The sequence below is a fragment of the Aethalodelphis obliquidens genome, unplaced genomic scaffold (assembly GCF_003676395.1).
Source record: "Aethalodelphis obliquidens isolate GAN/ISIS:26980383/991018 unplaced genomic scaffold, ASM367639v1 scaffold53, whole genome shotgun sequence".
NCBI classification, from domain to species: Eukaryota; Metazoa; Chordata; class Mammalia; order Artiodactyla; family Delphinidae; genus Aethalodelphis; species Aethalodelphis obliquidens.
The window spans coordinates 9,792,980-9,934,440 of NW_020837997.1; the positions used below are offsets into that span (position 1 = coordinate 9,792,980).

General features: G+C 51.1%; 2 protein-coding genes across 3 annotated transcripts in view; one reads left to right on the forward strand and one right to left on the reverse strand.

Moving 5' to 3' along the window:
• Positions 1-8,385: 8,385 nt before the first annotated feature.
• On the forward strand, positions 8,386-73,111 carry MLLT1 (MLLT1 super elongation complex subunit). 2 transcript variants are annotated; one of them, XM_027085333.1, is made up of 12 exons: positions 8,386-8,605; positions 18,212-18,392; positions 26,424-26,506; positions 54,668-54,811; positions 57,981-58,106; positions 61,919-62,473; positions 66,712-66,799; positions 68,431-68,539; positions 69,571-69,670; positions 69,932-70,003; positions 70,270-70,341; positions 70,553-73,111. In XM_027085333.1, exons 1-12 carry the CDS (start codon positions 8,594-8,596, stop codon positions 70,679-70,681), a joined length of 1,671 nt encoding a protein of 556 aa, XP_026941134.1. In that variant the 5' UTR covers positions 8,386-8,593; the 3' UTR covers positions 70,682-73,111. The 2 variants fall into 2 exon arrangements, with proteins under 2 accessions (XP_026941134.1, XP_026941133.1); XM_027085332.1 differs by lacking the exon at positions 57,981-58,106 and having other exon boundaries at positions 8,445-8,605.
• Positions 73,112-101,757: 28,646 nt separating this feature from the next.
• Positions 101,758-141,461, reverse strand: part of ACSBG2 (acyl-CoA synthetase bubblegum family member 2) — a 67,193-nt gene continuing 27,489 nt past the window's right edge. The window contains exons 2-15 of the mRNA XM_027085353.1: positions 134,429-134,529; positions 132,428-132,657; positions 128,605-128,693; positions 127,646-127,766; positions 125,288-125,374; positions 120,412-120,561; positions 115,545-115,721; positions 111,052-111,233; positions 110,686-110,919; positions 108,263-108,480; positions 106,281-106,420; positions 105,946-106,192; positions 104,501-104,676; positions 101,758-102,189 (exon numbers count right to left, since the gene is read on the reverse strand). Of these exons, the coding sequence (XP_026941154.1) occupies positions 104,603-104,676; positions 105,946-106,192; positions 106,281-106,420; positions 108,263-108,480; positions 110,686-110,919; positions 111,052-111,233; positions 115,545-115,721; positions 120,412-120,561; positions 125,288-125,374; positions 127,646-127,766; positions 128,605-128,693; positions 132,428-132,657; positions 134,429-134,529 (2,050 nt within the window). The 3' untranslated portion in view covers positions 101,758-102,189; positions 104,501-104,602. The remainder of the gene's footprint in view (positions 102,190-104,500; positions 104,677-105,945; positions 106,193-106,280; positions 106,421-108,262; positions 108,481-110,685; positions 110,920-111,051; positions 111,234-115,544; positions 115,722-120,411; positions 120,562-125,287; positions 125,375-127,645; positions 127,767-128,604; positions 128,694-132,427; positions 132,658-134,428; positions 134,530-141,461) is intronic.

The window sequence follows — 141,461 nt, forward strand, 5'->3', positions numbered from 1 at the left end:
ATCAGCATATATACCTTTGAAGTTGGCCTGCTGCAGGTGTGGCTGGATCTAGGCTTCAAATGATGTCACCAGGGCCAGGTTCCCTCCATCCCTCTGGTCTGCTTCATGGGTAGGAGGTGGCTGCCACTAGGCTTCTAGCCTTCCAAGTAGAAAAGTATACACGAAAGCTCCAAGAGCACATGAAAAGATGCTCAACATCATTAATCATTAGGGAAATGCAAATCAAAACCACAAATATCACTTCACACCCACTAAGTTGGCCATAATATTTTTTAAAGGCAGTAGATAAGTGCTGATGAAAACATGGAGAAATTGGAACCCTTGTGATGTGCTGGTAGGAATGTGAAATGGTACCGCTGTGGTGGAAAATAGTTTACTGGTTCCTTAACAAGTTAAACATAGAATCACCATGTGATCCATCCGTTCCACTCCTAGACATATACCCCAAAGAATTGAAAACAGGTATTCAAACAAGTATGCATACAGAAATGTTCATAGCAGCACTGTTGATAAGAACCAACAGGTGGAAACAACCTGAATGTCCATCAATGGATAAACAAAAGTGGTGCATTCATACAATGGAATAGTATTCCTCCTTAAAAAGGAATGACGCTCTGACACATGACACAATATGGATGAAGCTTGAAAACATTACACTCGGTGAAAATCCAGACACTAAGGGCACATATTCTATGATTTCACGTATATGAAATGTCTGGAACAGGCAAATCCATAAGGGAGGGCAAAAGCAGATTAGTGGTTGCTAGGGGCTGAGAGGAGGGAATGGGGAGTGACTATTAATGGGTATAGGGTTTCCTTTCGGGGTGAAGAATAGGTCTTGGAAAACTAGATAGAAGTGATGGTTACACAACACTGGGAAGGTTCTAGATGCCCCTGAATCGTACACTTTAATACGGTTCATGGTTAGTTTTACGTTATGTGAATTTTACCTCAATTAAAATTTAAGAAAGCTCCCAGAGTCACTCTTGGCTGGTGTTAGGTCATGCCCTCTCGCAACCGCCTCCACCGATCCCGGTAGCGAGAAGGATGCAGCCCTTTGGCCAGACTTGGGCATGTGCTTCCTCTGTGGAGGGTGGGGAGCCTCACTCTGACTGTGAGTCTGATTGGGGGGAAGAGGGAGCAAGTGGGGGTCAAAGTCCTCTCTTAAGCTTTGTGCCTGTCATGAGTTGGCATCCTCCCAGAAAGGCTGCCATTTAAAAATTCACACAAAGGTGACTTACAGGCTTATACTGGAGGGAGCCCTCAGATCAGGGACTGTTGCCAGAAAATAAAAAAGGGAGAATGGGGGCTTCCCTGGTGGCACAGTGGTTGAGAGTCCGCCTGCCGATGCAGGGGACACGGGTTCGTGCCCCGATCCCACGTGCCGCGGAGCGGCTGGGCCGGTGAGCCATGGCCGCTGAGCCTGCGCGTCCGGAGCCTGTGCTCCGCAACGGGAGAGGCCACAACAGTGAGAGGCCCGCGTACCGCAAAAAAAAATAAGGGAGAATGATGCTAGGAGGGAGAAAATTGCAAATGTCCAGTGTAGTGCCCTTTTCTGGGGAAATGCCTTGTTGCACATAGTTTTGGTCTGCTCCAAAACCATGCATGGCTCCCCACTGCCTATGGGATAAGAGACAAGTGTCTCAGTGTGATATTCAAGCTCTGCTCTGAGTTGAAGTTAATCTGGGGTAGGTCTCCAACACCCCACTAGGCTCTGCTCCAGCTTGGTCTTATTCGATACTGCTATGAGTGGCTGTGTGTACATTTGTGGCTGGCAGGAAACGGGAAGGTACAGGAAACGTGCTGAAGGCCAGAAAGAGGGTTCCAAAAAAAGTCTCCGAGGGCTGAACCACCTACAAGGTGAAAGGTAGGGGAATTAATACGAAGTCCTCCCTTTGGGTGCAAATAAACTGGACCACTAGAGGGCGATAGAAACCTAATATAGCAGTTCAGTTACAGACTGGAAGCTAGACTCCCCAGGTCCAAAATGTTACTTTGTAGCTGTGGGACTTGTGCCTGATAACATGTATCAATCATGCATTCTGCCACATGCTCAGATTACTATGTGCTTTTTGTTTCTTAAGATCTACTCCCTTTGCTCACACTGATGTATTTAAACAGGAAACATTGGGTCACTTCCAGAAGTCATTTGTCATAGATCAAAAATAACCATAAAACTAGATACAGTAACAACAAAAAGTGTGATTAACTGCAGCTCAGTGATTTTTTGGCTGAGTTGGGTCTTCCTTGCTGCACGTGGGCTTTTTCTCTAGTTGCGGCCAGCGGGGGCTACTCTTCCTTGTGGTGCGCGGGCTTCTCCTTGTGGTGGCTTCTCTTGTTGCCGAGCACAGGCTCTAGGCATGCGGGCTTCAGTAGTTGCAGCACGTGGGCTCAGTAGTTGTGGCACTTGGGCCCTAGAGTGTGGGGGCTTCAGTAGTTGTGGCACATGGCCTTAGTTGCTCCACGGCATGTGGGATCTTCCTGGACCAGGGATCAAACCTGTGTCCCCTGCATTGGCAGGTGGATTCTTAACCACTGCACCACCAGGGAAGTCCCATTAACTGCAGCTCAGTGATTCTTAACCCAGTCTGCACATGAGAATCCCCAGCTGATTTTTAAAACATTTTTATCGAATTATAGTTGATTTGCAATGTTGTGTTAATTTCTGCTGTACAGCAAAGCGATTCAGGTATATATATATATATATATATATATATATACATTCTTTTAAAAGTTCTTTTCCACGATGGTTTATAACAGGTTGTTGAATATAGTCTCCTGTGCCATATAGTAGGACCGTGTTGTTTACCCAGCTGATTTTAAAGAAATGTCAGGGGCAGGGTGGAGATACAGATAACAAACTAGTGGTTACCAGAGGGAAGAGGGCTGGTGGGAGGGCCAAAATGGGTGAAGGGGATAAAGGGGTACAAACTACTAGGTATAAAAAAAAAGTTACAAGGATGTGACGTATAGCACAGAGAATATAGCCAATATTTTGTCATAACCTTATATGAAGTATAATCTATAAAAATATTGAATCACTATGTTGTACATCTGAAACTAATATAATATTGTAAGTCAACTATACCCCAATTTAAAGTCTATACTCCAGACTGATGAAACCAGAATCTCTGAAGGTGGGCCTCGGGCACTGGTATTTTTTGAAGCTCCTCGAGAGACATCAATGAACAGGCAGGGCCCTGTACCAGGTAAGTCACCTGTCCCGGGGTCTGAACCCTTGGTCTGTTCTCTTGCCATTAGGAAGATAAGAGGGTGCCAGAGAGGAGTTTAAGAGTTGTGAACACCAAGCCAAGGCTTCCTTCTTGAAGGAATTAGAAAGACTAGAAGAGAAATCATCAGGAACTAACCTTCTCACGATGTGATTCACTGTTATTTCATGTCACGCAACAGACATGTTTTTTGAGCAGCTACTATGTACCAGGCAGTGTGTTCAGGGTATAGGGAGCAGAGTGAGCAATGGGGAGATAGGGGAAGTCTGTGCCTCCCTGTCCCCCTCATCTGTGACCTTGTAGATATTTATACAGACTTTGGGCTTTACTTTATTTAACAGCAAATTAAATAAAGTTTATCATTATCATCTATAATTACCCAGGACCTGGTCTTCAGATATTGGAGTTAATAACTGTGGAAGACGGTATATTTTCCAGAATGGCTGCAACCACATCTCCCATTCCACATGTTCTTCTAACAATGTGACCTTTATGCTCCTCTGTGAAGGAGCCCTTGAATGTGGGTGGGCTTAGTCTATGGTGGAAGTGACTCCATGTGACTTCTGAAGCTAGTTCATCCAAGGCAATGCAGCCATCTCCTGATTTTCTTGGGACACTCACTCTTGGAACCCAGCCACCATGCTGTGAGGAAGCCCAAGCCACCCTGTGGAGGAGCCCACATGGAGAAGAACCAATAGCCGGCACCAACTTGCTGGTGTGGTGAGTGAGCTGTGTTGCAGAGATTCTTTGGCCTCAGTAAGTTCACATCATGAGGGGCACAGAGACGCTGTATCTGCCAAGTCCTGCCTGAATTGCAGATGCTTGCAACATCAGGATAATGTATATCAATCATGCATTCCGCCAAATGCTCACACTACCATTTGCTTTATGTTCTTCTTTAAATCTACTCCCTTTGCTCTTACTGAAGTCAATAGGAAACATTGTGTCACTTACAGAAGTCATTTGCCATGGATCAAAAATAACCACAAAACTAGATACAATAACAACAAAAAGTGTTATTAACTTCAGCTCAGTGATTCTCAACCCAGTCTGCACATGAGATTCCCCAGCTGAACTTAAAAAAGGGGGGAGGGGGAGGTGGCCCTGTATTACTCCAGACTAATGAAACCAGAATCTCTGAAGGTCCAACAACTGGGTCCCAACAATAAATGATTAGTGTTGTTCTAAGTCACTCAGTTTAGGGTGATTTGTTATATAGCAAATGACAACCAGAGCAATATTGTGCACAGTGCCACCTTCTAACTTACTATCTAAACATTCTTCATTCCTCCGAAAGAAATCAGAATTCACCTTCCATGCAATTCAAGTCTCAGTTTCAATCTCCTCCCCCCCTCCCCACCACCACCAGGAAGTCTTCCCTGATATCCTTATTCAGCAAACGTGTACAGATGCTCTTGTGGGGGAGGCTGCTAGTAGGCACTAAGGTAAGACACAGGGCGGCAGATATGTAGCTCTGGACTCTCGGTGGGTCCCTGGCTCTGCCATATACTCAGCATGGGACTTTAGGTAAGTCACCTCCTCTGGGCCTCAGTTTCCTCACCTGTGAAATGGGGGCAACGACACCTACCTCTTACAATTGTCAAGATGAAATGAGTTTAAAATTCATCCTCTGGAGTTTGTGTACAGCAGGTGTTGGCTAGGACATGGCCATGCTAATGACAAAATGGGGCAGCCCTCTGTTTACCTCCAGAGGAAGGAAAAGAGTGGTTCAATTTTAGGCAAAGGATGCATTTTTTTTTTTTTTTTTTTTTTTGCGGTACACGGGCCTCTCACTGTTGTGGCCTCTCCCGTTGCGGAGCACAGGCTCCGGACGTGCAGGCTCAGCGGCCACAGCTCATGGGCCCAGCCGCTCCGCGGCATGTGAGATCTTCCCGGACTGGGGCATGAACCTGTGTCCCCTGCATCGGCAGGCGGACTCTCAACCACTGCGCCACCAGGGAAGCCCAAAGGATGCATTTTTAACATTTTTACTGTTTATTATAGAAATGTCCCACATGCAGAAAAGTATAGAGACCAGTAATGAAATCCCATATGCCCATCACTTAGATTGAACAATTCTTAACATTTGCCATATTTGCACTGTCTAGTTTTTAAATTAATGTATTTTAAAGGCGATTAGCCTGGGGGCATTTCACCCCTATGCAGCTTTAAAAAATAAGGCCATTTTCCTACACAACCATAATTCCATGATCACACCTAACAAAATACAAGTTTAAACATAATGCAATATAATTCAAGTTCAAATGTCCCCAGTTGACACAGCTGGTTTGTTCAAAGCCAAGATCCAATGAAGTACCCAACATTGCATTTGGTGTGACACCATCTCTTTGAACTCTGGGCGGTCCTCATTTCTTTCCTCCCATCCTGTTGACTCCAGAAAGCCAGGCTGTTGAGAGTTACGTCTTCTGGACTTGTCTGATTGCTTCTCATGGTGTCATCTGCCATGTGCCTCTATCCTTTGTGTTTCTTCTGTAAACTGGAACTAGAGGTGTGATTCAAGTTAAACGTTTGGGGCATGAACACTTTTTTGGTGCTGTGTATTTACCATTGCACCTAGTAGGAACTTGTCATCTGCTTGTCCCACTGCCCTGCTGCTAAAAGTCACTGAACAAAGGTGGCAACGGTATGATGCTTCCATTGGAAAGTTATTTTTTCCCTCTTTGCATCTAGCAGGCAATCTATGAGGAGATCATTGGTGGACCTGATACTATCCAGTCTCCCGTGAACCTTTCAGTTAATCGTGTTAGCATCCATTGATGACTCTTGTCTGTGATGATTAATTCATTAGGGGTTTCAAAACAGTGATTTTTCTGTCATCCTTTTAGCATTATTTGTTGGCATTTTTCTGCAAAAAGGGCTTTCTTCCCTCATCAACTGGAGCTGGTTTCATGCTGTAAAGGCTTGGTAAGTGAGGAGTTCATACAATTGTCACCTTCGAAGGTGACAAATGTGCTTCGTTGTTTTAATATCACTATGGACTCATGTATATTTGTATGTTCACAGAGTTAAATGGTCCTTTTTTTATTGTGGTAGAAACATATACAACATAACATTTGCCATTGTAACCGTTTTTAAGTGCACAGTTTTGTGGTATTAAGTACATTCTTATTGTTGGGCAACCATCCCCACCATCCATCTCCAGAACTTTCTCATCTTCCCAAACTGAAACTCTGTCCCCATGAAACACTGACTCCCCAGCCCCTCCCCCAGCCCCTGGCCCCCACCATCTAGTTTCTGTCTCTATGGATGTGACTCCTCTAGGGGCCTCATGTGAGTGGAATCAGACAGTATTTGTCCTTTTGTGTCTGGCTTATTTCAATGAGCGCAGTGTCCTTAAGGCTCATCCATGTTGTAGCACATGTCAGAATTTCCTTACTTTTTGGGGCTGAATAATATTCCATTGTATGGACAGACCATATTTTGTTTGTCTGTTCATTCATTGATGGGCACTTGGGTTGTTTCCCCATTATCCTTTCTAATGCTCAAAAAGTTATACCTGATCTAGTCAGAGCTCCAGGGAGGTAGTTTTGAAAACCCCCAACAATTAAGAATCTCATCTAAGGATAGTTTCCAGATGAGTAAGAGGGAGGAGGCTGAGTTCCTGAAGCTTTTCTTTGCAACAACTGTAGCTTAAAGGTTCTTCACTGCCTGCTTCCTTCAGAGACAAATTTCTGCACTACCCCACCCCCAGCTGGCCACACACCCAGTTTCTGATTCCATAAATCAAGAGAAACCAGAAATTGCATTTGTAACAAAGTTCCCAGAGATGCTGAACCTCCTGGTTCAAGGACCACTTAGAACCACTGATCCACTTACATTCAGTTACAGGATTAAAAAAAAAAAAAGTTAAAGTTGTACCCACATTAAAGGTGCTGCTGGGACTTCCCTGGCGGAGCAGTGGTTAAGACTCCGTGCTTCCACTGCCAGCAGCACGGGCTCGGAGAACTAAGATCCCACATGCCACGGCGCGGCAACAGAAAAACAAAACAAAACAAAAACAATAAATAAATAAACAAAATAGATGATGATTAGGTATAATTATGAAGAATATCTAAAAAAAAAAGTTGTTGCATATTTTCTCAGCATGACCTCCACCCTCCCCTCTCCCCCCACGAACCAGCTCGCCCTGCCCTAGATTAAAAAGTACGGTGTTACTATGTATTATGACAGTGATCTGGCCCTCTTCAGAGTTTTTGTTTGGACTTACTTCTATCCCAAAATAACTGATTTTCCGGCGCTGTTCTTCAGCGCAAAGCACAGGCCACACCACCTAATGAATACTTGCCTGACACTTAAATGAGAAGTGGAGGGGGGAAAATAGCCAAACAAACAAAAAACCCTGATTTCTATTTATAAGAAGGGATTTAAAATAACTGCACATCGTAGGTAGAAGTCCTAAGGTCCAAGAGACAAGTGGCTTACAGGATCCTGAAAAAGATGGGGCCATATGTTTACATTCGATATAAACAGTTTACAAGTCGCGGTATATTATCATGGGTAAATTAAAAAACGGTTTTTGGAGGGATTAGCATGATAAATCTCGTGGATAAAATGAGAACTTCTCGGTTATGTCAATGCAGCAGATTTTAGATTTGTATCATTCAGATTACCACGTACTAGCATCACACCGTGATGGTCCCCATTCTACAGACGCAACTGAGATTCAGGGTAAGAAGGGAGTTGACCATGATACAGTTCCAGGATTGGAAAGTTAATCTGCAGTTCCAGAGCCCAGGTCTCATTCCATCACACAGCAGCAACACGTGGCCAGGAAACAAAAGTGTCCCTGGGGATTCCTCCCTACCGGGGAGGTTGGGGCCCGGGGGAGGCTCAGCCCCGGGAAGCTCCGGTCACTGGGCAGCGGCCCCTGGGGCCACAGTGCGCAGGCGCGGCGCTCCCGTCCCGCCTCCGCCCCCGCCCCCCTCCACGTGCGGCGCACACCTCGCGCTCCCCTCTGCGGGGCTCGCCTCGCGCCTCCCTCCCTCCCTCCTCCCGCCCCTCCGGTCCGGGCCTCCCATTGGCTGCGGTCTTCGTCCCTCCGACCGCAGCCCGGCAGGCCCCCGCCAGGCCGGAAGTCCCTCCCCACAAGTCGCCGTCCGCGTCGTCGACTGGCCTAGGCAGCTGTCAGTCCGGGCAGCGGGCCCGAGTCGGCGGCGGGGGCCCGCAGTCGGTGCGCGACCCGGGTTGGCGGTGGTTTCCGGTTCCGCGGGGCTGGCGGGCGGGCGGGCGGCCGGGAGAGGCGGCGGCGGCGCCTGACAGACAATGAGGGCGGCGCGGCGGCGCTGAGCGGCGGCGGCGGCGGCGAGCGACGCGGGGCCCGGGGGCGGGGCGGGGAGCCAGCCATGGACAATCAGGTGAGGAGCGGCCGCGCCGCCGCAGCGCGGCCCGCGCCGCCCGCCCGGCCCCCTCCCTGCTTCCCTCCCTCCCTCCCTTGCCCGCCCGCCCGGCCGGGCCCGACCCTCCTCGGTCCCGACCTCCCCGCTCCCGCTCGGCGCCCGCCCGCCCAGCTTTGTGCGCGCCCGCAGCTCCCCGGGCCTTTATGTGGGGCGGGGGCGCCCATCCCCCATCCGCCACCCCCGCCGGGTCAGAGCGCCGCGGACCCCCCTGGGAACCCCGGTCCCCCGCTGCTCAGAGTCCCCTGGGAAGCCCCTCGGAACCCCGGTCTGGCCCAGATCCCCGTGAGACACCCCCCGTGATCTCCACTTCAGCCCAGAACGCTCTGGGACGCTCCTCGGGACCCCGGTCTGGCCCACATCCCCCTGGGACGCCCCTTGTGACCCCAGTCCGACCCAGCGCCCCCTGGGACATCCCTCGGGATCCCGGCACAGTCCTGAGTCCCCGCAGCCCCCCCGGGGGCCCCTTAGATTCCTCTGATCCGGCCTGTACCCGCTTTCCTGTCTGAATCCAGGGCCAGTCGGTGTCTCCTGCCTCCTCTGGCCCCTTGGCCCTGAATCCTCTCAAACTCCCGGCATTAAACCTTTGCTGGGGTTTGAGTTCCCCACAACTCCTGGGGCCTTGGTCTGCAGCCTCCTCCTTCCTCGAACCCAGGCTCACGCTGACCTCTCTCCCCTCTGGTCCTGCCCTTGCCTCAGCCTGAGCATCTGTTCCTCCTCAAACCCTGGTAGGGTCCCGGGTCTTTTCCCACCAGGACCCAGGCCTGCATTGAGTGGCCCCCTTTTTTGGACCTGGGCTTTCTTCTTCAGATGCCTTTGACCCACTCTGCTGCTCAGCCCCCTCTGCTTTCAGGCCCTGATCACTCTCCCTTGGACCGCAGGGCCCCAAGGGTCTGTCTCTTCACCTTCAGACCCTCTTTGACCAGGTCCAGGGACCATTTCTGCTCGGACCTGGAGCCTCCACGCCCCCTGTAACTCTGATTTACGCTTCCCCACGTTGTCCCCCAGTCCAGGTCTCCTCTCTCTGGTTCCTGTAACCATAGTCGTCCTCCCTGCAGAGACCTGCAGTCTCTCCTGAACCCATGTGTCTCTCTCCTTAAGTTCAGGGTCGCCCACTTCCTCCCAGCATCCCCTAGTCTGATGCCGTGACTTTGACCCACTACCCTCTCCCCCTAGCACACCCCATTTTCCCTGCCTTCCCCAGCATCTTGGAGCCGCCACCGAGAGCCTTGCTGCAAACCTAGGGTGTTCCCCAGCCTCCCTAAACTCTCCCCATGGCCCCTTTCCCTTCTATCTGGAAACCCTGAGCCAGTCCTGGCAAACCCAAGGCTGTTCTCCTCTTCAGTACCCAAGCCCCTTACCCCTCCCCAAGCCCTGGACCATTGCGACCCCCGACATAGGATCATTTATTTCTTCACCCTCCCCTGCTGCCCCTGCCTTCCAGGGGCTCGAAGCCAGGAGAGGCAGTGTGGGGGCAGTGGGGCTGGCAGCTGAAATCCCCGCTGTTAGTCAGGGCAGGTTGGGGCATCCCTGGCTGCCGGCGCCACTCAGGCAGCTCTGGCTCGTAAGGTGCTGTGTGGCCGTGGGGTTTCAGGGTTGGGGGGTGGGAGACCTCCCCCCCGCCCATCCCAGCCGCCTGGTGGCGCAGGATCACTGAGGCCTGTGCTTGGGGGCACCCTCTCACTGCGATTTCCTTTCAGCCTTGGTGTTGTACCTCTTTCTTGAGAAGTAGGGAATAGTTCATGACAGCTGAATGGGGGATTTCTGCAGAGTGGTGTGAGTTCATTTCCCTTGAAGGGACAGAGCTCGTTGCCTCCGATCTGTATTGAGTTAAGAAACAAAACAAAATAAACCTTCAGTGTCCACTTTCAAGGAAGCTGGCCCCTGGGGAAGTCTTGCTGGGCACCCTGTGGGCGTAGAGCATGGCTCCCGCCCCTCACCCCACCCGCCGGGCCTCCCGGGGAAACATCTCAGGCCCAGCTGTGTCCATTCCCCTTGTGATATGTGGCGCCCTGGCTGGTTGGGTGGCTGTCATCTGTATGAGCGGAGCGGTAAGAAGGGGCGGCGTTCTGGGTCGGTGACAGAGGGAGACAGCCGTCCTGCTGGGGGTGCAGGGAGCAGGCGAGCACCCTGGGCCAAAGAGAGGTACCTCGCCACTGCCCAGCGCGGCAGCAGCTAGCACTCGGTGGCTATTTAAACTTAAAAGTACGAGAACGAAAAAGTCAGTTCCTCAGTTGCACCACCCACATTTTAAGTGCCCAGGAACCACCACTCCTGAGGTGCCGGCCACCTCATTGGGTAGCACGAAGAGATGACCTTTCCATCAGGGCAGAAGGTTCCACTCGACAGTGCTGGTCTGGATCCTTGCACACGTATTGACAAGTGAAACCGGTCCCAGAGGAAAGCTTGAGCCACCCAGGCGTCTGACTCTTCATCCCCGGCTGTGTTCTCATGCAAATTTGGGAGAGGCCCAGGAGCTCTGTCCCTTCCTTAGGGGGCAGCAGCCCCTGGGGAGGCAGGAGAGAAGGGGCGGGGGAGACGCTGTGAATCCAGCAGAGTCAGCCTTCTCTGTCTCCCCCACGATGCCCCAAACCTGTGAATGCCTCAGTGTGATGGGAAACAACAGGGCTTCCCCCGCTCGCCCAGGCCCGCTTGCTCTGGAAGACTGGTTCTCTTGACCTTCCTGTTGCGTTTTCTAGAACTTCCAGGCCCAGCTGAGAAGGGGGATTCTGCATTTGGCTCTGGCTCCCGGGAAAATGTCATTCTGGTACCCTTTGCCTTGACCACACCCCCACCTGTTTGATCCCTTGACCTGTAGCCTGTACTTACACGTCTGTCGTCTGCGGGATTTGTATTTTTTTTTAGGGGGGACATGGTGATGTATTTTGGGGGGCAGGTCTTTGCTCACGCAGGGGTCATGGCTGGGAGCCATGTGATTTATCTCCAAGGATGGTGGGGAAGGAATGGGCGTGGTTACAGACTGAGCAGCTGCTGAAAAGATGGAAAGGAGGCTGGGAAGGGAGCCTCAGGGGGCGGGGGGTTGCCTAGGGAGCTAGAAGTGGTATCAGCGTCTGGGGAGTCCTGTTCCCCAAAGGACCAGGGAGTCCTCCCTTCACAAAAGCATTGGGCCTGGCTGCGAGGTGGGCGGCCGACCCGCTGAGCCACATGGTTGAACTGACGCTGACTCTTCATCTCCAAAGTTTGGATTTGAGAACAGCTGCCTGTGACCATACTCTGCTGTTGCAGAAGGGAGGTTTGTTTCTCACGGGGAAGGCCCATTTCACGGATGTGCAAACGCAGGCCCAGGACAGCCCTGCAAGGAGTCGAGGCCTGGTGGGATGTTTAGGGGGAGCGCTCGCTCTTCCCCCAGACCTTGCATAGAGAACCTCAGGACTGTGCAGCGTGCTAATGAGAGGGTGATGGGGTCCTCCCCCACCTGGCTCTGAAGCTGTCACAGCAGGTCGATGCCAGGTTTTAAAGTTGTGAAGCATGTTGTAAAGTGCTTGAGAGCGGGGACCAGAGTTCTGCTCCCCTTTGGGTCCCTCGTAGTTTGTAATGCGAAGATTTGCACTTAGCTTCGCCAACTGTTGGTTAAATAAAAGTGACTAGGAATCACTGCCTTTGTCACCAGGCCCACCTGGCCTGGTGACAGATGCCTTTATTGGGCTTGTTCGTGTTCAAAATCTCCCAAGACTGCTCTCTGGAGAACTCTGGGGATGGCCGACGCATCATCTACATGTCTGTGTGCGTTTCCTACATATTTAATGCATATCCTGTCCCAGGCCTCCCTGGTGGGCTGGTAGGGGTGAGGCTTCCCAGCAGCCTGACAGCCCTAAAGATTGTGGGTGTATCTGCACACCCTCACGGTCTGCACACTTACCTTAGAGAGTTTCCAGAGGCACATTCATTGAGCCCCTTCTTGTCCCTTTGTCATTAACCTGGTGCCCTGGGTCAGAGAATTGAGGCCGGATGGAGCCCTAAGAGAGTGTAGGGGCAGCCTCCAGCCCCCGTGGGCCAGGCATTAGAGGGCCAGGGCCTCCTGCGGCTGTCCTGAGAGGTCCCAGCCTCCGGGCAGGCAGTCTCCACTTGAGAGGATTGTCTCAGAGGGACGGCTGTCCTCTCCCTGTCTTGTGCTCTGATTCAGTGGCTGCTCCCGGGAGCCCCCCGCTGGGTCTAGAGGGAGAAAGTTCTGTGAAGAGCGCTTACTTCGGGCTTGTGTGGCTGCCGCTCTGTGGGCCCAGCCCCTGTCCCCCTTTGTGGGTGTGTGGACCACGTTGCCAGTGACCCTGCTGGGTGTCATCAGACTTGGCAAAATCGTCCCAGGCTGATCAGGGAAAAGACCCCTGGGTGCTTCCTCCTCCTGGGAGGGGAGGGGATTGCGCATCTGAGGGAATTAGCTGCAGTAGCCAGACTCCAGGCCTAATTAGGCCACTTGGTAAAGTGGGAATTCCCGGGGTGGGGGGACGGCGGGGGGGGGGCATCTGGTAAAGAGAATTCCCACCAGAAGATCCGGGGAAATCTTACAGATACACTTGTTGAAGACCTGTCTCCTGGGGCCGGGCTGAGGGCAGGGTTCGAGGGATGTGGGAAGGATCCCGGGAAGCGAGGGCTGTGAGGCTAGCAGGGCTGTTGACACCAGGCTGGCTCTGTCTCTGCTGGGTGGGGCCTCCCCTTCCACACCTGCAGGGGTCTGTGCTGGCTGATGCGTCTGCCTGGCTCGCAGGACTTAGGATTCTGGCCCTTGGGTTCCAAGTGCCCGCCGCCAGTTGGCCTGGAGCGAGGGCAGTGCCCAGCGGAGGCCCTCAGCCCAAGCTTAACTGTCCCTAGATGGCCCTGGGAGCCCTCGTGCCACTCCATCTCATCTCAGGTCTTAGGGACGATTTCCTAGAGGTAGAATAGTTAACTCTTTCTGGAGCAGCCTGGAAAGTGCCCCTTTGTTCTGGGCTTTTGTGGGGGCAGTGGGTGGCGAAGTGGCCCTCAAGATGCTGGGACGTGGCAGTGACCAAGGCCGGGCCCTCCCTCTGGAGGCTCTGCAAGGGGCCTCCCAGCAGCCGCGGGGCAGGTGAGGGACGTCACTCCAGGCAGCGCGGGCTTTTTTTTTTTTTTTTTAAATTTATTAGTTTTTCTTTTTTCATTTTGTTTTTGGCTGCATTGGGTCTTCGTTGTTGCACACGGGCTTTCTCTAGTTGCGGTGAGCAGGGGGGCTACTCTTCGGTTCGGTGTGTGGGCTTCTCATTGCGGTGGCTTCTCTCGTTGCGGAGTACGGGCTATAGGTGCATGGGCTTCAATAGTTGTGGCACATGGTCTCGGTAGTTGTGGCTCTCGGGCTCTAGAGCCCAGGCTCAGTAGTTGTGGCGCACGGGCTTAGTTGCTCCGTGGCATGTGGGACCCTCCTGGACCAGGGCTTGAACCCGTGTCCCCTGCATTGGCAGGCGGACTCTTAACCACTGCGCCACCAGGGAAGTCCAGCTCGGGCTTATTAATCCAGCCAACAGTGAGCCTCTCCAGCAGGCACCCTTCCTGGAGAAGCAGCTGACTGATCTGCTTCAGTTCTCTAGTTCTGCTGGACAGGGAAGGAGTCCAGGTGGAGTAAGGAAGGAGGGGGCAGAGCCTGCAGAGGTGGAATTGTCGGAGGTGGAATTACCGTGACTCACCGAGTCGGAGTAGTTGGCCAGGGCTCAGCTTTACTTGCCTCCGCTTCGGTGTAGCTTGAGTGTCCTACGGAATCAATGATTTCTTTTCTAATATAGTGTCCCCAAATCTGTGATATTCCACCATCTTTACTTCTTAGAAGGTTCCAGCATTCAGGGGAGACTTCTCCTGTGTGCACTGGCGTATGCAGTCATTGGCACCTGGGGTCTGGGGGTGTCGGGACTGAGCTGGCGCTGGCCCCTGAGGCAGAGATGCCGCCTGGGCGGAGCTTTGGGCACGGCCCGCCGGCTGCAAAGATTACCCATCGCGCTTCAGAACCTTCCTGTTTACTTTGGCCTCTGGAGCGTCTTTTTGGCGCTTCCATTTTCCCCCTCGGATGGAACTGTGGTCTTCCCTTCTTTCACAATCACTGCTCTGCCGGGCTTGCTCATGTGCCCTGGGTAGGAACCCCACGTGATGAGAAATGCCGGGAAGGCAGCTGGGGTTGGAGCAGGGTTGTTAATCTCCGGATTGGTGAACAGCAGAATCTGAGGGGGCATCTCATCACCTAGGAGTTAACTCTGAAAGTATTGATACCAGAAGCCATTCAACAGTGTCCTGTTGTCATTGTGATTATGTGGATCTGGTTTCCCATAATCCAGGGATTGTCTCCCGACTCCTCAGTGTGAAAACAGGTCAGAGAGAAAGGCAGAGTTTGTTACACACCCGTAAGTGTACGGGGCGATTATGGCCTATTTGGGATCATGTAAATATTGTTGGGGGTTGTTTATCTTGAACGTTGTCCATAAGCAGCGTTCTGCGGATAGAAGCTTGTGGTTGATTCGAGCATGACTTGTTTATCCAGACGTCCAGGCCTTTTCTCCAGCTGTCAGGGGGGTATTTCCCCCCAAATGTCCCCAACCCCCCACCCCCGCTCCACCCACCTGGGCTCCATGGGCATCATCACAGCCACCCAGCTGCCTGGTCGCCTGTCTCTCCTTCTGCATCCGCCCTTGGGTCCTCCCAGTTCTCCTGTTTCAGGCTTCTTTTCCAGCCACTCCCTCTGGTTGCCTCCCAGCAGGCTTGTTGTTGTTGGTCTGTCTGTCCTTTTTGCCTTCAGCCCAGACTGTGTACACAGTTGCTGGGGTGCTTTATCACTTAGATGCTGTTTCCTCCAATCCGTCACCTGCGTACGGTTGGCTGTCATTTCTCTAGTGTGGAATCTAAATACTCCATCCGGATCCCCACCCCTCCCCCGAGTGGACCGGTCCCGGGGCTCTCTGCTCTTTTCCCAAGCAGCCCCACGGGGACTGTCGTCCTGTGCCGGCGGGGTGGGGGGCTCCTGCCCTGTTTTTACAGTTGTCTCGCTAAGTACCCACTGCCTCCCGCCAGTCCATGCGTCCGGGCCACCCTGTCCTTATCTGTCACCTTGGCCCTTCCCTCTTGGAACCAACGCACCACTTAGAACTCACTGATCTAGGAAGCCTCTCTGGTTTAATCCAGTGTTGATGCCTCGTGCAGCGTGATTCCAGGATAGAGGTTAAAAGGACGGGTGGGATGTGGCCCTGGGGGAGACAGCAGTGAACAGTCAGGAGCAGGGTCGGGATGAAGTGGCACAGCGGAGTTGGTTGTACACAGACTGCTGTGGAGACCAGGGTCTGGTTGGTTTCCGGTGTGGATCTATCAGAAGGGGCTCTGGAGAGAGTAGCACTTGAGCCAGGGCTTAAGGGACAAGTGGAATTCCAATCAGAGAGAAGTGAGTTAGGGCGCCCCCGGCTGCGGGCCGGAAGGAGCAGAGGTGGATGGGAGTGGACGTTCCCGGTATGTTTGGGGATGACTGGTGTCTGACTGAGTTGGGATGCAGGGTGTGTGCGTTTTCCTGTGCTTCCTCGGTTCTCAGCCTCTAAGGCCTGGCCAGAACTTAGCAGCATCTTCTTTGTGCACGAGCATGTGTGTGTGCACGTACAGGGGATTGCAGCGCGGGAAACTTGCACGGCTCTGTGACATACTCTCTGATCTTGGGTGAAAGCATGGTAAACAAGGAATACCCCAGACTTGAGGAAGCACAGGTGTGAGATGGGAGGTATGCTGAGGCCTGCGGACTCGATTCTGACCGAGAGCGGCGGGCCATGCTTTCCTGGCAGTGACCGAGCAGCGAGGGGTGGAAGAGTGGGGAGTACGCCGGTGGTGGGTCTGAACAGGGTTTTGGAACCCAGAGAAGAGGCAGGTCCTGGAGGGACTGTGGCCCCAGGGGTGCCTGGGGTCCGGTGGTGAGAAAGAGAGTGCAGAGGGAGGTTTCTGGTCTGGGCCTGGGCTGTTGAGCCCGACAGGGGAGTTTCCTTCCGGATGCGTGGGATCCAGGCCACTGGCCCGCTTGTCCCTCGTTATCTCAGTACTTAGGAGCAAGTGTCCACTTGGCCTCTGCTTTCTTTGTAACATTCTTGATTTTGATACTAGGTGTCAGACTGTATCTCTGTGAAGTCCAGAGAGGGTTTTAACAGGCCAGAGCAGATGTGTACAGTGGGTCCCTGTCGGCGGTTTCAGCTGGCCTCACTGGTGCAAGTTCTACGAAGGGTTGGGGCTGCCTGCTTAGTGTGTGTGTGTGGCGGGGGGCCGGCACGAGCTGCTTCCTGTCTCAGGTGAGTGGCCAACATGTGTGTGAGGAGGGCAGCCCGAGGCCGCGGGCCCACCTGCACCTGTCCCCAGCTGGCTTCACACTTGCCCCCCATTCTCACTGTGAACCGCTGTTCTGCTTTGAAAACAAAGCCAGCGTTTGTGCAGGTGACTCAGGTGACCCCAGGGGTCTCTGTTTTCCAGGAGGCACTCTGTGGGATGGTGGAGAATGAAAATGCTTTAATCAAGGACGGCAGGATGGCACACTGGCCAGGGGAGTGGCCTTTGGGTGACACACACACACCTGGGCCTGAATCTCCCTACAACTCAGGCGCCTCGTGTGTGCCACTCAACAGCTCACTCTTGGAGCCTTGGTTGCCTCATTCGTAGAACGAGGTACAGTCTGCCCTCCGGATCCGTGGGTTCTGCATCCGCACATTCAATCAGTTGTGGATCGAAAATATTCGGGAAAACGATTCCCGAAAGTGCCAGTAAGCAACCCTTGAATTTGCTGTGCCCCAGCAACTATTTACATAGTACTTACATGTAGTTACAACTATTTACCTAGCATTTACGTTGTACGAGGTATTATAGGTAACCTAGAGATGATTTAAAGTATGCAGGAGGATATCCGTAGGTTACATGTAAGTGCTAAGCCTTTTTACCTAAGGGACTTGAACATCCGTGGATTTTGGTATCCTCGGGTCCGGGAAGCAATCCCGCATGGGTACTGAGGGGCGACTGCAGTGGCACCACGGGTCACGCTGCTGTTTTCCAGGAGATCTTGGTGAGGGTTGCTACTCCGGGCAGGGAGCCATTTGCAGTGAGCCAGTGCAAGAGGAGAGCAGGCAGACTGCTAGCAAGATGATGTCTGATCATGGAGACTGCTGAGAAGACTGTGTCATAAAGAGCCATGGGGTGGTGGTGGGTGCTTTCAGGTTGGGTGGTCAGGGAGGGCTTCTCTGAGGAGGTGACAGTCAAGCCGAGACCTCGGTGACAGGATGGAGCCAGCCGTGGGGAGGCCTGGGGGAGAGCATCCGAGGCAGTGGGAACCACAGGTGCCAAGGCCCTGGGGCAGGGTGGGGAGGAGGCGCGGGGGGGGGGGGCCCGTTGGCCTCCTGGGGAGCGAAGGCATGCACAGCCTTCCGGGCCCCGCCCACCTGAGCACGTGTAGGCTCCTGCTCCTGTGAACGCGCTGCCCCTTCGCAGACTCCCTTCACTTACGAGCTCTGTAGGCCGCAGGGGGCCAGGGGGAGGGCACGGCCTGCAGCACCCTGCCCTGGGCTCTGCGTTGACCCTGTGCCCGCCTCTCTCTCCCTGCAGTGCACTGTCCAGGTCAAGTTAGAGCTGGGACATCGTGCCCAACTACGCAAGAAGCCCACCACGGAGGGCTTCACGCATGACTGGATGGTGTTTGTCCGCGGCCCTGAGCAGTGTGAGATCCAGCACTTCGTGGAGAAGGTGGTCTTCCGGCTGCACGACAGCTTCCCCAAGCCCAAGCGTGGTGAGTGTCCCCACCCTGGCCGCCTGCCCTCTCCCTGGGGAGCAGGTGGCCTGTACCCCGCAGCCCGAGGTGAGAGCTCGCCCTCCACACAGGGCCTCCACCATCCCTTCTGCTTCTCCCTTGGCCGCGGACTTGGCTGTAGGGAAAACCCAGCGGAGGTGGTGACAGCATCTTGTGTCATCACTTAGACTCAGGCTCTGAGAAGCTTCCAGAGAATGTAGCCCTGTGGTTGAGGGTGGGAAGGGCGACTTACACCCCCTGGTGAGTAAGCAGGAAGCTGCTTACTGGGCCCACGTTGGAGGAGAGATGCCCTTTAGAGAGCCCGTGGTATGTGGGGCAAAAGCAGAAAAGGCTTGCGTTTCGCCGCCGCCTCCTCCCTGGCTTCACCCCTCAGAGTGCCTGGCCATCTGCGAAGTACAGGGTGACATGCGGCCCGGCTGTCTGATGGGGTGGAGAACCGGGAACTCACCCAGGGCACGCGATCAGAGACCACTTCCTGGGGAATTTGGAGCGAAGTTGGAGGCGATGTTGGGAGCTCTGTGGGGGCCGGGCCCTGTCTCCTGTTTTTACCATTCGGTCCCCATCTGAAGCCCAGCCCGTCACAGGGGTCTTGAAAATAGTTCTCGAATGGATGCATTGATAAAGGAACAAAGGACTCTGTGCTCGGAAAGGGCTTCAGGGCTGGGAGAGCCGTTGCTGGGCTGCTGCCCCCTCTACCCACAGTAGGTGGCCAGGGGGCCGGGGGTCATGCTGTGACAGCATGGAGCCTCGGGTGGAAGCAGGAGCCCATTCCGGGACCTGCTGGGGGCCTGGGCTTGGGCCGGCAAGTGTCTTGCTGTCCAGTGGGGAAGTGACGTGTGTTACAGGAGTAGAAACTCCTGGTTCAGAACTGGCTCGAGATTCTTTTTCTTCTGGATTCTTCCATCAGCTTTCCGCTGTTCCTTTTCCTTCGTTTCTCCTTTCCTGAGTCTTCAGCTTCTCTCCCTTTTTCCTTTTTCCGTCTCTGAGCCTCTTGGAGAGAGCCCATCTTGTTCCTGGCAACAGCAGGTATCTGTAAAGCACCTGCTAATAATAATAGTAGTAATACATGCCACTTATCAGGCACGTCCTGCTCACAAGCTCTTTTCGTTCACCCCGCGACCCTCTTTTACAGATGGGGAAGCAAGCTCAGGGGGCCAGGTAAGCTGCCTGTGCTTTAAAGCATGAGTCTATGCTCTGTGGGCTGGATATGCCCGTTTTTCTTGGCGCTTGGTCACGCCTGTTCATTCTGGGGGAGCCCGTGGTCGCTGTGTCCGGACGCAGAGCAGAAGCCGGGCTGCCCCCTCCTGGCCCAGGTGCCTGCTTTCCCAGACAGCTGCCACTGCGGTTCCTTCACCACCGCCCTCTCCCGTCCCTCCCTTTCTCTCCGGGAGGGGCCTCAGATGGTGACTCCTATCCACCTTTCAGCTGCTGGTTTCATCTTCCTCCCCTCCGGTCCTTAACCAAGCAGCCGCTAGAAGTAACACTCAGAGCGGCCTACGTTTGTCCTGCCCTCGCTCTGTGCTGTGCGATGCAGGGAGCCCCCCAGGATCCCCTCCCATATCTAGATGTGGAAACTGAGGTCCCGAGAGGCCCAGTCACCTGTTTGTGGTCACGAGGAAGCGGCACATTCTCTGAGCTCCCGATGTCTGAAACATGGGTTTTGAGTGAAGTGCACTCTTTTGAAGTGTCGTTTTGCAGGCAGAGTTTCAGTAGGTGAATCGTGCGTGTTTGCAAAGTCGGTGCGGCCTCTACACAGAGGGCACCTGTGTCACGGGTATCGAATGGTAAATGCTCACTCGCCATTTGCTTAGTGGTCAGTGAAAAACAGATCAGGTGAAGCAGCCAGTGAATTTCTTATAGGGCTCCAGCCTCTGAAATTATACTTTATGTGCTTAAAAAGTATCTTTTACACCACAATATGCACCCGTAACAGACCCAGCAGAGATGTGCCAGGTGGGATGTTCCCACCTCCCAACTCATCAGCGGTGGTATCACCCCAGGGGCAACATTTCTAGGCCTTTCTGGGTCGTGTCCTTTCTTAACACCTTAAAGCAGTAGAAGCAAATTTGCTTCTTATCTCTAGATTTTTCACATTTGTTTATTAACTTACTAGCGTGAAGGGTTAGACTTTCTCCTAAGCTTCTCCCTCTTTCATCCCCGACAAGTGAGGGGTTTGTGTCTGGCCATATAGTTTGCTGCTGTATCCTAAGTAATACTCAGGCGCTTACTAAGTATTCGTTGAGAGAACGAATGCATTCTTCGATGCTGTCAACTTTGGCCAAGGTCTCCTGACTTTTCATTTAGGAAGAGAAGGGCAGGAGCACCCCGTCTTCCTTGAACCTTACACCCCTCCCTCTGAGAGCTACACTTGACTTCATTAAGGTTGCTCCACTCCAGGATTAGAGATTAAGTCTAGAAGTTGGTAGCTGGCAAAGGGCACTGACCGTAGCGACTCTCTCCATTGTCGGGCTGGTCGGGATCCTCTCTGAACTCTGGGCCACTCCAAGGAGAACGCTCAAGCTCATGTCAAGGTCAGATGGGCTCTTTTTATCATCCTTGGTTAAAATTTGGCCCCGTTTACTGCGCTTCATATTTGACCCTTTGCTTCTCTTCCCATCCTTGCATTGTGTCTTTTTCATCAAAGGTGCTTTGCCTTTTTTCCATCCTCCCCAGCATTTCATTTATTCAGTGGAGTTTTTTCCCCTTCGAGATATTTCATTCTGGTCTCTTCCTCCTCTAGTCAGAACTGGCTCCTCTTTAGCCATCACGCTGGGACTTTCCTTTACTTTTCTCCTGGGGGGATTTACCTAATACCCTTATGTTTTGGTTTATTTTCCTGTTTTACTAGAATAATTTCTCAAGAAGTTTCCCAGGAGATTAATTACTGAAGCAATTTCCAAAGAAAGGTGTGTGGGGAATAAACTCCTTGACTCCTAGTGTATTTGAAGTGCCCTTGTTCTGTTCCCACACTTGAATAGTAGTCTAGTTGGGTGTAACGTTCTAGTTGGAGAATTACTGTCACTTAGAGCTTTGGAAGTGTCGCTTCTTTGTCTTCTGAGAAGTCTGATGCTATTGGGTTCTTGTTCTGTTGCAGATGACCTGTTTTTTAGTTTTTTGTTTTGTCTTTAGAAGGACTTAAGATGGTTTTTATGACATTGTTTCCGGGATCTTTTTTGGTTGTGTGTTTGTTCATCATGTTGGACATGTGGTGTCCTTCATTTTATTTTATTTATTATTACTATTTTAAAAAATATTTGTTTATTTATTTGGCTGTGCTGGGTCTTAGTTGCGGCATGCTGGATCTTCGTTGCTGTGTGAGGGATCTTTGTTGCCGCATGTGGGCTCTTTTAGCTGTGGCATGTGGGATCTGGTTCCCTGACCAGGGATTGAACTTGGCCCCCTGCGTTGGGAGCGTGGAGTCTTAACCACTGGGCCACCATGGAAGTCCTGGTGTCCTTCATTTTAGCTTCTATTTCTTTGACAATTTCTTTCCACCTATTTAATTTCTTTTTTCGCATTCTAGGATGCTTATTATATAACTTGTCTATGTTTAAGTCTTTTCATCTGTAAAATGGGAACAACTGCATCTGCCTCACAGTGTTGTTGGGAGGATTAAATGAGTTAAATGTATAAAGTGCTGAGAATACTGCCTGGCATACAGTAGTTGCTTTATGAATATTAGCTGCTGTTGACATTTGTTTAATCTGCTGAGTTGTTTTTGCACCTTTCACCCTTTAAAAAAAATGTCTTTTTGCTCTACATTCTGGGAGATTCCATCGAATTTATTTTCTGGTCTTTTTGTTGAATTAAAAAGTTGTAAGTACTATATTTGTACTAAGGTCTAAGAGCCCTTTCTTACTCTCTAATTTTCCTTTTTAAAAGTATTTTGTTTTCATTTGTTGAGCAAGTCTTGCATCTGAGGGCATTGACTCTAGGTTTTTGTTTTTGTTTTTGTTTTCCTTTTCCCAAGTTCTCTTGTGGTCCCCAAAGTATTCCTGTTTCTTTGGCCTCTTTCCTCCAAGTGGGAACTCTTACCGAGTGCTCTGTTCAGGGCAGGATGGGTTCGCTTTACCAGCGGTTTCTGGTTAGGGAGTGGGTCCCCCAATTTCCTGACTGAGAAGGGCCTGACTCAGGGGGTGGGGTGGGGAAGGTCGCAGGAGGGATACCCAGGGCTGTTGTTCCAGTCACAGCCGCTCTGGTTGGCTTTTTTTTTTTAATAACTGCTTTACTGAGGTATGAGTCACACATGATAAAATTCACCCTTAATGTGTACGATCCTCGTGTCTATTGTGTTCGTACAGTGGCTCAGCCATCACCTCTCTCATTCCAGAACGTTTTCATCACCCCAAGAAAAACCCCTAGCCACCCGCTCCCCACTGCACCTGCGGATGCCCCAGCCCAGGCCTCCCGGGGCTCAGGCCCCCCCTGCAGCGCCTGTGCCATGTCCCCGGCTGCAGCTTCCTCTTCCTGTTTGCTTGCCCGGCATGCTCTCACCCACTTTCTGCCTTCCAGAAAGTTCTTGACTGCTCACATCGCCTCCCTCCCCGTTACTCTCCCGGCATTATTTGGTTTCCTCCTGGCCTCACTTTGCTTGCCATGGGCCCTCAGGTGGGACGGCAGGCAGGCTGGTGGCGTCTGCTCGGTCTCCCACATCTGGAAGCCTGTACTCTGGCCCCTGTGCCCCGTCTCTGAACGGATAAGGTGGTTTTCAGCCTGGGAGTGCCCGTCCTCCGAGAGGCCTTTAGAGAGAGATTGAGAAATGCAAAGCAGGGTCCCTTCCCTGAAGGGGTTTGTCGTCTGGTAGAGAGATGAAGATCAGAGGTGACATGAGTGGAAGTAAGTGACCTGGGGGTCAGAGGCCGAGGGAAGCCAGGGCTGTCCCTGCGGGAGGGGGCCCTGACTCGGGCCTTCATGGCTGAGGGGATTCAGACTGGGAGTGGGCGGGGGGAGATGGACATTGGGGTGGAGGGTGCAGGCAGGTCCCCGGTCCCTCCCTCCTCTGCTGGGGGATTGTGCAGCAAGAACAGGCCACCCTTCCTCTCTGCTTCCTCTTTCCTTCCTGGATGCAGGTTAATTCAGCAAGCAAGCAGGTGCGCGGCCCTGTGCGAGGCCGGGGCACATGAGGCAGACTGCAGGACGCTCACAGTGGGGGGGCTTGGGCACTAGGCGGGCAGGGTTCATGCAGGTGGAGAAACCCCCCCTCAGTCTGCTCAAACGGGATCGAGAGACTCGGGGAGAGGCGGGCCGTGACCTGGCCTCCCTGCCCACATTTCTTCCTGTCCCTGGACAGGCCTCTCACTTCAGTAGATGACCTGACAGAGGTGTGACATGTGGCCCGCTCAGCAGTATTTGACAGATATGTAGTGAATGTTTCCAAAAGGCCTGGCCATGGTGCTGGCTCTGGGGGTGTCACACTGCATGAACCGGAGCTCGTGTAGGATTGAGGAAGGTGGAGACAGTAAGCACAAGGAGTGCTGAGACCCAGTGATACAGGACGCTCGGGGCCGGAGGAGGGAACCGCAGCCTGGAACTTGATGGGGGACGGGGGCTGCTGCTCAGTGAAGGGGTCCCGGAGGAAGTGGTCTGTGATCTGAGAGGGGCAGCGTGGCAGGGCTGGTGAGAGATGAGCCTGGAGGGCATGGAGCCCCGTGCAGGCCCCCTGGAGCGGCTGGAAGTTGGTCCTGAGGGCAGTGAGGAGCCATCACGGGACACAGATCTGTGATTCAGAGGGGTCCTGCCCGCGGCCTCTGCAGAAGAGGCCTGGGAGCAAGCCTGAGGCAGGCCGGCTGGTGAGGGGCTGGAGCGGAGGCTCAGGGCGCCAGGCAGCGGGGTGCAGCCCAGAGATGTTTGGAGGTAGCCTTCACAGCGCTTGGTGGCGGGCGAGCCACCGAGCCGTAGGGGCAGGAGGGGCTGAGGCGTCCTCGGGGGAGCGGTGGACAGCTGGGGCCCTGACCTGCACGACGCCGGGAGCCGCGGGCTTCAGAGGGAACGAGGAGGTATCTTGGGGCGGGCTGCTTCCGGCATGCCCAGCCAGCACCGCCAGGAGGCTCTCCGAGGAGCAGCAGAGTAGGAGCTGGCTCAAATAGGGATTTGGGGCCGAGGTCGACCCCACAGTGTCCCCGGGCTGCCTGGGCCACCGCCCATTGACCCAGCCTGCAGGCAGGGGCACTCCTTACTTCCAGGTGGGCTGACCGTCAGACTGAAGGTGACTGAGCTTACTCCTGGGGACCAGAGGTGTCCCCTTGGCCTCTGGTGTCAGCCGGGCACCTGACACTGTCGGGCGCGGATAGTGGTGGAGTGAATGCATGAATGAGCGAGTGCAGCGTTTGGTAGCAGTAATGATTCTGTGCAGGCCCCGAGGTCAGGTGACAGTGCTCAGGGCGCTCAGCCGAGGCAGCCGGGCTACTGCTGCCCCCACGGGAGGCTATGCTGCGGGGGCGGTGGGTCCTACGGCCCGGTCGGGACGGCCCCCCTCGCCCCTGGCAGGGAAGTCCGTCCAGCTGAGCATGCCTCAAGCCCCGGGCTGTGGGGACTGGAGCCTGAAGCGCAGGCTGAGCCCTCCTGGGGGGCGTGGGGGGAGCGGGAGCTGGGCTTGGAGGACAGTGGCTGGCGTAGGGGCAGGGGGAGCCCCTGGGGCCGGCTTACCCGCCAGTCCGCGCAGCTCCCTGGAGCCCCGCCCCTGTGGTTTGCAGAGCGGGGTCCTGTGCAAGGCTGTCCAGCCAGCCCTGGCCTTGAGGGTCCCCAGTTACTCTAAACCCACCCCCCACCAGTTTTGTTTGTGCAGATAGATGAGACACGTGAGATATTTGAGGTATATGATATTTTAAATGATTTTTTTAAGAAAAATCTTACGAGGTTTTAATTTTTAAAAAGTCATGTTTCTTTTTTAAAATTAATTTATTAATTTATTTATTTTTGGCTGTGTTAGGTCTTCGTTTCTGTGCGAGGGCTTTCTCTAGTTGCGCCAAGCGGCGGCCACTCTTCATCGCGGTGCACGGGCCTCTCACTGTTGCGGCCTCTCTTGTTGCGGAGCACAAGCTCCAGACACGCAGGCTCAGTAGTTGTGGCTCATGGGCCTAGTTGCTACGCTGCATGTGGGATCTTCCCAGACCAGGGCTTGAACCCGTGTCCCCTGCATTGGCAGGCAGACTCTCAACCACTGCGCCACCAGGGAAGCCCTAAAAAGTCATGTTTCATTATGTTCCAATGCACTGTTTTCTGGCAATTTCTGGCCCCCTTAAGAATTACAGTACAGACATACGTGTGTAAAGGTTTTTCCCTATTTTTTCCTATCTCCCGGTCTGGTTGCCTCAAGAGAGGGAGGGGCGGAGGACAAGGGGGATTTGATCTGTACAGTTCTGATTTTTTTTCTTACATGCGGGAGAACAATATTGTTCTCAATGCTGTCATTGCATAATGACAGCATACCTGTCAAAACATTGACAGTTCATCCTGGAGGGTGAGACTGCGGGAGATTGTTTTACCTCTATTTTACTGTTCTTCTTAGTTTCTTTCTCCCCCTCCCTCCCTCCCTCTCTCATCACTCTTCACCTGGGAATGCTTTGCTTAGGTGCTGAGGTGGAACCCAGGCGAGCCCCCGCTGGGACCGGGCCATGTCCATCTCCATCTCCTGGCGTCCGTGTCCCTGGCCCCAAGTGGGGCCTCAGTATCCATGTTTGAGTGGGCGATGGCAGGAGGAGGGCACAGCAGAGTGCCTGCCCTGCTGGGAGACCAGGGGCCCCCTGGCCCGGCACCTCGCTGAGCCGCACTGCTGTGCTGCCCTCAGTCAGTTGAACCTGTGTGGCCTGTGGCCAGTGCTGGCTGCGCTGCCGTAGCTGGTCTCGTGCCCCTTCCCCAGCGCTCTCCCACCCTGGCGCCACGGGGTCACCTTTCTCCTGCTCCGCTGCTTCTCTTCCTCTTGACCCCTTTGGCATGGAACGGGGCCTGGGGTTTCCCATGCTTGGGGAGCTGGCCTCCTAGCGCTGACAGCGGTTTTCCCTTTCTTTCCAGTGTGCAAGGAGCCCCCCTACAAAGTGGAGGAGTCGGGTTACGCAGGCTTCATCATGCCCATCGAGGTGTACTTCAAGAACAAGGTAGGAGCCCGGGTAGCGGCAAGGAGGATGCACAGCTCACACAAGGGCCAGTGGGACCGGCAGCGCCGGGTGACAGGGTGGATGTCGGCATGTGTAGCAGAGACTGCATGTTGGGCGCCCGCGGGCGGAGCGTCACGCGCATCCCTCCCGTGGTGGCAGGGCTGGGGAGCCGGGCACGTTGCGGCAGCAGGTGGGGGAGTACCGGGGCACGTCGCCATAAGTCATCCTGAAAGTGGCAGGGTCCCTGGCTCAGCCGCCACGTGCTGGGTTGGGGCCGGAGTCTATGACCTGTCCTAGAGGGGTTGTCACCTCGCGGGAGGAGGGGCAAAGAACTGGAAGTTATTAGACGTCTGACAGTGGGCTGTTGGTTGGATGCACTTATGCATCTTCTGAACAGAATCTTTGATGACCTTGGGGGAAAGAGCTTTTAATGCTGTTGAATGAGGAAAGCAAGTTATATGTGTGTCATTTATAGAAAAAAGGAATTATATACGTGAAAGATGTTAACAAAGGTAATCTGGGTGGCAGGATCACAGCGGGGTTTTGTATTATTTCTCTCCATATGTATTTTCTAAACATTTACAATGAAAAAGTAGAAATAGTCATAGACCGTTCAGGCTGCTGCAACAAAATACTGCAGATGGGATGGCTCACAAACAACAGAAATTGTTTGCTCAGCGTCCTGACGGCTGGAAGTCTGGGATCGGGTGCCGCCGTGGTCGGCTGAGGGCTGTCCTCCATCCTCTGGGTCACAGGCTTCTCGCTGTGCCTTCACAGGGTGGAAGCGGCGAGGGGCCTAGGGGCTCTTTCTGGAAGTGTTAATCCCATTCCCAAGGGCTCCATTCTCGTGACTTAAGCCCCTCCCAGCACCATCACGTGGGGGGTGGGAGTCAGCATAGGAATTGGGGGGGGACACAGTCGGGCCATTGCAGGCCATAGCTTTTTTTTTTTTTTGAGCCCAGTAACCAACATTTAACAGTTGCCTCCCTGGCAGCGTGCCTCTGCTGATCCTCACAGGTGCCACCAAGCGGCCAGCAGTGCCCTTCGCTGGCTCCAAGGTGGCCGGCTGGCTGCTGCTCCTCCACAAGTCCAGCCAGACTGGCTGTGGGCGGCTCTGCCATCTTTCAGGAAGGACATCCCCCTGGGGGGCCCGAGGGTGCCACCACTCACTTAAAGAGCCCCTTGTTCTGAGAGCCCGTGGCGTCAGAGGCCTCTGGGGTGGAGCTCAGGTGGGCACCCGCGGCCCCCTGAGCACCAAGGGACATCTCAGCGGGTGCGGCTCAGCGGGATTTGGCGGCGGGGCCTGTGGGTCATCCCGAGGCTCTCTGGGCGTCGAGGCCTGAGAGTCCCGGTGACTGGCCGCTGTTGAGAGGAGAGCCCAGCCTGTCCGCACGGGTGGGGGATGGATACTGCACCCTGAGGGGCCTGGCGCCCTGCAGCTTAGGGACCATGCTCAGGGAGGCCTCCTGCTGCCCCGGGAGCGTGGAGAAGGGGGCGTCCACGTGGGGCGGGGTGCCAGTGCTGGGGTGAGTCCTGGGGCCCCCCGTGGGGAAGCTGTGCAAACAGGATGCTGATTGTAGCCCCTCTGAGTGGTTGAGGAGACAGAGCGAGTCCATTGGGAGGGAGCGCTGAGCTGTGGGTGCCTTGGTATCTGCAGGGTTGGGTGCTGGGTCCGGCGTGGCCCCGTGAGCCCTTTCTCAGGATAAGTGCTGGGTGCTCTCCTGTGCCCTGCATCCTGTTACTAGAATCCTCTGTTCCTGGTGGGGGCGTTGCCCTCAGGGCTGTAGCGGGCAGCCCTGCGCTGCAAGGCCCATAGCGGGAAGGGGTGCAGGTCCTGTCACAGGTCCTGTGGGGTGTGTGTGCTGTGCCAGGCGCTCTGCTGAGCGGTGCTTATTACTTAGTACCCGGACAGGCCCCAGAGGATGGTGATCTCCCCAGTCTGGATGAAGGGGCGCCTAGATGCCCGGTTGTGTGGTCAGGGCTGCACCATGATTGGCGGAGCTGGGGTTTGGGCCAGCAGAGCGTGTGTTCACACAGGCACACCCATTGCTTCAATACCCGAGACAGGCGTGACCCGGGATGACAGCTCCTCATGAATTCTGTTGTTTACTTGCTTCTGGGTGACAGGGACAGTATTGTTTTATGTATCGTGTGGTACAGCTGTTGTCTAAATGTGGGTCCCTGTTGAGGGACGTGTGGGGAAAAGTGAGTGCCGGTTCATGGCAAAAGCAGCTTCTGTAGGCGTGGGATGCATGTGAACCAGGGACATCGTGAGAGCGTCTGCTGGTGACTTTTCCCCCCTGCCATAGGCAAGGGCTGCGGTTGGCTTTCAGCCCTGCCTTACTGTCCAGCTGTCAGTAAGGTGAGCTGGTCTTTGTCCTGCTAAGAAGAGGCGGGGCAACTGTGGACAGCTCACTTCTCTTGGCCCCAGTTTCTCTGTCCACGAGATGGGTTCCTAATTGTGTCTGCTTCTCAGGCTGTTGGGAAGATTCGGAGTGATGGAAGCTAGCGTGTGGCCCGGTACCCAGCACAGAGTAAGGGCTTCATCCACGTGTGTCGTTGATGTCACTGCTGGGTCCACCTGGGTGAGCGGGTTGAGTGGAGCAGGCGGCCTCTGAGGCCTTCAGGCCCCAGGATGACATGTGGCCTCTCCGGACAGTGGGGGGATCTGCACCCAGAGCAGAAAGGACACTTTCTCAGGCGCGGGATGTTTTCTCGTGTGAGCGTGAGGCGTTCTAGCCTCAGTGGCGCTAGCTGGAGAAATTCTGTGTTATGTGGTGTTTGGCGCTAAAACTTATCTGAGGCCACGTTCCGTTTGACCTGTTGGCAGGATGTTCTTTTACAGATAAAGCCCTCCTTTCCCCCCAAGCGAAAAAAAGAAGCAGTGGGGGGTGGGTCTGTCTGACTTAATAAAAGTAATCTCTGTGTCTTCTTTTTTTAATACTCTTAAAATATTTATTTATTTATGTGGCTGCGCTGGGTCTTAGTTGTGGCATGTGGGATCTTTAGTTGCCGCACATGGGCTCTTAGTTGCGGCATGTGGGACCTAATTCCCTGACCAGGGGTGGAAACCGGGCCCCCTGCATTGGGAGCACGGAGTCTTTAGCCACTGCGCCACCGAGGACGTCCGTTGAGCAGTTTTTACTCACATGCTTCTGACTCCAAATGCACGGTGTCCTTCCCAGCACCTCTCCTCCGGCTCTGATTCTCCAGGCACCACTGGAGTGCCCAGCAGTTCAGTTCGCTTCTGACACTAGCCACTTGAATTAGCGCAGACCTGCAGGTCAGGGGTCAGCCCCACAGGGCTGTCCCCAGTTCAGACGACAGCCACAGGTCTGCGCTGCGCCTCCTGTACTTCTGATGGATCAGCTATCCATCGGGGGTTCCCACAGCCCCCTCAGGTTCTGGAATTTGCTGACAGCTCACAAAACTCCGATCAGCATTTTACTCCCTGTTTCCGGTTTAGTGTATGGGATGTAATTCAGGAATAGCCAGGTGGGAGAGAGGCAGAGGGCCCATGCACCGCCCTCCTGGCACCTCCACGCTCACCTGCCCTCCCTGAGGTCTCCGAACCCCATGTTGAGGGGTTTTATGGAGGCTTCGTTGTGCAGGCATGAGTCAGTCATTGGCCACTGCTGACTGACTCAATCTCCAGCCCTCCCCCTCCCCGGAGCTTGGAGGTCGGGAGGGGGGATGAGCTTCTAATCAAGACTTGGTCTTTCTGGGGACCAGTCCCATCCTGAAACCATCTAGGGACCCACCAAGAGCCGCCTCGGTAGAACAAAAGACGCTCCTGTCACCCCGTCACTCAGGAAATTCCAAGACCGGGAACTGAGGACAAATGCCAGATATCTTTCTATGATGCCACAATTGTAAAATAAAATTTTTATTGAGGTGAAATTCACGTAACGTGCAGTTAAGCGTTTTACAGTGTACAGTTCAGTGGCATTTAATGCATTCATAATGTTATGCAGCCACTGCCTCTCCAGTTTCAAATTTTTCGTCTCCCCGTCCCCCCGACCCTCATCTTCTCGGAGCCTCTAATCTGCTTTCCGTCTATGGATTGCCTATTCTGGGTATTTCATACAAAACGAATCATACAACGTGTCTTTTTGTGAGTGGCTTCTTTCACTTAGCATAGTGTTTTCAAGGTTCATTCAAGTTGTAGCATGTGCCAGTACTTCATCCCTTTTTATGGCTGATTGAAATATTCCACGGTATGGAGGTACACACGTATATACAGTCGATTCTCGTTACTGGAAGTAGCTATGCTCTCTGTAAGGTCACCAGGAACATTGAGTTAGTGAAAACTGAAGGGTTGCTACAGGGGGCCTAAAGGGTTAAGTTCCTGCGAGCCTCTGGTCACAGTGTTGTCAACTGGTGGATACATAACCTTGTTTCCTGAGTGCTTCTGTTTGAAACCTCCTTATTTACTGTACACTGTTGATTCACTAACATTGAACTCACAGCCCAGGCACCGTCATTCATGCCTGAACCAAGCTTGTCCAGCAGACATATTTTCTCTGTAAGGCACATCACAGCCCTCCTGGGCTTGGGAACCTTAGACAGCACTTCAGCACTGTGCTTGGGGCCATTTCAGATGGCAGAAGCATAAAAATTTGGTAAAGATGGCACTACATACGTGGTGAAAAGGCCACTCGTTCAGTGTGAGAACTGCACAGGAAGGCCGAGTGCAGCTTGTTTCACAGCAGCCGGGGACGAGCCTGCAGCCAGCTGCTTTCTCACCACTCGGTGCCTGTCTGCAAGTGGACACGAAAGCCACGAGGACTGATTTTGGGTTTATAGGTAATTTTAGTGAGTAGCTGAATACAGAAACAGGGAACGCACGAATATTGAAGATCCACTCTGCCACAGTTTGTTTATCCACTCGTCTGTTTGTAGACGTCTGGGCTGTTTCCGCCTGCTCGCTGCTGTGACTCATGCTGCTGTGGACATGCGTGGACGTGTACATGTTTGCGTTCCAGTCTCCAGTTTTGTGGAGCGTATGCCTAGAAGTGGAATTGCTGGGTCATGTGGTAATTCTGTGTTTAACTTTTTTGAGGACCTGGCAAACTCTTCTCTACATATTCCCACCAGCAATGTAGGAGAGTTCCTATTTCTCCCCATCCTCAACAGTGCTTGTTATTTCCTGTTTTTGTTTTGTGGTAGCCATCGAAGTGGGTGTGAAGTGGTATCACGTTGAGGTTTTGATTTGCATTTCCTTAATGACAGTGGTGTTGAACATCTCACCTGCTGTTGGCCATATATGTATCTTTGGAGAAATGGCTGTATACATCTTTCGCCCGTTTTTTTAATATTTATTTTTTTAATTGTTGTAAGAGTTTTTAATATATTCTGGGTATTAAACTCTTACTGCATGTGTGATCTGCAAATGTTTTCTGCCATTCTTTGGGTTTTTATCACATTCTGATAATGTTCTTTGATACACAGAAGTTTTTAATTTTTATGAAGCTCAAGTTATCTACTTTTCTTCTTCTGTTACACTTTTGGTGTCAAATCTCAGACTCCATTGCCAAATCTGAGGTCATGAAGATTTACCCCTATGTTTCCCTATACTAGTTTTAGTTCTTATGTTTAGATAGTTGACCCATTTTGAGTTAATTTTTGTGTGTGGGATGAGGTAGGGTCTAACTTCATTCTTCTGCATGTGATCGTTCTGTTGTCCCCGCACCATTTGTTGAAGAGATTGTTTTCCCCTGTGGAATGGCTTTAGCATCCTTGTTGAATATCAACTGGCCATGTATGGTTGGTTTTATTTCTGGACTCTCTATTCCATTGGTCTTTATGTCTGTCCTTATACTAGTACCATACTGTTTTGATTACTGTAGTTTTGTAGAAAGTTTTGAAATCAGGATATGTGGGTCCTCCAACTTTGGGGGTTTTTGTTTGTTTTTTTTAATATGATTTTGGTTTTTGTGGGCCTCTTGGGATTACATATGAATTTGACACTTGGCTTTTCCATTTTTGCGAAAAAGGCCACTGAAATTTTGATACAGATTGCATTGAATCTGTAAATACTTTGGAGACATTACCGTCGTAACAATATTGAAGTCTTCCAATCAAGAACACAGATGTCTTTCCGTTTGATTAGGTCTTCTTTAATTTCTTTCAGAAACATTTTGTACTTTGCAGTGTACAAGTATTTTACTTTCTTGGTTAAACTTATTCCTAGATATTTTACTCTGTTGCATGCTATTGTAAATGGAATTGTTTCCTTAATTTCCTTTTGGAATGTTCATTGCTGGTATATAGAAACATAACTGATTTTTGTGTGTGTTGATCTTGTACCCTGCAACTTTACTGAATCTGTTTATTATCTTTAGTAATTTTTTGTGGCTTCTTTGGGATTTTCTACATAAAAGATACCTGCAAATGGAGATAGTTTTACTTTTTTCTTCTCAGTTTGGATGCCTTTTTTCTTTTTCTTGCCTCATTGATCTGGCTAGGACTTCAATACAGTGTTGAATAGTAATGATGAAAGTGGTCTTTCTTAGTTTGTTCCTGATCTTTGAGGGAAAATGTTCAGTCTTTTACCACTGAGTATGATGTTAGCAGTGGTTTTTTGCATAAATGCCCTCTATCAGGTTAAGGAAGTCCCCTTTTATTCCTAGTTTACTGAGTGTTTTCATGAAAGGGCATAACATTTTTTCAAACTCTTTCTGCCTCTGTTGAGATAATCATGTGGGTTTTTTTCCTTTATTTTATTAATGTGGTATATTAACAATGATTGAACCATTCCTACATTCCTGGGATAAGTTTCCACTTGGTTATGTGTATAATCTTTTTTAATGTGCTCTTGGATTCGGTTTGCTAGTATTTTTTTGAGAATTTTATATTCACAAGGAATATTGATCAGTAGTTTTCTTGTATTTTTGTCTGGCTGTGGTATCAGGGTAATAATTATGACTTCATAGAATGTGTTAGGCAGTGTTCCTTCCTCTTCTATTTTTGGAAAAGTTTGAGTAGAATTGTTGTTAATTCTTAGAATGTTTGGTAGCGTTTACCAGTGAAACCATCTGGTTCTGGACTTTTCCCTAATGATTTATGGCATTGAGCGTATTTTCATAGCTTATTTGCCTTTAACTTCTTTGATGAGGTGTCTGTTCAAAGTGTCTGACCATTTTTAAAAATGGGGATGTCTATTTTGTTACTATTGAGTGTATAACTGTGATAGAGTGTATAATATATCGATTGTATAATAGTGATATTGTGGATATCAGTCCTTTATCAAACCTTCCTTTTGCAGATATTTTCTTCATCTATGGCTTGTCTTTTCAGTCCCTCAGTCTCTTAGTGTCCTGCAAAGAGCAGAAGTTCTTGATTTTGATGTAGCTCAGCTTGATTTTGTCATGTGTGGCTTGTGGTGTATCTGTGTCAGTAACATATTTATCGTTTTAGCCATTTTTAGATGTATAATTCAGTGGCATTAAGAATACACACGATGTGAAATAAGCCAGACACAAAAGGCCAAATATTATGTTCTTCCACTTGTATAAAGTATCTAGAATAGGCAAATTCACAGAGACAGAAAGAATAGTGGTTACCAGGGACTGGGGGAGTTATGTTTAATGGGTACACAGTTTTCATTTTGGATGATGAGAAATTTCTGGAAGTGGATAGTGACAGTGGTTGCACAACATCGTGAATATACTTAATGCCACTGAATTGTACACTTGAAAATGGTTAAAATGTTAAGTATCATGTTACATATATTTTATCACAATAAAAAATTCACCAAAAAAGTAAAAAAAAAAAAAGAAAAGAATATGCACAGTGTTGTGCAGCCATCACTGCTATCTGTTTCCAGAACTTTTTGATCATCCCAAATAAAACTGTACCAATTAAATAATAACCTCTCCTACCCTCAGTCTTCTATTCTACTTTCTGTCTCTGTGAATTTGCCTATTATGGGTACTTCACGTGAGTGAAATCATACAATATTTGTCCTTTGTATTCACAACGTTTTCGAGGTTCATCCACATTGTAGTGTGTGTCATTGTTTCATTCCTTTTTAAGGCTGAACGATATTCCATTGTATGGATATACCACATTTTGCTTATCCATTCATCTATCTTGGACACTTGGGTTGCTTCTGTGTTTTAGCTACTGGGAGTAATGCTGCTGTGAACATGAATATACAAATATCTCTTTGAGACCATGCTTTCAATTCTTTTAATTTTTTTATTGAAGTATAGTTGATTTACAGTGTTGTGGGCTTTCAGTTCTTTTGGATACATACCCAGAAGTAGAATTGCTGGATTATAGATATAGTAAATCTATTTTAATATTTTGAGGAACCACCATGCTGTTTCCCACAGCAGCTGTATCATTTTACATTCTCACCAGCAGTACAGAAGGGTTCCCGTTTCTCCACATCCTTGTCAACACTTGTTCCTTTCTCTCTCTCTCTCTTTTTTTTTTTTTTTTTTTTTTTTTGATAGCATCAATAGTAATGTGTGAGGTGGTATCTCCTTGTGGTTGTTGTTGGCCACACTGCACGGCTCGTGGGATCTTAGTTCCCCGACCAGGGACTGAACCCAGGCCCTCGGCCATGAATGCAGCGTGTCCTAACCACTGGACCGCCCGGGAATTCCTTCATTGTGGTTTTGATTTGCTGCTTCTAATGATTAGTGATGTTGAGCATCTTTTCATGTGCCTATTGGGCATTTGTATATCTTCTTTGGAAAGATATCTATTTGAGTCCTTTGCCTATTTTTGAATTGGGTTGTTTGGTTTTGTTTTGTTGTTGAGTTTTATGAGTTCTCTATATATTTTGGGTAATAATCCATTATCACATATATGATTTGTAAGTATTTACTTCCTTTCTGTAGGTTGCCTTTTCACTCTGTTGGTCATGTACTTTGATGAATAAACGTTTTTAATTTTCATGAAGTCCAGTTTGTCTATTTCTCCTTTTCTTGCCTGTACCTTTGGTGTCATATCCAAGAAATCATTATCAAATCCAGTATTGTGAAGCTTTTGCCCTATGTTTTCTTCTAAGAATTTTATAGCTTTGGCTCTTACATTTAGGTGTTTGGTCCATATTGAATGAATTTTCAGATACAGTGTTAGGTAAGGGTTGAACTTCATTCTTTTGGACGTGCATATCCAGTTTTCCTAACACCATTTGTTGAGAAGACTGTCATTTTCCTGTTGAATGGTCTTGATGCCCTGTTGAAAATCATTTGACCACATATATGAGGGTTTATTTCTGGGCTTTCTAGTCTATTTCATTGGTCCGTATATCTGTCTTTATGACCAGTACCACACTGTTTCAATTACCATAGCTTTGTAGTGTTTAAAAAACATTTTTTTTAATTGAAGTATAGTTGATGTACAATATTAAATAAGTTACAAGTGTACAACGTAATGATTCACGATTTTTAAAGGTTACACTCCATTTATAGTTATTATAAAGTATTGACTATTTTTCCTGTGTTGTATAATGTATCTTTATAGCTTGTTTTGTACCTCTTAACCCCCACCCCTATCTTGCCCCTCCCCTCTTCACTCTCCTTACTGGTAACCACTAGTTTGTCCTCTATATCTGTGAGTCTGTTTCCTTTTTGTTATATTCACTAGTTTGTTTTATTTTTCAGATTCCACATATGAGTAGTATCATACAGTGTTTGTCTTATTTCATTTAGCGTAATACCCTCCAAGTCCATCCATGTTGTTGCAAATGGCAAAATTTTATTCTTTTTTATGGTTAAGTAGTATTCCATGGTGTGTGTGTGTGTGTGTGTGTGTGTGTGTGTGTATACCACATCTTCTTTATCCATTCATCTGTTGATGGACACTTAGGTTGCTTCCGTATCTTGGCAGTTGTAAATACTGCTGCCGTATCTTTTCAAATTAGTGTTTTTATTTTTTTTTCAGATATATACCCAGGAGTGGAATTGCTGGGTCATATGGAAGTTCTATTTTTAGTTTCTTAGGAAACCTCCATTCTGTTTTCCACAGCAGCTGTACCAAGTTACATTCCCACCAACAGTGCACAAGTGTTCCTTTTTCTTCACATTGTTGCCAACATTTGTTATTTGTGTTCTTTTTGATGATAGCCATTCTGATGGGTGAGGTGCTATCTCATTGTGGTTTTAATTTGCGTTTCTCTGATGATTAATGTTGTTGAGCACCTTTTCCTGTGCCTGTTGGCCTTCTGCATGTCCCCTTTGGAAAAATATCCACTCAGGTCTTCTGCCCATTTTTTAATTGTTTGTTTTTCTGATGTTGAGTGGTATGAGCTATTTATGTATTTTGGCTATTAACCCGTTATCAGTCATATCATTTGCAAATATCTTCTCCCATTCAGTAGATTGTCTTTGTCGATGGCTTCCTTTGTTGTGCAATAGCTTTTAAGTTTAATTAGGTCCCATTTGTTTAGTTTTGCTATTATTTCCTTTGCTTCAGGAGGCATCAAAAAAATATTGCTACAATTTATGTTAAAGAGTGTTCAGCCTGTTTTCCTCTAGGAGTTTTATGGTTTACAGTCTTACATTTAGGTCTTTAATCCATTTTGAGTTTATTTTTGTATGTGGTGTTACAGAACGTTCTAATTTCATTCTTTCACATGTAGCTCTCCAGTTTTCCCAGCATCACTTAATTGAAGAGACTGTCTTCTCTCCATTGTATATGCTTGCCTCCTTTGTCATAGATTAATTGACCATAAATGTGTGGGTTTATTTCTGGGCTCCCTATTTTGTAGTAAATTTTGAAGTCAGGAAGTGTGAGTTTTCCAAGTTTGTTCTTATTTTTAAAGATTTTTTTGGCTATTTGAGGTCCCTTGAAGTTCCATATGAATTTTAGGGTAAATTTTTATATTTCTGCAAAAAAAAAAAAAGTCAATGGTTTTTTTTTTGTTTTTTTTTTTTTGCGTGGTACGCGGGCCTCTCACTGTTGTGGCCTCTCCTGTTGCGGAGCACAGGCTCTGGACGCGCAGGCTCAGCGGCCATGGCTCACGGGCCCAGCCACTCCGCGGCATGTGGGATCTCCCCGGATAGGGGCACAAACCCGTGTCCCCTGCATTGGCAGGCGGACTCTCAACCACTGCGCCACCAGGGAAGCCCTGTCAATGGTATTTTGATCAGGATTGCATTGAATCCCTAGATTACTTTAGGGAGTTTGACATTTTAACAATATGAAGTCTTCTGAATTCATGAGCATGGAGTATTTTTTCATTTATGTCTAATTTCTTTCGGCAATGTTTTATAGTTTTCATTGTACAAATCTTTACTTCCTTGGTTAATCTCTAAGTATTTTATTCTTTTTGATGCTGTTGTAGGTGGAATTGTTTTCTTAATTTCCTTTTCACACTGTTCGTTATTAGTGTATAGAACTGCAGCTGATTTTTTTGTGTGTGTTATTGTATCTTGTAACTTTGCTAATTTATTAATTCTAACAGTTTTGTGTCTGTGTGTGTAATCTAGGATTTTCTATGTGTGAGATTATGTCATCTTCAATAAGAGGTAATTTTACTACCTCCTTTCCAATTTGTATGCCTCTCTTCTTTTCTTCCTTTTTTTTTTTTTCTTTTTCTTGCCTAATGCTCTGGCTATTACTTCCTAGGTGTTGTATAAAAGTGGTGAAAGCGGGCATCCTTGCCTTGTTCCTGATCTTAGAGGAAAGCTTTCAGTCTTTCACTGTTGAGTGTGGTGTTTGCTGTGGGCTTTTCATCTGTGGCTTCTATTTCTAGTTTGTTGAGCGTTTTTCATATGCTCCTTCTACACTTATGGAGATATAATAATTATTGAGCAATATTACTTATAATATTGTTACACCTCAGATAATTTTATACTTGGGAGAAAAGTATTGAATGATAATAGGCCAGGGGCTGTGTTAGGCATTTTACAAATAGCTCCTATAACCCTCACACAATCTCTAGTGGGTGTGAAGTGCATCTCATTATGGTTTTGATTTGCATTTCCCTAGTGCCTAACGATGCCGAGCATCTTTTCATGTGCTTTTTGGCCATTTGTATATCGTCTTTGAAGACATGTCTGTTCATGTCCTTTGCCCAGTTTTGAATTGGGTAGTTTTTTTGGTTGTTGAGTTGTAAGAGTTCTTTGGGAATCCTGGATAGGTGCCCGCTTTTAGATGCTGACAGAATTTGCTGGGCAGAATGAATGTGTGATGTGAACTTCTCTGGGTTGGGAGCTTGAACTCGTCCAGGGGGATCCAGATGGTCACCCTCTGATCACATGTGACCCAGAAAACCCTACGAGCTGTGGCTAAGTTGTTCCTTTGGAAAGTGATCTGGGGTGTTGGTTGTGGCCTGAGAGAGCATGCCTGGACAAGACAGCGTGTCCAGGATGAGTAAAGTATCCTAGGACCAACTGAATGAACAGAGTCTTGCTGAAATGCTCCCTTGATAGATATCGTTGTCCCAGAAGTGTCCTGAGGTCCTTGAAGCCCTTCTTGTTCCAACAAGTGAATTATATCTTGTGCCCTGGCTGTCCAGTAGAAATATGTAAGCCACGTATGTAACTCGAAACTTTTTAGTGGCCACATTAAAAAAGGTTACAAGAAACAGGTGAAATTAATTTTAGTACTGTAACTTATTTAACCCAATATATCCAAAATATTAGCATTTCAACATGTGTAGTCAGTACTTTAATATTAGCAAGCTGTTTTATATTCCTTTTAAAAAATACTAAGTCTTTGAAATTTGGCTTTACACTTACTGCACATCTAAGTTTGGACACAAGATTTTATTGGAAGGACTTGATATGTCTTTAGGTTCCATAACGTTCACAGTCAAAGAAAGAGGTAGCTTTGCAAACCCAAGTTGCTCCAAGTGTGCATAAAGGTGTCTTGAGTAACCCAACCAGGAAGGACTGGCTCATCGTCACGAATTTTTTTTTAACTTTTAATTCTGAAATAACTTTAGAAACACAGAAGAGTTGCAAAGATCATACAGAGAGTTCCTCTCTGCCCCACATCTAGCTGTCCCTAGTGTTAACATCTTATGTGACCACCGTGTGTGATCAAAACAAAGACATTAACATTAGTGCAGTACTTCCTGTTACTAGGCTTCATTTGGATTTCCCCGTTTCTGTTCTGGAATCCATCCAGGACCCTACCTTGCATTTAGTGGTTGTGTCTCCTTTTTTGCCTCCTTCCATCTGTGACAATTTCTTAGTCTTATCTTTCATGACCTTGATGTTTTTTGAAATATACTAGCTAGGCGTTTTGAAGAATGCTCCCCAACTTGGTTTTGTTTTTTCATGATTAGGCTGGGGTTGTAGGTTTTGGTAAGAAGACCACAGAGGTGAGGAGCCCACCCTACCCACCCCCACCATGCCCCACCCCCATCATTACCTCATAGTAGGGTGGACATGATACCAACTTGACTTATTACTAGGGTTGTTACCTTGATCTGGTTAAGGGGCATCTGCCAGTCTCTCCTGTGAAATTACTATCTGTCCCTTTCCATACTGTTAGAAGTCAGTCGCTTATGGCCAGCCCTCACTCAAGGGCAGAAAAATTAAGCTCCACATCCTGGTGGGCAGAGTTAAATACACCACAGTAACTAATATCTATTTGGGGGAGATACTTTGAAACTATGCAGATCACTTGTTTTTTTTCAAGCTTCATCCACTAGTTTTGGCATCCATCTATGGTGATTTCCATTTCACTCATTCCTTCTACATTTATTAGCTGGAATTGTTCTGTAAGGTAGTTGTCCCTTCTGCGTTTATTTATTTATTCAGCCCTTTATTTATATCAGTATGGATTCATGAATCTTTGTGGGGTTTTGGGGGGGTTATAATCCAGGCCTATCGTTATTTGTTTGGTGGTTCAAACTGTTCTCACTCTGGTGGGTGGGGACTCCCTCAGGTTGGCCCCTGGGCCTTTGCATCATGTTTCTGTGCTTTTTGGGGTGCTTCCTCGCTTTCTGGCACCACAAGGTGCTCCAAGCTTATCTTGGTTTTTTCCCCTGCACCAGCCCTAGAATCAGCCCTTTATCCAAGGAGCCTTGGTCCCTTTTATTAGAGAAGGGTGTTTAAAAACCAAGATCTGGGAGCAAAGCGTGTTCGTTGCTCCTGGGGCGTCACTGCTTTTAGGCCCCTCAGAGGGCAGATCTGAGAAGTGTATGCATGTATACTAACCGCCCCGCCTGTGCTCATCCCGATGCTGTCTGTATATGTAAACACAAAAGTAAACACCAGTTCATGCCTCTGCCTCCACCTCCAGTCCAGCGCCACCAAGTTCACTCGAACACCCCTCACCCCCACCCTTGCTGATTTTAACTTCTTTCTCTGCAGGGAGACACCTGGCTCTCCTTACCTGCAATGTACTTGCTTATTTGTTTAACCTTAGTGTATCTGGAAAGTAGTTTCAGAATCTCTAAGCCATATTCCTGTGAGAAGTAAAGTAACGGTGTCTGCATGCAGTTTCTGTCTTCAGCCTTCCAGGATCCAGTGAAAAGTTCTTTGTTGCAGCTCCTTTCCTCCATCGTTGCTGGTATGGTTGTGTCATTCGTGTGTATACAGTTAGATTCATTAGTCATTGTCTGCGCTCTGTCTGGGGTTCCCTTTCCCCACTCATCTGGTTATTATTATTATCACCATTTTAGTTTGTCTTCAGTGAAGTTCATTCTGGGTTTTGACATGATAGAGTCATGCATCCACCACAGCGTCACCACACAGAACCCTTCGCTCCTCCCCAGACCCCCTCCCGCTGTCCCTTTGAAGTCAGCTCCTCCCCCCACCCTCAGTCCCTCAAAAACACTCATCTGTTTTCCATCCTTAGAGTTTTGCCTTTTCCAGAATGTCACATAAATAGACTCCTACAATATGTAGCCCTTTGTGTCTGGTTTCTTTCACTTGGTGAGATGCACTTAAGATTCATCCGTGTTGTCACATGAATGAATAGTTCATTCCTCGTTGTTGTGTGGATAATGCTGCATTTGTTTATCCATTTGCTGGTTGAAGGACATCTGGGTTGTTTCCAGTTTTTGGTGATTATGAAGAAAGTTGCCCTAAACGTTTGCAGACAGTTTTTTGTGTGGATGTAAGTTTTCAGTCCCCTTGGGTAAATACCCAGGAGGGGGGTTGCCGGGTGACACCATACCGGTAGGTTGGACTTTATGAGAAACTGCCCACTGCCATCTGAAGTGGCTACCACTTGGCACCCTCACCAGCAGTGGAGGAGGGTCTTGCTGCCCTGTGTTCTCGCCAGCACTTGATAAGCTCTGTTGCCTTTTTTTTTTTTTTTAAGTCTTCATTGAATTTGTTATGATATTGCTTCTTTTTTATGTTTTGGTTTTTTGGCCGGGAGGCATGTGGGATCTTAGCTCCCTGACCAGGATCAAACCCATACCCCCTGCAATAGAAGGCAAAGTCCTAACCACTGGACCGCCAAGGAAGTCCCCCATTTTGCCTTTCTAATGGGCAGACAGTGGTAGCTCTCTTCAGTAGCTTTATTGAGATATAATTTATATACAATATAATTCATCCATTTGACTGTACATTTCATTGGTTTTTAGCATATTCAGAGCTAAAAACATACAGTGCAACCATCACCACGAATTCCAGAACATTTCCATCACCCCAAAAGAAACCCCGTCCCCATTAGCAGTCACTCCCCATTCCCGCCTCCACAGCCCCTGGCAACCATTAATCCACTCTCTGTCTCTGTGGATTTGCCTGTTCTGGATGTTTCACATAAATAAAATCACACACTCTGTGGCCTTTTGTGACTGGCTTCTTTTATTTAGTGTAATGTTTTCAAGGTTCATCCATGTTGTAGCATGTGTCAGTGCTTCATTCCTTCTTGTGGCTGAATATCTTCCATTCAGAGTGGATCACCTTTTGTGTATCCATTCATTGGCTGATGGGCGTTTGGGGTGTTTCCACCTGTTAGCTGTTTTGTGAACAAGTTTTTCTGAGCCTATATGTTTTCATTTCTCTTGGGCATATACCTAAGAATGGCATCGCTGTGTCTTTCGGTAATGCTGTGTTTAACTTTCTGAGTGGCTGCCAGACTGTGTGGCATAGCAGCTGCCCCATTTTACCTTCGCACCAACAACGTCCGAGGTTCCAGTGTCCCCACATCCCGGCCCACACTTTCTGTCTCTCTGATTACAGCCATCCTGGTGGGCGTGAAGTAGTGTCTCATTAGATTCTGATTTGCATTTCCCTGATGGCTGATGACACTTAAGCATCTTGTCATGTATTTATTTGCAACTCATATATTTTCTTTGGAGAAGTGAAGTGAGTGTTCAGAATTTTTGTCTTTTTTATTTTAATTGGGTTAGTTTTTTTCTTATTGTTGAGTTTGAATAGTTCTTTATATACTCTGGATACAAGTTCTTTATGTGGTACATGATTTATAAATATTTTCTCCAAGCCTGTGGTTTGTCTTTTCATTCTCTTCAACAGTATCTTTTGCCTAGCAAAAGTTTTACGTTTTGATAGCCCAGTTTATCATTGTTTTTTCTTTAATGGCTTGTGCTTTGGGTCTGGCGAAGGGAATCTAAAAACCCATGAGTTCTGTTTTTGCAGCCCACCCACTGGCAGCGTGTTCGGAAACAGCTGTTTAAAGAGGCAGAAGGAAATTGCCTGTAGGAAGATGGTATCTAGAAGGCGATGCCATTGTCATTTATTCTTTGCAGTTGAGGGTTTTTAGAAAAGTTTATTTATTTACAGTGAGGAGGGGGAATTGCTTTTCTCCTGTTTTGGGGGTGTTTTTGTTTTGTTTTTGCTGCAGTTTCATTGATTTATTCAAGCAACAGATATTTACCGAGTCTAGGACACAATGAGGACCAAAGTGGATCCGGTCCCACGTCTGGTGGAGCGCCCAGACCGACAGCGCAAGAGGTGCTGGACAAGCAGGGATGAGGGCAGCGAGGTCAGCACCAGTCCTCAGTGCTGCCAGCGCGTCGCAGGGACCCACTTAGAAGGGGGCGGGGGGGAGGTGCCGAGAAAGGTTTCCCTTAGGAAGCCAGGCTTACTCAGAGCCTTGCGGGTGGGTGGGAGTCCGCGGGACACAGCGGATGGGAAGACACTCTTCCTGGTGAGGGTTGGGGCCACGCGGGTTCAAAGGCAGGCTGGGGTGGGAGGGGCGAGAGCGTTGGGGGGCATTGGAGAGATCAGCCCGGTGTGTGTGATGCGGTCACGCTCGCTGTGTAAAAGACCCCTCAGGCCCGTGCGCGGCAGGTGGGTGTGCTCTAGACCCTCAGCGAGGGGTCGATCCCTCTGACCCCTCTGGGTCCATCTGCCTCTTTGCTCGCGAGATCTTTCGGCCTTGGCCTCAGACTCCGCGGTAAGGCGCCTCTCCCGGGCCTGTCCCAGGTTGTCTGGTGGCAGCACAGTCACATGACTGGGCAGACCTGGCCCAGGCCTTCCTGGGAATAACTCAGTGGCTGACAAGCGGGAAGTACTTGTCCGTGTCCTGGGGAAGCAGGGTCGGTGTCTAGGGCTCAGGGGCCCTGAAGTATCCACGTGAAGGGGGACTTGGGGGCTTGGTCTCGGGTGGGAGCAGGTGCGGACGAGCTGATCTCATTTTTTTCTTTTTCAAATTAAAGCTGGTTGCCCCTTAGTCCTGAGTTTCTGGCTTGGAGTGATTGGTGAGACCAAGAGGAGAGAAGAGGGTCAGTGGCAGGGTGGGGATGAGAGGTCATCTGAGTTCAGAGACACCTGCTCTGTCATATCCCACGTCGGGCCGGCGGCCCTCGCTTGTGCCCTGCAGACGTCTGTTAGGGAGTGAACGCTGGCCTGGGCACACATGGGTGTGGAGCCCTCAGCTGGGCCATTTGGGCTGTGAAAACTTCCCCGAAGCTGACCTTGGCTCCGTTTCCTCTGGTCTCTGCCCCCCTTCATTGTGAGATGTACCGTCCGCTTAATGACACACTTCGGGAGGAGAAAGAGAACACATCCTGGGTGCCTGCTGACTTCAGGACACAGCCCGATTTTCAGAAATGCAGAACGTGAAGAAGTTTACTCTGGTGGCTTCTGCTAATGTTGGACGTCCTCCCTGCCCTCCACCCCGCCCCCAGCGAGCTCTTGTTGGACACTGAGCGCTCACCATCACTGACTTAACGTGGCTTTTCTCAGATGCCGTTAGCTGAAGTCACAGAAAGGGCGTCTTGGTGCGTTTTATTAGGAATTTTGCGTGGTTTTATTCAGAAAGGATTTTTTGTTTGTTTGTTTTAAAGTAAGTTGAAACAGCGAGGCCGGCTTCTGAGCTGGAAGCCCTCAGAGGCCTCGTCGTTGACGTTCCCGCTGACTTGTGCTGGGGGGACGACAGTGTGGGCAGCGTGGCAGAACCAGCGACATGTTGTGGGCGGTGCTCTGGCCCCCAGGTCCTCAGCCCCCCTGGGCAGAAGCGGCTCTGGATGCCTGGCTTGCTGGTGGCGGCTGGTCGGGCTTTCCCCACTTGCCCTCAGTGTGGGTTGAGACGGCGGGCGAGAGTGGGTCTTGAGTGATTAGGCCCTCGCCCCTGGTGGGACCACCAGCCCCGCACACCCCTCGGCTCCCAGGCTCTCTGGGGCCTTGCTGGGTTCAGGGGGTGGGCAGCCCTCGGCTGCTCTGCACCGGGGACAGTTGCTGGTCGAAGCAACGGGGGGGTCGGCCCCACTGGTGGATCCCCGAGGAGCCAGGACAGAGGGGACAAGATGGGAGGAGACCAGGGAAGAGGTCAGGGGCTGCCAAGTTGTGACAGGCCGCGTGGATGCCGGCCAGCTGTGCCTCGGTTCATCTTTCTCTGTAGCATCCCTCTACTCCTCCGTGTGGGACCCCAGAAGCATCTGCATTTCCTAGAGGGTGGGTGTGGAGCCCCGGAGAGGCACGCCTTGAAAGAGCGAATGAGTGAGAGAAGAGGTGCGGCCTGACCCACTTGTGTAACCGAGCCATTTGCACTGTCGCCCCCCAAAGTGAGGGGGGTGCAGGCAGTGGGAGGGGCTTTTCCACATCAGCCCGGGTGCTCTCCTGGATGGAGCTTCGGCTCCGGCAGCCTCAGTCCCAGGTTGAGAGCTGATCCGCGTTTTTGCATACCTGGCTCTTGTGTCTCTTTGTCTTGACAGCACTGGGGATGGGGGCGGTCTTAGATGGGGGGCAGTGAGGTCCAGGGAGGAGACCAGCGAAGCCTGGGTCCCTTGGGCTCCAAGCACTCATGGGCTCGTCCCAGGACGCCTCACCCTTTCTTCTTTTTTGTCTGTTTTGCTCCAGGTTTCCTTGCCAGATTGCCATTTTACGTGTGTGTTCGTATTGCTGGCTCCTTTCTCACCCTTTTTGGTGTTCGCTTGGGGCCTAACCATTGTTAGGGCTCCAGATAATCGAAGCTAACTTTAAGCATAAAAGTATTTGTTTCCATACAAAGCTCTTTAAATTGTAGTCTTTGCCTTTCTGCTACCTTGTTTTAATTTCTAATTGATTATCAATACACTGATATATTCAGAATATAGGTTACCCAAAATTCAGACGACACTGAAGCATGCAGAGCAAAAAAAAAGCGAAACTCTTCCCTTTCCATGTCTCCGTCCCCCAGCGTCTTTGCTCCTAAGGGGTGAGTGGTGGTGTGTGTCTCCAGCCGTTCCCCCGTGGGTTTTACATTTCGTGTGTGAGTGAGGCTTTGCTCTAGAGCAGTGGGCTTTCCCCCTGTCCTGGATTTGTGGGTTTGCTCTTGCTTTCCTCCACGGGCAGCAGGGCTTGGAGCTTGTCCACGTCGTTGTGGAATGATGACCAGCGTTTCTGGGGTCTGTTACTTCATTTCACAGGTGAGGAAGCTGGAGCAGGAACTGGTGGTGTCACCTGCATGATGTCACCTGTTCGATGTCCCCAGCAAGTGCAGGAGCCAGCGGGCTCCGGAGTCTGCCCCCTGGGTCACTGTGTTCTGTCTGAGCCTCCCTCAGTGGGCATGCACCATTATGTTCAGATGTCAGAGGTACATTTTCAAGGAAAGAGAATGTCCCTGGCACCCCTGACCTCCAGCCGGGCCATCCTGACTGGCATCTCGGTGGTTTGCCTCTCTGGCTGTCTCCCGCAGCACTGCAGTGACTGTGCCTCGTGCAGCCGGCCCTGGCAGGCACCGAGGTCACCCGCGGGGCGGCCTCCTGGCCTCCTGGGCCGCCCGACAGCTGCTGCCCATGCTGTGCTACCAGCTAGTCACAGCCGCTCCTCCTGCCTTCCCTTGTGCACCCAGAACCCTGGGGGTTTATTTCCTCCTCTCACCGAGGCTCAGAGAGGTGGAGTGGCGGGTCCAGTGCCACACAGCAAGGCAACGGTGTGACACCCGGGAGGTCTCAAGACCCCAAAGCCCACGGTTTTCAGCCCACATTGCACTGCTTTCCTTAATGCTTTTTAAAAGTTTTTTCTCGTACTTCTAACTGCAAAGGTGATATGTGGAGGCTGCGAGGAATCCGGGTCTCCTCTCCAGCCTGTTTCCTTGAAGTGGCCACTGTCACCACTGTAAGTCACCTTCCAGAAACAACATCATCTTCTGTGTGTATGTGTTTGAGTGAGTGGGGGGGAGGGGGAGGGAGAGAGAGAGAGAGAGAGATGCAATTTCAAACTGAATATCTGTGGATCCTGCTGTGCTGGTACCCACAGCTCTGCCGAGTTCTTCGCGCTGTCTGCTTAGCGAGCCCCTCAGCTTAGACCAGCCATCATGGACCTGCCCTCCCCGGCTGAGGGCCACCGTCACTCCTGCGGGCTGCCTCAGTGGCCCTCCCTGAACACTTGTTTACTAGGCAGGTAGGCTCGATCCTGGCAGTGGGATTTCAGGCGTTGCTTCCCTCGCTGTGTCTCCCGGGCGGTCTGCGATTCTCTCCTGCCGCCTGGAAGCCCCGTTCTGGTCGGCCTGGGCTGGGGACCCGCGGGCCAGGCCGGAGGAGCTGAGTGCACAGAAGCGCGGGGTCTGCACACGCCCGAGGCTGTGGTGTGCCGACCCGGTGTCCGGCCTTTATTGGTTCCGTGTAGCATTGGCAGTTGATTAAATGCCGCAAAACCTCAGTTTCCTTGCCCGAGGGGCAGTGAGAGCAGTGACTAACTCTCAGAGCTTTTGCAGGATGAAATAAGGCGCTGAGTAAAACCTGCCGCCTGGCACCTGACCCCAGGGAGGGCTGGCAGGGCTGCTGGCGGCAGGGCGGCGGCAGGGGCGGGGGGATGGGGGAGACGTAAACCTGCGGCCACGGAGGATCTTGGGGACAGTGGGAGGGTGGCCGCGGGCCTGCCTGCACCCTTGTCCCCAGTACCAGGATACAGGCAGCCCACGTAGGTAGTCAGTAGATGCTCGAATGCGGAGCTGTGGGGAAGGCTGGGGGTGCTAGGAGTGTATATTTAAACTTTTAAATATAGAAAACCAAGAAACAGATGCAGAAGTAGAGAGGGCAGCAGAGCAAACCACCACATAGCGCCCACCACCCAGCTTCAGCACTTACTCACCTGCAGGCGGTGCTGTTCTCATCTCTGCTCCCAGCATGTCTTTTTTTTTCTTTTTCTTTCTTTTTAACATCTTTATTGGAGCATCGTTGTGTGTTAGTTTCTGCTATATAACCCAGCATGTCTTGAATCAGGTGCTAGGCATCCTATTTTTTTCTACTCTGTAAATGTTTCAGCCCGTGTCTATAAAAGATAAGACTCTTGGGCTTCCCTGGTGGCGCAGTGGTTGAGAGTCCGCCTGCCGATGCAGGGGACACGGGTTCGTGCCCCGGTCTGGGAAGATCCCACATGCCGCGGAGCGGCTGGGCCTGTGAGCCATGGCCGCTGAGCCTGCGCGTCCGGAGCCTGTGCTCCGCAACGGGAAAGGCCACAACAGTGAGAGGCCCGCATACCGCAAAAAAAAAAAAAAAAAAAAAAAGACTCTTTAAAAACAAAACAAAACAAACAAACCTAAAACAGTATTATCAAATCTAGAAATTAATAAATCAGTAATTCTTTAATATTGTCAAATATCCAATAATATCAGAGTTTCCCTGTCTCACGTATATATATTTTAAATAATTCGTTCACATCAGGATTCAAATAAAGTCAGTACGTTGCTACTGATTGCTGTGTCTCTTAAGCGTCTTTAAATCTTTCTCTCTCCCTTTCTCTCCCTTGCAAAGCACTTTCAGATGCTGTATTGTGGTCCCATAGGGATGTTGCTGACTACAACCCTGTAAACTGCCAGTTAGGTCTAGAGCCATGGTCAGATTCAGGTTTACCTGGTTGTCCTTTAAGCTCAGCATATGCGAACCCCGGGGCCTCTCACAGGGAACGTGGAACAGGCCCGAGGGACCAGGGAGGGCAGAGGATACAGCCCCAGGGTCCTCAGGAACCAGGGGTCCTCCTCGGCTAGTGAGGCTGCGGGAGCCTTCCATTTGACCTGGAGGTCCTCTGGGCCAGCCCTGCCAGCTGCAGCAGAGGGGGGCCCTGGAGATGGCCCCGGGGGTGGGTTCTGAGGTGGTGGACGGGGCCCAATGCAGAACTTCAGTCAGCCGGCCCAGGGCTGGGGGCTGCTGGCCCGGACAGGCCCCGTGGCCCGCACTCCCCATGCAGTGGACAGATGTGTGTGCTGCCGGCTTTGGGCGCTGACACCAGTTTGGCCAGTTCCTCCGCATCTTAGTTTGCTGAGGCTAGAGAGGGATGCTGGCCAGTGGCCAGTGGCCCAGGGCCTGGCCTGAGAACCCCTGAGGCCGGCCTCGGGATCCCGAGGGTCCAGGGGTCCCACTGGAATGACTAAGTATGTTAGTTACTCTTGGGATTGCTACCCTGCACACCTTGAACTTGGCCACCCCTCACCTAGTGTGCTGCTGGCTCTTGGGGTGCCGTAGTGCTGCCTGCCTCTTGGCTTTCTCAGGAGGCTGGTTTCCTGGGGGCTGGGCAGGAAGTGGTCCGCCACCCTCTTGGAAGTTCCTAAGCCTCTCAGGCCCCAGGTCTTGTCCCGAGGGAGCTCTGATCATCAGTGTGCGCTGGGGCACATGCTGGGTGCTGGGGGAGGCCCCTGCCCAGCCCACATGCCACTCCCTGGCTCTGCTCCTCACCGCTCACCTGGGCATCCCAGAGAACTCCTCCTGGGCGCTGTCTCGGGCCAGCGCGTTGCCCTGTTTGGTTTGTGTGGGTGTGAGAAATGCTCCAAGAGCCAGGGGTTCCAGAGGATACCGCCTGCCTGGAGGGCGTCCTGGCTCCCTGCTGACCAGCCTCTTGGCACTGGGTGTGTGCTCTGCCTCTGGTTCAGTTTATTCATCTGTGAAATGGGGACAGTAAGAGCACCTGTGCTTGGAAGAGTGCCTGGCCTCAGGGACACTCCGCGGAGTTACGTTACAGAGCAGTGGGCGTCATGGCAGCATCGCTGCTGCCCTGAGGGCTTCAGGACACTGGAGACCCTCCTCAGCCCTGATCGTGCTGTGGGCACATGGCGGGCACCCGTGAAGTTTCTGTAGGACAGACGAGTACATGGGTACATTCAGCATACATGGGTGCTTGCTCAGCGCTGCCCCATAGGAACAGAAGGGGTCCCTTTGTCCAGAAGCGTGGTGGACAGAAAACAGACATGCATCCTGTGGACCGTGACAAAGGCTGTGATTGGGGATGATGGTCAGAGGAGGCCCTCGGAGGGAAGCCATTGGCGGGCTTTAAAGGAGTGGGTTGGGGATGAGCCAGGAGCCGGTTCAAACTCCATGGGTTGAGAGGAGGCCGCAGCAGAAGCAGCTGGGTGGTAGGGGCAGCGAGTGGTCCAGAGGAGACGAGGAGGGGCTGGCTGAGGGGCCAGGGACTGGGGGAGTGGCTGGACCAGCCTTGCAGCTGCACCACCAGGCTGCGGCTGGTGGGGGGTGGGGTGGGTGAGGGGGTGTCACCCAGAGAGGGCAGAGGCAAGAGGAAGTCCTGGTTCTGAGCCTCGGGCGCCCAAGTTTGGCAGCGGGGGTCCCATGTATGGGCTGCATCTCCACGTGCCCTCGTCAAGCCTCCGCTTCTTCCTGGTGAAAACAGTGGTTTCCGTCTCTTGATGGCGCAGAGCTGAGCCCCGTGGCTGTAGCTCATCCTCCCACCTTTACAGGTAAGGAAGCCGAGGCTCAGGAGGGCAGGCCTTGCGCAGGGAGAGACGAGCCCCAGGCCCAGCCTGACCCTGTGCCCTGCAAGGGGGACAGCCAGCTGTCTGCTGACCTCCCCTTGCTGACACACAGGTGCCCTCAGCCGAGTTCCTCCTCCTAGCCTGTAGCCTCACTGCCCTATGTCCACTCGGAAGGTGACCGGGGAAAGTTGGAAGCACCTGCAGGAGTGGACGGGGTGATGGGATGGGCCCCTGGGAGCTGTCTGTGGCCTGCCGCCTCCTGCCTGCGTCATCTTGGAGCAGATCCCAGGCATCATCATTTCACGTGTCAGCGCTTCAGACTGTGGCTCTAAAAGATAAGGGCTGCTTCTTATTTTTTTCTTTCTTTTTTTAAAAAAATCGATTAATTTACTTTTGGCTACGTTGGGTCCTCGTTGCTGCGCACGGGCTTTCTCTAGTTGCTGTGAGCGGGGGCTGCTCTTCATTGCGGTGGCTTCTCTTGTTGCAGAGCGCGGGCTCTAGGCGGACGGGCTTCAGTAGTTGTGGCTCGCGGGCTCAGTAGTTGTGGCTTGCGGGCTCTAGAGCGCAGGCTCAGTAGTTGCAGCACACGGGCTTAGCTGCTCAGTGGCATGTGGGATCTTCCTGGACCAGGGCTCGAACCCGTATCCCCTGCATTGGCAGATGGATTCTTAACCACTACGCCACCAAGGAAGTCCCAGGGCTGCTTTCTAGTAGTGTAACAGTACCAGTGTCACGCCTGCAAATTATCGATTTTTTAATCCCCAGCCTAAAGATCTTTCCTGTCTGAATCAGGATCTTGGCTGGACCCGCACATTGTCATTCAGGCGGTTGTCTCCTAAGTCTCTTTGAATCTATAGATTCTCCTTCTACCTTCTTTTTCTTTTTTTTTTTTGTTTTGTTTCTTTGCACTTTATTTGTTAGAGAAGCTGCGTCATTTGTCCCGTAGAGTTTGGTACCGTCTGCCTTGTTGCTGCTTTCGTCCCCGTGGTGTCTGCATTTAGCACAGTCTCCTGATCTGTGTCTTCCCTGACAACGTGCACTTGAATCTGGAGGTGAGGTCTTCCCAGGAAGGGGGTCCGTGCTGGTGAGGTTGGCAGGGTTAACAGACAGCGCCTGGGTGACCGACCTGTCAGGAGTCACAGATGGGTGGTAATCTTGTTCCTTCTTCCTGTAGTAGCCGGGATACGTTTGTGCCATTTACCCCTCTTATCGTCTGTGTGTTTACCTAGTGGGAAAGCGGGACAAATGCTCGCTTCCACCCGCCTCCTTTGTTTGCCAGTTTCAGGCCCTGCTCCCAGTCTCGACAGACGTTCTGCCGGCCAGAGGCTGTTTATTCCCCAGCACACGAATCTGTGCTCTCTCTTCCCCAGCCTCAACCCCCGTAGAGCCCTCTGCCCCCAGGATGAGGCTCACCCTCTCAGTGGCGGCCAGGGCCCTTCTCTCTGGGTCCCCTGCTGCCACTGCTGTCCACCCTCCCCTCCAGCTGCAGCCACGTGGGCTCTCGGGGTCCCAGAGAGGACACTGTGGCCTGTGGTGCTTCTGTGCACCCTCTAGCTGCTCTCCAAGCCTGTCACAGCCTCCATGGGCCCTTCCTGGCCCCTCCCCGCCCCCACTGTTGGGTCAGGCCCCTCTCCAGCAGTGGTCACATTTCATTCTTTTGGCGAATATGGAGCGCCTCCCCAGGGCCAGCACCTGGGGAGGGGGGTGCAGGACAGGAGTCCCCACAGCTGCTGCCTCCAGGGGTTCCCAGCTTGGTGGGGACACACACCCAGTGTGACAAATGCCTCCATATGGGTGGACACAGAGGAGGGGCACTGGCTGCATGGAGGGGTGTAACAGTGGTTACCAGGGGCTGCTTTCTCTTCCTTAACAAGAAGTGGGAGGCAGCAGCTCTGTGGCACTAGGGCTGCCCGCCTGGGGTGCTCTCGGCTTCCCTCCACACTTGTGCCGTGGCTGATGCCGGCCTGCAGGTGTACCGTGTACTGTCTCACAGTTAGGCAGGAAGAAGAGAAATGCTGAGACTTTCTTGCACTTTTTTGATTTGGAAAGGAAAGCCCTCCCTAGGCTGACCTCCCTTATCTCATCGCCTCAAACTAGGTCACTGTCCACCTTGGACAAGGGGACTGATTTCCAAGTCTCGTGCAGATGGGCGAGGTAGAAACCTATTCTTCCTGGGGCCAGGGGCCAGGGGAGGGGCCGGGTCGGTGTCGGTGGCGTCAGGTTGGCTTGAGAAGGCCTGGCAGCTCCTGGAGGGCAGGGTCTGCGGCTCCATCGCGTGACAGATGCACCTTCTACCTTTGTGGCCTGGATGGGGGGACAGAGTCGTCTAAGTGCAACTGCAGGACCTCACTCCTGTCCCCTTTGTTCAGAAGCGGGCGTGTGGCCAGCCAGGCTGCCGCTCCCTGCATCACCAGCTCACCACGCGCCATCTGCCCAGGGATGGCGGGGCGGCCGGGGCCCTGGTGCACCACCGCAGGAGGAAGGGGCAAAGAGAAGCCAGCCCGGGAAGTGCCAGCGAGAGGGCTCAGCTGCCCTGCCCCTCCTTCCTGAGCCCTGCCGAACCTGCCCTCCTTCCTCACCTCCTGTGCACTGCTGAGAGGCTGCCACTGGCTCCCTGTACTCCTAGTTTTCTCTCTCCCACGGATAGCACTTTAAAAAATTGGGGTGTAATTCACATACCAGGAAATTCACCCTTTTTAAAGCACACGAATTTGGTGGTTTTAGCGTGTTCACAGTGTCGTGCAGTCATCACAGTTTTCTAGTTCCCAGGACGGTCTCATCATTCCAGAAGGAAACTTCATCCCTATTTGCAGTTAGTTTCCACGTTCCCCTCCCCCAGCCCCTGGCAACCATGAAGCCACTCTGTCTCTGGATATGCCTGTTCTGGACGCTTCGTGTAAATGGAATCACACACTGCACGGCCTTTTGTGTCTGGCTTCTCTCACTGAGCATCGTGTTTTTGAGGTTCATCCACGTGGTAACGTGTCAGCGCTTCATTCCTTTTTGTGGCTGGATACCATTCTGTTACATGGATGGACCACAATATGTTTATCCATTCACCTGTTGATGGACACTTGGGTTTGTTTCTGCTTTTTGACTATTGTGAGTGATGCTGCTGTGGATATAGGCGTACAAGTTTTTTGGTTTTTTTTGCTTTTTTTTTTTTGCGTTACGCGGGCCTCTCACTGCTGTGGCCTCTCCCGTTGTGGAGCACAGGCTCCGGATGCGCAGGCTCAGCGGCCATGGCTCACGGGCCCAGCCGCTCCGCGGCATGTGGGATCTTCCCGGACCGGGGCACGAACCCGTGTCCCCTGCATCGGCAGGCGGACTCTCAACCACTGCGCCACCAGGGAAGCCCAGGCGTACAAGTTTTTATGTGAATGTGTATTTTCATTTCTTTGGGGTATACATCTAGGGGGGATATGTGGGTCATGCAGTTACTCTGTATTCAGCATTCTGAGGAACTTTCATACACTTTTCCAGAGGGACCACCATTTTACCTTCCTGCTAGCAGTGCACCAGGATTCTGGTTTCTCCACATCCTTGCCAAGGCTTGTTATTTTCCTTTTTTAAAATAATTGCCGTCCTAGTGGGTGTGAGGCAGTATTTTGTGGTTTTGATTTGTACTTCCCTAGCGGTTAATGGTGTTGAGCATCTTTTCGTGGGCTTATTGGCCGCCTGTATGTCTTTGGAGAAATTTCCCTTCCAGGAAAGGGGCCGGGGGTTGAGGCTGCAGGATCCTGGTCCTAGAGCCTGGGGTCCGGTCTCAGCATTGTCGCTGAGCAGCTGTGTGTCTTGGAGCGTCGTCCTCCCCGTCCATGGGCCGAGCACTGAGGGTTGAGGGGGATTGTGTGTGCGGCACTCCGCACACCATCGGCAGGACTGCTTCATTAACCAGCTGAGAATATCATCCTGATGATCTTTATTTCTGTCGTGGTGCCTGCTTTGCCGCTCCGCAAATAGTAAGTTGATTTATTTTGCATGAGCGGAGCGATGGGGAGGCACACACACACACAGAGAAGCAGATGAGGGTCCGAGGGGACGGGGGGCAGGCCCGGCGGCAAGGAGTGCCTCCGCCTGGTCCGCGGCTGCCCTGCAGCCTCCTGCCCAGCCCTCTGAGTAGACTTCCTTTTGTTTTCTCTTTTTAAGGAGGAGCCAAGGAAGGTTTGCTTCACCTACGACCTGTTCCTGAACCTGGAGGGCAACCCGCCCGTCAACCACCTGCGCTGTGAGAAGCTCACCTTCAACAACCCCACCGTGGAGTTCCGGTACAAGCTGCTGATGGCCGGCGGGGTGAGTGTGCCGCTCCACATGCCCCAACATGGCCCCCAGCGCTGGGCGGCCCTGGTGCTGGGGGCACCCGGGGCTCTCCAGCGTGTGGTTGGGCACCCAAGACCCAGAGGGGCAGGTTGCACGGGTGGCGCCCAGCAGCTTTGGATGGGACCCAGGCGCCCTGAGTCTGCGCTAGGGTGTTGTCCGCTGCGAGTGACTAACTAGTCTCTAGTTACCCTGTAGCTTCTTGTTGGCTGTGGGCGATTAGCACTGTCCTCCATGGAGGTGGGGCGGGGTGGGGGGAGGGGGCAGGCATGGGCGCGAGGCCAATCTGTCAGCTTGGAGCCGGAGCCAGTTTTAACCAGATCAGCAAGGCCTCGCGGGGGCGTGTCATGGGGGGTGGGGGGAGCAGCCCCGGCTCTGTAGGGGCTCCCTGCTGATGCGCGCTCCTGGCGGTTTTGTCCTGGTGACACAGGCTCTCAGAACTTAGGTCTCCGTAGCAAGTTGTGTGGCCAGTGATCCCCCTGCACGTGGCAAGGCCTTTGGAGAGCTGGGTTGGGTGCTCGGTCGTGGAGGAGGACTGGACTGCGCCGAGGGCGGTGGGCTGAGCACACGGACATCCCGAGCCTGGGATGGGGGAGTCGGGCTGGGGGCGCGAGAGCCTGTGTGTGCGCACGTGTGTGTCGTCGAGGCAGGCGCACCTCCCCAGTGCGTGCAGGGCGCTTGGCTTGGGTTTCTTTGGCTCTGGGGAGCAGTCCCTTCCTGTTCACTTAATTCAGTTGGGTCTTTCTATAAACTTTTTTAATAATATGAAAGCAATCACGTATTCATCGCAGAATACGTGATTAAGTTACGCTGTATTCCTAGCAAAAGATTAGCGTGCGATTCTAATCTAGCACATGATGGCTGACGGAGTCCAGTCACAGAGCCGGGAGGTGCAGCGTCAGCTTGCACAGATGTTGGCCCTGAGTTTGCTGGGTTCAGCGGTCCTCCCCCAGCTCTGCTTCTCTACCTTATTTTCGCTGCCAAATATTTTCCAAAGTATTTCCCGAGGTGTTCCCGGGTGTTCCCCCAAAGCTTTCACGGTCACCTCTCTTTGGGAGACAGACACACAGAGCGTCCACGGGCCTCTCAGAGTCCCAGGACCCAGGCACCGAGACCTTGGCTCCCCACGTAAAGTTTTTTTTTTTAACCTTTAGAGTCACATGGGAAAACTGGTTGTATCATTTATAGTCATTTATTTTATTTTTTAAAAACTAAAACGTTTTGAAATTTAAAAAAAAAAAAAGATGTTTTCTTTGCTCTGAGGAGATGCAGGTTCAGTGAGCATCATCTAAACACATAAAACTGGAGGGCAAGGAGGAGGAGGTGCGCAGGGGCGGGGGAGGGAGGTGGGGAGGGCAGGTGCGGCCTGCAGTTTGGGAGGGAGGGAGGGAGGGAGGCCCGCGAGCTGCCACCCTGTGGTCTCTGCTGGCTGCTGTTCTGGCCCTTTGGGGCTGCCTGGAGAGCCGGTTGGCTGGTCAGGAACTTTGTCGCCCTTTGGGGCTGCGGGCTTCACGCCCCAGGCTGATGGCAGGGCAGTGCTTTCTGGTCCTAGGAGCTGCCCGAGACCTTTATGGGACGGTGGCTCCCGAGCCCTGAGTCCTGGTCCCTGTTTGCCATTCTGGGGCTCTGGGTCCCAGTGGCGCTGCCTTTGCCATCCCGTGGCGGATGGGCCCGGAGCCTGCCTGCATTGACATTGATGTCGGCGCTGGAAGCACAGGAGGCCAGCGCAGGAGGAGTGGGCCGTCGGTGAGCCCACGAGGACTGCTTTCTGTGCGGCCCCTTCTCCCGGGGTTGCCTGAGCCCTGTCGCTCCTCGCGTGAGGCTCAGACACCATCAGCGGTGACCTGAGCTGCTTCCCGCTGTGCCAGGCGGTTGCCCGGCCCCTCAGCTTGTGTCTCATCCTTTGCCCCGTCGGCAGTTGAGCTGCGCAGAGGTAGAGGCTCCTTCAGAGGCCAGGGGTGAGACGGGTCCCCGTGGAGCCATGTGCCCCAAAGGGCTGTCACAGACAGGCAGCAACACGGGAGGCCTCCACGCGTTGTCCTGGGATAGGGTTGGTTGGGGACCTTCATTTGAAGGGAGAGAAGTTGCAGCGAAAATAGAAGAAAAAGGTCTGTGGGTGGACGCACTAAGGCATCCCGTGGCCCCGCCGTTCTCCTGGGCTGTGCTCTCCGTTGCTTCCCTGTGGCCTGGAGTGTGCGGGTCGCCAACAGCGTGATCCCGGGCCTGGTGGGGCAGGCGGCTTCTGGGTGTCTGGTTCAGAGCGTGGTGGTTGGACAGGCTCCCGTGAGCAGCACCGCCTCGGGCTCCACTGCAGGGCTTGGAGGGCAAGGGGCTCCACCGCCCTCCTTTCAACCCGGCGTCCCCGCAGCCAGGCGTGACCTTGGCCCCCCCCAGGTGAAACGCTGGTTCCTCGGGGAATCCCAGGCTTTCAGGGTTACTCGTGGGGCTGTTCTACCAGGCTAAATGCTTGCTTCTTTCTGTGTGTGTGCGCTTTATTCTTTTGTTCTGTCTCATCAGCGTCTGGAAGGCTCCCTCTGAGCGCTGACTGCTACTAGGGTCAATTTGCAGTGTCAGTATTTCGAGGACTTGCCCGCCGCCTTCTCCCCCTTCAGCCGGGGCCCCGGGAGCCTGGTTGGAGCCGGGCAGGTGTTTCCCCGTGCACCTCCTAGCAGGACCCTGGACCCTCCCTCCTCTGGGCCCTCCCCCCCACCCCCCGTGCCCACCCCACGCAGCTCTCCTCTGGCCTGGCCGCACTCTCCCTGTCTGTCCACCCCGCCCGCCTCACGGTGGAGGAGGACATCGGGCACACACATCCCGCAGAGGTTGCCCCCTCCGCCGCAGCTGCCTGCTCTGGGTGTCCGGCCGGCTTCCCGCCCATGCCAACCGTGCTTCTGGTCTGTCTGCACCGCCGCGTGTGGGGCAGCTTTGGCCACAGCTCCGCGTCTTCTCGGCCGGCCCGGCCCACCGCGCCCAGCCATCCTGGGACCCGGCTTCTCTTCGCTCTCTGCCCGGCCCCGCTTGGCTCCAGCGCTCGGCACTCGGCCCCTCCCGGAGGGAAGCTCCGCAGGCCGGCTTCCTCTTGCCGATCGAATTTCCAGCCTGCCTCCTTGCTCGTTGATAACATCTGTCTCTTCTTTATCACTAGGTGATGGTAATGCCCGAAGGAGCAGAAACGGTGTCCAGGCCCAGCCCCGACTACCCCATGTTACCCACAATTCCACTCTCTGCCTTCTCTGACCCCAAGAAGACCAAACCGTCCCACGGCTCCAAGGTTAGTGAGGCGGAAGGCCCAGTCATGTGGGAGCGCTGGGGCCCAGTGGCGGGGCCTGGGCTCAGGGCGCCCCTCCGCAGAGCTGGACCTTCCGTCCCCGGACTCGCTCCCTTGGCATCCTCTCTCGGAGCACATCTCTGTGCTCCGCCCGGCTGCTCTGCCCCTTCATCAGGAGGCTTGCCCTCCTGAACCGCTCAGACAGCCAAATGATCGCAGGTTCTTCCCCCGTTCCTCTTGAGGCCAGAGAGCCTGCCCCGTTCTCCCGTCCACCGAGTCTGAGGGCCTAGGGCCACTCGGACAGAACCCCAAGAGGCTGTCGTGGCTGGGGGCCGTGGACAGAGCGTGTCCACCGCTGCCTCCTGGGCGTTACTGGCACTCCCCATCCGTAGGGGCTGGCGCTCCCTCCCGCGGCTGCTCCAGGCTCCGCTTCCTTCTTTGGCAGCAGCTCTGGGCAGAGAGAGCTCGCCTGGGGGAAGGGCTGGGTGGAACCATGTGGCGGAGCCAGCTGTTTCGCCTCAAGAAGAAACGTTTCCTCGTCTTCTCTCGGCCAGCCAGGCAGGTGGCACTCTGCCCTCCCGACACCTCTCTCTCTCAGCTGTCCCGGAGTGGCCTCCGGAGCCCTCGGGCTGGTCCCGCAGTGGACCTGGAAGCTTGTGGGCATGTGTCCTACGCTGCAGCCACCTACACAGCTGTGTCCCCGAGGCCAAGCTCTGCCTGGCTCTCAGGGCAGCTGCTAGTCGTCCGCCACCAACCCTGCAAGTGTATCCATTTCTCATCTTGGCAGTTTTCTTGCTTCACTCCCTATCGGGTGTCGGGGGCCTGGTTGAGGTGGACAGGTTGAACTCTTGGGCCGTCTTACAGCCTTATGCTCATCAGCAACCTTGGAGGAGGGCCACGTCAGCCAGGCAAGGTCTTTCTGGCACTTTCCACAAGGCCACTAGGTCTCTGAAATCCTCAGATCTGTCTGACTTAAGCCCTCTGGACGCGTGAGGCCAGAGTCTTCAAGTACAGAGTGCGGCTCCAGGGTCTTCCCCTCACAGGACTCCTAGGTCTTTCCCTGAACCTCACGGGACTTGAAGAAAAATTCTTGCTAACGATCTTGGCAGCTTCTCCGAGCCACCCACGGTTTTTCGGAAGTCGGTGCAAAATAGGAAGAGTGGGAACTGCCATCTCTTCTGTACCTGTTGCTTGCAAGTCACCTGAGAAGTGCCCCCTCCCAGGTGGTGAGGACACTCCAGTGGCCGACAGAGCTACGTCTGCTGGGGGTGCTGGTGGCATCTCTTGCTGAGGTCTTTGAAACCCCTGGGACCCCCCCAAGCCAGTGGGTGTATCTGCGAGGCTTGGGCGGCCTGCAGGTAGGGTCCTTCCTCTTCACCCCTCCCGGTCCAGCATCTTTCTGCAGCCCCTGAACGCTGTGACATAGGGGGTCCCTGCGAAGGTTTCTGCTGATGGCTCTCTGACAGACCCCCTCTGCCCATTGTCACAGTCCTGCCTCTGAGTCATCGGCCTCTTCTTCCAGCTGAGGAAGCACCGGCTCTTTCCCCCAGATGGATTCTCCACTGCCTGGACCTGCAGAGGCTGACTGGCTGGACCGCATGCTCCAGGCAGAAGGGCCAGGAGGGAGGGGCGTGGTCCTTGTAGGGCCTTGGGGCCGCTGGAGAGTCTGCCTGTTGCAGCCCCAGGTGGATTGGTCCCTGTGGTTCTGTTTCTTCCCACAGACCCCCGGAGGGTAGCTTGGCAGGCAGGAAGTGGAGCCTCCTAGGAGAGGACCGGGACCCCCTGAAGGCTCACTGTGCAGGTGGCTGTTCCCTTTGGTCCCGCCGCCCCCTGGACTCGTGCGCCTGTAGCTTCAGGGCGCCCTGCCTCTCCTTGTCTGACGTCAGCCAGTCGGCCTGGTGGGCTTTTCTCTAACACTTGGTTCTTAATCATTTTGGGTCCTCGACAGCTTTGAGAACATGACTGCAGTGGAGCTTTGCCCCAGGAACGTCTACATTATGCTACAGACGTAGTGTGTGACTTCAGAGGGCCTGTGCTCTTGGGTGCCCGTACAGCGCTCCGGGTGAAGAGCCGCCGCTCCGAGGCCCCTGCTAGTTGGGCAGGCCCTGGACAGCGGGGAGGCTCTGCCGCTCCGGGCAGGGGGCCGTCGGCAGTCGTGCCCATCAGGGGTGCTCCGCTGCACCTCTCGGGGCTGGGACTGTGCGGCCCAGGCGGGCTCATGGGCGCTGCAGGAAGAGGCCAGGATGGTGTGGGAGGTCTCTGCTTCTTGCCTCCCTCCTTGGGGGGACAGCGTGCTGGAGAGTGGAGCCCCCAGAGACTGGCCCCATTCCACACAGCAGCCTCCCAGGGGTGCCCCTTTACACAGGCTTCTAAAGGGGTGCTCGTGGTGTGAGCACCCCTTCCTGCTGCCGTGGTGACGTGACGGCCGGGGCCAGGGCACAGGGCCGACTTCTCTCCAGGGAGGTGGCAGGAGCCCATGGCCACGTGGGGCTGGCCCTGAACCTGTGGCACTGGTGTGGGTAGTGGATCCGCAAGAAAACGGGGACTCCGGTAGGTCAGAGGTGGTTCTAGGCTGTGCCGTCTTTCCCTGTGGCTCTTTGCTGGGAGGCTTCTGTCGCTGGACCCTTGGAGACTGAGCGCAGGAAGCAGAGGCCCAGCTGCTGGGTGTTCACCTGGCTCGCCCGTCCCTTCAGCACTTGGGGTGAGCTGGTAGAGGGAGGCTGCTTTGGGGGCCCCGCCCAGGTGGGCCCCTGTGGTCTAGCTGCTGGTGGTGCCCAGCCGTGCACCTGTCCCACAGAGTTGGGGGCAGAATCCTGGCAGCGGACGGCAGCGGGCACCTGTCCCGCAGCCCTGGCTGTGCGGCGAGGTGGTGATGCGGTGTACACGGTGTTGGCGAGGAGCAGGCCCGCCAAGGTGTCAGACGGGGCTCCTGCCTGGGGGTGGGGTGACTGTGCACTCGCTGTCCGCCCTCTCCGCCCTGCCCACCCTGCACTGTCGCCTGGTGAGGTAGGTGGTCTTGCTCCTGCTCAGAGGGAGCGCAGGCGTGCAGGCTTGGAGGCCACCAGCCCGCCTTCCCGGCGGCCCGGTGCAGGGCCGCTCACTGCCTCTGTTGCCTGTGGGAGCCCCCCTGACCTGGCTCATCAATGCCAGAGTCCAGGCTCCACCCTCAACCCTCGGTTTCCGAGGCGGAGGTTGAGGCATTGCACATGGTTTAGAAAAGCTGCCCAGGCGGCTTGGGTTCCGGGATACGTCTAGGAGCCGTTAGTCATGCGCAGTGCCTGGGAACCTGGCAGGCGCTCAGTTAATGCTCAATGTGGAGATTAAAGGGCGATCAAAGAGCTGCGGTGCTGGCATGCATTGGGGCCAGGCCAGGCCGGGCCGGAGCCGGGCCTTACAGGCAGGGTGGGGGCGACCTGGGGAGGCACCTGGCTCTGGTGGGGACAGAGGAGAGGCCCCGCCTGCTGGCGCCCCCAGCCCCCGCGCCACAGCAGCCCCGCGGGAAGCTGCAAGGCGCTGGAGCGGGAGTGGGTCGGTGTGGCTTGCCTGTCTGTATCTGACTCACCGTGTACTCTTCTTGAATCCCTCAGGGGAGTCTTAGCCTGCAGCCGCCTGGGACCTGCTGACACTTCCTAGTAGTTTAAAGGGACAGCTCCATTTAAAACTCTCACCTGCTGCCTTACTTTTTCGCTTTATGGAAGATTTTCTCTAGCTGAGTCTGAATCAGGTGGATTATACTTTGTAGGGGTCGTGGGAGGCGGAGCAGGGCGGCCCTGAGATGCCATTTGACTGTGTCCCCCTCCTGCCCGGCATTGCAGGACGCCAGCAGGGAGAGCGGCAAGGCCTGCAAGGCCCACAAGACGACCAAGGAGCACCGGGAGCGGCCGCGCAAGGACTCAGAGAGCAGGGGCGCCTGCAAGGAGCCGGAGCGCGAGCAGGCCAGGAGCGCCAAGGACGCCGCGCGGAAGCTGGGTGAGGGCCGGCCGCCCAAGGAGGACAAGGCCCCGCCGCCCAAGGCCGCATTCAAGGAGCCCAAGATGGCCCTGAAGGAGACCAAACTGGAGAGCATGTCCCCCAAAGGCGGGCCCCCGCCGCCGCCCCCGCCCAAGTCTTCCAGCAAGCGGCCAGCCGCCGCCGACTCACCCAAGCCCAGCGCCAAAAAGCAGAAGAAGAGCAGCTCCAAGGGGTCCAGGAGCGCCCCGAGCACCTCACCCCGCACCTCATCTTCCTCCTTCTCGGACAAAAAGCCGGCCAAGGACAAGGGCGGTGCCAAAGCGGAGAAGGTCAAGCCTGAGAACGAGCCCAGGGAGATCAAAAAGCCTCCGGAGGCGGAGGAGTCCAACTCGGAGGACGAGGCCTCCTTCAAGACCGAGGTGAGGTGGCTCCTTCCTCCGCCCTTCTCCCCTTCCCACACCCCACCCTCATCCTCTCTCTGCAGGCTCTGAGCCGCCCAGAGGTTACAAGGAGGCTGGGCGCCCACTTGCTCCACGTAGCTTTGGGCAGCCTCTGCCTTGCCAGACCTCAGTTTCCCCTTACGTTGGGGGTGACGAAACCGCCTCGCGAGATCTGTGTGGACGGTGCTTGGGATGAAGGGTCCCAGTTCAGCGTGATACTGGTACCTGTGTTCACAGCTCTTCTCGGGCTGCCCCCTGTGTGGGCCGGAGTCTCACTGGCCGCTTTGGGGTCAGAGTGGGCGATTGTGTCTCACCATGGAGTCTTTACCCGGCTGCCGCAGGCTCGGTCAGCCAGGGCACCCCCTCCCTCCACTCGTGATGTGGTGTCCCTGTGTGTTTTCATCCCACTCTCTGGGTCCGGGAGCCAGAGGTTCTGGGTTTTTCCTGCAGCAGCATTTCCATGCGGCTCTGAATGTCACCATCAGAGACGGCTTGAGTCACAAAGGAGCTAGGGGCCAGATTGTTGACTGGGTAGCCAAACCTCTCTGGGCCTTGGAGGGCTATGTCATTTCTGCATGCTGTTTGGCCTCTGGTACTCAGCGAACGGGGACTTGGAGGGATGGATGGATGGATACATAGTTGGATGGACGGATGGATGAGTGAGCGATTGACCCCCTCACCTGTATCACCAGCCCCAGCCCTCAGTGGCCTTTTTTTAAAAATTAATTATTTATTTACGGCTGCATTGGGTCTTCGTTGCTGTGCGCGGGCTTCTCATTGCGGCGGCTTCTCTTGTTCTGGAGCACGGGCTCTGGGCACGCAGGCTTCAGTAGCTGTGGCTCGAAGGCTCTAGAGCGCAGGCTCAGTAGTTGTGGCGCACGGGCTTAGCCGCTCCGCGGCGTGTGGGATCTTCCCGGACCAGGGCTCGAACCTGTGTCCCCTGCATTGGCAGGCGGATTCTTAACCACTGCGCCACCGGGGAAGCCCTCAGTGGCCTTTTGTAGTTCCCAGACTCTTATTCACTCTCAAAGGCAGAAGCTTTGTCTCCAGCATTGCTGCTCAGAGAGCCACTGGGACTTTGCAGGTGGTTCCCAGAGGTGAAGCCAGAGGTGGTTTGTGTCAGTAGCACCGATGTCGTGAGCGTGCGGCTTCCAGGGGCACCTCGTTGGAGGTGGCTGGGGGTGACAGTTTGGCTCATGGGTAACAGTGCATCCCCACAATTAGGGACACACACAGGGCTGGTGATGTCACATGCCCAGCGCTTCTTGCGCCCGGGAGACTGTCTGCCAATGAACCTGAGGATGGCAGGACCCCGGAACGTCTCTCTTACTTGGAGACTCCTGGGAGTCCAGGGCCCTCCCAGCCACCTCTCGGTTGCCGGAGGTTCTTTGGGTGCTTCATAGCGCCCCATCTAGCATCTTTCTCTTCCATCTGCTCAGACCCGGAGCTCTGGTCTGGTGCGCTTCCCTCCTGTCCGCCTCAGGTGCTTCCAGAGAGACCTTCCTGTGCCCAAGGCTGGTGCCCCTGTGTAGGGAAGAGGTGGAGGCCTCCCTGAGCCCTGCCTCCCCGGCTGAATGTTGGCGCCCTGGCCGCGGGTGTCCACCCTGACGTCCTGCTGTGATTGTTGTAGGCACCCGTGCCACTGTGGGCAGCTCCCTCCACCTGCTCCGTGTGGGGGGGTGGGGCTGGCTGGGTGTCCAGTGTCTGTGGCCTTGGCCACTGCGGCCCTGAGGCTGGAATCGCTCAAGGAAGCCCAGGGCTTTCTCCTGGCTGAAGAGGCGCATCCCACGCGCTGAGAGACTTCTGAACGGCGAGTCTGGGCCGTCAGCATGCCCGGGGGATCTCTAGGGCTGCTGGACAGTGACTCACATGTCCTGACCCTGGGACCTGGCGAGGCACACGTGGCCATGGCGAAGGGGGCGAGACGGCCTTCCAGACCCGGGCCTCCCCAGCTGCCCTTGCCTGTCTCCGGCCGTCCCACGCTGGAGGCCGAGTGGGCACCACTGCCGGAAAGCTCTGACCGCTGCGTGGAGCCCAAGTCTCCTCCTCCCCCTCGGCCCTCAGAGGGGCCAGGCAGCTCCTTGTCTGAGTCCCGGGCCAAGCCCCCCAGCTCCTCTGGCTCTCCTCTGGCTGCTCCTCTGGGGTCTCCTTGGCTGTGGGGTTCCTGACACTCAGTCCCTTTCAGTCACAGGCCCTGGAGCACTGGGAGCACAGCAGGCCCGCCACCCTCCTTCCGGACGCCCTGTGTAGCCTGAGCCCCAGGACACGTCAGCAGCCCCTCGAGGGCTTTTGTGACCCCCAGGAACCATTAGGCTCTTGGGGCTGAAACCACTTCCCGATTCCCCTCTCCCCTCCACACCCCGCCTATTGGATTCATGTGGAAGGAAAGGGGACGAGTGTGGCTGAGAAGCCCACCTGGCCTGGGACGTCAGGACAGAGCAGGTGCTGCCCTGCCCTGGACCTTCCTGAGCCTGTTGGCCCGAGCCTGCGTGCTGGTGGCCTCCCAGCCAGGTCTTCCCTGCCCCGGAGCTCTGTCCGAATTCCCTGCCCCAGAGGTCGGAAGCGCAATCGGCATCGACCTCCGTGTGCTTAGCAGAGGCCAGCAGGGCAGCTCTTTTACAGATGGGGAAACTGAGGCTTAAAACCACGGGCTGCCTTGGCCGGTTGGTGAGAAAGCCAAGGTCAGAAGCCAGGACCTCCGAGCCAGAATAAGAACTGAGGGATATGCATGCAGGGGGGACCATGTGGCTCCAGGCCCGTTTTTGGGGGTGGGGAGGGTCACACACTGGTCTGAGTGGTACCCACCCAGTGGACAGTGGTTGATGGCAGTCTAGGCTGGTTCCCCGGGGAGGGTTCCTCAGGGCACACCACTGGCCCGTGTGAAGGTAGCAAGTTGGGGATGTTGGCAGGGGCGTGCTGGGAGGGCCCAGAGCGGGTCAGGCTGGGCGGTGGCGGACCCCAGAGGAGGGAGCCCTCAGCTCTTCAGCTGGGAAGCATTCTGTGCCCAGGCAGTGGGATCCTTCTCTGAGTCTGCTGAGGAAAGACCTGAGCCTTCCCGGGTCTCCTTCCGGGAGCAGGGGCTGCCCTCAGCCCACGGGCCAGCGGGAGGGGCTCCTCTCCTGGGGTCTCCTCTCCTGTGGCACGTGCCAGGATTGAGGAGACACTGCTGGGTTCCTCCGCCTGTCTCCTGGCCCCTTCCAGGTGCTCAGGCTGCTCAGCTCCCCCAGACAGTCCCCGAGGACAGAAGGCTGGACGGCGTCTGGGCGCCCTGGGCTGGCAGGCTTTCTGAGCCATGGACTGCCCACTGGAGCCCAGTCTGGCCCAGCCCCCGGCCCTGGGCTTATCACTCTGCTGCGCATACCTGTGCAGCAGCCTGTTGGTTTCTCCTGAGGGCCCAGAGCAGACGCCACCCAGTTCTGGCTCAGCCCCTTCCCCACGCGGGCCTCTCAAGTGGGAGGTGCTGCCCCACGCTACTTACGCCTTAGTATCCTAGGGCCTGGGCTCCTAGTTTGGGCTTTTACTGCCCCCTGGTGGCCAAGTCAGGGCTAAAGGAAGAGGAGAAGGGGGATGTGACCGGCTCTGGGTGCAGTGGGGCCAGCTGTGAGTCCACTGTGTCCTCAAGTGCTTGTCACTTGCCCACACACTCACTCGTCATCACCTCAGGAGCACCCAGTGACAGGGAGACAGCTTGTTGTCGCTACTCAGCCTCAGGACAGACTGAGGAAATGAGGGGCAGGATGAGAACGCACCCACCTTTCCTGTTCGGACCTTCCAGCTGTTGGCCGCAGCGCCGCAGCGCACACCAGCCAGCTGTGGTCTCGCCGGAGGAGGGTAGGGCCCACACGTGAGAGCAGCCACAGTCGCCTGCCGCCGCCTCCAATCCCCCTGCGGCGAGAGCTTGCCTCAGCCCCGTCCTCCTGCGCAGGCAGGTGGGAGCACCAGGCGTGGCTGGAGATTTACCGTCCCTCAGTGGGAAAAGAAAGGTCATTGGTTGCATTTTGAATGCACACCGGCGGCATCCTGGGGCTGGGGGAGGAGGTGGGATGGGGTCAGGGTCTCGGGTGCCGGGGCCTGGCGCCTTGGCGGCCTTTGGAGTGCGTATCTGGGGCGTCCTGCCTGGCTGTCCCTGCCACCGGAGGGCTCCTTTTCTTTGGACTGAAAGATGACTGTTGTCCTCTCTCCCTGCTGCCCCCCGCCTGCGCTGCCGTGGGGTGAAGTCCGCCCAGTCGAGCCCATCCAACTCCAGCTCCAGCTCCGACTCCAGTTCAGATTCGGATTTTGAGCCATCTCAGAACCACAGTCAAGGTGCGTGCTGGGAAAGGAGAGAGCCGGGGTGGGGACGCATGGGGCTGGTTTCCGGTGGAAAGGCTCACTGCTCTGGGAGCAGCCCCCTGACCTTCCCGGAGGCCAGTGGGGCACTGGGTCTGGTATGGAGTCCAGGGGTTCACAAGGAATCTCCCGATGTGGGCTTGCTCGTGCCCGAGTTTCAGCACACCCTGAGTCTGAACGCTGCCGCCACGGCCAGAAAAACCCGAGGGCAGGGCGCGAGGGAGGGTAGGGAGGCTTGGGCCTGGGCTGAGCTTGCCCAGGGTTTCACTTCAGGATACGCTGTTTGCCTGGACCGGGCCCTAGAGATCCGTGTCCACAGGCGTGTGGACGCTCAGGGGTCCGGTGTTAAAAGCAAAACTGGCACAGATGACCCGACCGCCAGCTGTCCGTCGCCTGGGCCCTCAGCTTTGCCCCATCTGTGCAACAGGGCTTTGAGCTGTGCGTTGTGGGTCTGCGGTGGAGGGCCCTGTTGTGACTTGGGCCCTGCCCTTGCCGGAAGCCTCCTTTCCAGCTCCTCCCAGATGGAGGCTCACTTGGCCAGCGCAGGGTCCCTTCCTCTGCCTCAGCCACCCAGCCAAGCACTCCGCTCCTGCCGCGTGCCTGGCCAGCACTCGGCCCAGGCCCCCGCAGCCTGCAGTGCTGCCTTTTCCCTGCAGGCCGTCTGGGGTACTTGTTGGGAGGCGGCACCAGACCCATTTCCTGCCCCAGAGTGGATGGGGCCCCCTGGCCCGTCGACCCCTGCCCACCCTCGCACTGGAAGCACCTGTTCTGGTGGATCGGATTGAGAATTTCCTCCACGGCCTGCAGTCCCTTTTGGAGGGTGGGGGAGAGCTGGGGGAGGCGAGCGTAGTCCGGGGGCCTGACATAAAGACACGCAGTCCTGAGGGGGCTGGGGGATGGGGTGCTCCAAGCCCACACTCTCTCCAACGGTTCTTATCTACGGGGAAGGGAGGGGGAAACCTGCCGTGCACGGGATCACATGACCAAGGTAATTGAGGGCTTTGTGTCCCTCTGTTGCCTTGGTAACAGGAATATAAACCAAGATGCCGTCTGTAGGGGACTGGAACCGAGTGTCTCTGGAGAAAGGGGAGGACGGTGGGCCGGGAGCAGTGGAGGGGCCTGCCACGGGGCTGGGCAGGCCCGAGGAGGGGCGCAGGCTGGGGGGCTGGTGTTCTGTGGCCCATGCTGCGGGCCGCCTCGCCCTTCTCAGCCAGGGCTGGTTCGTCCTGCCTGCAGGCAGAGCTCTGATCCCAGCAGCCGGAGCCGAGGAGGGCTGCTCCTTCCCTTTGCAATGGAGGGGCCCTGCGGTCCTGTCTTGGGCCAGGGCCCAGAGGCCTGTGAGGAGGGCCAGGAAGGTAGGGGTGGGGGGAGCCAGGGGTCTCTTAAGGAGGGGGTGGCCACAGGCGCAGTGCTTGGAGATAGGCGGCAGGCCCCACTGGGCCAGAGGAACCTCCGAGGTGGGTTTGCCTGGGTGTGTTTTGGGGGTCGTGGCGTCAAGGAGCTCCATGTGGCCCTGGGGGTGGAGGGGACTCTGGGGTGCACGTGGAGCCCTGAACCCCCTTCTCTCCCCCTCCCTCCCTCCAACCCTTCCTCGCGGCCCTCACCAGGACCCCTGCGCTCCATGGTGGAGGACCTGCAGTCCGAGGAATCTGACGAGGACGACTCTTCGTCAGGCGAGGAGGCTGCTGGCAAGACGAACGCAGGAAGGGACTCCAGGTGCCTGGGCCGGAGGGGAGGAGTGGGCGTGGGCGCACCGGGGCAGCTCTGCCTGGCCCTGCTGTAATTGTGGGGCCTCCAGGAGGTGGGCCAGGACGGGGGCTCCCCGGGGTGAGGCAAAGGGAACCTCTGAGCCCACCGGGCGGTGCCCTGCCTAGGCATTGAGGTGGGCCTGGGGGCCTCGGGGGGCATCCTTCCTCCCCTCGCTGGAGGGTGTGACTGCCTGGCAGGGAGGGGCAGGACACTCAGGGAGAGGAGTCCATCACCACCCGAGAAGGGGGGCAAGGCGGTGCCCAGCAGCCCGAGGACCAGCCTTGGTCCCAGGCGTATGGGACAGTGGGGGCTGGTTCCTCTGCTCTCGGGCTCGGGCCAGGGGTCCCTTCCCCCTTCCCCAGGTGCACTGGCCCAGGGAAGATGACGTGTGGCCTTCCCCCAGAGTGGGGTAAGCCGAGGCCCCTCCTTTGGACACCCCCAGGCCTTGGGAGCGAGCCCACCTCAGGGATGGCTGTGCGTTCTCAGCCTCCAGCCCAGCGCAAGTGCCAGCCTTGGCCCCAGGACTGTGGGGTGGGCTCAGCAGACTCGGGGTCTGGGCCCCGCCCAGCAAGGGGCGGGCGTCTGGTGTCACCACGCTGGCACCTGTGACCCTCCCTCCCTCCCGGGGCTTTGGGCTCAGGCTGCCGCTGGCGGGGACTGTCCTGCAGGGTGCCGCACCGCACCGGCATTCTGAGCCTGCAGTGAGCAGCGAGCCCCGCCGGGATCCCAGAGCCTCTCAGAGCCAGCGTGCTTGTCTCTGGGTTCTTTGCTCTTTGAAGGCAGCTCAGATGCATTCTTTCTTTCCTTTTCTTTTAAGCCGGCAGTGACCGCCTAGAGCTGGCTGAGGGGGTTTCCTGAGCTGTAGGGGGAGCGCCGGGCGCTGGCCTGGCCCCAGGGAGGGGCCGAGTCCGTCCCAGAGCCCCAGAGCATTGTTCGCAGGGTGGGGCCCCCTCCCCTGAGCACAGGGTGGCCTGACCTGGTGTCGTGTCTGCGTTCAGGTTGAGCTTCAGTGACAGCGAGAGCGACAACAGTGCCGACTCCTGCCTACCCAGCCGGGAGCCCCCTCCACCCAAGAAGCCGCCCCCACCCAACAGCAAGGTAGCGTCCTAGAGGCCGGCTGAGGGTTGGGCCTGGGGTTTCTCCAAGCGTCTGAGGCTCAGGGTGGTGGGCGCAGAGGAAGGTCATTTCACCCCCAGGCCCCAGAGATCGTCAGCTGCCCAGGAGGGGCTGCCCTTAGAGTTGGGTCCAGGGCCAGAGGAGGGAGGACAAGCAGGCCTGGGGCCTGGGAAGGCGGTGGCCCTGGGGGCTGGGGAAGGGGGTGTGGGCTGGCCCTCACAGAGACCTGGGGTCACCCTGCAGACGTCAGGCCGCCGGAGCCCGGAGCCCTGCAGCAAGCCCGAGAAGATCCTCAAGAGGGGTGCCTACGACAAGGTGGGGGCTGGGGGGTGGGGGGACCTACGACAAGGGGGGGGCTGGAGTGGGGAGGGGGCTGGGATGGGGAGGGGCCTGTGACAAGGCGGGGCTGGAGTGGGGAGGAGCCTACAACAAGGCAGGGCTGGGGCGGGGGTGGGGGGGGCTATGACAAGGTTGGGGCTGGGGGAGTGGGGAGGGCCTACGACAGCACCAGCCTGGAGCTGACGTGGGTGTGGTCACAGGGCTACGCGGGGCCACGCGCTGAGCGCCTCTCTGTCCCCCAGGCCTACACTGACGAGTTGGTGGAGCTGCACCGGAGGCTGATGGCGCTGCGGGAGCGCAACGTGCTGCAGCAGGTACTGGATGCAGCCACCCACGCCGCGGCCCCCGGAAGGCAAAGCATCTCAGAGGAGTCCCGGGTGGGGTGCCCCTGAGGCCCGTGGGCTGCTGACCCCGTTAGGCAGCCCCAGGGAATCACTCTCCATTCTCCTCGAGGGCCTGGTGGGGGGCGGGGTCCACGCCAGCCTAGCGCCCTGTACACTGAAGCCACCTGCCACCACCCTCCAGATCGTGAACCTGATCGAGGAGACCGGCCACTTCAACGTCACCAACACCACCTTCGACTTCGACCTCTTCTCCCTGGATGAGACCACCGTGCGCAAGCTGCAGAGCTACCTGGAGGCGGTGGCCACATGACCCTGGGCCGGGTGCCGGGCCGCGTCCCCGGGGTCCTGGGAGGCCACGTCTGGGCCCCGCCTTCCCTCCTCTCTCAACTTGCCCGCCCGCAGCACTGCCTTAGTGACCGCCCTGTCCTCGGCCCACACGGCCAGCTGCACTTTCCTCGTCGGGAGCCCCGGGGCCGAGGGGCCCAGGCCGGCGCTGCTGCTCCCCGACACCCTGGGGCCGTCACCTGGGCCCCCCTTGGAAAGTGGCTTGTGTACTCCCGAGGGGGAAGAGACGTGCCCTGCAGTGGGGGCCTCGCTCCTCGGTGGGGCGTGTGGCCCAGCTTCACTGCCCGGGCCCCTCTGAGAGGCTGGGGCACTGCCTCCGGCCTCCCCCAACGGTTCGGAACACCCCGCCGCGCCCCAGGACCTCAGAGGGCTCCTGCCGCACCAGGACGGGCCCCGCTCGTCCTCCGCGTCAGCCAGACACGGCCCTGTGTCGGCTCTCACTGTGCTGGGACTCCGTGCTGTATAGTTCTCTCTCTATTATATATATATGTCTGCACTGTAGGTACTGAGCGGTTCCCGGGTGTGCATTTCCAGGGCAGCAGTGCACGTGGGGGTGGGGGGTGTAAGGCGGGACTTGTAGGTTGCGATGTCTCCGCTGCCCTTGGCGTCGGGCTGAAGGCCGGGCTGGAGCGCCAGCTCACCCTCTCCAGGTGCAGGGAGGACGCCTCCTGCCGCTCCCGGGGCGGTGAACACTGCGCGCCGCCGTCTCCAGGAGCCGCCCTCCCGGCCCCCAGCCAGCCGCGGGCTGAGACTGGGTCGGCATCCTGGGGCTCGTCCTCTTCCTCCTTCCATAGGATCCTCTTCCTTCTGTTGACCGAGTCTTCGAACTTTGGAAAAAATGAGCTTTTGCCAAATAAGACGGGATAGTTTGTGGAGTTTTTTGAGGAGCGTCAGGACTCAGAACCAGCCCCTCGTGCCTGGGCCCCGGCCGGCGACAGGCCCTCCCACCCCTGCGATTCACGCCGGTCCAGGGCTGGAGACCCAACTCCTCGCACGCCTGAAACTCTCCAAGGGCCAAGCCAGGTCCTCCCTCCCGGCCAGAACGCCCTCACAGAGTCAGCCCACCTTGTGGTGGGCTCCTGGGGGCTGGGGACCTCGACTCAAGGCTCCTCTGGTCCCCACCGGCTCCAGGAGAGGAGGCCAGGGCTGGAGCCAGGCTCACTTCTCTCCCACCCACTGTCGGACGGTCCCTCCTCCCCCCAGTTTGTGAATTCCCACGTGGGGCGTGCCACGCTCCCCTTCCCTGTGGTCCTTGACCATTGTCACTGCTCCGATTCTGTCTGTCTGTCAGGCAGACCCCAAACACTCCCTCGGGAGCCCCGCCTCCAAGGCTTCCCCGAACGCCAGCCTTCCTGGTGAGATCCCAGGACTCGGGGAAGGCCCGAGAACTTTCAGAGGAAACTGCCGTGACTCCTCGCCATCTGCTCTGATTCTCTCCCAACCCCACTGCCTTGAGGTATTAGGAAGAGGGCAGGCCTGTGTGGCAGGCTCCGTGCTGCCACCGTCCCCTTCTCCAGGCAGGCCAACAATACTCCGAAGTGGGGCACTTCTCTTCTCTGGAAACTCTAAGACATTGGACAGAAAGGACTGGCCCGAGAGCAGCAGCTGCCTGGCCCTCTGTGCACAGAGGCCGCTGGGGATCGCGGGTGGGAGCCTCAGCCCAAGGGCCCCAGTCTTTCTCCTTCCGGAGGATCTCCTGGGAGGGGCTGTAGGCCCTCCCGGCTCTGTGACTCGGGCGGCCCTCTGCTCAGGAGCCAGGCTCTGCCCCTGAGGCAGCTAGAGGAAGGCCGGGCTCTCGGGCCTGCCCTTTGCAGTAGCAGCAGCAGCAGCATCTGGCCCTGCCTGCTGTTTCCAGGGCCTTTGGAAGCACCAACCCATTTCTGTTACCTCCTCTGGCCAGAAGGCCCCAGTGCTGGCCATGTGACCACCTGATGGACGTGCCAGGCAGCCAGGGCCCCGACCACGGCATTCCCAGCTGCTCCCCCCACCCCACCCCCAGCTGCCCGGCAGCTGGGCCCACCAGGGCTCTGGGGACGCTTCCATAGGAAGGGGCCGGCACTTTGTGATTGCCGTGTGTTTAGTGTTAAGCCCCCTGACCCCAGTGCAAACCCCGGTGTTTTGCTATCTCCTGAAGAAAATGTAAACCGACGCCTGAAAGCAAAAGGTATCGAATACCTTTCTTACCCACAAGGGTTTTTACAAAGAATGTGTCTAACTAGGAACTAGGACACTCATCGGCCCGAGACCAACTCCTGGATAAGAGGAATAAAGGAGAATTGTGTTTGTAATAAGTTACAGGATTGTTTCTGTCCTGGATTTTAAACTTTTTGTTAAATTGTGAAATTATGGAGGAGTTTTATAGAAAAAAAGTGAAATAAAGTCAGATGGGAAAGCAGAGATCTGTTCAGCTTCATGTATCTGCTTGCTCCCCCCCCCCCCCCCCCAAGGGGGGGGGGGGGGGGGGCCCCCCATCCCCTTGGGGTTCTCCCCCCCCCCCCCCCCCCCCCCGCTGTGGGGTTGGTGGGTGGAGCCACAGAGCACCATGGGGTTCCTCATCTCCTCTCCCCGTCCCAGTGCTTCCAGACCGATGACCAGGAAGAGGAGAGAGGGCTGGAACCGAGCCTGTTGGGCATGACGAGTGGGGACAGGGAATGTGAGCGAGGCTGGCATCCCGTAGGAAGAGAGTCGGCACCACCAGAAACCCAAGAGGCGCGAGATGGCGGAGAACTGAGTGTCTGGTCCTGCTTCTGATGGTGTGTTCTTCCCTTGCACGCAGGCAGCAAGTTTTGCGTTAAAAAGCAAGCCTAACTTCACAATGTGGACGAATGGGTGGGTGGATGAGTGGGTGGATGATGGTGGGGGGGGTGGACGGATGGATGGATAGGTGGGTAGATGGATGATAGCCAGACAGAAAATGTGAGACATCTTTTGCCAGGGGCCAGGGTGCTTGTCTGCCAGTTTGTCTGTGGTGGGTTTTGCTCTGGACTTGGTGTGGCAAAGCTGAGTGAACCCCAAGGAGACGGCTCTCCCAGGCCCTATCTGAGCAGCCCTGTCCACTCTGTGGGCTCCAGTCCCACCAGCGGAGCAGAAGTTCCATTCCTGAGTGGTCGGCATTGCAGGCCAATACTCTCTGCCCACAGCAGATAATTAAAATCACTTTTGTGGGTTGGCAGCCACTTGGGGAGTCAGCTGGCCACACCAGGGTACTCGGGAGCATTTCTTCTTTCTTCTAGTCAGTAGCCAGAATTTCCATTTCCAACATCAAGGCTATGGCCTCCCTGCCCTGTCTTTCCTACCAGAGATTCTGCAGGCCTTTGGGGACAGTTTCTCATCTGAGCTCCTAAATTAGGGACACAGAGTGAAAGAGGGTCCAGAGTGGTTCCCACCGCTCCCAGGCCCCCATAACACAGTAAAGGACGACTTATGTGTAAAAATACAATAGGGCTTGCTACGAGCCAGGCGCTGGACTGGGAGTTGTCTCACAGATTCCACAAACACTCGATGAGGGTAGGGACTGCTGTCAGAATCCCCACCGACAGATGAAGCAACAGCCTGCAAGCGTTGACCCGCCTACAACAATACAGCTAGTAGGCGCATTCCCTGAGACTCAAGACCAGGTATGTGTTAATTTTGTTGCTTACAGTCAATCTTTCTTTGTATTTATCCATATACTGACTCCTTGGGGTCCCCTTCTTTCATTCTGTGTTTCTCTCTGGAATCATTTTCCTTAAGCCTGAAAAAATCTCACTAGCATTGCATTTAGTGCAACAATGAATTCCCTCAGCTTTTGTTCATCTATAAACATCTTCATTTCATCTTTATTCTGTAAGGATATTTGCATTAGGTATAGAATTGTAGATTGGCAGGTATGGTCTGTCCCCACTTTCCACGTGCTGCTCCATCGTCTTTTGGCTTCCATTGTTTCTGTGGAGAAGTCAGCCATTCAGTCTCATTGTTGCCCCTGTGGGTATCGTGTGAACAGTTTCTTACATTTTAGCGATTTGTTTCTTCTATCGATATGACATCTCTGCCCTTTTCGATGTTTTGCCTTGAATTTTTTCAGATCTTTTTTTTTTCAAATTCTAAATGTATATTTGGGTGATGCAAGCACAAGTTCAAAGTTTTCAAGGGCACATGTGCAGTAAGCAGTGAACCTCATTCCTACTTCTTTTCCTTCTCCACTTTCTTATACAGCTCTTGAGAGCCATCTGTGCATGAAGAAGACATAGTTCCTTTACAAGTGGCAGCATACATGCATCCTTTTCTCTTAATATATCTTAGAGTTCATTCCAAATTAGCATGTTGTGTAAATGCACAGTAGTTTACATAACTAGTCCTGCTGGTGGGCATTTAGACCATTTTCCCTCATTTAATTCCGTGACCACACATAACTATACACGTGCAGGTGTGTGATAGCATCTATGATTAACAGCTTTGGCAGTGGACTTGCCTATTTTCTACCAAGTTTCTTGGTATTTATGTCTGTGTGCTTGTGTGTCTATGTGTATTTTTAGGAGCTCCTTATGGAACATGAAATGTAGGACTTTGCAATGTATTCTGTTCCCCCCCAGTTTGCCTGCAGGTTTTGTTTATGGCATTTCCCACCGTGCTGGAGTCTTTCCTTTCAATGGCTTTAGAGGTTGTTACTTCTTGTCTAGGATGATTTTTCTATTTTTTTAAAGTTCTCTCATGATTTATTCCCTCTCTCCTTTTTTCTTTCTCACCTTCCAGTTTGCCGTGAGCTAGGGCCCCACTGATGCATTACTCATTTCCTGCATATATTTCTGTCTGTCCCTGACTTCTCTCTTCTGCATATCTATTTATGCCCATCACTGAGCTTTTAGTTACCGCTGCTTTGTAATTTAGATAATATCTGGTAGGTCTAGTCCCCCTTCATCAATATTCTTTTTTTTTTTTTTTTTTTTTTTTTTTTGCGGTATGCCGGCCTCTCCCGTTGCGGAGCACAGGCTCCAGACGCGCAGGCTCAGCAGCCATGGCTCACAGGCCCAGCCGCTCCGCGGCATATGGGATCCTCCCGGACCAGGGCACAAACCCGTGTCCCCTACATCGGCAGGCGGACTCTCAACCACTGCGCCACCAGGGAAGCCCTCAATATTTTTAAAGAAATTTCCCAGATATTCTTGCATGTTTGTTTTCCATATAACCGAATCAGCTTATGTTGTAAAATGTTTTTCTTTATCGTGTTCTGAAGTTTCACATTAACATTGTTTTTAATTCTAATTTAAAAAAAAAAAACATATCCTGGGTACCATCTGGTGGACTCCCAGAGAACTCTCAACCATTGTGTCTTCAGGTGTTGCTCCTCCCCTTTTCTCTTCTCCCTCTCTGGACCTCCTATGACATAGATTGGAACCTCCAGGATTATTCACCTTTCAGATCTCTAACCAACTCCCATTATGCATATGTTACACGTTTTGCAATTGTGCTACAGCTCTTGGATATCCTTTTCCTCCCTCCCATCCTCTCTCCCTCCCTCCCTCCCTCCCTCCCTCCCTTCTTTCCTTTCTTTCCTTCCTCTTCACTTTCCAGTTTGGGAAGTTTCTATTAACATATCTTCAAGGTCCCTGATTATTTCCTCAGCTGGTCCAGTCTACTAATGAGACCCTCAAAGGCATTCTTCGTTTCTATTATAGTTCTTGATTTCTTTTTTTTTTAATTTTCTGGGTTTTTTAAAATTATTTATTTTGGGGGGGCTGCACTGGGTCTTCGTGGCTGTGCATGGCTTTCTCTAGTTGCGGTGAGTGGGAGCTACTCTTAGTTGCGGTGCGTGGGCTTCTCATTGCAGTGGCTTCTCTTGTGGAGCTCGGGCTCTAGGCACGTGGGCTTCAGTAGTTGTGGCACACGAGCTCAGTAGTTGTGGCTAGGGGGCTCTAGAGTGCAGGCTCAGTAGTTGTGCACAGACTTAACTGCTCTGCGGCATGTGGGGTCTTCCCAGACCAGGGCTCAAACCCGTGTCCCCTGCATCGGCAGGAGGACTCCCAACCACTGTGCCACCAGGGAAGCTCTTGATTTCTAGCCTTTCCTTTTGATTTTCTCTTAGAGTTTCCATCTCCCTGTTCACATGACTCATCTGTTCTTGCATGATGTCCAGTAGGGCCTTAGCTGTAGCACGTTAATCATATTAATCATAGTTGTTTTAGGTTCACAGTCTGATAAATTCAAAATCTCCGCTGCCTTGGAGTGTGGTTCTGACCCTTGCCCTGTCTCTCCAGACTGTGTTTTGCCTTTTAGAATGTTCTATGATTTTTTTGTTGAAAGCTAGACCCAGTATACTGGAGAAAAGGAACTGAGCTGAACAGGCCTTCAGGGGGAGGGTTTATGTTCCTCTGGCCAGGAGTTAGGCTGCATTCACTGTTTGCTGTAGCTGGAGGTGTTCTTGTTTTTGTCTATCCTGAAACCCTGGGTTTCCCTAGTGACTCTTTGTAATTAAAATAGGGTCTGAGCCTTGCAGTCCTTTTTATCTGTAAAACCCTGTTATACAGGAGGCCTCTTGGTGTGGTGGTAAAATGTGTGACGGGAAGCGTTCTGTGGCCTCCACCTTTTAGGGAGCTTGTGCCCTTGGACCGTGACCTTCACAAGTGCTTCTCAGCTTTTTGTTTTGTTTCGTTTGGTATCCTTAGGTGAGAGGAAGCCTAGAGAGGCCTGGAGATGGGTGTTTCCCTTCCCCCAGGTCAATGAAACGCTGGTAAAACCCACTTTGGTCAGGCCCTGCTAAGATAGTTTCCCTTGAGGGCAGGCCTTTGTTAAGGAGAACAGAGTGCTCTGAGACGTGTTTCAAAACAGTTACTTTCCCCCTCCTTCTGCAGGAAGCACCCGAGTTGATTTTGTTTTTACTTGTTCTCTCAGATCGTCACTGTGAGAACCTGGGGGGCTCTTGAAATGTGTGTCCCCCCGCCCCAAGCCTGGGTCTCCAGGCGTTCTTACCCCTCAAGCTCATCCACGCTCACTCTCCAGCAGTGAGTCAGCTCCACACCCCACCGGACACTGGCTCCGGCAGTGGTTTCTGCCCCAGGTAAGCAGAGTGTCCGTGTATCCACCCCTCTCCTGTTTATAGGGTAGGGGTTTGCTCTGCGACCTCAACTCACTGACGGACCCAAGAAGTGTCAATTCTCAGTTTTTCAGCATTCTTCTTGTTGTGAGCACAGAAGTGATGGCCCCCAAGTCCTTTACCCGTCAGACTGCAAACTGCTCTAACCAGCTCCCCTAGCTTATCTCTTGGATGTGATTTCCTAGTCCGCCTCCAAGGAAATAGCTCTGTTTCCCTGGGTGTCAGTTCTTCTGTGTCAGCCTCTTGTCTCCTGATGTTGGCCTCTCTGGACATTTCATGTTCCTTGTTTGTAAACACGACTCTTTTTTTTGTTTTTTAAATTTTTATTTATTTATTTTTGGCTGCATTGGGTCTTCATTGCGGTGCACAGGCTTCTCATTGCGGTGGCTTCTCTTGTTGCAGAGCACGGGCTCTAGGCGCGTGGGCTTCAGTAGTTGTGGTGCACGGACTCAGTAGTTGTGGCTTGTGGGCTCTAGAATGCAGGCTCAGTAGTTGTGGCGCACGGACTTAGTTGCTCCATGGCATGTGGGATCTTCCCGGACCAGGGCTCGAACCCGTGTCCCCTGCATTGGCAGGAGGACTCCCAACCACTACACCACCAGGGGAGTCTGTAAACACGACTATTGAAGGAGGGTTCCCTTGAGTGTGTCCTGGGCTGTGACGGCCTCATCATCCTCCCTCTGAGCCTTGCTTTCAGCTGTGCCCACCCCCCCATTCCCCTATCTGAGCCAGAGGCCCTGCTGTGTAGCACAATCACGCCTACCAGTTAATTCTTACGTCTTTTCTATGGGTCGGGTGCAGGGTGGCATTTAGTATGTACCCTTTGAACCACAAGTCCAGTGTGTGAACCCCTGAACCCAGCCAGGCCCCCTCGCTGTATCAACGGGAGCTGGTCGATCCCTTCCGCAGGTGGACCTCAGGGTGACCGTGAACACTAGGAGGTGTTCCCGCACCATCTCTCAAAAGGGGTGCAGCAACCCCTCAACCTCTCACTGAAAGAGTAACTGTATTTTTCAAAGTAAAGACACCCATGAGCTTTATCGCGTCCGTTTTTGTCTCTTCCGGAGCCCTCAGCGTGAAACTCCTCACCCACCCCAGCACTATGGACGTTTCCGGGAGGGGCCGTCCTGGGCACTGTGGGGTGTTAAGCATCATCCCTGGCCCCCCATCCACCAGTTGCCAGGCGCACCTGCCTGCCTAGCTGTGACAACCACAGATGTCTCCAGATGTTGCCCAGTGTCTCCTGGGCTGGGGCGAGGAGGGGCAGAATCACCCAGGTAAGAACCACTGCTCTAGTGAAACCAAGGTTATTATTCTCCTACATTTAAAACGCTTCCCCAGAGAGGGGCATCTTAGTTCAAACGGGCTCCCTCGCTGGGAGCAGTTCCCTTCCCTCTAGAAGGTGGCTTCTCTATCATCAAACAGGAGAGGCGGGTGGGCAGGGGATGGGCGGGTGTCGGCAGTCACTTCCTAGAGGAAAGGAGCCCACAGTGCTCTCCCGGCCCCTAGGCTTTGTCATATTCCCTGTAAAATCTTTCCGTTTCAGCTAGGCTTCCTTGGGCACCACAGCCCTCTTCAGTTTCATGGTCACCCCTGTAAAGGCATCAAGTTCCAGGTGGGGCCTTCCCTCCACCCCTACCAGGAGTCCCCACCACCACAGGACGAGGAGTCAGCGGCCGAGTCTGCTCTAAGGACACAGAGGGCCAAGTGGCATCGGAATGGCGGGAGGCCTTGATTGGGGAGCCCCGAGAACAGGGGTGCAATAGGCCCATCCCAGGGTGCTAGGAGAACTTCCATCCTGTCGTGGACGCAGCCTCCCCTGCGTGTCAGACTCCCCAGAGGCACCGGTTTAAAACGCAGATGCCGGGGGTCCCCGCTAGGGAGATGGCATTTTAAGAAGCACCCCAGGGCCTTGGGCGCAGCGACCCTGCCCAGACCCCCTCACCCAACTTGAGGATGGTCCACTTGAGGATCTTGGCACTGAAGTGACCTCCACGTTCACGGTGTCAATGCCCTGCCTGCCCAGTGAACTCCATGACCACAGGGTCTCCGTCGTAAACGACATCTGACAGCCCGCTGGACAGGCTCTTGAGCTGCCGGCAGAAGGCGACGGCGTGTGCACGTTGATCGGGCACTGTTGTTTGGGGCTGAGGGGTCAGGGAGCTCCCAAGCCGCCCCTGCATCCACCAGCAGCCCCCAAACCCAGCTCCCCAGGCCGGGGGCTCCCCCTCTGAGGTCACGTGTCACTCTCGCCTCGACCCTGGGGGGTTGGGTCCTCACCCCCATTGCCTCCTACGGGCCAGGGGGGCCACACGCAGATCCACCTGCCATCTCTCTGGACTCCCATTCCCGGGCCAGGCGGGCACCTCGGTGGGCACCTGTGCCCCAGCCTCCTCTGGACAGCCGACTCTTGTTGACCCTGAGCCCCAGCCCCATGGCACACTAGTCAGTCTTCCGAACGGGGTCAAGGCCAGCTGACTGGCCTTCAGGTCATCCGGCAATCTGTCCCAAACCCAGGGGACGCCGTAGAACGTGGTGGGCTTCACCTGCCGCAGCATGTCCATCGGGGAGCCCTGTGCCGCCCAACCATCATTCAATGATCCCCCTTATTGTTTGATACTTAGGTGGGTTGTTTTCTTCCCTCCATTTTTATTAGATAACATGTCAGGGTGAACATCCTCGTAGCTTCAGCTCTGCCTGCACACATGATTACTTGTGCTGTTGCCTGGATTGACTTGAAAATTCAAGATGGCGCACCATTCATTCATCTTGGCAGAACCAGGTGATGCCCTCTGATCCAGGTGGGGCCTCTCCCCTCCACTCCAGACTCTCGGCTACAACTGCCCACTCCTTGTGTCCCCGTCCAACAGGCATCTCAAACTCAACACGGCCCAAACAGAATCCCTGATGTCATCCCCTACCCCAGCCTTCCACAATCTCAGTTAACGGCAGCTCCATCCTGCAAGTTGCACAGGCCAGAAATCTCGGCCATCCTCCGCGCCTTTCATTCTCTCAGACACCTGATCCGTCAAGGCTCTGCCTCCAGAATCTGACCGCTTCTCATCCCCTCCCCCACTACCATCCAGGTCCAAAGCATCTTCATCTCAACCTCAACTATGTTTCCACCCGGTCTGTTTTCCCTGAAGCCACCGAAGGGCGCCTGTGAGCACCTGAGTCAGGTTCGGTTCTGGGCTGCCCATAGCCCTCCAGGGCTCCCTCGGGGTAAAAGCCCCAGGTCCTCCCCTCACCAGCCCCCGTGGCCCACAAGACCGTGTCCCCTTCCTGCCCTCACCTTCTCCCACTCCCCCCACCCCCTCACTTTGCTCCAGCCAGAGTGGTCTCCTCTCTGTTCCTCCAACTTGCCAGCCACGTTCCTGCCCCAGGGCCCTAACACTGCCCCATCACCTCTGCCTCGAGCACCTTCCACCAGATACGTAGCACCCTCCCCCACCTCATTTAAGTCTTTCTTGAAATTTCTCTCTCATAGAGGTTCTCCTTGGCCACCATATGTTAAAATTTCAAACCCCAGCCCTGACTAGTCCACCCCCATCCTGTTTCAGTTTTCTCTGGATCACTGTGTACTCACTGGATACTTTATTATGTTGACTGGACAAGCCCCTGGAAGTCTCTTATGCCCTGTCCGAATCTGGAAAATGGGCATTTATTCGTCGAACACACACCTGAGGGGCCAGTGCTATCCTAGATCCTGGGGCCCATGTGGAACAAGGCAGTCCAGCCCCTCGCCCTCATGGAATTGACCAACTAAACAAATAAATGATACAACCATGGTCGCAGGGGGCCAGTAAGGCCGGGCAGAAAATTTTAAAAGGGTGTGTGATAGAGAGTGAGTCTGGGTGGTGAGTTTGGGGAGTCAGGGTGATCAAGAACGACCTGGCCGTGGATGAGAGTCGCTGGAGAAGAGACATAGTTAATAACAGCCACTGTAAGAAGAGTAATTAATGCTAATGCAATGCTTCGTGTGCCAGGAGCTATTTTTTAAAAAATAATTAATTAATTTATATTTTAAGAAAGACTTCCTGAGTCTTTTGTCTTTTTTGTTTTTAATTTTTGGCTGCGTTGGGTCTTTGTTGCTGCGTGTGGGCTTTCTCTGGTTGCGGCGAGCGAGGGCTACTCTTCGTTGCGGTGCACAGGCTTCTCACGGTGGTGGCTTCTCTTGTTGTGGAGCATGGGCTCTAGGCGTGCGGGCTTCAGTAGATGCGGCACGTGGGCCCAGTAGTTGCGGCACACGAGCTTAGTTACTCCGCAGCATGTGGGATCCTCCCAGACCAGGGATCGAACCCGCGTCCCCTGCATTGGCAGGCAGATTCTTAACCACTGAGCCACCAGGGAAGTCCAGGATCTATTTGCTATGCGTAAACTCACGGAATCCTTGTAGCAAATCTTTGTGCTAGGTGCTATTATACATTTTAATATATTTATGTAAAAATGCCAGTATAAGAAATACATTTCAAATTTAAACTATAAAATGGATCTGTTCACATATAAATTTTAAAATTTTAATATTATTTATATCTATCTATAATACCCCATTTTACAGATGGGGAAACTGAGGCACAGTGATGCTAAGTAGGGTTTTTTTGTTTTGCTTTTTGTGGTACACGGGCCTCTCACTGTTGTGGCCTCTCCCGCTGCGGAGCACAGGCTCCGGACGCGCAGGCTAGGCGGCCACGGCCCACGGGCCCAGCCGCTCCGCGGCACGCAGGATCCTCCCGGACCGGTGCACGAACCCGTGTTCCCTGCATCGGCAGGCGGACCCTCAACCACTGCGCCACCAGGGAAGCCCTGTTTTTTTTGTTTGTTTGTTTGTTTGGTTGGTTTTTTTTTTGCGGTATGCGGCCCTCTCACCGCTGCGGCCTCTCCCGCGGCGGAGCACAGGCTCCGGACGCGCAGGCTCAGCAGCCATGGCTCACGGGCCCAGCCACTCCGCGGCATGTGGGATCCTCCCGCGTCGGGGCACGAACCCGTGTCCCCTGCATCGGCAGGCGGACTCTCAACCACTGTGCCACCAGGGAAGCCCCTAAGTAGGTTTTTTTTTTCCCACAAAAAAATCACACGAATTTAATGTACACATGTTGATGAGCGAAGCTAAGGGATTTGAGCAAGAATACGCGGGTAGTGGTGGAGCTGAGATTCAAACCCATGAATTCAGGAAGCCTTAAAGAAACCGGCCAAAGACACAGAGGGGAACGAGGGCCCGGTGCGGGAGGGAAGAAATGGTGCGCAGGCGCAGGAAGGAAGGAGCAGTGCGCAGGCGCAGCAGGGAAGAAGCGGCGCCAAGGAGTGGCGCGCAGGCGCAGGAGGGGGAAGAGGGCGGTGCGCAGGCGCAGGAGGGCACCGTGAGGAAGGCCTGGTTAGCGCGCTGCCGTTCCTCGTGGTACCTGATGTGGGCTAGCAGGTGCCAGAGTGTTCCTCTGCTTGGAGCCAAGCGCTATGTAGTTGGCGTACTTGATGGCCGTGCCAGAGACCACCACAGTGATGGGTGCCTCTCTGACGAAGGAGACCTCGTGCCAGCAGGTACACCTCGCCATCCCGCTTTGTGGTTCAACGGTGGTGGTGTGAGGGCAGGCCCAGACCCCAGGTAGGTGAGAAAGACGGGGGAGGACGGGCACAGGGGCGGGGGTGTGGCGCTGATGGTGTTACCAACCGGGGATCTTGGCTTCCTTAGTGTACAGAAATTGATAGGAGACGTGAGGAAAATTCAGGCAAGGGTTTATTGCGGCCCCTGCTGCAGCAGGAAGGAGCAAAAAAGTCACAAGTTCTCTTGCTTGCTGGTTCCTTACATGGTGTGGGTCCAGAGGTCGGGCGCGAGTGGTGGCTCAGGCGGTCGGCCCACCCGCTTGGTGGTGCTGTGAGGGGTTTTGGTCTTTTTGTATCTTGTTGTTTATAATTTGCCCCACCTGCTTATGCACGCAGTTTTTAGTCCCATATGGCTTCCTTGTATTTTGTTGCTCAAAGAGAGGTGTGTCCAGGTGCAGGCACTGCAGCAAAGGGCCCCAGGTCCCAGCCTGTCTCAATGCAGGCAGAGAAAGTCGAGGGAGAGTGGGGTGAGGGGAGAGGCGTGAGGGATACAGTGAGAAAGACAGGGGCTCGCTGATGGCGAAAGGACACAGGGACAGGTGGACAGACAGATGCACTGGCCCAGAGAGCAGAGGACAGCAGCAGACCCACCAGCAAGCAGGCAACTCAGTCCAACTGTTGGTCCTCTAGACCCCTCCCCTCCGGGACCAGGCGCCTCTGACAGCGAGTGACCACCTGCACACACACAGACGCCCAGCCTAGCGTCCAGGCAGAGAAACAGTGTCCCCCTATCCAAAACAAAAAATCTTGACCTCAGGGATCCCAAAGCCGGCTCAGAGACCCTGGGTCGCCTCTGCGGGGCCCAGCCCTCAAACTGGTCTGTCTGGGAGCCTCACCAACCACAGCCAGGGCCCAAGGAGCCCGCCACCACTGGCTTTCATTACTGGCGGGTGAGGTCTCTCCTTCGTTGAGCTCAGCATCTTGGGCGAGGACATGGTGTCCAGGTGACTTTCACGTCTGTTCACACTTGTCTGCGGGGCACCTGGTCTCCTGGGACTGGGCAGACAGATACTCATACAAGCAAGGTTGCAGCAGAGTGGAGGGCGGGGAGTGACCAGCGATGGGGAGGCACTGGGCTCCCCCCGGATCACGGGGTGGTCGGGGAAGGCTTCTCTGAACAGTGGGTAGGAGTTGACCAGGCAAGGGGAGCGAGAAGCATCTGAGAAGAGAGTGATGTGACCTAGACGGTTGGGGCTGGAGGATAAGGAAAAGTGGGTGGTGTGGAAGGAAGTGAGACGAGACAGGGGGTGCGGGCCAGATCACGTGGGGTCCTGTTGGCCGTGTTAGTAAAGAATTGTTTTCTGGTATTTTCGGCGCCCCCCCCCCCCCAGCAACCCACGTGCAGAGATTCATCCCTGGTGGAAGCTGAAATAGCTGGGCTCCCAGCCCCCGCCTTCCACCCACAGCGCATTTTCACCCCCCTGTCTGTGGGTTCCGCAGCCCGCATCCATCCTGGCAACACAACCTGCTGCGCCTTGGCAGAGGCCAGTCTTAGGGGGCAGGGGTCCACCCAAGAAGCCCCTTCACCCTGTGCCCCTACAGCCCATGGTTCCCAAGGTGACAATCTCCAGGGAGGAGCTGGCGGCAGAGTCTTGGGTTCCAGTGTGAAAGCTAGAGGGATTCCAGAGTCACTGCTCAGCATTCATTGTTGGCTTTCAGAGAAGGAGTTCACAAGGGAGCCTGAAAAAGAGTAGGGGGATGGAGGAGGCAGGCTCGGAAGGTGTGATGTCATGGAGGCCAAAGAAGCAGAGGGTTTCCAAAAGCAAGGCAGGGTCAGCAGGACCCAGGGCTCCCAAAAGGTCAAGGACTTTGAGTCACTGTGCCTGGGGGTTCATGAATTCATTTGCCCACCAGGCATGATCTATAGATAGTCTCCTGTGTGTGTACGGCTGCATTTTCAAATATTGTTGGATGCTGTTGAGGTTGATAAACTAAGAAATCATTTAAAAGCCTCTCTGGTTCCTCAAAAAATTAAATAGAATTACCATATGACCCAGTAATCTTATTTCTGGGTATATATCCAAGAGAATTGAAAGCAGGGGCTGGAAGAGAGATTTCACACCCATGTTCACAGCAGCATTATTCACAGTAGCCAAAAGGAAGCAACCCATTGTCCGTTGACAGATGAATGGAAAAACAAAATGTCGTCCCATGGAATGTTATTCAGCCTTCAAAAGGAGGGAAGTTCTGACACATACTGTGATGTGGATGAACCTTGAGGAAATTATGCTCAGTGAAATAAGTCAGTTACAAAATGATAACTATTCCACTCTTATTATGTACTTAAAATTAGTGGCATTCATGGAGACAGGAAGTAGAATGGTGGTTGCCAGGGGAGAGGGGGTGTGGGGAGTTGTTTAATGTGAATAGTGTTTCAGTTTTGCAACGTGCACAACAATCTAATCTACTTAATCACACTGAACTATGTATTTTTAAATGGTAAATTAACATGAAATGGTAAGTTTTGTGTTTACCACAAATTAAAAAATAAGTTAAAAAAAAAGCCTTTCTGGGCTTTCCTGGTGGAACAGTGGTTAAAGAATCCGCCTGCCAATGCAGGGGACATGGGTTCGATCCCTGGCCCAGGAAGATCCCACATGCCGCGGAGCAACTAAGCCCGTGCACCACAACTACTTAGCCTGCGCTGTAGAGCCCCTGTTCTGCAACAAGTGAAGCCACGACAATGAGAAGCCCGTGCACCGCAACGAAGAGTAGCCCCCGCTCACCACAACTAGAGAAAGCCCGTGCACAGCAACAAAGACCCAACACAGCCAAAATTAAAAGCAAATAAATAAATTTATATATATATAGAAAAGCCTTTCTGAACTTAGTAGCCTGTCATTTCTTAAAGAACAGCTGTTAAGAGAACAGTGAGGCCAGGATGAGAACCGTTGAGAAAATACGTGTATTTCTCTACTGAGTTTGAGCATTTTTTGTACAGTATAATCAGCTATATGTATTTCCTTTATGAGGGATAAATATTGAAAAGTAAGTAAAAAAACACTGCTGAAGATATATGCTCATCTCTGTAAAAAAAAAAAAAAAAGCCGATATGTTTTGAGAAATACATTGACAGTGAAGTGTCTAGTTATAATATTAACACAAAAAAACCCAGCTTTCCCATATATCAACACTAACCACCTAGAAAAAGGGAGAAATCACATCCACGATGGAAACACAAACTATAAACTAGAAGTAAGTTGACCAGAAATTATACGAGATAATTAAAGATAAAATTATTAACATTTAGGACATTCCCTGGCAGTCTAGTGGTTAGGACTCTGTGCCTTCTCTGCAGGGGGCATGGGTTCAATCCCTGGTCAGGTTACTAAGATCCCACAAGCCTTGGGACGCGGCCAAAAAAAATTATTAAGGTTTACTAAAGAAAAGACATGAATAAATTGAAAGAGACATCATATTAATGAATGAGAAGGCTGGATCAACATTGTAGAAGTTATTCTTCCACAGATTAATCAATATAAATTCCATTTCATTAAAAATCCCAACAGGAATTTTTATGGAACTTAGGTTGGTTTTAAAGTTTACATAGGAGGACTTCCCTGGTGGTCCAGTGGTAAAGAATCTGCCTTTCAGTGCAGGGGATGCGCGTTCTATCCCTGGTTGGGGAACTAAGTTCCCACATGCAGCGGGGCAACTAAGCCCACGCACCACATCTACTGAGCTCACGTGCCCTGGAACCTGTGCACCACAACTAGAGAGAGAAAACCCGCATGCCACAACTAGGGAGAAGCCTGCACAGCACAACGAAAGATCCTGCACGCCTCAATGAAGACCCCGCGCGTGCTTCAACTAAGACCCGATGCAGCCCCCCCCAAAAAAAGAAAATAAATAAATATTTAAAAAATAGTTTACATAGATAGTAAATTGCAAGAAAAAAATAACAAAGGAGGTCTTGTCCTGCCAAAATCAAAACACCCTATAAAGCTATAATCATTAAAACAGCATGAAGGACTTATAATTAGAATATACAAAGAACTCTTGTAAGCCAACAATAAAAAGACAAAGAACTCAGTTCAGAAATGGGCAAAGAATTGGAATGGACGTTTCACCAAAGAAGATATGCATATGGATATATGTGGTACATCCAGGTAATGGAATACTACTCAGCTATAAAAACAAACTATTGATATGCACAAATGAACTTATGCTATCTGAGAGAAGACACTAGGACAACCACTACTGCCTGGAGGATGATGGATCCCAACCCCATTCTAACAGTCGGAAGCTAGAAAGCTAAAAACTGTATTCCCCAGAATCCCATGCAGGGAAGTTTCTGGACATAACTTGGGTTCTGCTAATCATGACTGATTTGGAAGTGCCACAGGGAGAGCCAGGTTGGTTGCCGAGGTGCTTCTGGGGCCAGCAGCAGTGGCATCAGCTTTCTGCCTTGGCCGGCAGTTTCCTGACTCAGCGGCCTCTTGAGTATAAGCAGTTTTCCTGGTCACAGCAGATACAGCGTGATTCCACTGTCAGCTGCTGTAGAGATGATGGAGCCTTCTGGACTGATGAACTAGGGCTTGTTTTCGGAACATACTCTTCCAGCCCCACCGATGATTTTTTTTTTTCAGATTTAAAAAAAAAAATTTATTCGTTTATATTGGCTGCATTGGGTCTTCGTTGCTGCATGTGGGCTTTCTCTGGTTGCAGCAAGCGAGGGCTACTCTTCTTTGCGGTGTGCGGGCTTCTCATTGCGGTGTCTTCTCTTGTTATGGAGCATGGGCTCTAGGCTTGCGGGCTTCAGTAGTTGTGGTGTGCGGGCTCAGTAATTGTGGTGCACGGGCTTAGTTGCTCCATGGCATATGGGATCTTCCCGGACCAGGCATCGAACCCGTGTCCCCTGCATTGGCAGGCAGATTCTTAACCACTGTGCCACTGGGGAAGTCCATCTCCCAGATTTTTTGAGCTATGATTTACAAACTGTAAAATTCACCTCTTGTAACAGTACAACGACTTTTAATAAATTCATACAGCATGAGACCATCACCACAATCTAGTTTGGGGACACTGTCACCCCAAAAACTTCCCTTGTGCCTGTTGAGATCAGTCCTGCTCCTAATCCCAGCCTCAGGAAACCACTGATCTGTGATCTGTCAAGGTAGTTTTCCCCTTGGTAGAAATTTCACATAAATGAGATAATACAACATTGTAGCCTTTTGTGTCTGGCTTTCTCTACTTAGCACAAGTTCATTTGCATGTATCAGTAGTTCATTCATTTTTATGGTTGATCAGTATTTCATTATTTGGATGTATCGTGTTTATCAAGTCAGCAGTTGATGGGCATTTGGACTTTTTCACAGCATTTGGTGATTATGAATAATGCTGCTATGGACATTCATGTACAACTTTTTGTGTGTGAACATGCTTTCATTTCTCTTGGGCATATATAGGAGCTGAATTGCTGGGTCATGTAGTAACTCCATATTTAACATTTTAAGGAATTTCTAAACTGTTTTCCAAAGTAGCTGTACCATTTTACATTCTCACCAGTGATGTGTGAGGGTTCCAGTCCCTCCACATCCTCAGCCACACTTGGTATTACCAGATTTTTTATGTTAGCTGTCATAGTAGGTGTGAAGTGGTATCTCGTTGTGGTTTTGATTTGCATTTCCCTGATGGCTCACGATGTTGATCATCTCCTCATGTGTTTATTGGCCATTTGTATGTTTTTAGAGAAATGTTCATTCAAATCCTTTGTTCATTTCTAAGTTGAGTCATTTGTCTTTTTACTATTGAATTGTAAGCGTTCTTTGTATATTCTGGCTACAAGTCCTTTAGCAGATACATGATTCTTAAATACATTTGTCTTCATTTTCAAAGCTGACATTTGTTTGACAGTATGGTTTGAAGGGCAAGAATTTTAAATTTTGATGAAGTCCAGTTTTGTCATTTCTTTCATTTATGGTTTGTGTTTTGGTGTCATGTCTAAGAAGTCATTACCTAAGCTGGAACATAGAGAGTGGCATTGACATATATATACTACCAAATGTAAAATAGATAGCCAGTGGGAAGCAGCCGCATAGCACAGGGAGATCAGCTCGGTGCTTTGTGACCACCTAGATGGGTGGGATAGGGTGGGTGGAAGGGAGACGCAAGAGGGAGGGGATATGGGGATATATGTATATGTATAGCTGATTCACTTTGTTATACAGCAGAAACTAAAACACATTGTAAAGCAATTATACTCCAATAAATATGTTAAAAAATGAAATAAAATGTGGTTTATTTAAAATGTATAAAATTTGAAGATACTGTCATAAAAATTATATACTAAATGTGAAAAATCAAAAATTAAAATTATTTTCACATTTGTTTTCAAATATTATCTTTTTTCCAAACTGTTGAAAATTATTTATAAAATGAAAAAAGTATACAAATTGTAATTAACAAATACCAAATTTTAAGTAAAATAATAATAATAAATAAAAAAGAAATCATTACCTAATCTGAGGGCACAAAGATTTTCCCTTATGTTTTTTTCTCTCCCAACACTTTTGTAGTTTTGGCTTTTATATTTTAGGTGTATGATACATTTTGAGTTAATTTTTGTATATGGTATGAAGTAAAGGTCTGAAGTTTTCTAAGTTATTTATTTATTTGCGTATTATCCAGCATTATTTGTTGAAAAAGCTATCTTTTTTGCATTGAACTGCTTTGACAACTTTTTTTTTTAAGTATAGTTGATTTACAATGCTGTGTTAGTTTCAGGTGTAGAGCACAGTGATTCAGTTATACATATATTTTTCTTTTTCATATTTTTTCATTATAGGTTATTAAAAGGTATTGAATGTAGTTCCCTTTGCTATACAGTAAATCCTTGTTGCTTATCTATTTTATGTATAGTTTGTATCTGTTAATCCCATACTCCTAATTTATCTCTCTCCCTCTCCTTTTCCCCTTTGGTAACCTGTGCATCTGTTTCTGTTTTGTATATAGATTCATTTGTATTATTTTTTATTTATTTTTTGATAGTTCATAAATATTTATTAAAATTCAAAGTTGGAGAATTCCCTGGTGGTCCAGTGGTTAGGGCTCTGCGCTTCCACTTCAGGGGGCACAGGTTCAATCCCTGGTGGGGGAACCAAGATTCTACATGCTGTGCAGCATGGCCAATAAATAAAATAGGCTTTAAAAAAAATTGAAAGTTGTTTCCTCTCCTATCCCATGAGCATCCATCCAGCTGCCTGTCAACTGTTAAGATGCATGACTGCTGTCATAAATGCCCTTTGCTTAAAACTTCTTGCTCCCTACGTTGTAGCCAGTACCTCTCTTGACACCTTTATATAAAAGATATCCAAAACTTGCACCCCAAGCAAGCCATCCATGGATAAAAACGTGTACCCAGGATCAAAAAATTGGCCCGGACAGGTCAAGGATTCAAGTCCACCCCTTCAACTTTCAGCTTAGTACCTACATAGTGCTTAACTTCCTGCATAGTGCCTGTTTGCCCATGGATACAGCATTAAGCTTGTGCTTTAAGACCCCAGCAGCAGTTCTCATCCCTTTGGTACACAACTGTCCACCAGAAGCCATCAAAAGCCACATTGCATTCATGCCTGGCACCCATGCCTGGCACCGTTCCAAGAGCTGTCTCGTACCTTCTAAAGCTGTATTATTTTTTAGATTCTACATATAAGTGATATAATATTTGTGTTTCTCTGTCTGACTTGCTTCACTAAATATAATATTCTCTAGGTCCAACCATGTTGCTGCAAATGGCAATATTTCATTATTTTTTATGGCTCAGTAATATTCCATTATATGTGAGATGTGTGTGTGTATACACACATGTATATATATATAGTCACATCTTATAAAGCCAATCATCTGTTGATGGGCACTTGCGTTGTTTCCATGTCTTGGCTGTTATAATTAGTAGTGCTATGAACATTGAGGTGCCTGTATCTTTTTGACTTAAAGTTTTTATTTTTTCCATATATATACCCAGGAGAGGAATTGCTGGATTATATGGTAGCACTATTTTTAGTTTTTTAAGGACTCTCCATACTGTTTTCCACAGTGGCTGCACCAATTTACTTTCCTACCAACAGTGTAGGAGGGTTCCCTTTTCTCCACACCCTCTCTAGCATTTGTTATTTGTAGACTTTTTGATGGTACCCATTCTGACCCGTGTGAGGTGGCACCTCATTGTGATTTTGATTTTTATTTCTCTAATAATTAGCGATGTTGGGCATCTTTTCATGTGCCTGTTGACCATCTATATGTCTTCTTTGGTGAAATGTCTGTTTGAATCTTCTGCCCATTTTTTTTGATTGGGTCGTTTGGGGTTTTTTGACATTGAGTTGTATGAGCTGTTTGTATATTTTGGGTATTAACCCTTTGTTGATTGCATTGTTTGCAGATATTTTCTCCTATTCCATAGGTTGTCTTTTCATTTTGTTGATGGTTTCCTTTGCTATACAACAGCTTTTAAGTTTGATCAGGTTCCATTTGTTAATTTTTGCTTTTATTTCTTTTGCCTTGGGAAACTGATATAAGAAAATTTATGTCCCAGAATGTTTTGCCTATGTTCTTTCTAGGAGTTTTATGATGTCCTGTCTTATATTTAGGTCTTTAAACCATTTTGAGTTTATTTTTGTATATGGTGTGAGGGAGTGTTTTGATTTCATTGATTTACATGTAGCTATCCAGCTTTTCCAACACCACTTGTTGAAGAGACTGTTGTTTCTTCATTGTGTATTCTTGCCTCCTTTGTCATAGATTAATTGACCGTAGGTGTGTGGGTTTATTTCTGGGCTCTCTATTCTGTTCCATTGATCTATATGTCTATTTTTGTGCCAGTACCACACTGTTTTGATTACTGTAGCTTTGTAGTATGTCTTAAGTCTGGAAGGGTTATGCCTCCAGCTTTGTTCTTTTTCCTCAGGATTGCTTTGGCATTTCTGAGTCTTTTGTGTTCCCATATAAATTTTAGTATTATTTCTTCTAGTTCTGTGAAAAATGTCATGGGTAGTTTGATAGAGATTGCATTAAATCTGTTGGTTGCTTTGGGTAGTATGCCCATTTTAACAATATTAATTCTTCCAGTCTAAGAGCATGGGATATCTTTCCATTTATTCGAATCATTTTCAGTTTCCTTTATCAGTGTTTTACAGTTTTCAGTGTATAGGTTTTTCTCCTCCTTGGTTAACTTTATTCCTAGGTGGGCTTTTTGTTTTTGTTTTTGACACGATTTTAAATGGCATTGTTTTTTTTTTAATTTTCTCTTTCTGATATTACATTGTTAGTGTAAAGAAATGCAACCCATTTCTGTATATTAATCTTATATCCTGCTATCTTACTCAATTCATTTATTCTAATAGTTTTTGTGTGGAGACTTTGGGGCTCTCTATATATAGTATCATGTCATCTGCAAATAGTGAGTTTTATCTCCTTCCTTCCAATTTGGATACCTTTTATTTCTTCTTCTTTTCTGATGGCTGTGGCTGGGACTTCAAATTCTATGTTGAATAGAAGTGGTGAGAGTGGGCATCCTTGTCTTTTTCCTGAATTTAGCAGAAATGCTTTCAGCTTTTCACCATTGAGTATTATGTTGGTTGTGGGTTTGTCGTAAGTGGCTTTTATTATGTTGACATATGTTGCCTCTGTACCCACTTTGGTGAGAGTTTTTTTTATCATGAATGCATGTTGAATTTTGTCAAATGCTTTTCCTTTGTCTATTGAGATGATCATGTGATTTTTGTTTTTACTTTTGTTAATGTGGTGTATCACATTGATTGGTTTGCATATGTTGAACCATCCTCTCAACGCTGGAATGAATCCAACTTGATCATAGTGTATGATCCTTTTTGTGTATTGTAGGATTCGGTTTGTTAATATTTTGTTGAGGATTTTTGCATCTGTGTTCATCAAAGATAACATCCCGGGAACTTTCCTGGTGGCGCAGTGGTTAAGAATCTGCCTGCCAATGCAGGGGATACGGGTTCAAGCCCTGCTCTGGGAAGATCCCACATGCTGCGGAGCAACTAAGTCCATGCGCCACAACTACTGAATCCCGCGTGCCTAGAGTCCATGCTCTGCAACAAAAGAAGACACCGCAATGAGAAGCCTGGGCGCCGCAACAAAGAGTAGCCCCTGCTCGCCGCAACTAGAGAAAGCCCGCACCCAGCAAGGAAGACCCAATGCAGCCAAAAATAAATAAATAAAAATAAATTTTAAAAAAAGATAATGGCCTGTAATTTTCTTTTTTTGCAGTGTCTTTGTCTGGTTTTGGTATCAGGGTGATGGTGGCTTCATGGAATGAATTTGGGAGTCTTCCCTTCTCTTTAATCTTTTGGAGTAGTTTGAGAAGGATGGGTATAAGTTCTTCTTTGTATGTTTGGTAGAATTCCCCAGTGAAGCCATCTGGTCCTGGGCTTTTGTTTGCAGGGAGTTTTTAAACTACAGATCCTATTTCACTTCTAATGATCTGTCTGTTCAAATTATCTGTTTCTTCTTGACTCAGTTTTGGCAGGCTGTATGTTTCTAGAAATTTGTCCATTTCTTCTAGGTTGTCCAGTTTGTTGGCATAAAACTGTTCATAGTATTCTCTTGTGTATTTTTGTTGTTGTTGTTGTATTTCTATTGTATCAGATGTTATTTCTCCTCTTTCATTTCTTAACTTATTTGGGTCCTCTCTTTTTCTTCTTGGTGAGCCTGGCTTGAGGTTTGTCAATTTTGTTTATCTTTTCAAAAAAACCACCTCTTGGGTTTTTCTAATCTTTTCTGGTTTTTTTTTTTTGATCCCTATTTTATTTATTTCCTTTCTGATCTTCATTATTTCCTTCCTTCTGGTGATATTAGGTTTTGTTTTTGTTTTTGTTTTTGCAGTACATGGGCCTCTTACTGTTGTGGCCTCTCCCGTTGCGGAGCACAGGCTCCGGACGTGCAGGCTCAGCGGCCATGGCTCACGGGCCCAGCCGCTCTGCGGCATGTGGGATCTTCCCGAACCGGGGCACGAACCTGTGTCCCCTGCATCAGCAGGTGGACTCTCAACCACTGCGCCACCAGGGAAGCCTGACATTAGGTTTTGATTGTTCTTTTTATAATTCTTTTAGGGGGTAGTTCAGATTTTTTATTTCGATTTTTTCCTTGTTTCTTGAGGAAGACCTCTATTGCTATGAACATCCCTCTTAGAATTGCTTTTGCTGCATCCCATAGATTTTGTAAGGTTGTGTTGTCATTTTCACTTGTCTTTAGATATTTTCTGGTTTCTTCTTTGATTTCATTGTTGACCTATTGGTTTTTTAGCAGCATGTTGTTTAGTTTCCATGTGTTCATTTTCTGGTTTTTCTTTCTGTGGTTGATTTCTAGTTTCATACCTTTGTAGTCAGAAGATGCTTGAAATAATTTCTATCCTCTTAAATTTGCTGAGGCTTGTTTTGTAACCTACTATGTGGTCTCCTAGAGAACGTTCAGTGATCACTTGAAAAGAATGTGTATTCTGGTTTTTTTTTTTTCTTTTTGGAGGTAGTATCCTGTAGACATCATTTAAGTCCAACTGGTCTATTGTATCATTTAGGACCTCTGTTGCCTTATTGATTTTCTGTATAGAAGATCTGTCCATTGATGTCAGTGGGGTGTTAAAGTCTCCTACTATTATTGTATTCCTTCATTTTCTCCTTTTATGTCTATTAGTATTTGTATTATATATTTAAGTACTCCTATGGTGGGTGCATATATGTTAACGAACGTAATATCCTCTCTTGTTTTGGTCCTTTTGTCATCATATAACATTCTTCATTGTTATTCTTTGTGGACTTCGTTTTTTTTTTTTTTTTTTCTGTACGCAGACCTCTCACTGTTGTGGCCTCTCCCGTTGCGGAGCACAGGCTCCGGACACGCAGGCTCAGCGGCCACGGCTCACGGGCCCAGCCGCTCCGCGGCACGTGGGATCTTCCCAGACTGGGACATGAACCCGTGTCCCCTCCATCAGCAGGTGGACTCTCAACCACTGCGCCACCAGGGAAGCCCTCGACTTTGTTTTAAAGTCTATTTTGTAGCCAGGTCATGGAAGCAACCTAAATGCCCATCGACAGACGAATGAATAAAGAAGATGTGGTACATATATACAATGGAATATTACTCAGCCATAAAAAGGAACGAAATTGGGTCATTTGTAGAGACGTGGATGCATCTAGAGACTGTCATACAGAGTGAAGTAAATCAGAAAGAGAAAAACAAATATCGTATATTAACGCATATATGTGAAACCTAGAAAATGGTACAGATAAACCAGTTTGCAGGGCAGAAACTGAGACACAGAAGTAGAGAAAAAACGTATGGACACCAAGGGGGGAAAGCGGCAGGGTGGTGGGGTGGTGGCGTGACGAATTGGGAGATTGGGATTGACATGTATACACTGATGTGTATAAAATGGATGACCTGCTGTATAAAAAAATAAAATTTAAAAAAAGATAATAAAATCTATTTTGTCTGATATGTGTATTCTACACCCACTTTCTTGTCATTTCCATTTGCATGAAATGTCTTTTTCCATCCCTTCACTTTTTTTTTTTTTTTTTTTTTGGCTGCGTTGGGTCTTCACTGCTGCCTGTGAGCTTTTCTCTGGTTGCGGCGAGCGGGGGCTACTCTTCGTTGCAGTGCACGGGCTTCTCATTGTGGTGGCTTCTCTTGTTGCAGAGCATGGGCTCTAGGCACACGGGCTTCAGTAGCTGTGGCACGGGGGCTCAGTAGCTGTGGCTCGCAGGCTGTAGAGCGCAGGCTCAGTAGTTGTGGCGCACGGGCTTAGTTGCTCTGCTGCATGTGGGATCCTCCCAGACCAGGGATCGAACCCGTGTCCCCTGCATTGGCAGGCAGACTCCCAACCGCTGCGCCACCAGGGAAGCCCCCCATCCCTTCACTTTCAATCTGCGTGTTTCTTTTGCCCTTAAGTGGGTCTCTTGTAGGCAGCATGTTGTAGGTTCTTGTTTTATTATCCAGTCTGCCACTCTGTCTTTTGATCATAGCATTTAGTCCACTGGCATTTAAAGTAATTATCAGACACAGTTGTAGAGAACAAATGTATGGATACCAAGGGGGAAAGGGGTGGGGTAGGAGAAATTGGGAAACTGGCATTGACACATATACGTTATTGATACTATGTATAAAGTAGACAACTGATGGGAACATACTGTATAGCACAGTGGAACTCTACCTAAATGCACTGTGGTAACCTAAATGGGAGGGAAGCCCAAAAGGGAGGGGATATCTGTATGTGTATGGCTGATTCCTTTTGTTTTGCAGTGGAGGCTAACACAACATTGTAAAGCAACCATACTCCAATAAAAGTTAATTTAAAAAATTAAGTAATTATTAATAGGTATGTACTTAACTGCCATTTTAAACCTTGTTTTCCAGTTGTTTTTGTAGTTTTTTGTTCATTTTGTCTTCTTTTTGTTTTTCCTTTTTTGGTGTGATGGGGTTTTTATGTATGGGGGGGAACGCTTGAGTTCCTTTCTTTTCGTTTTTGGTGAATCTATGTTTTTGATTTGCGGTTACCCTGGATTTCAAGTACGTTGACCCATAACTGTATCTACTTGCTTTATACTGATAGTCATACAAGTTCAAACACATTCTACAGGATCTACATTTTTATACTCCCCTCCCCCACATTTTGTGATCTCGATGTCCCATGTTACGTCTTCATGCTTTTTCTTTTACTGTTAACTGTAGTTAGAATCACTTCTACAAAACTTTTTGATTTTTTAAAAATCTGTATACTGGCTTAAGTGATTTTCAATCCTTTTCTATATCTGCCTTTCCTATTGTGCTTTTCCCTTTCTTATAGAGTCTTGTTTCCTTTCTATTTAAAGAAGCTCTTTCAATATTTCTTTTAGGGTATGTTTAGTATTGCTGAATTCTTTTAGCTTTTGCTTGTCTGAGAAATCCTTTGTCTCTCCTTTTTTTTTTTGGCCGCACCATGCAGCATGTGGGATCTTAGTTCCCCAACCAGGGATCAAACCCGCGTCCCCTGCAGTGGAAGCGCGGAGTCTTAAACACTGGACTGCCAGGGAGGTCGCTTTCCCTCTATTTTATTTTGTTATTTTTAACTTTTTTTTAATAAATTTATTTTTTATCTTTGGCTGCGTTGGGTCTTTGTTGCTGCGTGCAGGCTTTCTCTAGCTGCAGCGAGCGGGGGCTCCTCTTCGTCGTGGTGCGCGGGCTTCTCATTGTGGTGGCTTCTCTTGTTGCGGAGCACGGGCTCTAGGTGCATGGGTTTCAGTAGTTGTAGTTCATGGGCCCTAGAGTGCAGGCTCAGTAGTTGTGGCGCACGGGCTTAGCTGCTCCATGGCATGTGGGATCTTCCCGGGCCAGGGGTTGAACCCGTGTCTCCTGCATTGGCAGGCGGATTCTTAACCACTGCGCCACCAGGGAAGTTCCTCCCTCTATTTTAAATGATAAGCTTGCTGGGTAGAGTATCCTAAGTTGCAGGTTTTTCCCTTTCAGGACTCTGAGTGCATCATGCTACTCCCTTCTGGTCTGCAAAGTTTCTGCAGAGAATTCATCTGATAGTCTTATGGGGATTCCCTTATAACTGACTCTGTTGTTTTCTTGCTGTCTTTCGAATCTTCTCTTTATCTTTAACTTTGGCCATTTTAATTATGATGTGTCTTTGTGTGTGCCTGTTTGGCTTCAGCTTGTTTGGACCCTGTGTGCTTCCTGTACCTGGATATCTGTTTCCTTCTTTAGGCTTGGGAAGTTTTCTGCCATGATTTCTTTTTTTTTTTTTTTTTTTGTGGTACGCGGGCCTCTCACTGTTGTGGCCTCTCCCGCTGTGGAGCACAGGCTCTGGATACGCAGGCCCAGCGGCCATGGCTCACGGGCCCAGCCACTCCGCGGAATGCAGGATCTTCCCAGACCGGGTCACGAACCCGTGTCCCCTGCATCGGCAGGCGGACTCTCAACCACTGCGCCACCAGGGAAGCCCCTAGATTGCTTTTTATCTCACCAGTTGAATTGTCTAATTTTGACTGGTTCATCTTTATAGTTTCTACTTCCTTGTTACAGGGATCTGCATTTCTATTAATAATCTTTCTTAATTCCTTTAACATTGTTATTATCTCTTTCTTGAACTTGGGGTCTAGTAGACTGGTGACATCTTTTTCGTTATTTGTTCTTTCAGGGGATTTCTCTCATTCTTTCAATGGGGAGTAGTTCCTCTGCTTTTTCATTTTATTTAAGTTTCTCTGTCTCCATGAATTTAGGAAAAGAGTTATCTACTGTGGTCTTGAAGGGGAGTTTTTCTGTGGGAGCGTCCCTGTGTAGAGTGTGTTGAGTCCGGTACTTTTGGCACAAGGGCTGGTTTTGGTATGGGCACCAACCACATCTTTCCTCGGGGTGTGCTAGCAGCTACCCCCTTGATAGGGGCTTTGGTTGGTGGTGTGGTATCCAGAGCCTGTGCTGGGTGTTGGGCAGGGCTTCCTCTTTGCTCCATGGCTGTCACCACCCTGCTGGGGTGGGGTCTGCTCCCCAGTTATTGGGGTAGAAGTCCTGAGGGTTGGGTTTGATGAGTCTCCCTTGCCCTTGAGTGCCTGCCCTCAAGGAGGTGACCGCTGAAGCAAGTGAGGCCCTTGTGGTCACAGCAATGCCCGGAGTGTAGCCCAAGGTCACATCCCTTTCTCCATCGTGTTCATCCCAGACCTAGTGCCGGGCTATGTTGTGGAGTAGACCTGGGCTGCCTCGTGGCAGGCCTCTCCCAAGACCTGTCCGCCTCAGATCTGACTCCAAGCTGCTGTGTAGAGTGGGTGGAGCTGGGGTGCTCCCGCTGGAAGCGAATCACCACCTACTCCTGCCCAGGGCCTTTCTGCCTGAGACTCAGCGCCCAGCCGCTCTGTGTTTCCGTGGCACCGTTCGGTGTGCAGGCCGACAATGCCAGACCCCCTTTGCCGTGTGCGTGCTGACAGTGGGCTCCACGATTCCCCCCCGGATGAGACCCCAGGCCTTCTGGGCTGTCCCCTGCAGGTAGATCAGGGCCTGTCTGCCCGAGATTCAGTGCTTCATGGCTGTGAATATTTGTGGCCCCGCCCCATGTGCACGCTGACAGTGTCCGCCCAGTTCCATCCGCCGCTCCCGTGCGTGTGCGGACAGTGGTCTCTGTGGTTTGGCCCGGATCACCCCCTAGGCGCCCCAGTCTGTCTCTGCGCAGCTAGACTGAATCTCTGCCCTGATCTCACACCAGGCTCTGCGGTGGAGTGTGTGAGGCCAGGACACTGGGTCCTTCGGATTGGAGAAGTGCAGCGAGGCGGCAGCCGCCAGCCCTCTGATTGTCTCTCCCCACCCTGACTGTTAGCAATCCGGCATGCATGCCCTCCTCGTGAGTGGAGTCTGGGCTTCTCCAGCCCCTCTATCTGTCCCAGCGAGTTTCCCAGCAGGCAGCGGGGCTCCCCAGGGCGAGGGTCTGCCCGTGTGGACCTTCTCTTCCTTACAGATCCTTCCCAGGGTTGCCGGTCCTGTCCTGATGCTTTTTTTTTCTTTCTTGTCCAACCCAGTTATAGAGAGATCTTTCCTGCAGCTTTGGTCATATAGGGGTTCTTCTGTCAGTTTCCAGTCGGTTTGCTGAGAGAATTGTCCCACGTGTAGATGTATTTATTTATTTATTTTTTTGCGGTACGCAGGCCTCTCACTGTTGCGGCCTCTCCCGTTGCGGAGCACAGGCTCCGGACGCGCAGGCTCCGCGGCATGTGGGATCTTCCTGGACCGGGACACGAACCCGTGTCCCCTGCATCGGCAGGCGGACTCTCAACCACTGCGCCACCAGGGAAGCCCCCCGGTCACAACATTTTTATCTGCTGATCAGTAATGTGTATTTCTGTTTGGGAACACCTTAAGGTATATTGATGATTCACTAGCATTGAACTCATGGCCAACAGCGCTATAATTCGTGCCTGAATGGAGCTTATATAACACGTGTATAATCTTTCCATAAGGCACCTCACAGCCTTCTTGTACTCAAGACCACTAGTCAGTACTTCAGCACTGTACTTGGGGGCCATTTTCAACAGTGAAATCACCAAGAAAAATGCAAAAACACAGAGCACTAAGCAGACCCCCAAAAGACACACGTTCACAGTCTGAGCCGAAGCGAGGAGGCGCCTTCTTCGACCTTCAGCCGTGAACGCACACGTTGGGTCATTAGAATTTGCCGGTGCTGTGAGCATTTCCAGAGGTGACTACGAAAGCACCACAGGCGTTCATTTGGGGGTTACAGGTAATGTTAGTGAGCAGGCAAGCTTGTTAATGTGGACCCTGCAGATAGAGCGTCGACCATACTTACATATTCAAAAACATAAAGACTTGCCCAATGGAGGAGGCGGGCTTTAAGCCTTATCTGCATCAAATGCTTTTTGCGAGGAGAACGTCTTCATACATTTCGTACCGATTTATAATTTGATGTTTGAAACTAAAAGAAAAGGGGTGCCTCTGGATATCTAGAACCTTAAGGGACACTGAAGGGTTTCTTCCTCCTGTCCTGATGGGCTGATACTCTTTCAGGGCCAGATACTGTGGACGTGCAGGATCAGCTTTTGTCTGTCCATACACGGACTGTTGGATGAGAGAGGAAGAAAGTTCTGTCTTCTTTCAAACTGCTGCTGTCTTGGACCTTATGACAACAGCAAACTCATCTTTCCCGAAAGATGGAATTCATCAAGAATCACAGCTGCTGGGCTTCCCTGGTGGCCCAGTGGTTAAGAATCTGCCTGCCAATGCAGGGGACACCGGTTCGAGCCCTGGTCCGGGAAGATCCCATGTGCCGCGGAACAGCTAAGCCCGTGCGCCACAACTACTGAGCCTGCGCTCTAGAGCCCACGAGCCACAACTGCTGAGCCCGCGAGCCACAACTGCTGAAGCCCGCTCGCCTAGAGCCCGTGCTCCGCAACAAGAGAAGCCACCGCAGTGAGAAGCCTGCGCACCACAAGAGTAGCCCCCGCTCGCCGCAACTAGAGAAAAGCCCATGCACAGCAACGAAGACCCAACGCAGCCAAAAATAAAATATAAATAAATTAATATATTAAATTAAAATATTAAATTATAAATATAAATAAATTTATATATACAAAAAAAAGAATCCCAGCTGTTAACTGGGACCAACGGGGTGCTGTGATGATCACTGTTAACGCGTGTGAGGGGCTTTGGGGCATCAGACACTGCCCCCTTCTGGTCATCTTGATGCCCCTCCACGGCCACCCTGTGAGATGGGGGTCTGTTTTTACAGATAACGTCCCCTCCCAAGACTCAGAAGGTTGGACTCACACAGCCAGTCAGAATTTGAACCCAGAACTGATTTTAGAGTCTGAGCTTCTCAACAAAGGACAAGATGTTCGCATCTGGCCAAAAATCAGAACACGGGGTGTTGAAGTGCTTTATTGTCAGAACTTAGTGGAAGGGTTTTCAAGTTGCTCCCAGGAAGGCAGGTAGGTTCGGGGGCCCAGTTCTTCTTCACACGTGTGAAAGCTTTTCTTCTCTGATGTCTCAAGTCAATCCTCCGAAGAGGAAAAAAAGCCAGTTGGAACCCACGAGGTCAGATCTTTCTTTAAAACAGGCAGTTCTTCAGAGACCTCCCCATCAGCTTTCCCAGGATCACGCCCTGAAGGTTCATGGGAATTCAGAGGTCTGTGATGGCCCTGTCGCTTCAAGAGGCATGGCAGGTCTGAGAGGGGGGTACCTCTTCAACAGGTGGATGACAAAGAGACTGACCCATGGGGAATCTGACTTCTTAAAAACACGAGAGACTCAAGTCCCTGCCCAGAGCAGCAAATCACGTCGTGATGGGGTCTTCCTCTTGGAGGCTAGAGAGAAGAGAAAGACAAGTTATCACATGGGGATCCTTGGTACATGTATTATATGTTCATTCCCTGAGACCCCACAAGGTGCTGTAAGATGGAAATATTCCAGAATGAACGGATCCACTTAGAAATGAGGAAGAAAAAAAAAAGAACCCCTCTCCCATGAACTTTAGAGTGGCACTCTCCAGGAGGAGTATCACGTGAGCCACCGAGGTAACTGAAAAATTTCTAGGGCTTCCCTGGTGGCGCAGTGGTTGAGAGTCTGTCTGCCGATGCAGGGGACACGGGTTCCTGCTCCGGTCCGGGAGGATCCCACATGCCGCGGAGCGGCTGGGCCCATGAGCCATGGCTGCTGAGCCTGTGCGTCCGGAGCCTGTGCTCCACAACGGGAGAGCCCACAACAGTGAGAAGGCCGTGCAAAAAAAAAAAAAAAAAAAATTCTAATAGCCACACAAAAAAGGAACTGGTGAAATTGACTTAGGTGCTATATTTAATGTAACCCGGTATGTCCCAAAGAGCATCATTCCAACATTCAGTCAATACTTTAAAATATGAATAAGGTGTTGTATGTTCTGTATTTCGTACACTGACTTGGAAGCCCAGTGTGGGTTTTATACCCACAGCACATCTCAGTTCAGACGGGCCACATTGTGGGCCAGTGGCTGCCATACTGGACAGCACAGGTGCAGAGAGGGTCCACCTCCCACCCCCACGTCAGTTACCCAACCACAAAGTGAAATCTGAAATCTTGCAAAAGATGCAGAATGATGAGTGTGATGTGTTTAGCTGCTGGGCTCACCCACGGCACTTTGACAAACAAAGGTGTGGAGAAGTTGAATCAGTTAACAATGAAGAAAAGAAAATGGATACAGTGGTGTCATGGGGTGAATTGTGTTCCCCTCCACAAATTCGTATGTTGAAGTCCTCACACCCAGGACCTCAGGATGGGAGTGTCTTTGGAGGTGGGGTCTTTACGGAGGTCATCAAGTTAAAATGAGATCATTAGGGTGGACCCTAACCCAATAGGACAAGTGTCTTTATAAGAAGGGGAAATTTGGACACAGATGCAGGGAGAAAACGGCCGTCTACAAGCAAAGACGAGGGACTTGAGAAGGAACCAACCCAGCCGACACCTTGACCTTGGAGACTTCCAGCCTCCAGAGCCTTGAGAAAAAAAATTCCTGTTGTTTAAGCACCCTAGTCTGTGGAACTTTGTCCTATGGTAGTTCTAGGAAACTAATACAGGTGGGTAGGCTGTGGGCATCAGAAGAGAATGATTTGACCACTAAAGGGTTACAGGTGACCCTTGGGACAACCGAAGCTGCATCCTCCTCTCTGCCTGCACTGTGCCTCTAGCTGGGGTTCTAAAATCCTATCAGTGACTCCTGATGTCGTCAGGGCTCCCTGTGAACAAGACTTGGGGGAAAAGGGGGAGAAGAGGGGTAGGTGGGAGGAGCTCAAGTCTCTGTCCTTTACCCCCCAGGATGGGTCGACACACCTCATTCCTTGGGTTCCCGGCCAGTAGAACTTCTCCCACCCACAGTTGTTTTTTTTTAATATATAAATTTATTTGTTTATTTTTGGCTGCGTTGGGTCTTCGTTGCTGCGCACGGGCTTTCTCTAGTTGCAGTGAGCGGGGGCTACTCTTCGTTGAGGTGCGCGGGCTTCTCATCGCAGTGGCTTCTCTTGTTGCAGAGCACGGGCTGTAGGCGTGCAGGCTTCAGTAGCTGTGGCCCGCGGGCTCAGTAGTTGTGGCTCGCGGGCTCTAGAGTGCAGGCTTCAGTAGCTGTGGCCCACGGGCTCAGTAGTTGTGGCTCGTGGGCTCTAGAGTGCAGGCTCAGTAGTTGTGGCATGCGGGCTCAGTAGTTGTGGCTCGCGGGCTCTAGAGTGCAGGTTCAGTAGTTGCGGCTCACAGGCTTAGTTGCTCTGTGGCATGTGGGATCTTCCCAGACCAGGGCTTGAACCCATGTCCCATGCATTGGCAGGCGGATTCTTAACCACTGCGCCACCAGGGAAGTCCCCCACCCACAGTTTTTGACAAAAGGGCTTCTCCAAATAAGTCACTATGAAACATTTGGGCATTTCACCAAAAGCTCTGGTCCTGGATGGGAAGGCTGCCCTGCTCCCTCTACGAGACAAGTAAAAGGCAGGAAGAACAGCTAACAGAGTTGGTGGCCAAGCAGGAGGGAGTTTGCATGCCCTGCTGGGACCCAGGAAGAGCGTGAGTTGAGGGCAGACACTACCTAGAAGCTGCGGCAGCCGCGCGTGGGTGCGTGTGCACACGAGGCCTCTGCGGTTCTGCTCAGGGACCTACCTGCCGCTCGGGGGAGACCAGCTGTGTTGGACTCATCTGAGGCACAGCCCAGCGAAGCCAGTCTCACCACTGGGGCAGCCGGGAGCAGCTCTGCCAGTGACGTCACTGATAGAAGTTGTCGATTTGCTTTTTGTATTTCTGCATTATGAAATGTCTTTTAATCTTTGTTGTTGGACCTGCCGAGGAAGGAGAAACCAGTTCAGATGTGGGGATGCAATAAGAGTCCACGTGCCCCAGGCGTGACCAGGAGACAGGGTCTCATGGCTGGGGCCGGGCTGGTAGCTGGCTGTGCCCTTGACTTCCTGGGGGCACCCCCTTTGCCATCCGCCGGGATGAGAGGACCCCTCCCCACCCCCGCCTTGTCCTTGGGCCACGGTGAGGATTCCGTGAGCCGGCAGGTGGAGAGCACAGTGAGCTCTGTGCCTGACAGGGATGCTGCACCCGACCACGGAGGGGCAGCCCCTGACCCTCTGATTTTATAGGTGAGGCTCAGGGCCAGTTGCTCCAAGGTCACCCAGCAAGTGCATGGCAGGGCGAACACTCGAACTTGAGACTTGTTTCATATGCAGCCCAGGACGCCCTGTAGGCTCCGGTCACCAGGGGGTGTGGGCTTCCCTCCAGATGTCCTAGACACACACACACACACACACACACACACACACACACTAGAGACACACACACACACACACACACGCACACACACACACACACACACACACACACCCGACCCTGGATCACATTTCCAACGCATAAATAAAAAGACCAGGGTTTGGAGGGACAAGTCCCAACTCTGTGTGGCGGGCACAGGATTTGAACCCAGGTTGTTAAAGACTGCATGCTTGCCATGCTCCCAGCTCCCTGCGGTCCACGCTGTGGAAGTACAGCCGAGTGCTGAAAGCAGCCCCAGGGGGGACCTCAGGGGAAGGCAAGACCCCCCCACCCGACCCCTCCCCTCTCGGCAGGCAGATAGGCAAAGCTAAACTAATAGGTAGGGTAGTTTCAGACTCTGACGTATTAGGGAAGCAAGAAGACAGGGCGGTGCAGTAGGTTTGACGGTGGACTGTAGGGTCAGTGTGTTAGGGGGGACGGCAAGCTGCCTTAGCCAGGGTGGCCAGGGAAGGCTGCTCTCAGGAAGTGGCCTTTAGGGTGAGACCCGGACAATGAGAAGGAGTCTTTCGGGCAAAGAATTGCGGGGGAAGAGCAGTCCAGGCAGAGGGAGCAGCAGGTGCAAAGGCCCTGGGGAGAAGGGTGTGTGTGTGTGGCCGTGGGGAGCTGGACACCAGTTAGCTGGAGGCGGCCGTATCCCCCTCCCGGTCCACAGCTGGTCCCACAGACACTGACTCCCAGAAAAAAAGATGCGTCTCCTCAGAGCCCACAGTGGCCCTGGACACTAGCAAGGGACCAGCCTCCAAGTCTCAAGGCCACTGGCTCTCCAGGCCACTCACCTAGCTCCCCGCCACTGATGGAAAAGTCCTTCTCCAAGATGACCCACTTCTGAATCTTCTGCGCGTTGGAGATGGTACACTGATTCACGGCATTTATGCCTTTCTGGATGGCCGTGTAGACCAAAGGGTCTCGCAGCTCCAAGATCTCGGACACGGTGGTCGCCTGGCTGCCTGCATCCCGGCAGAACCTCATGGCCTCCCAGGTCAGTCTGTCCAGCGGCTCTCCAGTCGTCTTGTCGACCTCACACTGCCCCGAGACACCCCTGTCACAACGCCTGGCACCCAGCCCTGAGGACCAAGAAGCGGATCCCTCTCGCCTAGAACACCCACGTTACCTTCAGCGTCAGGAGGACACTCAGAAACTTGGCCTTATCTCCCACTAACATGGCGTTACTGATGATGGGAATCTTCTCCTTAACCAGGTTCTCGATGGGAATGGGGGCCACATTCTCGCCGCCAGCAGTGATGATAATTTCTGAAACAAATCATGGTTGGGGGTGGGTTTAACCATGACAGTCCAAAAGCCCTGCCCCTCTGTGGATCAGAGGGGACAGAGGTTGGCACCAATGACCGCTCACCTAGAAAACCCCAGAAGCAGAGGAAGACCTCCGCCCATGGCCAGGACTCTCTCTCTGTCCTTCTCCAGGACACAGACCCAAAGTCACTCTGCCCTTCATCCCCCCATCTTCAAATTTCCATTAAGCATCCGAGTCCTGGGCATTCCACTTGGACAGCGTCTTACGAACTCCTTGCCTGTTTCTTGGTCCCCCATACCCTGCTCCAGGCCCTCCAGCATGTCTTGCTTGGAAGATAGTCAGGTGTTTCTGACCACACCCTGTCTCTCTGATTCCTCCTTCTCCCATCATTTGGCAACTCCCAAAGACCCTAAGTCCATGCTCTCCCTGGCGGGGGGGGGGGGGGCGTGTCGCACCCCTAATTTTGGCAAGCTCTAAGAGTTGTGTCACTTTCTCTCGCTGCCTCTGAAATTCTTCAGGAGCCCCTCCTCCTGCCCCAGACACAATCTTTACTTGTTCTTTCACCCTGGGATGCTTGCTACTTCCGGTGCCACCCACCCAAGCTCTCTCCTTCCCATCCCACGATCTCACAGTCACCCTCGCCGAGGTGGTTACAGCACTGGTAATAATCAGTTCGATCCCATAATGGACATCTCTGATATCATCTGCCCAGTGACGACTCCTTTGGGTTTCTTTAGGGAGCTACTCTCCATCTTTGTGTGGTCTGGGGGGGTTGGACTGCCGGCGTGAGCATGTGACCAGGTCTGACCAGTCGGCATATTCCATCCTCTACAGTGATTCATTCTGAGGTGTGATAGCGACCCAAGAAGATGCAGCGAGAATCAGGCCTAAAACTTGCCGACACGACTGGGAATAATACACGCTTACTCGTCCCTTGGGTGTTAGGATGAACCTAGACCGTTGGCAGCCATCTAGTCACCAAGTTGGAAAAGCCTCTTTAAGAACGGCATCAACACGGAGGACAGCATGGTAACAGAAGGATAGAGAGATTCCTTGGGATGTCATTTTGGCACCTGGATCCAGCCATGCCAGAAGCGTGACCTGTTGGACTCTTCTGGTTTTGAGCCAGTAGCATCCCTTTTTCACTCAAAGCTGCTTAAGAAGGGTTTTCTGTTGCTTATCCTGGAAATAATGCTAACACAGCCCTCTAATTGTATGACTGCCTATGTCAGGCTCCGTGCCAAATGGTCTCCCTCAGAGGTTGGTAACCTCCAGCCTGTGGGCTAACTCCCACCGTCCGCCTGTTTTTGTATGGCCACGAGCTAAAAGCGGCTTTCACATTTTTTAATGGTCGGAAGGAAATCCAAAGAAGAATAATATTTGTGACACATGAAAATCCTGTGACGCTTGTGTTGGCAAACAGCCATGGCCGTCGGTCTGCACGTCGTCTCCTGCTGCAGCGGCCAAGTGGAGCAGCTACGACAGAGACCCTGCGTCCTGCAAATCCAGAATATTTACGAGTGGGCCCTTGATGGGAAAAGTTGCCTGATCCCTGCTCTACGTCATGTCAGTTAATCCTCACTGAATCGTTACAACTCTGTAGTTATTGTTATCCTCGATTGGCAGGGGAGGGAACAGAGGTTTCAGGCCCAGAATGGGCTTCTTCTCTGGCTCCCTGCCGAGGGCCACAGGCTGGGCACAGGGACAGAGCTGGGATGCGCGGACTGGGGTGTCCCTGTACATCAGTGTAAGCCCGCCCCGTGAAAGGCGGGGGCTGGGAGCCTTCAACGTTCAAGGTGAGCCTGCTCCCAGGAGGCCCCTGCAGAGCCCAGCCCCAGTACCTTTGATGCGGCCTGTGATAAAGAGGAAGCCCTGGTTGTCCATGCGGCCGAGGTCCCCAGAGTGAAGCCAGCCCTCCTCATCGATGGCCTCCACGGTCGCGTCCTCGCTCTCCAGGTATCCCATGAAGACATGCCGGCCCCAGAGGCAGATTTCCCCAACGCCGTCCTTGGTCTGCTGGTACAGCATGTTCTTACACCCAGTCGTGACTTTGCCGGAACTGCCAGGGGACAGGAGGGAGGAAAACTGAGGCTCGGGGAGACGAGGTCACCCACCCAGGTGGGCCTGGGTCTGTGGCCCAGGCTCCTGACGCTCTGCTCAGCTGGCCTGGGCTGGAACCTGCTGCCGCACCCTCCCCAGGACCTGGCGGGCATGAGAGGTGTTGACCGAGTGGAAGGAGGGCTTGTTCAGTCAAGTGAGCCAACTTCCCAGACACTTGGCGAACTGGGAAACCCAGCAGAGTTGTAGATTGTTTCATTATTACTATTTTGGGGAATTAAAAAATTTTTTTTATTGGAGTATAGTTGTTAGTTTCAGGTGTACAGCAAAGTGAATCTAGATTGTTTTTATCTTCACATAAATGGGAGAAGGACAAAGTGCTCCCGGGTTAAAAACAGCAACAGGGAATTCCCCTGTGGTCCAGTGGTTAGCACTCCACGCTCTCACTGCCAAGGGCCCGGGTTCAATCCCTGGTCAGGGAACTAAGATCCCACAAGCCCCATGGCACGGCCAAAAAAAAAGGAAGCAACAAAACCCCCTCTAGAAAACAGGTATGTGGACCTGAACGCAATGACCAGGACAGCTGATTTTAAGTAAGTCAACGAACCAGAATCTCTTTAGAGGTTAAAGTTACTTCCGCAAGACAGAATAGCACCGGCTGATATCTGGATTTTCGTGGAATTCCTTTCACTAGTGATACTACTCGGGAGGGTGGTTTTAAGATGCAGAAAAGGAAGTATTTTCTTACTGCCTTGCTGAGGTCTTTTTTACTGGCAGTTAGAAGGGCCAGTGGTTTTAGGTTTAAGTGTAGGGATTCCCTTAGTAAGAGGAAAAAGAAGGCCGTCCTGTGAAGCTTAAAATTTATAAAGAGCCTCCTTACGACCTCCGTTAAAATCTTTTCTAGGGCTTCCCTGGTGGCGCAGTGGTTGAGAGTCCGCCTGCCGATGCAGGGGACACGGGTTCGTGCCCCGGTCCGGGAGGATCCCACATGCCGCGGAGCGGCTGGGCCCGTGAGCCATGGCCGCTGAGCCTGCGCGTCCGGAGCCTGTGCTCCACAGCGGGAGAGGCCACAACAGTGAGAGGCCCGCGTACCGCAAAAAAAAAAAAAAGCTTTTCTAGGGGGACTTCCCCAGTGGTCGAGTGGTTAAGACTCCACCGCAGGGGATGAGGGTTCGATCCCTGGTTGGGGAACTAAGATACCACATACTGCATGGCTAAAAAACAAAACAAAACAAAACAAAAAAACTAACTTGATTTCAATGTTTATCAACAAGGTATCTCATTTCCAGGATCTACAAGAGGTCCTTTCTGAACACCAAAACTTAAGAATTAAGATTAAATCTTTAAAAAAAAAAAAAAAAGCTTTCCTAGGAATATGGAAAAACTCAGAAGCTATACAAGTTTCATGAGTTCAACCAGGTAAAGATAAAAAAAGTTCTGCACAGCGAAAAACACTCTTTTAGGAAGGACCACTCTTTGGTTTTGGAAGAAAACTCCAGTGGGTGTTTGGGTTCTGCAGAAAACAGACCCAGATGGGATTATGGACTGGAGAAGGGGAGATACTGATGTGCAAGGTAAAGTCAGAGGCAGGAGATGGTTTTGCCAGATTGGGAAGACTGAATTTAGTTTTCGCTAAGTTCAGAGGCAGCCGGAACTCGGCCGAGCATGAGAGGAGAGCCAGCCTTGCAATATGGCGGCAGGGCGGGGGTCAGGGAGCGGCACAACCAGGAGGCCCTGTGTAGGAACACGGTTCTGAGACTCCACGTGGAGCTTGGCTTGGATGTTCTTACTGTGTCAGTATCACTGGGCTCCATCCTGCAGCCCGAGGGGAGCTGAGCTTGGGAGAAAGCCAGGAGGGGCCTGGGGACGTGCTTGAGAGAAAGCACCGTGGAGATGAACTGTCCCGAGGTCTAGGGAGGTGAACCTTGGGTGGGTGAGCCCGGGGTGGGCTGTCTGGAGGCAGAGCTAGCAAATGGCAAATAGGGAGAGTCCACAGAATGTTTGAGAGCCCTTCCCCTTTGTCCATGGGCTCTCGTTCAAACTGGGGCTTCCCACGGTCACGAAAATTTGAGGCTTGGAGGCTGGAGAACAGGGGTCATCCTGGAGACACCAAGTCAGGATTCGTCTTAGCCCAGAGGCCTGTCGACCCTCCTATCTTCATCCCTTTGACCCCAGAGGACCCAGAGGCTGCCCAGGAGGCCAGTACCTTAGAATCCGGTAGTTCTCTGGGCTGGACGCGGAATGGGGTCCTGAGCTTTCACTCATACCGTACGCCTCACCTATAGGTACGTCCAGACTTAGAAAGAACTCAGCAGTCTCTTGGTTGAGGGGTGCGGCCCCGCTGATAAAAATGCAGCAGCGATCCAGGCCAAGGGAATTCTTGATTTTGGTGAACACGAGGGCCTTTGCCATGCGGTAGCTCATGGGAGTGTCATGTCCCCTATGAACATGAATGCCAAGGAGAGCTCTATAGCCATGGGGCCACAAGGGGGCTGATGGGACCCAGCTGGAGAAGGCTGAGCCCCCTCACCCGCTGCCCTCCACGCCTGGCCCCGCTGGACCCGCCACTTACCCTTGCATCCTTTTTGAGTTGACCTTGAAGCCAATATTTCTTGCCCATGAGAACACCTTTCTCCTCAAGCTTGAAGATTTGCCAACAGTTTCCTTTATCTTCTCATGCATCTTTTCCCAAATTCGGGGCACCCCCAGGAAGGCGGTAGGCTTTACCTCCTGCAGAGTGTTGACCAAAGTGCCCTGCAGGGCGCAGAGCTGGGTTAGCCACACCTGCAACCCAGATGTCCATCTCTCCTCAGCCGCTCAGCTCAGCCCAGGAGAACCTTCTCTTGGCTTATTGGACCAGGGTGAGCTCCTGACCCAAGGGAGCCAATCCATTGGCTGGCCAGTGGCCAATCCGATTATCATGCTCTCTCTGGGGATTTGGTAGAGAGCACAGACCGGTAAAATATTTTTGGAAGGCAGCGTGAGAGTACTATTAACGTTTTAAATGCAACTTGGCAACTTCTGTGGGTGACAGAATTCAGCTGAATGCAAGATCAGGTACACAGAGAAGCACGTGTGAGATATTCTTTGTGCGTCATTTTGTAACAGGATGGAAACAGACTTCATGGCCAATGATGGGGGATTGGCTAAAGAAACTGTGGTCCAAGAATGCAGTGGAGTATTATGCACGATTCTCCCCCAAATTGATCTATAGGTTCAATGTAATCCCTATCGAAAATAGGCAAGCTGGGCTTCCCTGGTGGCGCAGTGGTTGAGAGTCCGCCTGCCGATGCAGGGGACACGGGTTCGCGCCCTGGTCCCGGAAGATCCCACATGCCACGGAGCGGCTGGGCCCGTGAGCCATGGCCGCTGGGCCTGCGCGTCCGGAGCCTGTGCTCCGCAACGGGAGAGGCCACGACAGTGAGAGGCCCGCGTACCGCAAAAAATAAAAAAAAATAGGCAAGCTATTTCATACAAATTGACAAGCTGATCTTAAGATTTATATGGAAATGCAGAGGATCTGGAATAACCAAAGCAATTTTGAAAAAGAAGAACAAAGTCAGAGGGCTTGTTACCTGATTTTGAAACTTACTACAAAGTAGGGTGATCAACTGTCCTGATTTGCCCAGAACTGGAGGCGTTCCTGGAATGTAGGATTTTCACTTATGAAATCGGGAAAGTCCCAGGTAAACAGGGACAAGGTGGTCATACTACCATAAAGCCAGAAAAATAAAGTCAGTGTAGTTTTGGTGTAAGGATAGACATAAAGTTCAGTGGATCAAAACTGAAAACCTGGAGGTGAATCTTCACATTTATGATCCATTGACATTCAATAAAAGTGCCAAGGCAATTTAATGCAGGAAAGGATATCTGTATACAAACAAAGAAACGAGGGCTTAGCTAACTTAGCGCCTTCTTGGCAAACGCAAAAATTACCTCAAAATGGATCACAGACCTAAAAGTAAGAGTTAAATCTAAAAGCCCTCCAGGACACATAGAAGAAAATCTCTGCGACCTTGGAGTAGGCAGTGATTTCTTACAAATGACACCAGAAGCATGGAAGAAAAAAAATCAATAAATTGGAGAGTCAGCACTCATTAGAGGTAAACACGTCTTTTCAAAGGACACTAGTAAGAAAATGAGAAGACAAGCCACGGAACTGGGAGAAAGTATTTGCAAATCATATATTTGATAAAGGATTTGTATAAAGAACCCTTAACATTCAACAATAAGAGGATACACAACCAGATTTTTTAATGGTTAAAAATTTGATCAGGCATTTTTCCAAAGAAGATATACACACGGCCAGTAAGTCGGGAAGCGTTGCTCACCGCCATTAGTCATTCGAGAAATGCAAATTAATATGGGAGATACCACTTCGCATCTACTAGGATGGCAATAATAATAAAAACAAAAACAAGTGTTGGTGAGGATGTGGAGAAATTGGACCTCTCGTACACTTCTGGTTGGGAATGTAAAATGGCACAGCCACTTTGAAAACATTCTGTCAGTTACTTATGATGTAAAGCCAGGGTCCAGTGGTTAAGACTCCGCACTTGCGCTGCAGGGGGCGCGGGTTCGATCCCTGGCGGGGGAACTAAGATCCCACGTGCCGTGCAGTGCAGCCAAAAAAAAAAAAAAAACAACTGTTAAGACAGCTTCGTTTCCTGGTTGACAGTTTAAAATTTTTTTGACAGTACTAGGGGTTGATAAGGATATTGGAGACTGGGAACTTCTCAGGCCCTGTAGGCGAGTGTGTATACATTATGTTTTCAGCCGGAAAACAAAGTATTCATTTACGGAGTGTCTAATGTGTCTCAGATACTGAGCATGGGGGATGTGAGAGTGACCGAAAGGGGTCAAGGAGATATTTAAGCAGGGAACTAAATGACATGGAGGAGCCAGCCATGTGAAGGACAGGAGAATGAACCCCCTGGAAGGAACTACAAAGGCCCTAAGACTTAGCCTAGGGGAGATTATCCTGGATTTTCCAGGTGGGTCCAGTGTCATCACTGGATGACATAAGGGGTCCTTATAAGAGGGAGGCAGGAGGATCAGAGAGGTGTGACAGTGGGAACAGAGGTAGAGGGGTGTGTGTGTGTGTGTGTGTGTGTGTGTGTGTGTGAGAGAGAGAGAGAGATTTGAAGATGCTATGTGCTCCTGGCTTTGAAAATGGAGGAAGAGGCCACAAGCCAAGGAACACAGGCAGCCTCTAGAAGCTAAAAAAGGCAAGGAAACCAGTTCTCCCCAAGAGCTTCCAGAAAGAACACAGTCCTGCTCATGTCTTGGTTTTATCCCATTGAGACCCATTTTAGACTTCTGACCTCCAGAACTGTGGCATAATATATTTATGTTGTTTTAAGCCACTAAGTTTTGTGGTCATTTGTTCCAGCAATCATAGTAAGCAAATACAGAGGATGTAGCTGAGGAAAGTGCTGAGTTCTTTTCTGGCTCTGTTAAGTCTACAAGGTCAGGACATACAAGAATTCTTTCACTTACTTAACATGAAAAACCTCCCAAAGATGAACTCCAGCTAAATGAAGAGGTAACCCCCCAAAAAAGAACACAAGGACCTTAGAAAACAGAGGATTCAGCACAGGAGTGGGAGGAAGGGATATCCCTGCATGACAGCTTGTAGAAGCTACTGTTGATGTCCTCTTCAGACCTCTAATGGTCCACAGCTTCCCTCTTTTTCAGAGAACTGCCCTTATTCAGAAATGCCTGGGAAGTTACGCACCCACATGAGTGCATAAGCCTATCGCCAATGACTCTCTGAGATGGGGGTACAGAAGCCCAGACCCCTTGCCTCAAAGCAGTACCACTGTGGTGCCATTCATGCTTCAGAGATTCCCATGGGATTGGTTTGCATAAGGGCAATTCCACTCAGACGCCAGCTGAACTTACATCCTGTCTTCTCCCCTTGCCGTATCTTGCTCCCCTCACTCCCTCCCTTACAGTTTTCACCTGAGAGATCCTACTCAATTAATTACAAAAACCTCCATCCCATCTCAGGTTCTGCTTCTAGGGGGCCCAATCTAGGACAACTTAAAACAACAAACAGTCCTACTCAGGGCAGAAGGATGGAGGAGAAAATAATGCAGTAGGTATCAGAACATTTGGAAAATCCTGATAAGCATGTGACAGCTGAGATGGAGCAACCGGACAGGTATACAGAAAACTTCCACCAAATTGGAAAAGAAAGGCAACTATTAACTCTGGGGAAAACAAAAGGTTGTACCAGACAGGCAATGTAATCACGTAGTAAACTGCATGGCTCCGTTAACTAAGAAATCTTTTCATTGAGAGGGTGGGAAAAGGGGAAGCAAGTGAAGATGGGGGTGTAAGAGGATTAAATCCTTGCCTACTGCAATGGAAAAGTAAGAGATAATATTTAAAAATGCATGAATCAAGAAAATTATTACATTTTTTTAAAAAAACTGGAGGTGAATGCCGGAAGAAATCTCTTGAAAATTCTGGAGAGTTTGCCTCTGGAGGGTGGATAGGACACTGCTGTTTTTCAAAAGAGGTCCAACATCCCTTATCTCAAACCCTTGGGGCCAGATGTGTTCTGGAATTGAGGATTCTCCGGCCTTCAGAAAGGTAATATGGTGCTTATCTCATTTGTAATATGAATCCCACGGCGGTGTCTTGGCAAGCCAGCTGAAATCCTTCACGTTAACATTTCTGCAGATACACATATTCCCAATAGGTGGGATAAAAATGAAGACTCCAGATAGCTTCCCATCAGTGTAGGTCAGATTTTACTGCCAAAAACGTTTGGTTTGGGGAGCTTTTTGGAGTTGGGAATACTGACTTAAAAAAAACTACACACGTACACACACGTTCTGCTTTCAATACCATTCCCATCTTAGTCTTAGGTTGTTCAGTGTACAGTCTGCACAACCATGGATACCATGACTTGGATAAAGATAAAAACTAAAAGAAGGTGGCTGACTGTTTCAAACGCTGCTAACTGGGAGCGTTAGATGAGGATGGAGAAGGAACCCCCAGATCTGGGACTTGAAGGAACCATCCACATATCCGGGCTGCCCTTAGCCTTAGTACCTTGAGTGCATCTGGTTGAGCAAAGTAGATGAAAGCCCCGACCTTCATGGGTATCCAGACGTCCATCATCTGAGCTGCGATGTGGCTGAGAGGAAGGTAGCTGACCACCACCTCCTGCTTCTCAGGAGCGTAAGCCAGATGGAAGTCCCTCGCCACCGACCCCGCCGTCCACGTGATCTAGAACACACGTCGAGCTTACAATCCAATACCCTTCAGCGCGCCTCATCCTTGCCCGAGGGCCATTTAAATACAATTATTTAACAAACACAAAGCACCTGCTTAGGCACCGCTCTTGTACTTTACAAACATTGAGTCCCTTAGTCCTCATCTGCACACACTGGGGTTGATAACTGCGATTCTCCCATCTTACAGATGGGGAACCAGAAGCACAGAGAGGTTCACTGACTTGCCTGAGGCTGGAAGGAGCAGTAAAATTCGATGGAAAGCTTTGGGGGATTACCAGACGCCCTAGGATCCAGCAACAGACCCTAGAGTCAGAATGTCTATCCGGGATAGTCAGAAATCTGAAGGATTCAGTAAGTGTCCCAGAATCAAATCCTGACTCCACCATTTACTAGCTGTGTGACCCTGGGCTATGTGCTTAAAAATCCTTTGCAGCCTGTATTTGCTCATCTGTAAAAGGGGCACAGAGCTTCCTCGTGCCCAACATAAAACTATAAAACCAACACTGTCCAACAAACGAAAAGGCCACCCATAATCCCGTGGCATTAATACCCCAACAATTAGTATGTTAATGTTTTTCTTTCTCCGGTGCATACGTTGATGGAAAGTTTTAGCGTACCTATGATTTTGCAATCTATATTTTTTACTGGTGCCATAAGCCTCTGGCAAACAGTCGTCTCGTTAATGCAGCCACACGGGCCTCTGCACTGTTCCTCCAACACATCAGGCAAGGTCCCGCCTCAGGGCCTTTGCACGGGCTGTTCCCGCTGCCTGGGATGGGCATCCTCTAGCTGTCTCCACAACTGACTCCTCAAGATGTTATATTCTGGTTAAATGTCGCTTCCTTACGGAAGCAGTCTCACATCACCTGAACTGAAGTTTCCAGCATCTTTCTAATCCGCTACGTACTACTTGCCACAGTCTGAGTGGTTTCATTTGTTCATTCCCTGGCTGTCTTCCCGAGCGCCACCATTGGGTCTGTTTTACTCAAATTGGGTCTGTTTTCCCGGCACATAGTAGGTGCCCAGTAAATTTTTGTTGAATGAATGAGGAATGAATGAGGAAAGAAAAGTTACATTTAAGTGTAATGAAATATGCAAAGCACTCACCCTGTAGTAAGCCCTCAAGATTGGTCCCTCTTCTTTCTCTGGGCCTCAGGATGGAGGGATTTTCCGTCTGTACCCATAAGCACTGTCACCCACAGTGACCCAAGGAACCCAGTGCCCATTTGTTGAGAAAAGGGGCTAGGTGTGTGTAGACCGTGGTTTACAGTGGTTTAGACACTCCTGGGTTCAGATCCTGGCTCAGACCTTTCTATGCTCTCTGACCTTATGCAAGTCATTTCCCCTCTCTGAGCCTCAGTTTCCCAATCTCTGAAAGGGGTTAATGACACATCTTACCTTGTGGGGTTTCTGTTAGGGGTTAGTGTGTTTATCTCAGCATGGCATAGTACCCTATAAACGGGAGAAGCTTTGAGCTGTTGACATATGTTGAGAACATGGGACTAACTTTGACTTCCTGCTGTAAAGATGATGATGATTTCAAAAATAATAGTCGACAGGGATTATTTTTTAATCCCAATGTGCAAGGCTTTGCTCTGAGCATTTTATGTCTGTGTGGTAGGTTAAAGACAGCTGCAAATTCTCTGCCACCCCTGCCATTCAGAGCTGAAGTCTGTTTTCCTTTCCCTTCACAGGGCTGGTCTAGTGACTGGTTTTGACCCACAGAGTGGAGCACCGTGTAAACTTCTGACATTGAGTCCTAATAGACTGCAGCTTCTGCCTTCGTATCAGGGCATGCTTGCCCTCGGAGGAGCCAGCGCCACGTTGAGAAGTTCGACTGCCTCGATGCCCCCATGCTTTGAGGAAGTGCAAGCCCCATGAAATACGTGAGTGAAGCCCTGCTTAGACCTGCCAGCCCAGCCTGGGCACCAGCTGAATACAGCTGAGTGACCCCAGCTGACACTCTGTAGGGCAGAAAAGACACTTTGCCAAGCCCTTCCCAAATTCCAGACCCAGAAATAACACACTCTTGGTGTTTTAAGTTGCTAAGTTCTAGAACGGTTTGTTACACGGCAGTAGCTAACTGACACAGTATAGGAAATAATTTAACCTTCATAGCAACTCTGAGAGGTAGCAACCATTCTTGTCTCCATTTTACAGATGGGCAAACCGAAGCCCAGAGAAGTTAAGGAAATCTTCTCAGGTCACATAGTTAGCAAGTGGGGGAGCCAGGATGCAGATCCAGGCAGACTTGCTCCAGGGGCTCGGCTTTTGTCTGCCCTCTGTGAGGACATGATCTCACTAGACATGAAGCCACTGGGAGCGTGGACGCTGGCCAGGGTTGGGTAGGCGCCTCATCAGACTCCATTCATTCAGTCCACAAAATGGATTGAATCCTCCTGTACACCAAGCACTGGAGACACAGCAGTGAACCAGACAGATAGCCCCTGCCCTCAAGGAGCTGTTGTTCATGATAAACACGTGACTGTATAATATGGCAGTGCAAGAAAAAACAGTAGCCAAATGGGGCTTGGGGGCTAATGGGATGGTTTATTTTTCTTTGCTATTTTAAACGTGGAAGTCAGGGAGGGCTTCACAGAGGTGGCAACATTTTAGCAGGGACCCGGAGGAGGTGAAGGAGCAAGTCATGTGGGTCTCTGGGAAATAGTATTCCTTGTAGAGGGAACAGCCAGTACGAAGGCCGGTGTGTGCTGCCAGCTGTTAAGCTGGGCGGGTGGGGAAAGCCCTTATAAAGTAGAAACGCTTCTTTTGAAAACTAGCAGTCTTGGGGCTTCCCTGGTGGCGCAGTGGTTGAGAGTCCGCCTGCGGATGCAGGGGACACGGGTTCGTGCCCCGGTCCGGGAGGATCCCACATGCCGCAGAGCGGCTGGGCCCGTGAGCCATGGCCTCTGAGCCTGCACGTCCAGAGCCTGTGCTCCGCAGTGGGAGAGGCTGCAACAGTGAGAGGCCCACGTATCGCAAAAAAAACAAAACAAAAAAAAACTAGCAGTCTTTCTGACTCACAGAGCGGAGCGTGTTGGGTGCATGTCCTGCCAGACACTTTCCTGCTTTTAAAACTTACACACGTGTACGTCACTCGCCGCCATTTTTCAGTTTTTAACAAAATTGCGTTGTGCTCTGTGTACTGTTCTTCAACCAGCTTTAACATATTTGTAACGATTGCATCTTTGGACATTTTTACACCTTAGCCCCATAGACCTACAGTGTAGTTGAAAATGTGGATTGTGGCGCCTGCCTGCCTGGGTTTCAGCTCCTGGCCCTGCCATGCTGCTTGCTGTGTGACCTGGGCCCAGCAGCTTAACCTCTCTGGGTTTCAGTTTTCTCATCTGTAGAAACAGCGTCCACCTGATAGAACGGATAGAATCATAGAATCGCTGTGAGGATTTACAAAGTGTAAAATTCTCGGGATGGCCTCTGGCCCCATAGTAAGTGTGCAACAGAAATGAACCGTCACTGTCTTTCTTGTTGTTTAAAAAAACACCGGGGCTTCCCTGGTGGCGCAGTGGTTAAGAATCTGCCTGCCAATGCAGGGGACACGGGTTTGAACCCTGGTCCGGGAAGATCCCACATGCCTCAGAGCAACTAAGCCAGTGTGCCACAACTACTGAGCCTGCGCTCTAGAGCCCGAGAGCCACAGCTACTGAGCCCGCATGCCACAACTACTGAAGCCTGCGTGCCTAGAGCCCTTGCTACGCAACAAGAGAAGCCACCGCAATGAAAAGCCTACGCACCACAATGAAGAGTAGCCCCCACTCGATGCAGCTAAAGAAAACCTGCATGCAGCAACAAAGACCCAACACAGTCAAAAATAAATAAATAAATTTATGGAAAAAAAAAAAACCAACAACTTTATCGAGCTGTAATTGACATACAGGGAACCTCATTTGAAGTGTACAATTTGGCACATACGGACTATGTCTGCACCCGTGAAGCCAGCCATCACCACCATCGAGATGGTGGACATTTCCATCGCCTTTGTAATGCCTCTCTCTTGCCCTCCCCAGGCAGCCACTTTTGGTCCCTGTAGATAAGTTTGCGTTTTCTAGGGATTGAACCCAGGCCCTCAGCAGTGGAAGCACGGAGTCCTAACCACTGGCCTGCCAGGGATGTCCCCCATAAACAGGATCTTTTAGCATGTATTCTCCTTATTCTTTCCTAACAGTGACCTAAATAACCATCAGATTTGGACTCCACCCAGACATAAGTAAGTTTTCCCCAAGCACACGGCCTTCCTCAAGTAACTAAAACAGCTTCTGCTTTACCTCTGAAACACAATGTGTATACTGCCCTTTCATGTATTTATTTTATCAAACACGGTTCTGAGCTCAAACAACCCATGAGGCAGGGACTGTTCCATTGCACCCATTTTACAGATGAGGAAACTGAGGCTTGGAGGTGTCAGATGCCCTGCCCAAGATCACAGAGCCAGGTCTGCCCCAGAGTCCCTGATCTCAACCCCTGCACTATGCTGCCCCCAGCCTTGGAAGCATTTGCATAACTCTCTATGACCCACAGATCAAGGATCCCCCCATGTGCTGGGCCCCTAAACGCCACTGTGCCCCTGTGGGTCAAGAACAAAACTAGCCTGAAGACCACTGCCCCGGAGTGACGGGACCCTGGATGCTGCAAATTTCGTCCCTGTCGGCAGAGACAGCACTTACGTTGTCATGGCTAAGCATCACCCCCTTGGGATAGCCTACGGTCCCAGACGTGTAGATGATCACAGCACACTGATTGGCCTTCTGGCTCTTTATGATCTGGTCCAGCTGGGACTCGGGGATGCTGTTGCCAAGCTCCATGAAATCATCCCACTGCGGAAAGAAAAGACAAGCGAAGACCTAAGTAGACATTTCTCCAAAGAAGACACAGAAGATGGCCAAGAGGCACATGAAAAGATGCTCAACTTCGCTAATCATTGGAGAAATGCAAATCAAAACTACAATGAGGTATCACCTCACACCTGTCAGAATGGCCATCATTAAAAAGTCTACAAACAATAAATGCTGGAGAGGGTGTGGAGAAAAGGGAACCCTCTTGCACTGTTGGTGGGAATGTAAATTGATACAGCCACTATGCAGAACAGTATGGAGGTTCCTTAAAAAATGAAAAATAGAACTACCATATGACCCAGCAATCCCACTACTGGGCATATACCCTGAGAAAACCATAATTCAAAAAGACACACACACTCCAGTGTTCATTGCAGCACTATTTACACTAGCCAGGACATGGAAGCAACCTAAATGTCCACGAACAGAGGAATAGATAAAGAAGTTGTGGTACATATATACAATGGAATATTACTCAGCCATAAAAAGGAACGAAATTGGGTCATTTGTAGAGTTGTGAATGGCCCTAGAGACTGTCACACAGAGTGAAATAAGTCAGAGAAAAACAAATATCATATATTAACACATATGTGTGAAATCTTGAAAAATGGTGCAGATGAACCTATTTGCAAAGCCAAAACAGAGACAGTGTAGAGAACAAACGTATGGACGCCAAGGGGGGAAATGGGAGGGTGGGATGAACTGGAAGATTGGGATTGACATATATACACTACTATGTATAAAACAGATAACCAATGAGAACCTGCTGTATAGCACAGGGAACTCTACTCAGTGCTCTGTGGTGACCTAAATGGGAAGGAAATCCAGAGAAGAGGGGATCTATATTTACGTAGAGCTGATACATTTCACTGTACAGCAGAAACTAACACAACATTGTAAAGCAACTCTACTCCAAAAAACAAACAAACAAAAGAAATGGAGGGTGGGGACTCAGGGTGTGTGAGTGGGGTCCTCAGCACCTAGGAGTTCCCTTCCCCAGTCAGATCTTGCCCCACCAGCTTCTCCCGAAGCATGATTCCCAGCAGGAGGAAAGGCACCTCTTACAAAAGCCCTAAGACGTTTGCTTCTTCTCCTCCACTTCCCAGGCAGGCTACTCAAGCACCGGTGCCTCGGTTTCCTCATAGGTAAAATGGGAATGACATCAAGACCCAACTGCTTGGGTTGTTTTAAGCAGTAAATGGGTTAATATATGTAAAATGCTCAGAACAGCAGAGTTCAATATTATTTGTGCTGTGCCTTCCCAGATGCCACTCAGCACCTCAAACTTATTAGTTACCAGATTGATGTGGCTGAGGGCCACTGTGATTGGTTTAAGCTAGAAGGTCCCATCTGCCTGGGCCCCAGTGGTTAGACTGGGTCTGGGCATGTGACCTCAGGTGGTCCGATCACAGTGAAGGTCGGGGCTTTTGCTGGAAGTGCTGGGACATGAATGCGTCATCTGAACGTGAATAAGATGTAGCCATAGGAGCTGCTGGACCATCTCAGGACTAGGGGGAATCAAGGCTGGCATGGAGCCAAGATATGAAGAGAGCAAAATGGAGTCTCGGTCACATTATTTGAGCCCCTGGTTCCAGCCGTGCCTGAAATCCACACCCTAGGTTGTGGCTATGAGCCAATAAATGGTCTTTTACGCTTAAGCCATTTGGTGTTAGGCTTTTGTCACTTGCAACCAAAGACATCCTTACTGATAAGAGATACATCATCTCCCTATGGCAGATGAAGGAGCTGAGGCTCAGAGGTGGTAAGTTACCTGCCCAGGGTCACACAGCAGGTAGACAGAGGAGCTATCATTCTAACCCAAGACTGTCTGACTCCAGAGCCTGTGCTCTTAATTAGCTTAGAATTTGGTGCCTCAGAAGGAACTGTTGGGCTGTGTGAACCAAATTTCACCTGGGACCTGCAAAAATTCTACCTCTGAGCCCCTAGTGAGGCCCTGGTTGAGGGTAATGTCCTGTCTGCAAGACAGAGGGCACTCCAGGTCCTCCAGAAATGGCCAGTATTGCCTGTAGCCTGCCAGGGCAATGCTGGCCCCATCTGCAAGGGAAGAACCTTTACCCAGACCATCTCTAACAGGGTAGGGTGATGGTGAGAGGAGCAGCACACAGAAGCCTTTTGCAGGACCCTGTCCTTTCTCTGAGAGATGCCTCAAGCCCTCCCCCGCAAAGGATGCTCCCCTAATTGCTGGTGAAGACCTCATTCTCCCATGGCCACAAGTGATTGGATTAGGTAGACCCCAGACCCAGTCCTGTCCAATCCAGTCCTCTCTCTTGGCAATCTGGAATTGGTCCCGAGTCCCATCCCAGGCATCGTAACCTACCCAGTTAATTGTCTTATTCTGCCATCCCCCTGCCCCCAAATTTCACCTTCTGATTTCCCAGGCGCTTTCTTTTTCTCTTAGTTGTAATGAATGTCTTCCTAAACTGAACCTAAAAACGGTAGGTCCTACTCACCCTTGCAGAGAAGTAGATACTAATCTGTGTCACAGAACTCTTCCCTATAAATCATTGTCCTTAACCAGGGGTGATTTTGCCCCCGAGGGGACTTAGGCAGTGTCTGAGGATAGTTTTGATTGTTTCAACTGGGAGGGTGCTATTGGCATCTAGTAGGTGGAGGCCAGGGATGTCGCTCAACATCTTACAATGCACAGGATGGCCCCCACGATGAAGAATTATCCACCCCAAATGTCCAACAAGGCTGAGAAACCCTGCTGTAAATACTGTTTCTAACAAATGAGTTGATTTAACTTATCCAGGCTTAAGATATTGTTTCTGTGTTGGTCATTTTTAACCTCTGAAAGGTCTGTAATTCTGATCGGTTGTCTTACTTAATTAGGCATTGTCCTAGTCTTAACATTTAAATGTTTTCTGAAAGGTGCACGAGCTGGTGAGTGTTTTGGCCAGAAAGGATCATTGACATCTTTCCTCCCGTTTGCGTGGAGGGCAAACCAAATAAACTCCATGACATTTTAGGACTTCTGATTTGGGACATGGGTTTGCTGGCCTAACAGCGGCTCCTCCTGGCCCCTCACAGACCTCCTGCCCTGACTTCTGTGAGTTAACTCATTGTATCCTTAAAAACAAAACCCAGGGCTTCCCTGGTGGCGCAGTGGTTGAGAATCTGCCTGCCAATGCAGGGGACACGGGTTCGAGCCCTGGTCTGGGAGGATCCCACATGCCGCGGAGCAACTGGGCCCGTGAGCCATGGCCGCTGAGCCTGCACGTCCGGAGCCTGTGCTCCGCAACAAGAGAGGCCGTGACAGTGAGAGGCCCGCGCGCACCACGATGAAGAGTGGCCCCCGCTCGCCGCAACTGGAGAAAGCCCTCGCACAGAAACGAAGACCCAACACAGCCAAAAATAAATCAATAAATAAATAAATTTAAAAACCAAACAAACAAAAAAAAGCAAAACCCAAACCCCCTCCTTTGGCTTAAGTGGGTTTCTGTTGCTTGCACCCAAGCATTTTCTGACTCTAGAAGACCCTGAGGCAGAGTGAATTTGCCAAAAAATGACTGCGACAACATTTACGGTGTCACCCACTCTTCAGGGGCCCCGCCCCTCCCTCAGTAAGAGCTGAAGTCTGGGCCCTCATGCAGCTTGGCCTTGCTGGGCAGTGTGTTACTTCCAAGAATAGGTCGTTAAAGGCAGGACAGCTTCCACCTGGATATTTCTCTCCCTCAAAACATTCTCTCTGGAGATCTGAGCCACCAATAAGTCCAGAGGTCCTGAAGTCATCATGCCGGAGACAGCATATGGAGACACCACAGAGAGACAGGGAAATGTGCTGGAGGAGCCCCAGCTGTAGGGTTGGGACCAGAGTGAGGACCAGGGGCTTCTCCTTGAGTGCAAAATTTTAGCGGATGCGGAAAAAAGAAAAAAGCTTGTAATCAGGATAAATAGTACTTTAATGCAATAATTTAAAAGTCACTATCAAAGCAGAGCAAATTCATTATGAATGAAACATCAAAAGTTTAAAAAAGGCTCCAGCAGTGCTGTTGGTCCGAGCCGTTGCAGAAATGTGCACCCCTATATCCCTATTTGTATATATTAAAACTGGCTAATGGTTTTAATAAAAATGTTGATGACTTTGCATCTGTGAAAACCAGGAAAGTAAATTTATAATAAGTTCTGGTTTGAATACAAATTAAATATTTAAACTTAATGTTGTGAGTTCCAGCACATCTAATTTTCAGTGATGCAGTATTTTTTCAGTTACCCTAATGGTCTGAAAAGCAACTAATAATAAAATGATTGGTATTGTCTTAGGCCACCAATTTTGGGGGCGATTTGTTACACAGCAATAAATAACCAGAACAGACGCCTTCTGGTAAATCAGAACCTTCATGCCAGAAAAAAATTATCTCAAAAGCCTCACCCCCTTCCCTTGTGAGGCCCCTTCCTCTCCCTTGCTCACCACCCACTTCCTTTGAGAGTTCCCGCCCACTTCCCTGGTTTGGCCCCGCCCTCCCCTTTCCTCACCACCCACTTCCTTTGAGAGTTCCCGCCCACTTTCCTGGTGAGGCCCCGCCCTCTCCTTTTCTCACCGCCCACTTCCTTTGTGAGCCCCTGCCCACTTCCCTGGTTTGGCCTCACCCTCTCCCTTGGTCACCACCCACTTACTTTGGGAGTGCCCTCCTTCCCTTTCAAGGCTGTGCCCTCCCCTTTGCTCAGTGCCCCCTCTCACACTTACAGAGTACAGGTTGTTACATTTGCTCTCCTTCACTGGCAGCCTGTACTGAACGATTGCTTTTAGGGTCTCCATCTTGGTCTTTGGAATCTGAAAAACAGTTGTGTACGGACCTCATGGTAACGGGGCCCTGGAAGAGCGCATTCTAAGCGCTCTCCCTCAGGGACCTCAGCCTCTTTCCCTCCCCCTGCCCATGCAGTAAAACTTTTGCTCTTTGTCTTGACTGACAGGTCGGTATCAGTAGACTGCAACCATCACAGAGGGTTAAGGGCAACAGCCTCCTGAATTCTGCTGTACAGAGCTGTGGTTTGGGTTGGTGAGTCGAAGGAGGCCCTCCCGGCCCTTTGTCTCCTGGCACCTTATGCTCCACGGCCAAGATCCAGCTAACCTTCTGGTTGGAGCAGGGCTACAGAAATCCTCCATGAAGGTGGCTGGAACTGGCGGGGGTTCAGAGCTCTCTACCTAAACCTAGACCTGTAAGGTTCAGGTACCCAGGCCTGTGGGATTCTTGCCCCCCTGTTTGTGCAAAGGAAAGAGTGTGCCTGTATGACATTTCTAGCCAATCCAGTGAAGAAGTCATTTCCAACATCCAGTACGCTCCTTACAACCAAGTCTCTGGCACGACCTGGAGAGAAAAGATGCCAGAAGTGCTTGTAACAGCTGGACAAGAGTTTTCCAGAGAGAGAAGAAACAGACATCCAAAAAGCCTGAAGCAGGTAGTAGCCGGGATGTTGGAGGGATATAAAAAGTCCAGGCTGGCTGGAATGGGGATGGAAGGGAGAAGGCCGGGGGAGGATTCAGGAAGCGGTGGAAGGGCCAGGTAGGCCATGCCTTGGAGGTGAGAGCAGGAGTTTGCAGTTTATTCTAAAGGAAGAAGGGAAGCACTGGAGGGTTATGAGCCGTGACCGTCCCCCAGAATCAAAGATTTCCAAGTGGAGCTGAATGTCCAGTTTGGGAGGAGAGTATCAGAAGCCTGGCTTTGAATCTTCCATGCAGAGGAACCAGAACAAGAAATCTCCCACAAACTGCATCTTTGATGAAACTAAGAGATGGAAATAATTCATGCATGTGAGGTTGAATATACCAGAACAAGGACAAGAAGCCATAGCAATGAGGTGGCTGCAGGGGAAAGGATGGGGCACGTGACCTCTTCTAACGGTGGAAAAACCCAAATCGGAAACCAGTATTCACGGCAAGAAGGAGAAGGGCCCCACCCGTCACCCACCCCGCAGTGTGTTCTGCTGCGAGCAGGACAGACAGGGCATGACGTGAGTACCAGGGACCAAAGAAGCATGCCTTCAGAAAGCAATTTCAGAAAGTGGACGTCCGTCCTCACTGAACCAGCTCAGGAATTAGGTGTCGAAGGAGGCCTGGTGGCACGAAATATCCTGTTTCCCCGAGTCTGGCTGGATTCCATTGAGGCTGGCAAATGTGCCCTGATTTCAGAGAAGTTAAAATGTGGGGAAACACGTGGCCCACGGCGTTCAGAGGATGCCACCCACGGCGAGACATCTCCACTCGAGAAATAGCAAAAAGTAACGCAGGAAAGATGAAATATGGTGTTAAAGAAACAGTCACAGGAATTCCTTGGTGGTCCAGTGGTTAGGACTCTGCGCTTCCACTGCTGGGGTCCCGGGTTCGATCCCTGGTTGGGGAACTCAGATCCCACAAGCTACCCGGTGCAGTGGCTCTTGGGGTGAGCCGTGAATCTGGCCATCGAGGCTCACCCCTCCCAAGGACTCCCCTCCCCTCAGGATCCTTCTGCCCAAAGCTGGTTCAGGCAACTGCAGCTCATTCAAACACAAGTCATTGGAAACGTTTCTTGCAACATTACAAAGATAACACAAGGGGGGTAAAAAAAAAAAAAAGGAATAAGAGAGGGTCAGATTTCACTGTGCGCAAAAAGTCACTGCAAAGCAAAGGAAAATTGCCCCCTAACCTTCCAACGTAAAACCTAGGACGTAATGGGGTAAACGCAGCTGGGAAGGAAGAACACAAAGCAAACGTATAAGCCCTGAGGGGAGAGCCAGACATCAGAAAGTAGTGAAACAGGAAGTGGTCGGACTTATGAAAGAAACAGAAAAGAAAGACAAAAGCATTCCCGAAAGGAGGACAATTATAAGAGGTGAACATAGCAAGGATGACAAGGTTCAAAATAACTGTTTCTAAAAGAAAACTGGTAAGCAGTGAAAGGTATATAAAATAACACACAAACACATTTTAAAAAACAGAGGCTGAGTAGGAAATGAATACGCATTGGAAATTAAACTCATCCACTCCACGCACATCCACTCCACACATACACAACCCCCTCCTTCCTCCAGTGACTGGCAGGCAGCAATGGGGGGCGGAGGGGTTTACCGAAAGGATTTTCTGCAGCTGTAGGTCATTTTCCACCAGCAGGATGTTCACTTTGGCGTGAGCAATGATATGTTGACAGGCTTCCGCAGAGTTGGTGGCATAAATACCAACACAGAAGCCCCTGGGAAAAGAAAACACATGCACGAGTGTGCCCCACACACCTTAAGTCGAGAACCAACGTCCTGGAAGGTGGGGGGAGGGGAAGCGTCTGCGGGGGAGGGGGAGGGTCTGCAGGGAAGGTCTGAGTTTGCAGCCTCAGCACCAGCTTCCCTCCCTCCACAGCTGGACAGTGATGATGAGAGAGGATGGGCTCCCGGGATGTCATTATGACCTGGAACCCTCACAGTACCCCATTTTACAGATGAGGAAACTGAGGCTCAGGGCAGGGAAGTCACTTGTTCAGGGTCCCACAGCAAATAAGAGGTGGGGTTTGGAACCCCCCACCCCTCCACCCGTTCCCTTCATTCGCAACCTTTCGTTCTTGCTTTGAACCATTCTGCTGTGGGTTCCCATTGTATCTCCCTGCTGGCTGATGACATCACGGATCTTTCCAAGTGCCTATTTGCTACTTCCCTTAGTGATGTTTCTGTGCAAGTCTCTTGCCCATTTAAAAATCTTCTTTTTTTTTTTTTTTTTTTTGGCCGCACTGAGCAGCATGTGGGATCTTAGTTCCCCGAACAGGGATCGAACCCGTGCCCCCTGCAGTGGAAGCGCAGAGCCTTAACCACTGGACTGCCAGGGAAGTCCCTCTTTTTGTGTTTTTATTCCTGAGTTGTAGAAGTCCCTTGTGTATTTGAGATACTAGTCCCCTGTTGGACGGGTGTGTGTGTCTATCTCACCGGCTCGCCTGCGGCGGCTTCTGCAACCCCCATTCACATCTCCGTGGGAACCAGCCTGGGGCTGCCAGTCCCGGAGTAGCACCACCCAACATCCACAGGGACCCGGGCCCGAAGTCTTACCTCGCGAAGATGGCGCCAAGAGCCGCAAGGAACCACTCGACGGAGTTAAACCCAAGGATGCCGACTGAGTGGAAAGGCTCCAAGCCCAGCTGGGAAGGCAAAACCAGACAGACAAACAGAAAACAGAAGCAACAGAGGTGGTTTGCTTCCGGATGGGATCTGCTCACTGGCAGGTGAAAGCAGACCCCAGAGCCCACGGAGTCACAAGGGGGACAGCCCGTGTTGAGATGAAAATCCGGAGTGTGATTTTTTTGTGTGTGACTCTTGGGAGGCCGGTTTACCTCCCTCTCTGTAATACCCCCTTTATTTATTCTAATTTTTATGTATTTTTTTCCTATATTTATTTATTTTTATTTGGTTGCACCAGGTCTTAGTTGTGGCAGGCAGGCTCCTTAGTTATGGCTCGCTGGCTCCTCAGTTGTGGCATGCAAACTCTTAGTTGCGGCATGCATGTGGGATCTAGTTCCCTGACCAGGTATCGAACCTGGATCCCCTGCCTTGGGAGTGTGGAGTCTTAAACCACTGTGCCAGCAGGGAAGTCCCCTATGTATTTTATTTTTTAACCATTAACCAACTTTAAGTGCACAGCTCAGTGGCATTAAGCACATTCACATTGTTGTGCAACCATCCCCACCATCATCTCCAGAACTTTCTCATCTCCCCAAACGGAAACTCTGTCCCCATGAAACACTGACTCCCCACCCCCTCCCCCAGCCCCTGGCCTTCACCATCTACTTCCTGTCCCTATGGATTTGACTCCTCTAGGGACCTTTTATAAGTGGAATCATATATTTGTCCTTTTGTGTCTGGCTTCTTTTACTTAGTATAATGTCCCCTAGTTCATCCATGTTGTGACAGGTGTCAGCATCTCACTCCATTTGAAGCTTAACGTTCCATCGTATGGACGGATCACAATTTGGTTATTCATCCATTGATGGGCACTTGGGTCGCTTCCACCTTTTGGCTGTTGTGAGCAATGCTCCTGTGAACGTGGGTGTCCAAATATCTGTGCGAGTCCCTGCTTTCAATTGTTTTGGGTCTGTACCCAGAAGTGGAATTGCAGGATCATATATGGTGATTCTAAGTTTAATTTTGTGAGGAACCGCCAGACTGTCTTCCAGGGTGGCTGGACCATTTTACATTCCCGCTGACAGTGACTGAGGGCTCCAGTTTCTCCACATCCTCACCAACACTTGTTATTGTCTGTGTTTTTTTTCTTAATTAGCCATCCTAATGAATTCATTTGTAGTTTTAATCATAACAGTACTCAAAGAGTGATACCCTATAGTGGTAATAAATTGCACTTTTGAAGGCATAGCCCTGATCTGAACGTGGTTGAGGATGAATCAGGAGACCTGGACGTGAAAGTGATCATGCTTGGTGGTCGCCCCCCCCTTTTGTCCTGGAAACTCCAATTTTGTTGGCTGTTTTAGTCACCTGGGCAAGGCTGGCAGTGACCCTCTGTCCCCGGGGAAAACCTAAGCATTTGGAAGGCATCTGCCTGCTGATGCTTCAGAACGTGATGCAACATGTTTATGCTTAGTGGCAGAAAGGCTGTCTTCACTGTGGACACTGTCTCCATCAATGTGTATATAAACTGACTTCTTTCTGATTGGATCCCTGAGATTTAGGAGAGCAGGGGTCCTTGAAGTCCAGAACTAAGGGCAGAGGGAAAGAGGACCATCTTTCAGGAAGGGTGAACTAGCTACAGCACTATGGCGTGGGGGTGAGGGCAGCCAAGAAGAAATCCAGCCCAAGCAGGTGGTTCCTAATTCCGACCTCTCACAGTCTCTAGATGAAGACACATGGGCATCAGAGGAGGGGAGAGAGGAGCTTGGGTCTAGGTCAGAATGTGATCGGATTTCCTGTAAATCAGAACCATCAGGAGGTGCCCTTTTACAGTACGAGATGTCTGTTACGTTCATTATCTAGGGCTGCATAACCCGTCATCACAGACGTAGCAGCTTAAAAGAGCACACATTTATTATCCCAGTTTCCACAGGTCAGGGAGTCTGGGGGGCGGCACGGCTGGGTTCTCTGCCTAGGATCTCCCAAAGCTGCAGTCAAGGGATCGGTGGGGACCATGACCTCCCCCGAAGCTTGGGGGCCCCGCACTTGGAGGTTGTTTGCAGAATTCATTTCCTTGTGGTTGAATGATTGAGATCCTCTTCTCTTGCTACCTGCCAGCTGAGGACCGCTCTCAACTCCTAGAGTCTGTATGCCATCCCCTGCTACATGGCCCTCTCCAAACATGGCAGTTTGCTCCCAGGACAGCAGGAGAATCTCTCTTAATGGTTCACCCCGTTAAGTCAGGCCCACCCAGAGCACCTGCCCTTCCTCATGAACTCAAAGTCAACAGATTAGAGACCTTAATGACATCTGTGAAATCCCTTCACCTTGGCCACCTCAGGAGGGAAATCCCATCATAGCCCACAGTCACAGGGAGAAGATTATACAGCACAAGTACACCAGAGGTTGGGAATCTCAGTGGAGTCACCTTAGAATTCTGCCTAACATGCCTATCAAATAGGCCCAGATGAACAGTTTTGATAATATGATGTTGACAATACCATAGGTAAACAGATTCTCTCATACATTGTGAGTGGGCTTAAAGGGCATTGGCTTTGTAGGAATTCACTGTACAAAGAAGGTTCAATATGGCACCACGTATCGTAGCAAAGGCTGGAAGCAACTTAAATGCCCACCCGTAGGGGCTGATTAAGTCAATACTGTTGCATACGTATTTGCAGTTGTTGAAAAGAATATGGATTTTAAAAAAAATAAGTAAATCAATATGGAAGGATCTCAGAATGCAGCAACCAGCCTCCAGGATGAGTTTCATCTCCTGGTATTTGTGTTCTACTATAATCCCTTCCCATATCGTATCAAGGTCTGCTTAACCTTGTGAAAGAAGTGATAGTATGTCATCGCTGAGATCAGGTTATAAAAGATATCACGGTTCCCATCTGGTTCATTCTCTCTTTTGGATCACTCATTTTGGGGGATGCTGGCTGCCATATTGTGAGGACACTCAAGCAACCCTACAGAGAAGGCCATGGAGCAAGGAACTGAGGCCTCCTGCCAAGAGCCAGCCATGTACAGAAGCCATGTACAGATGATGCAGCCCAGGCTGACAGCTTGACTACAGCCTCATGAGAGATCCTGAACCAGCAACATCCAACTAAATCACTTCTGGATTCCTGACCCACAGAAACCAAGAGATAATAAAGCTCTGTCATTTTTTTTTCTTTTTTTCGCGGTACGCAGGCCTCTCACTGTTGTGGCCTCTCCCGTTGCGGAGCACAGGCTCCGGACGTGCAGGCTCAGCGGCCATGGCTCACGGGCCCAGCTGCTCCACAGCATGTGGGATCTTCCCGGACTAGGGCACAAACCCGTGTCCCCTGCATTGGCAGGCAGACTCTCAACCACTGCACCACCAGGGAAGCCTGCTTTGTCATTTTGAGTTACTAAGTTTTGGGGTAATTTGTTATGCAGCAGTAGCTAACTAAGACACACATATACTGTGCTAACAGAAAAAAAAGCAGGTTGTAGACTCTTGAGTATGCTACCATGTGTGTAAAAATGTACTTCTATAGAATTATATAACATGTACACATAATTTATTCCGCAGAATAGCATAGAAAGAACTGAAAATGATGGCTACCTCCATAAGAGAGGGGACAAAGATTGGAAGGAAATTTTTCACCAGTTAACGTTGTATCTTGGGGTGCCTTGTGCATTTTGTCCCATATGTATGTATACATAAAAGGAATGATTTACTACATGATGAACGAATGAAGGAATGAATGAATGACTCATTTACCTTGAGTAAGGCTCTTGCAGCTTTCCGACAAGCCTCGTAGTACTGGTTGTAATTCAGAACTTCCCACTTTCCATTCTTCTTTGACGCGAGGGCTGGATAAGTCCCAAATCGGTTGACTGACTCCCGAAAAAATTCAGGGATGGTCATGGGGGTCTCATGGCCTGGCCCGTGTTTTGAAAGCCTCATAAGGACTTCTCCATCTCGGTGAATGGTCCACAGCCCAGGAGTAACTGCAAATAGTCACCAGGGTTGGGTGGCAGACTTTTTTTTATTCATTTAATAACTCAGGAGTTGCGGGGCGGGGGGGCTGTCTTTTTGAACCTGAATTAATCCCACACCTTGAGTGAAGTCACATGGTCAGTGCTGGTCTACTCAAGCTTCCTCTTTCATTTATTTCTTCCTTACCCTCTCAACAGTTTATTATGAAAATTTTCAAGCATACAAAAAATTGGATTGTATAGCTAATGACCTCTACCCACCACCAGATTCTACAACTTCTAGCATTTTGCTGTATTTGCTTTATCACATCTCCATCCAGCCATCCCTCTGTTTATCCATCCATTCCTCCATCTTACTTTTTGATACATTTCAAAGTAAACTGCAGGGCTTCCCTGGTGGCGCAGTGGTTGAGAGTCCACCTGCCGATGCAGGGGACACGGGTTCGTGCCCTGGTCCAGGAGGATCCCACGTGCCGCAGAGCGGCTGGGCCCATAAGCCATGGCCGCTGAGCCAGCATGTCCGGAGCCTGTGCTCCGCAACGAGAGAGGCCACGACAGTGAGAGGCCCACATAACGCAAAAAAAAAAAAAAAGTAAACTGCAGCTGTCCATCCATTTCACCCTTCAACATTTGAATCATTTAAAAACATTTTATTGAGGTATAGTTGATTTATTACAACGTGTTAATTTCTGCTGTACAGCAAAGTGACTCAGTTATGCATATATATATTCTTTTCCATTGTGGTTTATCACAGGATATTGAATACAGTTCCCTGTGCTACACAGTAGGACCTTGTTGTTTATCTGTTCTATATATAATAGTTTGCATCTGCTAATCCCAAACTCCCAATCCTTCCCTTCCCTACCCCCCTTCCCCTTGGCAACCACAAGCCTGTTCTCTATGTCTGTGAGTCTTTCTGTTTTGTAGATAGGTTCATCTGTGCCATATTTGAAATTCTACATACAAGTGATATCATATGGTATTTGTCTTTCTCGTTCTGACTTCTCTTAGTATGATAATCTCTAGGGCCATCCATGTAGCTGCAAATGGCATTATTTCACTCTTTTTAAAAACATTTTAATCATTTGGTGTGAGTCAGCCTTTAGTATTTGAATCATTACCTAGAATTCCACATTATTTACAAATGATATATATATATATATATACACATATCTGCATTACATTATTATTACATCTGCACTGTATATAATTATATCTGTACCGTATGTATAATTACATCTACACTATATATGTATATAATTACATCTGTACTATATAGTTATATTCTCAGTCTAAATATTATTACATCTGTACTATAGAAACAATTACATATTACATCTGCCACATATATATACACACACAGTTACATCTGCACTATATATAATATATATGTAATATGTAACGTATAATATTATATGTATTATATATTTATGTGCTTTACCCACACAGGCTCTCCATCCTAATAAGGAGGTGCTATTATCAATGCCCCCCTGCCCCGCCCCCAGTACCAACAATATACACGAGGCTTCGAAAGAGCAAGTGACTCGCCCGTTGTCACCGGCTAGCAGAGCTCTGCTCTGAACGACGGGGCCCAGCTGTCAGCCACTTGCCTGTGCCGCCTCTGCTCCCCATCACATATAGAGACTTGGCCTCCCAGGTTCGGGCACCTCCGCCAAGGCCAGCAGCTGGGGCAGGGAGAAACTGTGCCTGACTCTCCCGGCCCAGACCCCTTTATAAAAAGCCATGACTGACTCAGTGTACCCTTCTCTCTCACGCAGCATACCTCGTTCTTGACTCATGCCTGCCTTAAGGTCCTTGGCCTTCTCTTCTCGAGTCATTGATGTTTCAGCCCTTCCAGGTCCACAGAGACCATTCTTCACAGTGCTGCAAGGCACAAAGCAGGGAACTTAGCAGGCCCGGCAAAGGGGCTGCAGGTCTGAAGCCAACTCCCATGTCTTCTTAGTCATGTCTTCCCAGAACCCTGGGGTTGATTAGTCATGCCTGTCCTGGGCCTAGGAGGAGAGGAGAGTGGCCTGTATGCCAGATCATAGAGCAGTTGTAAAGTCCAAAGGGTGTTCAGTCTTTGAGTTTCCAGAAGAGTGGCTTAAACAGTTAGAATATAGGGGCCAAGTCCACACGTGATCCTTTGGGTGAGAAAACATTTTGAGGTCTCCTGAAGGAAAGCAACTCACACAAGAGAGTTCTGATCTGGTTGGTTGCCTTAAAGATAGTACAACATGAGGGACTTCCCTGGTGGCACAGTGGTTAAGAATCCACCTGCCAATGCAGGGGACACGGGTTCAAGCCCTGGTCCAGGAAGATCTCACATGCTGCGGAGAAACTAAGCCTGTGTGCCATAACTACTAAGCCTGCGCTCTAGAGCCCGCGAGCCACAACTACTGAGTCTGTGTGCCTAGAGCCCATGCTCTGCAACAAGATAAGCCACCGCAATGAGAAGCCCACGCACCACAACGAAGAGTAGCCCCCACTCACCACAACCAGAGAAAGCCCGCGCGCAGCAACGAAGACCCAACACAGCCAAAAATAAATAAATAAATATTTTTTAAAAAAGATAGTACAACGTGAAAACCGAAAGGGCATAAAGGAAAAAACAGAATAAATCTTGTTACATAAAAAGTTTTAAATTTTTCACATAGCAAAGAATACCATGAACAGAATCAAAAGATCAGCAACAAACTGAAAAAAAAAATATAGGCAACACATCTAATCAACAGAGGCCTGATTTCCTTAATATGTAAAGAACGCCAAAGAATCAATAAGAAAAAGATCAATAACCCAATGAGAAATGGGACAGAGGCTTGAACAGACAATTCTCTGAAAACACATTTTTAAATGACTTTTAAAAACAGGAAAACATGCTCCATCTCAGTCCAGAGAGAAATGCAATAGAAAATACCATGCAATTTTCAGCTATCAGATGAAGTAAGACCAAAAAGGTTGAAAAAACCCTTATATTCTTGAGGATGTGGGATAACAGGGGCTCTCAAATACTGTGGTAAAAGTTGATGCATCCCCTTTTGAGGATGTTGTATTAGTAATCAAGCTTAAGGTCACATGGCCATGAATCCATTGGTAGAGGACTGCAGATTCCTGGCTGCCCAGGGTCCTTGCACACTCAGGAACTGATAGACACTACTATTTGAAGCCTTTTGTGTATGATGAGGGGCAAGCACCACTCCTTAAGCTTGTTTGACTTTCAATGTGTTAATCCTTAAATCTATTAAACAACATTTTTCTAAACATCTACATAACATGAATTAATAGTCATTCTCATGGACTGAATTGTGTTCCCCAAAGTTTGTATGTTGAGGCCCCAACCCCCCTAATGTGATTGTATTTGGAGATGGAGACTTGAGGGAGGTAGTCAAGGGTGGAGCCCTAATCCAACAGGATTGATGTCCTTCTAAGAAGAGACAACCAGCTCTCTTTTTTTCTCTCTACCACATGAGGACACAGCAAGGAGGCGGCCGTCTGGAAGAGATCCCTCACCAGAAACCAGTCCTGCTGACACCTTGATCTTGAACTTCCAGCCCCTGCAACTGAGCGAAAATAAGTTTCTACTCAGGCACCCATTCTGCAGTGTTTTGTCATGGCAGCCCTAGCAGACAGTTACATAAATACCTTAAAAAATGTTGTTTAATGAGCTCGTGAATTGAATCAAAATTTCCCAAACAGGGACTTCCCTGGTGGTCCAGTGGCTAAGACTCTGCGCTCCCAATGCAGGGGGTCCAGGTTCGATCCATGGTCGGGAAGCTAAGATCCCACATGCATGCCGCCAGCTAAGAGTTCGCATGCCGCAATGAAGATCCCGCATGCCACAAGCAACTAAGACCCAGCGCAGCCAAATAAATAAATATTTTTTAAAATTCCCAGACAATTCAACGCTGGCCACACATGTTTCCTTAATCAACCCCACCCCCCCAAGCATGTAATTAAACTCACAAGTCCAATACATGAATCTGTTCCAATCAAAAGGTACCTCCGGACATCCTCTTGGAGAGCAAGATAGCTGGTCGACACTGGTTGCGAGCGATGTTTCAGTGGTTTCCACAAGGAAAACTATTATTTTGTTTGTGATCCACAGTGTGTTCCGTATAAGAATCAAGCCGTTGTTATAAATTCTAGATTTGCGGTTAATGTTCTACCAACTCCAAATATTTCTATCAGAACCAGGGGGAATGGAGCCCCATGACCTACACAGGGTTCTCTACTAGCAGATACCGGCTTTGTATTTCAGTGAAAACAGGTAGCTAGAAAAAGGCGCCTTAGAAGATGAACTTGAGTCTCCGCGGAGCTTATACACACAAAGTAGACGAATCCGCGGAGCAAAGCACAGCCGATTTAGACGAAGCTATAAACATGCACGTGAAGACGTGCCCAAAGCATGCGGCAAACGAAGAAACTAGAAGGAGGTCCAAGGTCCGGACGGAGCGACTGGATCTGTCCGGAACCTGAGGGTCACCCTGGATTCACCCTTCCCTCCCCACCTTCCTTTCCTTCCCTCCCTCCCTTCCTTCCTCCCTTTCCACCTCGCCATCTCTTCCTCCCCCCTCCCCCGTCCCCCCCACATCTGGTCCACCAGCAAATCCTGTCAGCTCAGCCTTCAGAATCAGTCCCAAACCAACCGCTTTCGAACCTGGGCTCCCTCGCGTGAGCCAGAGGAACCCCAGTCAAGGTGGGGCCCATCACCCGCATGCGCTGTGTGGTTGCTGGCTGGATCCCAGCGCAAACAAGATGCTCGTGAGGCAGTCGAGGATTTGAACGCTGCCTGGATCTCAGGTGACACGAAGAGAGAGGATGGTAGCTTTTGAAAGTGTGATAACACGGCTCTGGGACTCAGTTACAGAAGAGAATCCCTGTCGCTAAGGCGTTCCCAACCTGGAATAATAGCGTGCTGTCTGGGGTTGGCTTTAAAACCAGCAGGCGGGGGGCGTGGTCGCGTGGAGATGAACAAGGTCAACTTCACGTTGACAATTATTGTAGCCAAGTAGTGGGTACATTGTGGTTCACGACACCGCCAGCTCTATTTGTGCGTGATTGAAAATTCATAGAACTCTACACCAAAAATAAATTCTCTGATATGTGAAAAACCTGTACTATGCTTAGGATGGACAATTAAAAAATATGTTGTGGCTAATTTCACTGGGCTTCCAGGTGTTGCTAGAGATAAAATATAAGGAGAAAATAATATGAGCAGTAGCTTCCCATTTTCAATGTAGACTTAGGTCTTGTCCATAATATATCAATTACGTGTTGATTGTTAAAAAGTCTTCATCACTTTTCCAAATGTGTTACGTGGTGATAGCATACAGAGAAGAATTTCCTCCAGTCAATTAATGTTCTATAAATAAAGTTTTCCTTTGGCAAAGTAGAAAAGAAAAGATGTACTATACACCAAAATCCTATATCCCTACCCCAATGTGAAATTTTTGATAAAATATAAAAAATTTTTTTAATGGAATAAAAGATCTACCCCATGCCAAGCACCATGACAAGCTGTTTGGGGCTACCGTAAAAGACTTTCAGAAAGTATCTGCTTCCACAAAAAAAAAATTAAAATCGGGAATAGAACTCCCACTTGAGGGCAAACTGAAGTAAATTGAGACTTCCCTGGTGGTCCAGTGGTTAAGACTCTGCACTTCCAGTGCAGGGGGCGCCGGTTTGATCCCTGGTCGGGGAACAAAGATCCCGCGGGCTGCAGCGCAGCCAAAGAGAAAAAAAAATCAAAGTAAATTGGAAACACCAAAGTATTCACCTAACAGAATTTTCAACTACATACAAAGAATTGCCACTGCAGCCCTGTTTGGACAGCAGAAGACTGGAAGAAATGGAAATATGCAGCGATGAAGGACTGGTAGTATGCATTATGGAATCTCCACATGGTGGAATGTTCTAGAGCTATGTAAGAAAACACCAGGAACCAGGAACGCACAGCCGTGTTCACAGCAGCACAGTTCCCAGTAGCCAAAAGGTAGAAACAGCCGGAACACCCCTCAACGTGTGAATGGCTAAACCAAATGTGGTCCATTCGTACAATGGAACATTATTTGACCCCCGAAAGGAGTGAAGCCCCGACACTCGCTACAACGCAGATGGACCTTGAGAACACGATGCTCAGTGAGAGAAGCCAGACACAGAAGGACCCACCGTGTGTGATTCCATTTATATAAATGTACATAGAGACAGAGAGTGGGTTTGTGGTTGCCGGACGGCTGGGGAGTGACTGTTTAATGAGCACGGAATCTCCTTTTGGGGTGATGGAAATGTTTTGGAACCAAATAGAAAAGATGATTGCACGAGATTGTGAATGTACCAAATGCCACCGAGCGGTTTTCTTTAAAATGGTTGATTTTACGTTACGTGAATCTCACCTCAACTAAAAAACACCAGAAATGTTGATTCATGGTTCCCGAAATGGAACGTTCTCCAAGACATAACATTAAATTTCAAAAGCAAGATGCAGGACGACGGATAAAGAAGGTGACCGGGCAGGTAGACGGGTACGTGTGTGTGACTCAAGAGGAAAGTTCTGCGTCTCCGGTCTAAGAGGTCATTATCTCCTCGGTGGACACAGTGCAGAATGCCAGCAATCTGACCCCAGATTTGACCGCTGACGCCCTGAGAATGGGACGATGAGAGAGAGGTCTCAGCTCACAAAGTCCCCAGGGGCCTGTGGCCATCAGCAGGCCTGTGCTGGTCTCTTCCAGCTTCACCACCACCAAGCACCCATCCTGCACACCCAGCAAGGGGGAAGGGAGGGGCTCCATCCCAGGGGTCAGCCACTCTCCTGACCCTGGTGCTTCCCGAGCACCTGCTGTGTGCCGGGCAGCGCTCTAGCCACCGGGCAACCAGATGGACAGAAATCCCTCCTGGAACGGGCATTCTAATTGGGAGAAACAGCCAGGAAACAAACAGAGATCAATTCAGATGGTAACAGGATGAGCCTCGATAACGTCAGGCTGAGAGAAAGAAGCCAGATACCAAAAGACACAGAGTGTGTGAGTCCATTTATGGGAAGAGTCCAGAACAGGCAAATCCGCAGGGACAGAGCGTGGATTCATAGTTGCCTGGAGCTGGGGGAGGTGGGTGGGGAGTGGCTGCTTAACGAGAGTATGGTTTCCTTTTAGGGTGTTGAAAGTATTTTGGAACTCGATAGTGGTGGTGTTTGTGCATCATCATGGAAGTACTGAATGCCACTGAATTGTGCACTTTAAAATGGTGAATTTTGTGTTAGGTATGTCTGCCATTAATTTTAAAAAATTCAGATTAATGATGACCAGAATGGAGACAATAGAACAGGGCGTTGTGATAGAGAGTGCTGGGGTGGTCAGGGAGGGCCTCTTGGAGGAGGTGACATCTGAGCTGAGACCTGAAGGACGCAGAGTTCTACTGCAGAGAGTGTTCCAGGCAGGGGGAACCGTGAGGGCGAAGGCTGTGAGGTGGGAAGCAGCTTAGCATGTTCCCGGTGCAGAAGGTAATATGCAGCGTGGCCGGCCTCCAGGCAGCAAGGGGCATATGGAGATAAATACAAAGACGCCCCCCCCCCCCATTCCACATGCCCTCCTCTACTCAGCTCCAGCTACTGGAACCTTCTCTGCACCCCTCCCCCCCAACACACACACACTCCAAGCTCCTTTGCACCTCAGGGCCTTTGCACATGCTGTTCATTCTGCTCCAAACACTGTCCTCACTAATCTTCACCTATGGCTTCCTCTGTTTATGAGTCCGTTCTTCAGGGAAACCTCCTGTATTATCCGAGGCTGGGCCGGACCCTACACCCTCTCATTACACCCTCTTTCCCTATATTGCACCATCTAGCTTTGTAATTGTGTGTGTGTGGGTGTGTGTATGTGACTATCTTGTTGATCATTATATCCCTAACACCTCGTACAGCACCTGGGGTTCAATCAATATTAGCTGAATGAATATATATGTATATATATTGATTCCATAGACCTATGGTTCTCAATCAGTGGTAATTCTGTACTTCCCCCACCCCTGCCCCGCAGAGGATCCTTGGCAGTGTCTGGAGAGTTTCGGGTGTCACAGGTTGGGGGTGCTACTGGCATCTATCGGGTAGAGGCTGGGGCTGCTGCTAAACATCCCACAATGTCCAGGATGGCACCCCACAACCAAGAATGATTCGATCCCAAGTGTCAAAAGCACCGACACTGAGAAACCCTGGACTAGACAAGGCAGTTATAACGTGAAAATAGCAAGCACAGTCAGCGTCTTTTCTATACACAGAAGGAGTAGAGGGAGCCTTACGAAGAGAGACATTTCCCTGTGTTCTTGGGCTGAGAGGCTCCCTGTAAAACCAGGGACAGTTAAACTCTGGTTAATACAAACCAACAAAAGCAATAAAAACAGGTGACGTGGGTCTTTCTGCAAGCGCGATTCTGAGAGTTCTATATGTAAGGACTCATTTCATCTTCACAACCCTTCGAGGCAGCTACTGTTATTGTTCCCCGTTTTACAAACGAGGAAACGAGAGCCTGGCAAACTGAGCTTGCCTGTGGTCACAGTGTAATACTTTCCCTTTGATCCTGAAACCAGCTCATCATTCACGAGCAGCTAATAAGGGGAGGCAGTATGATTCTTCCACAAAGCTGAGGTCACATCAAGCTATAGATTAAAAGAATCTTGGCCAGATGGAGAATGTCTGTTTATCAAGACATCAGGAAGCAGTAAGTGAAGATAAGCCACTGACCAAGATGAAGCATTGGCTGTTTATATCCCAAGAAAGAATTCATATACAGAACATGAAAAGACTTCCTCTTTAGTTTTAAAAAGAC

Coding starts and splice junctions, on each gene's coding strand:
- MLLT1 (XM_027085333.1), top strand. Junction 62,474..66,711: donor AGGCCTCCTTCAAGACCGAG/GTGAGGTGGCTC, acceptor CGTGGGGTGAAG/TCCGCCCAGTCGAGCCCATC. Junction 70,004..70,269: donor AGAGGGGTGCCTACGACAAG/GTGGGGGCTGGG, acceptor TCTGTCCCCCAG/GCCTACACTGACGAGTTGGT.